Raw genomic sequence first — 126198 nt, 5'->3', positions numbered from 1 at the left:
GATCTCCATTCAGTGAGGCTCTTTACCATTACAGTATTACTTAGGATCATAATATTCACAAGATCTGTCCAAAATTTCTGAGGTTTTTCACTACACAATGTAAATGAAAAGAGAAAAATTGTCTTCTTTATACGGGTTTAAAATGTCCATCTAGGAATTCTTTAATATTGTTTATGCTGTAAATAATAAAGCAGAAAATGGAAAATACATTTCAATCAGATTAGTTAATATTTTGCTCTTTAAAAAATAACAATATATTTTTTTTCCCCAACTCTGTCTAAAGAACACAATTAGACTTCATATTTTCTTTGTGCGGTATGTTGTTTATTGGTGGTGTGAGTGGTCACATTTCTTACCAAGTCAAACTAACATAATGGAGTTAAAACTATTCCTTACCTCTTGTCTGCAATGGACATTATTTGGTCAACTGAAAGGTGTCTGATATGTGGAAAGGTGTTTAGGATTTGCATATAACCAAAGAACTGAAGCTAAACTTAAGTTATGAGCTATTCTTTATCTGCTGGATTTTTAAGATTAAAATATTTTAAGGAGAAACTATCCTTTGTATTGCTTTGCTTCAAATAATGATGCAGCACTTTAGGGAGTATCCAGTGTCAAACCCGAAACTGTTTGACTTTCAAGCTTTGTTATGTTCTTCATGTACTTGCCAACAGCGTTGAAACTATACTTGCCTATCTGTAGATAAAATGAATGTACAGATGATTTGACTATGAATTGGAACCTGTTGAAATACCTTCAGAATGAAGGGCTCTGATTTTACACCAGAAGACTTGATGTAAGTGAATTGTTTTTACACTTTTATAACGAGGTAAAATAAAGATGTCTGAACATTTGGAGCAATATGGTTTTTTAAAAAATACCATTTTTTCTTCTGATGCTTTTATAGGTCCCAGCTGCTTAGGTGTACAGATGATTAGGTTTTGTTTCCTAACAATCTATAAATTACTGTTTTGCTCATTTTGGTAACCAAGAAGTCTATCTTTCCAAAACTAAATAAAAATGATTGAGCTCAGTATCATAAAAAAAAAAAACTTTACTGCATTACTTTAAACACAATGCCACTACATATATATTTTAGGGCATGTACCAGCTCACAAGTCATACTACATGTAACAGCCCATGAGAGGCAGACCTACTTCAAAAAGAGGTCTCCAGGGGGAATACTGAAACAAGCAGTTATACCAGTTATACTTTAATATGCAGGTATAGCTAAAAATAGCATATTGTGTTAGCCACCTGTTCAATTATGTCTTGGATCCGGATCCTGGAGTTCGTATTTAGCTGAGAGAATGTAAATGAATCTGGTGGAACAATACCTGCTATAATAATAAATTCACCTCAAAACATATGTAAAGCACTAAACCATTCTATTATACAGACTTTTGTGTAAATGTTTTCTTTCCTGAACTGGGTATTTCTAGTCAGATGCCTCCCGCAAACCCTGCAAACCTTTCTGGGTCATTTCAAGCGAGGGCTCAGCACCTACAGCTGCCCCTTGAGACCACTCTTCCACTTGATCAGAGGAAATGTGTTCATAGTCAAACACAAACTACACCCTTAGCCCCACCATCCATTCAACACAGTTAGCGTGTGAAGATGAGCAGCTTAAAACAAGATGACACATGTTTGTCTTAAAGGTGCCAAGTTTTCAAAAAGGGCATTTGAATAAAAATACTCAAGGCAATAAGTATGATTACTACATATGCCTCCTTTGTACTTGCCTGTTGCAGAGCTTGGAGTGGAAGCTAGTATGGTTTAAACTACTTCATTATTTGTAAGTTAGTGCAGATGATTTCAGTTTCTCCATCAGGCATATTCTTAGGAGTGTTGTTCCTTCTCCTACTGACCAAATCTTGCTACCTCTAACATTGCTTATAAAACTCACACTAGTTTCAGTTAATCTAATAGAATTTGTTCCTTTTCACCTTCAAAAGGGGAGATTAGAGACCCCTGTAGATAATCATCTCTAGGGTAAAAATGGCTCCATTGAAAAACCATAAATGTGAGACATTGGACCTTTTTCCACTGAAGTCTCTGACAAAACTCCCATCGATTGCAATGGGAACAGGATTGTGTACCTTAATAGTACTCAAAGGGTGTGTCTACATGAGATGCTACTGCAAAGTGTGGTTACTGCATGTTTATTTAACACCTGATTATGTATAATCAAGTACTAAATAAATGTTCAGTAACTGGAGTTACTACGCAGTAGCGCTAGCAAACACCTTTTAAGTGACGCTACTGCACAGTAGCTGAATAATACTGTGCACTAGCATATTAATACCACTGGTGCTGTGATGCTGTACTGTGCAGTGATGTTTGGCTACTGCGCAGTCAGCATCTCATGTAGATGCACCCAAAGAGAGTTTCAATTATGATAAAATGAGCTTATTGTAAACTGTATTCTTTAGATTGCTAATCTCCTTGCCTTGCTATTCATTAACTGACTTATTTTTGAGCAACAGAAGAACCTCAGTGCATTATAAAATGTTGCAGTCTTTCAAATGGAAAGTTATATTGCAGAAGCCTAGAAAAGAAGGTTCTAAACAGTAGGAGTCTGTTCTGAGAATGCAGATGCCACCTACAGTATGTGAAATTGTCGACAAAACCAGCAACCAGAAACCTATATAGATCGGCTGCAGCCTGGAATTGTGGGTATGGATTGCTGACATCACTGAGATGACACCTCTGCAGGGACTGAGGTGGTACAGGCACGGAGGTTCATGGTTGGCAGCCCAGAGTTTGTAAGTCTAAGGCCATAGCAGAAGCACTTGTGGTATTTTCCAACAAATCTGCAAATTCTGCTAAAAACTTTGTCACAAAGGCACAGGAAAGAAAAGGTCAGCTCTCCAGGTGAACAGATCTGTCACTGACCACTGCTTAATTGAAGCCATGGCTGCTCACAGACACGAAAAAAACAGCACTTTAAGCTCAGTGCACCCCCACAACAAATGCCACGCATGCCCAGAAGAGGCATCACATTGGTTGGATCTGGCTCGCCCAACTTCTGTATAGATCAGGTGCTTCAATAGGGCTTTTTGGCACTTTTATCTAACAGCTTATTGAATCAGCTTTAGATAAAAGTGCCAAAAAGCCCCACTGAAGTGCCTGTTCTATACAGACGCTGTGGAGCCAGGCCAAGCTAGTACGTTGCCTCTTCTGATGAAGCACTTTTGCTTTTTTCCACGTCTGTCAGCGCCTCCTGTTGCTTTCATGCTGTGCTCCTAGCTTAGGGGTGGCACACCCACATTTCTCACTCCCTAGTGTGTGAAGCTGACTTAAGTACTGTCTGCTACAGCTCCCCTGTTGTTAGCTCTGTTAGTCTTGAATGAGAAGTATATGATATTAGAGAGAAAGCACCAGAGAAGTTTGACATTAGAGAGAAGACCAGCTACTGGAGTCTTCTTCAGGGCTTGTGTGGGATATTCATGGCCTTGGTCTCCCCTATTCTTCAGATAGGCATCTTCTGGGCTGCTTTTCACCTTTCTAAGTTTACATAGGGATCCTCTGAATTGAAATCTTGTGCATGGCAAATGCTTGATGTTGCAAAAGGAAAAATGGTTTGTGTTTTATTAGCGTTTCTTGTATGGAGTGTACATGTTGCAAATGGTCCGACAGGCTAAAAGCACTAGGAGCTGACCACAGCAGGTGCCAATCTCAATCCTCTCCAAGTCAGACAGATTCCCTTAGGTGATGCGGTCCTTGCTTCTGGTGTTCTGACCCTTTCCATAATAGACTTATTTAAAAATTCCACTCTCTATGTGGCAAACGTTGGTAATATGAGAGGTTATTTAAAAGCAATTAAAATGAAAATATCAAGCTGCTTTCATGTAGGAGCTTTATCAGAGTCAGAAGAGGATAATAATGTTCTATCAACTCAGCCATCTAGCTGCAACTTGAAATATTTTTGCATTTTGGGTACAGTAGGCTTGTTTATCAGGCACAAGCTAAGGCTTGCTAAATCTTGTTTTTCAAGTTCTCCGCTATTAAGGGTTCAGACTTATTCATCAAAAATGATACAGCCTTTTCTTTTAGTAGTTGCTTAAAGATTCTCAACCAATTTTAGAAACAGGTATCTGGCAGCTCTTCAGAACTACCACCACCCCTGGCCACAATTTGCTGCTGATTAGAGGGATGGTTGGTATTTAAATCTGTACCATCAGAACATGATTTTATTTTCTGTACCATATTTAATCACTAATATAAACTATATTCCATGTAATGTCTGATCCAGTATCCACTAAAGCCATCAGGAGTTTTGCCACTATCTTCAGTGTTAGCAGGAGTAGTTCCTAATTCATGTTCTTATCTTACAGATACTGAAATAATTTGACTTCTTCAACCTCAGGATCAGGCCCATAGATAGCTACCATCATAAACTGATGGCTACGTTGGTAGTTTTGCCATTGATTTAACCAGGGCCAGAATTTCATGCCATCTGTTAGACACCAAGAAGGGTTTTGGTCCCAATAAGCCTCTGTATTCTAGATTTTATCATGGGAATCTGATTTGCAATCTGTACTCTCTATGAAGGGATTAGAGCAGACCTTTACTTGCTTGATGTTTGGTTCTCAATTTGTATCTTGTAAAATGAGCTTCTTTTTCTAGGCTTATACTTCATCAACTCTATGTTCCTGTTCTGATAAAATTGATATTGCATATTAATAAACTGATAAACTACTATGTTGAATGTTTGAATTGATTAAGGAAGAATGATAGAATTTATTTTCAATCTTTTTGTCAAGGTTCAAATTTCATGTTTAGGCTCCAAACCCTGAGTTAGTAATCTCATTAGCTATCAGAAGAAAATTATTCATGTAGTTTCCTGCACTGGAGTGAACTGGATTCCTGCAGTAATGTATTTCAAAAACAGGTTTCCACTGCTCAATAAAGAGTAGCTGAAAGAGTCAACTATTAAATAGAGCTTTTAAAAAGTGGAATAACAAAATGATTGCTTCTGTAGATAGTAAAAATGTTAGTTTTCTCAACAATTGGCTATTTATAATAGCGTCTCTATACATGTGTTCCATATTTTAAAGAATATTATCATGTTACTGGCACCTGTAAAAGATGTTTACCTACCTTTCCTTTGGTAAACATTTTTACTGACATTTGTTTTGACAAAGTTCCCATGTTGGTAATGTAAAATCTACTAACAAGCTTTTGTATGCAGAGATTGTCCCATTGACTGTTATGGTTCAAGGCAACTTGGCTTTTCTTTTAACTCTTTTGTTTGAGAGCACAAGCATACAGAGCAGAACAGTGGTCCTTCTGGTACACTATCTGATGTGGCAGGTATTAGAAACCTAAGAGGAAAGAGCAAGGAAACTTGCAATAGGTAAGAATGAGGTAATTTTCCCCATTTTTCATAACCCCCACTGATAAAGAGTTTTCCTTCCCCTCTGAATGTTGATAATTTAGAACCCTACTAAAGATCATGTTTACTTTATAATATTACTGTTAGATAAATATTTGATTACTTTTGAAGCCCCCTTCAGAAATACCTTGGGGCAGAGTTCCACAAGCTATGCTAAAGTGTTCTATATGAAAAGACAAATTTCTTTTAATCAGTTCTGAAATTGCCCTGTCTCAGTTTAAATTGAACACCCCCTTGTCTCTTGCATAAAAAGACATGAAATACAATTTCCTTGTCTATATTGTTCCTAAGTTTTTTTTCTGTTTTATATCTAGTTTTGGAAGGATTAAACTTTGTATGATTCTTTAGCATGGATTTTGACAGAGAGTAAATATTTTAAGTTTTACATATGTGCCTATTTATGAATGTAGTTGGTCTACATTGCTGCTTGCACAAATTAGGTATGGTTTGTCATGATTCACTATTTCAGAAGGTTTTCCAGAGTCATTTTTCTTTAATTTTGAAATTACTAGAATGTCTTTAAAAAATTCAAATACTAACAGTTTTCTATTAAAAATGTATGACTGTACATTGACATTAATAAAGAATTAATGGAAAAAAACTGAAAATCATATTTCATGATCTTTTCATATTTCTTTACTTTGTCATCTCAGGCCTTGCTGAATGCCACATTCTTGCCTAGATTAATTTGGACATGTGGGCACAAACATATACAAATGGATTCTGTTTGTTTCTTAAGTAATATATTTTTTTAATGAAAAAAAGAGACTCATTCTACAAATATTGATTACTAAGGGTGGTCAGTTGCTTCAATTCATTTTTAGGGAGAAAGGGAAATTACCAATAGCAACATTTACCAATGCAAATCAAATCTTGCCAATATTAATTTTAACGTTTGCTTTTGATCATTTTCCCACAAACGTTTTGCTTTTCAGGTTTTCAGGAAAAAAGAGAGAGATAAGCTAGCATTCATTTGCAGTGGGTTTTGAACTTAATTATAGATGACCAATTCACTTTCTAAGAAGTCATTAAGGAGTGGTTTAACAGTCTAGGTATCTGAGAACTTCATTAGCAAACCAAATTCCAGTAACCACAAGTAAAACCCCTTTCTCAGATTCAGGTAGAGATTAAGTTTACTTAGAACTGGCAAATTAATCATATGGAGCAAAGCCAAGCCAGTGTAGGTTGAGTTTTGAAACAATTTAGATCTCAGTAATCCCAGTCTAGAAGATGTGTTACTGTGGAGGGCCAATAGGTTAGGTCAGGGAGGAGATGGAGATTCAAGGTACTGGAGAAGTCTGAAAACTTCTACAGCTGGTTTTGATTAGCATTTTTACCTTTTACTAGAGTTTACTTTTAATGCTAGAGTTAGTCATTTAAATAAACATTGACTATCTGTGGATGCAGTTCACTGGGGAAAATAATAAAATAAGACAGAAAAGAAATCTCTTTAGTTTTTGGTGTATATTATATAATTTGATAAATAATTTTGCTGTAAGCCATGGAAGTCACTTTAATGATCATACAAATGTTAGTCCATTTCCTGTCTCTTCTTTACATTGTCTGGTTTGGTGAACTAAACAAATGGCATTAGAAAAACAAGTCTGCTAGAGTGGACACAATGAAGTTACATCAGGGCTGCTGTCCATCCCCGCCCCCTCCCCGAGTCAGGAATAAAAATGACCCATCACATTTTTTTTTAAAAAGCTGCAAGAGAATTTGAAATAGCATATATAGTCCAAGAAAGTTACCAGCTGTGACTTGGGGTGGATTTTGTTGTCTCTAATAAGACAGCTTCCAAAGCTGGGAGTGGAGCTGAGATAGCTGGAAAGATGTCTTGAAACAAAGTCTATATACAGTCAATGTTGATTTAAAATGTTAGAGATAAATAACACAGAGCCAACTATTCTGATTATCTCCCCTTGATAAATGGATCAAAAACCCAGCCAAGTTTGAGGAAGATCAGATCACTGGCTCTTTCACTGTATTTACTCCTTTGTCTCCACTTCAGTTTCAGTTTCTGCATTGTGTGCCATGTGCTGCCATGAACCACTTGCAGTCCTTCTGGGAGTAGTTATTTTATGCAGTATGGAGAAGTAAGATCTGGGTATCCTTTTCCACAAGTATCTTCAGTACCTAGGCATCTGTCTAAAGTAAGGAGATTTGCAGTGGTGTAAGTACATTGATGGTGCCATATCTATCTCACATCAGCACAGTGTTTTCAGAAAGGAGTTTGCATCTCTATAACCACATTAAGAGGTTTCATCAATAAAAAATTCTCTAAAAAAATGTCAAGCTCCTGCTATCCTACATTTGAGTGACTGGTGCAGCTTGACCCATGCAGATCTCAAAGGTACCTTTTGTTTGGAGAGGTACTCTGATGTGAAATGTAGATAAGGTACATCTGGATACATCATATCTGCAATGGAACGTTGTCATTTTCATGATGGCAGCAAGAACCCAGTGGCATTAAGGATACAGACATATGAACAATTTACCGCAGAATAAAAAGCAGCAGAGCTCTACCATATGTCTGCTACTTCACAGGAACTGCCCATGTGCACACTCTTATAGTAAGTGAAAGCTAACCCATAGTAATTTCCCCCTCTTTCACTGAAGGCTATGGGATTGTACAGACATTCAGTTTCTCTAGGAAGAGTCCCTGCTCTCTCTGGAGAAATCACCTGTCTATAGAAGTTCATAATTTTTCTCCCAGAGTACGCGTGGTGACTTGGGAACAACCCAAGTGAAGTGGCTCCCCAGAGAATCTCTTTCAAAAGACAGAACTTCTGTACAGGCAGCAGACACAGAGCTGACCTCTGCAATGCCAGTGTCCTTTGCTGCTTCTCTCTCCCAGAGCAGGAGGGGAGAAAGCATATGCCAGTTTCAGCTAAGCAGGGAACATGTCTCCTGAGTGGTTTGAGCTGGAAAAGCTAATGTATGGCAAAGTCCCATCTGTTTTATCCTGTGGTAAGTTGTTCATATATCTATACCCCTTTCATAGATTTCATAGATTTCATAGACATTATGGGCTGGAAGAGACCTTGGAAGATCATCGAGTCCAACCCCCCGCCTGAAGGGCACTAGTCAGCTGGGGTCATAGGATCCCAGCAAGATAAGCATCCAATTTACTCTTGAAGGTGTTCAATGTAGGTGCTTGAATCACCTCTGATGGCAAGCTGTTCCAGACAATGGGGGCTTGGACGGTAAAGAAATTCTTCCTTATGTCCAGCCTGAAACAGTCTTGCAGTAGTTTATAACTGTTTGACATCATCGTCCCTTGGGGCATCCCTTGGCTGCATCCAGACAAGTAGGGGTGTACAGTTTGTGGTGCCACAGACTTATTTGTGGCACTACGAACGGCAGCATAATTTGCAACTGAGATTTCCTGGTAGCAAAAATCCTCCCAAAAAAAACGGTGGAAGAAAAAGTGGTTCAACGCATGCAAAAAAAGTGTGTGCTGGCACAAATGGAGGTCAGGCCATCCACAGCAATGCTCTGGCTGCCAGCCAGGCCTCCATGCTGCTGCTGCTGCTCCAACACACCCCTAAGATACCAGATAAGACTTCCAGCTCTCCCATGCTGAAGAGCCAAGAGAAGCTGGACAATGACTGTTTGCCCATCACAGGAAAATTTGTCTTGCAACAAAGGGCACGTGCAGGGCTGTGCAGTGAGGCAATTTATGATGCTGTGAGTGCATGCCCCTGCTTGTCTGGACACGGCCCTAGTGTTTCTCTTAAAATCCTCCATTCCTGGGGTCATCTGATGAGAATCTTAGCTTTCTTTTAATTAAGGACATTTCTAGCTCTCATGGGTAGGGCACAAAGCTTGTGAACATAGAGTGCAATGTAAAGTTCAGAAAATCAGATGGCAAATAAAAAGAATTTCTTTATCATTAACCTCATGATTCTCTCAGCCAGTCTTACAATTTTGAAGGAACAGCCACATGACTTCTTTGACCAGTGGGGTTGGCGTTCCTGCGCTACATCAATATCTAAAGTCCCAGCATAGAAAATGCTGTGCTGAGTTTCTGTGTTTTTCTAAAATGATGGATAGTGAGGATGCTGAAGAAAAGCCCAGGAAAATTTTTGTACTCCATTTAAATGTCTGGTTTCATTCGGTGTGTTTATTTACCTGCAGACATTTCTGTGGCACCCATCACAATAGCATCTGGGCAATTCTCCTTCTTATGGTGTCACTAAATCTATAAAAATGTTTATATTCAGAGCAGGAAAAAGTATTAAGCTTTCCTTTTGGAAGGGATTTATGGTCTGCAATTAACCATGCCTGTTGTCTCTCTCTAAATGCTAGACCAGGCCACTCTTAAAATTCTTAACATTTTTGTTTTGATGGCTTTTTCTCACACACACAGATGTATGTACACACACACACACACACACACACACACATGCACACACACACGCATAGTCTTGACTCATGGCCTGATTCTGTTGCTAATAACTTCAATGGAAGTTTTGCAATTGACTTCAAGGGTTGGAGGAGCTCACCCTATAGACTTGAAGAGTTCGGGTTTTTTTGTTGTCCCTAATTCTACTTCCTGTTACTGCCGCATGCTGAAAGGTTGGTAGCAAAGAGTAAAATAGAAAAGAGCAAGAATGCTAAGATAGATACAGGGCTATTTTAAAATAGGTAATTTTGTACCCTGGTGGATTGTGTGAAACCATGGGTGCAAACCACATACACTATAGCTATCTATGTCTGGGCAAAGCGCAATTCCACTTAGAAAGTGAAAGGGACTTGTACTTTTCAGTCACTTGGGAACAAATACTTGTCAGACATTAGACATTTCTCAGTGTCCTGTGAGAAAGTGCTCAGATATAGAGGTGATAAAGCATAGAGTAAGAATCAATGCAGATTAGAAGTTTGAAAATCTCACCTAGCTTCATTCATTCCACTGTGCTTGATGCTGCACACTGTAATGTGGTTAATACCAACTAAGGGGTAACTCTAGCACTAGGACGCAGTCAGAGTTGGGCTAGTGACCTAGAAGGACCTATAAATGGAGATTCCTAGATACACGTCTTTACAGAGACAAAACTGAAATAACTTGTACGAATGAGGAAGGCTAATTTTCAGACATCTCTTTTCTTCTCCATATGTGAAATTCATCCAGGTGCAGATGGCTTGTGAAGGATCTGTCCAAGGCTCTGGTAGGGATTTAATAGCAGTACTTTGCTGTGAGCATCTGTGCAAGATAAATTTCATCACGCATGAATGTATCCGATGTTCCAATATAGGGGGTGAATCAGACTCCTTTTTTTTGTTTTTTAGAGATGGCATGGCATTTGCACTGGAGGAAAATTAAATGATGCAATATCTAAATGCCTGACAATATCAAAGTTAAGTGGTAGTGCTAGCTTTAAACACATTGAAAGGCCTGAATTTTAGAAAATGATCTGGAAAAAAAATACATACTATCAGAAAAGCAGGCTCCATCTAAAGTGTCTTAAGTTGGGCACCCAAAAAGTCAAAAGCATTAGTCACATGTGAAAATTTTGACCCATGGTTCCATTCCATTTGTCCTGCATTTTGGCAAGCATCTGCCTGACTAGAAGGTCATTCTTGCAAATGTTTGACAACCCAAAGGGACGGCGCACATACTTCAGCACCTTGCTGAATCAGAGCCTCCAGGCACACAGCTCCCTGTGTTTCCCAAAGGCTACAAGAGTAGAATTTAGCCCAGCACAAGTTCCAACAACTAACCAAGCAAACAAAAAAATAACGGCTCCCCTGCTGGGTGTGAAAAGCAGCATGCTGATTTACAAGGGCTAGCAACCGTAACAGAAATTGAATGCTGGGACTGGACATGTGGGCCATATCCCCACACTCCTTTTTATACCAGTATGTGGTATTATTTCTTTATTATAAAAAGAAATAATACCACATACAGTTGGTTAAAGCTAAAAGAAGACATTATTATTAGGTACCATTTGTTGGTACAATTTAGTATACCTGGATCAAGTCTCTTTAATAAACATTAACATCTTAGCACGCCCTTTAGGTTCACATCTGCCTGTATTAAGAAGAAGTATGAATACTCCAGCAGTGTAAATGGGTTTTAAAGTGGGTGCAAACTACACATTAAGGTCACTTTATGCTGAGAGAGCAATGTAAAATAGCTGGAGTGTAAATGAGCCTCAGGTCTAGAGTGTTTAAACTAAATAGTTAAGTCATTATAGTTTAAAAGGAGTATATTTGCTTGTCAAGCTGATGATGAATTGTTCTCCAGTGCCCCCATGAGGCTAGAGGATAATTTACTCTCTGCACACACTCTGCCTCTCTCTCTGCACATGAAGGGCCAATAGTTTTTCTTTTTCAGAAACCCAAAATAACTAAACAGGGAGGAGCTTTAGCCAACAAGAGTCAAGCATGCAAAGGAACTTTCAGATAATATTCAACCAAAGGAGTGTTGATTAGATTTGTAGTTTCTGCTCTAAATACATGGTGGAGAACACAACAGTTGTGCAAAAGAGGAGAGGATTGGCCTCAGAGCCCTCTGTTTGCATAAGGTAAAGCAGCTGGGGATTTTGATATTCATTTGGCAAAGCACCATGTTTGATTCCAGGCATATGTGCTGTCCTGATTGGTTGATTAGGGGTCAGATTTTTCAAAAAGAGCTCAGTGCTGAGCAGTTCCCTTTTCAGATGACGAAGTATGTAGCCAGATTTTCATGACAGTTCAGCTTCCATTTAGATGCCTACAAGCAGCCCCCAGACTTTCAAATTAATTCAGCAGCCAACTGCTCTGATTGTGAAAATCCAGTTAAGAGTTCTGAGTGCTTTTACAAATCTAGCTATCACTCTTTATGTTTATATCACTGCCTAGGTAAGTCGCTCTTTGTTTTGTGCTGAGATGAGATGCCTCTGTAAGAGTGTGTCGAAAGTACCCAGAAACTGGGAGGGACCCTCTTTTATTCAGTATAGATTATATTACCAAATAAAAACAGAAGTCTGGGTTTGATGTAGGAAAGGGGCCTAGGGCCCGTGTTTTATAAGAGGTCAGACTGGATAGTCCTAATGGTTCCATTCTGCTTTTAAAACCTATGAAGAAGATCCTGGATCAGTAAAAGTTTATCTGAATATATGCATCAATAAAAATTGGGTTGTACATGAGAAAAAGAAAAGAAGAAATAAATGGGGCATAAGGAATAAAATTTGGAGTGCTTATATTGTTATATTTTATGTTGTGCTTGCTTAAACATATTCAAATGTTGCCTGGGAGTCTAACAGTGACATCTATGTTTTTATCTGACTTTCCAAAAACAACTGAAATAAATAACAGGCTCAGGATTATTAACATATTTTGGTTGTTTCTAAATACACAGAACACCCGGGGGGGGGGGCAACAGGCATCTGACCCAGGCGCTGATTTTAAGGGTTTGCAAGGATGGTGGCCCAGCCACCGCTGCCACCCAAGGCTCAGAAATTGTTTGTTATGCCTCTGCAAATACCATTTTGGAAGGAAAATCAAACCAGGGTAAGCACTGGATAGAGGCTTGGGAGAGCTTCTTTCAAATCCCAGCTCTGCCACACTCCCTTGCATCACTGAATCACTTAGGCCTCAAATCAACAAAGCCTTTAAGCACATAAATAGTCTCACTGGGTAAATCCTGGTGCACAGGAGTTTTGTCATTGACTACAGTGGAGCAATTAACCTGCCTAAAATTAATCATGTGTTTGAATGCTAAGCTCAAAAGAAGTCATAATTTCTCTGTGTCTCAATTCCCTACCTGTGAAAGGTGGAGTAGTTTGAACCCTTTGCCTGTCCTACCTGTTTTGATCATCAACTCCTTCTTGCAGGGATCAAGACAATACAATCTTTTCTCAGAGGTTATTTCCTAAAAAACCCTCTCATGTTTATAAACAGAGGTTCAAATTCTTAGAGATCTTGACTTAGTCACTCATGTGTACATTACACATTTGCACTTGCAGGGCATCTTATTCATCTCATGCACAAATGCTGTTTGTATCTAGGAAGTATGCATCTAATACTGCTGAGCAAATAGTAAATAACTTGCACCTGCCAGTTGTAGTAGTGCTAATTAGGGCTGTGCACAACAGCACCGTTTCGTTTCAATTTCCATATTGCCATTTTGAAGGGACAGTTTCATTTCACTGTTTTGAAGCACTGTTCAGTTTCGTTGTATCGAAACTGTTTCAATGCTGTTTCGATGCATTTCGATGTTTCACCCATAGGCTATAATGGGGAATCACAAAAATGCCTATAACTTTGTCATTGCTTGCCTGATTAGGATGAAAATTGCAGGGATGGTAGCCACTCCTGAGGCCATGAAGTTTGCCAAATTCAAAGGAGATAGATGCAGGGTTTTTTGTGAAACTGCACTCAAACTGTTCAAAGCAAAACTCATATCACTTGCCGGCAGTGGCAGCCTGCTGTCATCCTGCACACAGATCCAGGGGCCCGCTCCCCCCAGGAGGAATCTAGCACAGTCCCACAGCCTTCTTGGGGGTCACAGGCCTATGGATCCGTGTGCGAGATGACAGCAGGCTGCCACTGCCGGATGGGGCCATTGCCAGCACTGGGTTCGTCTTGGTGCTCGGTGTGGGCTGCACTGGACAGACTTGGGTGCTGGTGGTGGCCCCAGCCAGCAGCAGCAGCATGCTGTCATCTGCATGCTCCACAGCTGGTGAGTGTGGAGCTTTGAAAAAAAAAAAAAAAGCCCTGGGTCTGGTAGTAGTGATTGGGGCCTCTGGGCACTCATGGCAGAGCTCCCCCCAAGCAGCGCAGGGCAGTGGTGGGCACCGGGGATCGCCCACCCCACCTGGCACCCGCACAGCAGCTGCCCCATGGCTCAGGTGAACCATGGCTTGGCAGGGTGCCATGCGCTGTTCCCCAGCTCTCTGATCATTCCCCAAACTCTTCCTGGGAAGCACAGGACCCCGGATCTGCACGCCAGGTTTCAGCAGGCTGCCGCTGACCCCAGCCTGCAGCAGCAGCCTGCTGAAATCCTGCACACAGATTGGGGGCCCACACACCTGGGAAGAGCTGGGGAGATGATCAGAGAGCTGGGGGGAAGCAATCAGACAGCTGGGGAATCGAACTGTGAGCTAGATGTCAATATCAGAGCAGTCCTTCCCCCCTCTTCCCCCTCCCTCTCCTTTGTTTCTGTTTAGCTGCAAGCAAGCTCAGCTTTGAAACTCGAAACATTTTGAAACTTTTGAAACATTTCAAGTACCCTCGTTTCATTTTAAAGTTGTTTGAAAGCCTTTCGTTTTATTTCGATTTTGCTGTTTCAAGCTCAAAATGTGTAGAAACAGCTTCGAAATGAAACACCTGTCGAAATTTCGCACAGCCCTACTGCTAATATTAAAATTAGCAGCTGAACGTAGATGAAAAATCCTACCTTCCACCCCCTTAGTGTGTTTCAAAATAATAGTTTTAAAGTAATATATTGTTAGAAATATCTTTGGGTGAGCTGTAAAATATTCTGATATGGCAGCACACAAATGTGAACTTGGAGCTGGCACCTTGTAAAAGACAGTTCCTATAAACAGGATATTCCTGTTGGCAAAGGACATTGTATTTACCTAACACTGCAGTTGTAAACTTCAATAATCCTCGACAGGTACAAATAAGGAAACTTACTGATAACTGAAGGGGAAAACAAACCCTTTTATCTAATAGAAAATATATATAATTGTCATATACCTCTGCATTTACATATAATAAAACCTCTGTTTGAATATTTAAATGACTTGATCCTTCCCTTTATACTAATGGTTCTTGACACTATAATCAGTCTGTAAGTCTCAGTTTAATTTAGTAACATGATGAATTTCTTTCCATTTGCCTACCAGAGACATTTCTACTACCTGTTTTTTCTAGTATTTTTTTCTGTACATTGCCTTTCACATTCCCTGAGCATTGTTTGAAGTGAAAATATTGAATGAATCTCATTTACATGGAAAACCTGTTTACATTGTTCTGGCAATGCATGCTGGGCCTTGAAGTGGAAGTAAATAATACTTTAAGGCCCACATGGACTGAGATGACTGCAGAGAGATCATAAATGTAAATTAGAATGTGACTATTTAAGTATGAAGTATATATGGATCACTTTATCTTGACAGTTACAGTCAGCATTAAAACTATAGGCATTGCTCATCCTTTTCATGCTTCTCAACACTGAAAAAACCAGAGTCAGGTAATTCACCCTCTATAGTAGGTTTTCATATTTCACTATGTAATATCCTAATCAGTGTGTTAAGTTTCTCTGAGGAGGAAGTGAAAAGCCCATGGGGAAGTGGAAAGCAAATAGACAATTCAATTAAGCTGGCCTCTATGATGTGAGTGTTTACTAGAAAGGAAAGTGAGATGTCAGCAGCTCATAGATTTTGACTGTTGAGTGATTATTGTAGGTTTCTCAGTAATTAGAACAAATTGGTTCCAGTCATGTGACAATATCCAGCAAACTGAACTGTATACAGCGGCACATCCCCTATAACACCTGTGGTAAATAACTTTGCATCAAGGCAGAGCCAAGAGAATAATTTTAAATGAAAAATGTACTTAATAAATGTTTACCTCTTTTTCTGTGTTACATTCCAGGAAACTCGCTTCAAAATTCTCATATATATTGATTATTTAAAGATATGGTCTCAATTTCTTCGCTGAAAAATTCTGTGTGCAGATCACTTGTGATTTATGCAAAAGATGAAATATATGCCGTTGTGGTACCACTTACTAAATAAGCCACATGGTACCACTTCTGTTTCTTGATTGATGGCTTATATAACAGGCCTTGAAGGGTGCAAATTTTGATCTATATGTTTGCATGTAAAATCTGAAAACCACAAACTGATACTTGCAGTTTGTGGGGGGAGGGGAAGGATGAAATTTCACTGGCAAATTGTCAAGCGAATAAGCAATTTTTCCCCAAAAGTATTCATGCTAATGGAGCAAATTCATAGAGCATGAACACAAAAGGATCACAGATAACTTGTGAAAGGAAAACTGTTTTTCACATAACTTGTCTTAATATCCCAGTCTAGATGCAATAAACCTGTGGATATTGTGGGCAAGATTTATAGAAATGTTTAGGAAGAGGGAGAGCAACTTTGTGCTACTCTTCTAAGAGAGAGAATTGAGACTGTACAGCCTATGGGGAGAAAAGGAGAGGAGAGGAGAGGTTGGTGGCATAAATTAGCCTTATACTTTCAAACTCCTCAGCTATTCTGAATGCTGGAGATGCTCCAGAAACTTGTCTAAACTACAGCTGCTTCCTGAGGCTGTTGCATGACCTGTAATATTGCCAGAATGCTAGCAACACTGCACATCACAGTCCTACCCTGAGCATGACCCACTTGTGAAGGGACGGATTCATGGCAGGAGAGGAGCAGGGGGTATATATTGGGATATATTTATGGATGTCCTTCTGATATGCCCATTTCTGGACTACTATGCCCCTTGAGCTTTTGGGACCCTTTGTCAGCAGGGAAATATAAACAAAACAGAGAAGGAGGTTAGACTCTTACCCCTAATATCTGGTTAGCCATTGTTCACCACCTTAATTAATGGCCCAGCCTTTCAAAACTGATGAGCACCAACTACTAGCTCAGCACTTTGGAAAATTAGGTCACTTCCTACTGAGATTGCAAGCAGGGTGTATGGACAGTGCCTGCCACAATGATATCTTTCTTTGGACTGCTAGGTACTACTATAATCTACAATGTAAGTGAACACTCTGGAGCCCAAAATTCAGGGCATAGTGGTTTCACGTGTTTTTTAACCAGTCTATCCATCTTTTATTAAAGCTCTTGGAAGGTAGATCTCACTAGCAATACTTTAAATAGCTCTGACAATGATGTCCTTTCTGATCTCTTTACTTCCTGGATATGATTAGGTATAACCCTTGTCTCCATCTGAATCTGTTCCCTTGACAGACACTTACTGGCAAATTATCTCTATTTTTCTTTTGTTTGGATACTGAATCAAAGTAATAACTTGTGAACATCAAACTCATTATATCCAACATGTCTTCAAAGACTTTGCCTTAAAATTTATTTCCAGTCATCTAGTATTTTTTATTAATCTGAGAAATGGATATTATCATATCCCTCACTGGTGCATTTCTACTGTCAGACAAATAGTAATAAAATATTATGAACATTTTTGCTCTTTAGAAGCCAAATTGCATTGTGTGCCTCACCACTTCTTAGAAGTGACTTGTGATTTTGGATGATTCAGGTTTTGGTAGCCCAACTTGAAGCCACTTCAAGGGACCCACCACTTTCTTATAATGAGATCCCTTTCAGGTGTCTCAAGTCAGATACCAAATAATGGAGACAACCAAAGTAACTCCTCACTGTTGAAAATCTTGGCTTAACACTTGAGGGGAGGAGAGGCAGGGATGGTGACATCTGAGTGAGCAATGCTTTGTTCATACATTCGTAGAAAATAAATTTCAGTCCAGTTTCAGAAACTAAATAATCACAATTAAATGACAGTTGTTTGGGATGGGAGCAGAAATCGATTGCTACTTTTTCTGGTCAGTTTACCCCTAAAAAGATAGCCATTATTCTACAGCCAGTTGCCACCAGCAGCCATGCCAGGTTGGGTCAATAAAGGAGTGCTGGCAGTACCCATGTTTGACCAGCCCCTGGCACCTGCATTAGGCCTTATAGGCAAACAAACATAAGAACTATCATTTACTGGGTCAAACCATAGATGCATCGTGCCCAGTATCCTGTGTCACACAGTGACAGATAGTGGATACTGAAAGGAAGAGTGAACTGGGTACGACCAGAGTTTTTTCCACTTTAAAGTCTAGGAAGTTCTGATTCAAAGTATCCCTAAGTCCCAATGCTTCCCCTTTCAACAGCTACCCCTCTCCATCTTCTAGGACTTAGCAGCTGCAGAAGAAGAAAGAAGACACATGAGTGTAGCATTGCAAAATGTCTTGGTTTTTCCAGGCTAATTATAGGTTTATAGAGAAAAGCTAGAACTCATGTGGAGTGAATCATTCATTCCCATTACTTTAAAATCTGTACTGCAATGCCCTCTAGAGGAATAAAGGTGCCACTGGTAAAGCTGAGCTACCCTGTATTTTATTTGGGAATCACCATGAGTCAGTGGCTGACATAATACCGGGAATCATATTCAGGTAGATATTAACAGATTCAGTGTCTCTTTGTGACTGGATGGGGGGGCAGAGAGGGAGAGGGAGAGACAGAGATGTTTTGGGATTTTTTAAAAACATTAAAAGCAAAAAGGTGAAAGTGCATGTGAGAGAGACAGGCTGTGAAAATCAGAGACTGGTGAAACTGTAAATGTTTATTTTTACTTGTCGCTGTGTGAAAGAGAAAAGTTCTGTTTTGTGAAAGCTTTCGAGACATCAACGTTTTGCTCATAACAAGCAGACAAGTAAACTTTTGAAGTTCTCCGAGAAAAAGAATTAAGAAATCAAGAGAGGAAAATATGATCAATTAAAACATTTTGAATTCTATTCGACATTTTAAAATTGTACATCATAGTATGTTTGTATTATATTGTAAAATAAACATTTTAAAACTTCTAAAATGAAGAATCAAAGTATTTTGTTTTGAATATGTTGAACTAGGATATTTCAACATTTTTCTCCCTAAACAAAATTCCAAAGAAATTGACCCACTTTCACAAAGGTTTTAGTACTGACAGGCTGTGCCCAGCTGATGTAAGCAATTCTGCTCAGGATGCTTCTCAATAAATACTAGGACAGTTTAAAGTGAAATATAACACCATTTACTCAATAAATGTGTGGAAGAATTATATGAAATATAAAGTTCTTGTGTGCACAGAAATCACAGAAATTAGATCCAGAAATGTCTTCTCATTGTACGTTCCCATCCTGCTGCTGTGGGCAAATCCCTACAGAAGACAGTACTCACATTAGCTGGGCATTCACTTAGGCTATGAGCTGCAGTAGGTTGTAAGCACCAAAGTGCCACTTTACGCATCTAAATCCAGAACTGAGACACCTCAAACTCCTATTCCGCTGCTGCTTTACCAGGCAGATGTGTTACCAGGCAGGGACCAGATCTAGATTAACAACAGATGCCTCCATGTCAGTGTTGTGACACCTAAAAGATAGGTGCCTTGCCCCAGGAGGATGATCCAAATAGAGAGCTAGGCTCCCTACACAGTTTAGAGGGGGACTTTAGGCATCTATGCAGTTTTGCAGCCCCTGGAGCAGGGTCAACCACAGTCACTGTTTTTTAAATTGGAAAGCCTAAATTCAAGCCACTTCCCAGAGAGGCATCTAGCTGAACAATTCATATTTGGTCCCAGGTGCCTAAATTTCTCCCAGCAAACTTCCTTGAATGCCTACCATCAGACATACACAACCAGCTTTCAAGATACTTCAGCTGGGCATCCCCGTGTCTCCTCTGCAGGTCCCAGTCCTTGGAGCAGGAGTTTCCAGAGACTGCCTGTCATACTGAGCTTCTCACAAAACACAGTCAGTAGAAGGAGGCAGCCTCAGTAGGAGAAGGGGTCTCCATATCCATCTTGTCTCCAGGCTTCTGATTGTAAAAGTGCTAGAGCGTTCAGATGGCATATTGATTCAGGTTCTCATCCTGGTTTGGAGCAGGGACCTTAACTGAGACCATTTGCCCCACGCATCCAAAGTGAAATCCTAACTACTAAGTTACAGGATATTACATTGTGGGTTTCTCAGGCTAAAACTGTTCTATCTTTAATTATGGGAATGAAATCCAGTCTTCCTGAGTGAATGCAACAGCCACTAGGCTGATCAAACTCTTTCTTTTTCTGACTCAATGATTACCTAAATCTGTGGAGTTGCTTCAGCAGGAGAGAGAGACTTGTTACTGAGCATCCCATGGCCCGGTAATTAGTGCTATATCCAAAAGCACCCTAAACATTGGGTATTAACGGAGCAGTGTCACCATCCATTTGTGGTGAGAAAGGACTAAACTGCTTCAAGAACCTAAATCCAAAATTATGGGAAAAATTATGGTTTTGCATCCTAAACTGAAGGAGGCAATTGCCCCTAGCTGAGTGTCAGGCACTTACCTGTCTTTCAGGGGCAGGGTTCATGCCCTGCCTTTTTCCACAGCCTAAGCAGTACCCATTTCAGCATGTGGGCACCATTTTACTTAGCAAGACCCCATTTAAACATTGGAAATTTTTTGCAACCCCAAAATGCTGCAGGCAAGATCAATAAGTCATAAATATGGCATTTTACCATGTTTATGGTGTTTATATTTTTCATTTAATTTTTTAAAATCATTTCAACTTATATTTATAAACAGGAAGTATATTCATCATAATTGGTCAACACTGTCAAGCATCTTTGTGACCCCATTTTTTATCACTGCTACGCCAAATAGGGTCACAACCCCAAGGTTGGGAATCATGTCCTAGACATTCCCTATACCTTGGATGGGAAGCCCAAGATTTGACCTCAGAGATAAGGGCTCCACAAGGCATCAGGGCACCTCAAGGCAAGGAACTCTAATGTTAAGTCTAAGACCTGCTTGTGAATTTAACCCTTGAAGTTTTTGAAGATAATCCCCAAATCTATTCTTCCTTGGTAGCTCCAAGAACACTTTCCAAGTTTTTATGCTACACCCATTGACAGTGTTGTGCAGGAAGTCAGCAGCTCAGAATGATTTATGATGAAATATGTATGGAAATCTATTAAAAAAACCTGCGCCTCTTCTGTGAAAATGACCAAGGAAAGGTGAGGAGCAACTTTCAAGGTATCAAATAAAAGTTGCAACACTCTTTAACAGATTATCCCTGAGCTAAGTAATATGTCTGCCCCCAAGGTAACCTTATGAGTCATCATGTGCTGCTTGGGTGATGATTCCCAAAGAAGAAGTTTGTTGTGTCCCAGGAACAAGCAGTTCAGATGGAACAGGTCCGTGCACCCAGGATTATCCAAATCACATATTGAGAGGATGAGTTGCAATATCTTTAGCAAGACTGAAACCTAAGTACTCTGCCATACACAGGTCACTGTGAAGGATGACCAGGACTTTTTTTAGGTGGGGAGAGAATATAAGTGATAAAACCTCCCAAATAACACCCTCCCGTGGTACCAAATGAGACATCACTCACAGTGACCTGTGACCTTCCATCTCTGATTTGCTTTCCCAAGGTAATTACACTCTATACTTTATCTATGTACATGCTGCATAGACTGTGCAGAATGTTTGAGCTTGTGATGGTCAGAACTGGTTTACAAACCTTGCAGAATAAATAAAAGGCTTCAGTTCCATGAGGATGTTTGTCCCCATGATCAAGGTCCCTGGTAAACACCTAGGTAAGCAAGAATTGCACTGAATGAGTCCGAGTCTTCATGACAGGCTTTCACGGGTCTGCAGTCTCACAAGAACAAGTGGGGCTAAATTTAATCTAGGATGTACAAACACAATTCTGACCTCAGCTAAATAGATTCCTGGAAATGTATTATTGTTACTGTTAATACTGCAGGTCTGTCCCTATTCATGGGGAAGAAGTGATCAGAAAATAATAATACAGGTTTCCCTCGCCAACCACAGTTTTGAGCACCCATGCTTCAGAGAAGGGGGGGTACAGTTGGAAAATACCATGGCCCCCCCATGACCCTCCTGGCCCTGCTCGTGCCTTTCATTCCCCCACCAGCTCCACAGCCTTGCTAGTGCCCCTCACCCCCTACCCACAGCCCCTGCTCCCCCAGTCCTGACAGTTTTTGCTAACCACGGGAACTTTCAGGAACCTAACCCCCATGGTTGGCAAGGAAAACCTGCCATGGATTCCCCGAGTTCATGGCAAGGCAGGTGTCAAAGAAGGATAATGTAAAGTACTAGTACACCTGCCTATCAAAATTAAGCAGAGACATTAGCAAGGACTAAACTGATTTTTTTTTCCCCAACTGAATCACCTGAAATCCACCCTGGGTCTCTGAGGAAATGAGTGACGCTAGCACTGCTGAGCTAATCTGTCTGATTACATGGGAAGGACTCAATCAATCAGCAATGCTGGAGGGAGAGAGGAGAGACCTTGTGACTTCGTCTTGTCGTGTGTTTTAGCACAACCCAGCTTGAACTCCAAACGCAACCCAGAGCAGTCTCAAAACTTTCCTGAACTTCTCAAAGGAGTAGACACTTTTGTAGGCCAAAAAGTTCTAAGGAAGCTACAACACGCTGATAAATACAAGCCATGCTAAGACCAAGGTGGATTCAAAGCAGAGCTGTCATTCCTGTGTCAGATCAAAGGCTATCATTCTTTAGCTTGTGATGTTCTTTGGGATTCTGTCAATCAAGTGGCATTTCTAGGAATCATCATTTTAAGCCAACTTGGAATTCCTCCAAGGGGAGGACCTGTGCCAATCAATCTGCTGCATACTGCAGGAACTTTTCATGTAAAGGCCTAATGCTTGTGGGCTAAATCCTCAGCTGGTATAAACCAGGATGGGCCCATTGGCATGACTGGAGAGAGGTCCATATCTAGCTGAATTTTGGTCCTGTGATGCAATTCTGTCTGCTAATGCTGGATGTCGCTTCTAATTCTGGTTTTGTAAACACCATGCAACTTGCCCAATATGTCAGATTTGCAAGAGCACAGTACACTGAGTACACACTGAACTGTGAGATCTTTTGGAAAGCTGGAAGGGGGGAGGGCAAGAAAAGCTGGTGAATGTTGAGTGCTTTGGAAAATCTGATCCTTATTTAGGTGTTTAATGGGAGCTGAAGTTCCTTGAAAATCTAACAGTAAGATATTTTGAAATCCTGGCTTGTGCCTACTACTCCAGGGCCATTGGGAGATGTGGTTGCCAAAGGCCCCTGAACATCACACCCCTATAGATGCCTCAAATTGAACATCCAAAACATGAAGTGCCCAAATCTGGGAACACTGCTGAAATCTTGGAGTCTGTCCCTTGACATCTTATGTAAGCCTCCACTAGCCTAGACTGGCACAGTTGTGAACAGTTGTCCTGCCTTGGGCTCAAGACACCTTCCCTGAGACAAAAGTTGCCTCTTGCTTTTCCCTTGGTTGCATGAGTTGTCATTTGCTATTGACCGTTCCTATATGGATCAGCAGGTTGGGGAGGTGGAAACTAAGACCTGGCCTACAGTATTTTTCTCAGAAGAACTCTGGTTGTGCCAGCACAGGTCTGAATGGGTTCACACCCATCTCTCCTCAGCAGCAGCACAATCACCAAAAGAGTTATTCCACCTCTGCTGAGCTTCGGCCTCCATTCAGTTGCTGGCAGAATGTGCACGGAGATACTCCCAGGCCTTCTGCTGGTTGCCACAGTCCCTTCAGCAGCTGATGTCTTCCCTGGGTGCACTTCAAACCCTGGCAGCATAAGTGCCATGTAGAGTTTTCAGAAGTGCGATGGCAGATGCTTGGTGGTGGCTGCTGCTTAGACAAGGACAAGATTTGTTCATTCCCTCCATTCCCTACCTGTATTGTCAGGGGAGGTGGGAAGCCTGCATGCAGCACCTCCTTCTGCATGCACACTTGATACTAACACGCAGCTAAGGGGAACCCATGCAGGGAACTCATACTCCCTTGCACTGAAATATAAGCCTGAAGTTAGGGTTGGGTATTTGACTGGTCAAATAAAGTTTGGTCAGTTGACCAGTCAAATATTGGTCAAAAATTGCCAATAGGTCCAAATAACACGCAGAAAAAGCATATTTTTTTCATGAATACATGTGTCAAGAAAACTATATAAAAATGTAGCTTTTGTAAAATTGCTGTAATCTTTGATCTGTCAGTTGACTGGCTTGCCAACCCTACCTGAAGTGCTCACCCACTCACTCTCTTCACTGCAAACCTTTGCAGCAAACTTCTCCTGCAGAGTTACACAGTTCCCACCCCTCTCTTTCTATCTCACCACTGAGTAGCCTCTGTCTATAAGGTCTGCCTATCTCCCACTCGCACACAAAAAGCCTTCTTGGAAATGTGCAGAACACACTATGGGAAGTTGAAAGAGAATTCAGTCTCTCTAGACTGCAGCCAAACTGAGAACAAAGAGCTGCGTTACTGCCCTGACTAAAGGTATCATTAGCTTTGATTTCCCCACAGATTTACGACAATGTTGCTGTCTCACACTGTATGTATCATATTTTAACGTATATTGTAAACCTTTGTTCATGGATCAAGCCCGACATTAAACGAATACTGAAGCTGTGACACAGGCTGATGAAAGCAATGAAGTGTACGTTTAATGGGGCTTCACTGGTGCCATATGTCCTCTGTGTCTGGGACAAATGCAGCCGATTAAAAACCAGTTAAGGCCAGGGGATGCCGAGGGCTGGATGGGCCACAGCTGTGCTTTGTGTCAGGAGCAGAGAGAAGATGCGGATGTGTGAAATGAGTAGCTCTGAGATGGGCACTGCCCTTCAGGTGACCCCTGTGCACTGAGTCACATTTAGAAAGAGGTCATTCATTTGGAGATATAAAGATGAATCTCTTAAGGGATTCTTATTCTTCAATGGCTTTTAGATGTCACTCCTTCCAGGTCTTTGTCATGCAATGGACATGTCTGCACTGCAAACTTACTGTACCAGGCAATGCTATGCCCAAACATGCCATGCTGCTTCGTGTGTGTTATGTCCTTACCCAGAAGTAGCTTGCAATGATGTGGGCGAGCTGCTGGGGGCCAGAGCTAACTGGCCAACCTGCATACAACTACCGCACTTCCAGTTGGCCACAAAGCATACACCAAGCAGGATGGCCTATTTTAATGCACCTACTGCCTTCCATGGTACATTCAATGCATACCCAGGCAAGATTAGACCCGTGCTTCAGGTTATTTTCTACTGTGCCACCAGAAAAACCTTTCAGATCCAAAGTGGACCAATCCCTTTCACTTCTCCCAACACCTCAGCTGTTGTAAGGTACAGGATCAGAAGGGAAAGTCCAGTGCTCAAGGGATTCTGCTGTTTGTATTGTAAGAAGACGCTTCCATGCGAATAAATACAAGCCACGTTAATCTGTGTTAATGTACATGTGCGCCAATTGGTACACATATGGTTTAACATTACCAGTGGGCAACTGGGCTGTCCTGGACTCTGTACTGACATTAAACATCACTTGCTACCCTGGGACCTGATAACCAGGCAATAATGTCTGCTTGGATGTGGCATAAGTGTTATTATAGTAGCACTTACAGGCCTCAGTTTAGACTGAGATCCCACTAAGTTAGGCACTGGCCAGACACAGAGTTCCTGCCCCAAACAGCCTACAGTTGAAATGAGTAAGACAAAGAGGAGGAACAACTCGCCCTATGTCAACCAGTAGGCTGGTTAAAAGCTGGGACTAGAAACCAGGTTGCTTGGCGTCCCCTCTCTCTAGATCACGCTGACTCCCTTTGAGCCAGGCAACCACTGAAAAACATGTCTGAGGAATGCATTTTAAATGAATTTGCTCCAGCCCTTTGTGTTTCCTTCCCATGTACTTTGCAAAGCTTTGATTTAACCTCAGCATCTAAATTTGATCCAAATTGACCTCATGGTTTGCATAAAATACCAGAAGGGTGGATTTAAGCTCAGACAGTATGTATACTTGGATGTGAACCCAAATATCTCCAGATGGCCCATTTCTAGTGGGCATATGAGGTGTAATAGGTCCCAATATGGTATTTCCTGTACGGAAAATGACAGATCAGGTGTTTTATCACACTTAGCTGAATTAGCACGTACAAAATGTGAAAAACTGCTGTGATCCCCAATGAAATCCAGCATACATTCATAAGAGCTTGGTCTGCTCTTGTTACAACATAAGAGCTGACAGATTGTTGTTTAACCAGCATGAAGCAGAGGCTAATACATAGGCAGATACAAATGCGTGCATGCAAGCTTGTGTCTTTGTATATGTGTGCACATGGTTATAAATAAACACAGGCAGATTAATATCAGGGGGTAAACAGTGAGCACTGCAAAAGTGCTGTCCTGTCCTTGTCTCAATGACATTGTAATTCATGCCCTGAGTAATTACTAGAGCATATAATTCATTTCAAACATATGTAACATGTTATATTCATTTCAAACATATGTAAACAAACTAGATTGACATGATAATAATTGCTTTAATCTTTTAGGAGTGCCAGAACCCACCTTGCTTGTGATCCATATTGAAAGAAGGTGGCATGAAATAGGGAATCATTCTTTAATCCTTTTTTCTTTTATTATTAATTCTATCACATTCAATCCTGAGGTGCTCAGGCTGAGAGCATCTATCTACCCTCTTCAAATCCATGCATGGAGGGAACATGTTTTGTATAGAATAGGAAATAAACGACTGTGCAGCTCCACCCTTAGTTCCACTAAAGCTCCATGGATTGCTTTGCAGGTCCAGTGACCACATGGGTGATGAAAACTTGAAATGGCACTGAGAAGCAGGAGGATGCTTATTGATGAATCTATTGCCCCAAAAGACATTAGACCTGAGGCTAATCTTTTACCCAAAAATCACCTTTCCTAGAGGATCCTAGAAGTCCCAGGTGATTCTGGGAGTGGTTGCCGGAGCCCAAGTAGAGATATGCTTCCAAGGGCTGTGGGATTCCCAGGAATCTCAGACGATATGTGAGGCTGAGGGGCAGGTCTCCAAATAGGCAAAAAGGTCAAGGGAACAGCCCAAACCTCCCAAATAAACCAATCAGGCAGGAACTCTGCAAGTGAGTCCTCAAGGATTGTTCCTTCTCCAGCTCACAGTTTTTTGTGTGGAGTGTCAGCTCAGCCTAGGTTTCCTTTCAGGCTTCCCATTAACAGCACAGAGGAGCTGCCTGGAAAGTGGGACCAAGAGAGTCAGAGAGAATCAGTGACCTCTTTTTGACCAAAGACTTTTAATTTAATAGAATAGCTCCTAGCTATAATGGACACTAGATAATTTAATGATCTTTCATTTATCTTTCAGTGCAGCTCCTCCTCTTTGGTGACCTCACCACGCCTTAAAAATTTAAAGCACTTAAATATCAGAATTCAGGCTACAACTAGATCAGGACAGGTTACAGGGGTGGGCGAATGAGAATAGGATGGGATTCAATACGGACAAGTGCAAGGTACTGCACCTAGGGAGGAAGAACCAGCAGCAGACCTACAGGCTGGGGAACTCCCTTCTCATCAGCACAGAGGGAGAAAAGGATCTTGGAGTCATCATTGTTTCCAAGATGAACACAAGCCGCTAATGCAAGAACGTGGTCATGCATCCACAGATGCACCACGAGCAGGTCCAAGGAGGTGATCCTCCAACATCCTTTTCTGCCCATGGCAGGGGGTCAGACTTGATGATCTGCTCAGGTCCCTTCTGACCCTACCCACTATGAAACAATGAAACTATTATATTAAAGTATTATATAATTCCATGGTACTCAATCTTCCAGTTCTGCAGGCCAGATGACTGGTGTGGGCCCTGTCTGCAGGGTGAATCCAGCATGGGGTCAGCACACAGGGTTGGTCCACAGATGCCATCCAGTGTGCTGGCCTGGCTTCCTGAGCCAGATCCAGCTGAGGAACAAGCCCAAACACCAGCCTGATCACATGGACTGGATCCAGCCACAGAGCAGCCCCATGTGCCTATGCCTTCCAGTGCACAGGGTCACATCATCTGGCCCACAGAGCTCCGCATGGATATGGACATTTGGTAGTAAGAAATCACTGGCAACATTAATTGCTGCAACTTCCAAAGCCATGGCAATGAACACTGGCAGAGCTGGCATTAGGGGTGGGCAATGTGGGTGACCACCCAGGATGCCATGGCGGGGTACCACACATACAAACATGCACAGCAGTGCTCTTCCCTCACCCTGCCCCACGCCTGCCCCCACCCTGCCCTGACTGATCCATGTTGGCAAAAACCTAGACAATGGCATCTGGGGCGCATAGACACATGCACACAAGCCAGGCAGCCCCAGGTGCCGGGGCACAGCATGGTACCTAGATGGGCAGGCAGAGTGCAGTATCCTGACCCAACCGAGTATGGTAAGGGGCAGAGCAAGGGAGGGCAGGGCTCCTGGGGGCAAACTACAGCTTCCACCCCCACCTGGGGTTTCTGGGAGGGGGTCAGGCTCAATGCTGTGGCAGTACCTGCAGGTCCTTCATCTGCAGGCAGCTGTACCGGGGGGAGCCTGGCTTCAGCTCCAGCTCTGACTCCCTCTGACCTGGGTGCTGGAGCCAGGCAGAGACACCCATCCCTAGGGGGGAGGCAGTGCAGACTGGAGGTGACCCTCCAGACTCAGCTTGGTCCCTGCCCTGCTTCCTTCCCCCCACCCCCTATGGTGCCCGTCCTGCTACAGAGCCCAAGCCAGGGCCAGAATCCAGCCCTGGATATGGAGCCAGGTCTGGGGTTGCTGGAGTCCTGGGACCCCCTCCCCTGGGCCTGGAGCTGCCCCCTCCTCTGAGGCTTAAGGGGTAAATGGTCACCCCAAATCTACCCCAGTGGAGTGAATCCCAGAGACCTGGAGCCAGCCTTGGCATGGGAGTGGGGATCTTCCTTCTTCCACCTGCTGCCCCGGCCTCAGTTTCCCCACCAAGGGGTCTCATTGCTTATTTGATGGAGTCCAGACTGGCCAACCACAGGACCACAGAGGGTGCAGGAGGCAAACAGAGAGGATCATAGGGGTCTTGGCCCAGCTTAGCCCCCCCCCACCTCTCTGGTGACCCCCATGTGGCACCTATGCCCCTCCCCAGAGGCAGCTGCATTCCCTGGCTCCCCACATCCTGCTGCCATGCCCAAGCACCCACAGGACTGGCCCATGACCAGGCAGCTCATGAGTGTGAATTGGGCACTCCCCAACACAAACCCACTGCATTACACAGACCCCATGCTGCAGGCATCGTGTACAAAGTCCCCTGTGGCCCTGGGATTAGAGGCTGGGCTTCTCTCTCCCCAGGGCATCTGGCTGACTCGGCCAGTTTGGGGAGAGGGGGTGGCACCATGTCCACACAGCAGGGTGGCTTTGGAGACCCATTTACCCCCCTGATCCCTCTGCCTCCATGGCATCCAGGCCTGGGGAGGGCCCCTCGGCCAGGGGGGTCCAACTCTGCCACTGCTTGCTGAGGGGCCCTGAACACCTTGAATCCATGCCTGGCTTGGCTCTTTCCCCTCTCTTTCTTCCCATGCCCCTGCCTACCTGATTGTGCCTGCAGCAGCACCTCTGATTTTCAGGGGGGAGTTAAGGGGTGCTGGGGAGGGTGCTGGGGAGCCAGGGCACCAAAATACAAGTTTGCCCCAGACTCCATTTTCCCTAAGGCTGGCTCTGAACACTGGTACTGGTCCCCTGCTGCAAAATTTCTGGACCCATGGGGACAAGCTGGATTTCGCTCATGGGTTAGAGGCTGAGCACCACTGATATAGTTCATATGTGACGGCAGTTGATGGTAGTTTTACAAAGAGTTTGGATTATGGATTGTGTAGGATGGTTTGGATAGGGATGATCCTGCCTCAGGCAGGGAGTTAAACTAGATGACCTCTGAAGGCCTTCCACCCCTACTTCTCTATGATTCTATGATCTCAAAAAAAAAACCCCCAAAAAAACCACCCTAGGTGGGCTGATTATTAATTATTTTTTAATGCCATGTATTGTAGCTGTACATTCTAGAAAGAAAAAACGTTCTTTTTAAACAAAACCTTACAGAAAGGATTAATTTTCTTGAAAAGATTTCTCCCCACATGTGGCTGAGCTTATAAACAGTAAAGAACCCCTAGCATATATTTAGCATTAGCACTCCCTTCTAGTGTAATTATAATATTTACATTAATCTCCAGGGAACACCATACACTTGCCTTTTACTTGCCAAGAAACCTCAGCCATGAGAAATGACCGATTGTGCTAAGGATGGTACATACACATGGCAAGAGAGAGCCCCTAAAAGTCCTCCATTCCAAAAGCACCTCACCATATTTTTAGGCTTAGAGTCATAGAGAAGTAGCACTGGAAAGGACCTCCAGAGGTCATTTAGTCCACCCCTCTGCCTGAGGCAGGATCAGCCCTATCCAAACCATCCTGTACAACCATCATTTAAACTCTACATAAGACTACTCTCAACCCTGACACAACATGAACCTAAAACCCTAACCTGCCACAGGGAACAATGGCAGTTAATGTCCTGCTTCTATAAAATGTTGCCGATATACACTCAAGAGGTCCTGCTACAGAAGAAGGCGAAGATCTCCACAGTCTGTACCTTTCTAACCATGGATTGAAATTCCTTCCTGACCCCAGATACAATGATCAGTCTGACCCTGAGTGGAGGGGCAAGACCCTTTAGCCAGGAACCTGTGGCTTTGTTCCCAGCAGGAGCACTGGCACATCCCAGGTCTACAGCCTTGGTTGTAGCCAACACTCAATGCTTCTTCCAATGCTTAAAAACTCCCTGATACATATAGCAGAAAAGGGGGAAGGGAGGGGTCAGGGGCAACTAGCAAAGCCCAGAAGTATGGGAAATACCCATGGTAGAACATAGGCATAGCTACACCTAGATCTTCCCCAACCAGTGCTGTCCAACCTCTTCTTGAACACCTCCAGTAATGGAGAGTCCACAACTTCCCTAGGCAGTTTGTTCACTGCCTCCCTGTTCTAACAGTGAAAAAGTTTTTCCAGATATCCAATCTAAACTTACTTTGCTGCAACTTCCAGGCATTGGTGCTTTCCCTTTTCTTTATGGAAGCCCTTCAAGTATTTCAAGACTGCTATGATGGCCCCTCTTAAGCACCTTTTGCAAGCTGAACTTCAGCCTCTCCTCATATGACTTGCTTTCCAAACCCTTTATCATCTGTGTTGCCTGCTTCTGGACCCTCACTAACTTCCCACAGCCTTTTTAAAATGTGGAGCCCGGACCTGCATACAGTACTCCATATGAAACCTAAGCAGTGCTGAGTAGAGAGACACTATCACCTCCCATGTCTTGTACCTAATGCTTCTATTGATGCAGCCCAAAAACGCACTCACCTTTTGTGAGGCTGCATCACACTGCAGACTCATATTGAGCCTGTGGTCTACCAAGACTCCCAAGTTCTTTTCCATAGAGCTGCCATCCAGCCAGGTGTCACCATTTTGTATTTATGCTTTTGATCATGGGTGACTGGTGCCCCTCCAGTGACTGTGGGGTGGTCTCCCCGGGGACGCTCTTGCTGACCGTGGGGGGGGGGGGAGGTCCTCCCACGGCTGATTGTTAAACGGCTGATCACCGCAACTGATCTTGCTGCAGCTGCTTCCAGAATCCTCTGTAAGCTTCCTACAAGTGCAATAGGTGAGCACTTCACTGTCAGCTTTGACTTCCATAATGCAAAAGGGATGGAAATCCTCAAGAAAAAACATAACCCCCAAGTGCTAGGCATGGAGCTAGGACCAACATGCCTTTATATAGGGTGCACAGTAGTAGAAGTCACCTCAGTTAGGGAAGCTTCACCTGCCCTTCGATATACAAAACAAGGCTAGAGGGACATGTTAACAGCCCAAAGACTTCCCCCCACCTCCTCACCTGCTCATTGGTGAGGCCAGAGGTAAAGGACCTGGTTCTCCAATCACATAAAATATTACAAGCTCTGCTGAAATCAGCAACGTTGTTCTTGTGTAAAAGTGGTTTGAGGAAGAGGAAAATAAGGCCAATGGTGTCTGAATGAAACTAGGAGACATGATCTCAAGTCCACATTGGTGGATTAGAGGGAAAAATACAAAGGCAACAAACAACTTCGTTTTAATTTTTTTTTAATGCCATGCTCTGTTTTATAGCACGCCTTTCAGAATCAGATATCATAGCATGTGATAAAAATTGCCACAATGCTCCGGTGATATAATTAAATTTTCCTGGACCCACTTCTATAGATGGGAATATTACAGCACAAAAGAGCAGTTGGTGGTCACATATATTATATGATATATATAGCTAGTTTACAACCGCACCTGAGAAAGAAGCCAGATCAGACTGATGGCCCATGTCATCCTGTCCCTTTCCCCCCACACTGTGACCAGTACCATCTTCTTCAAGTAGGAGATTATGGAATAATATTTTCATAGAATAAATTTTTCCCTAACCCCCACCCATTAGGGGCTGGCTACTCCTGTGGAACATGGAAACATCAGTGGCTTTGGTTTGAAATCACAACTAATGTAACCAAGGGTTTTCTGATTGTCCATAGGAATGTCCAACCCTTTTCTGCATCCACCTATATTCTTAGCTTCAGTGATCTCTTGTGGTAATGAAATGAGGAGGTAGGGGGAAGTAGAAATAGAGATACCAAATAAGCAGAGTAAATCAGCTGTGTACACTGTTACCACAGCTGGACAGCACACATTTTCAGAAGTGCGGATGGTTGACTAATGAAATAAAGCACCACTGGAAGCGGTGAATTCTCCATCACTCAGTGTCTTTAAAACAAAACTGGGCCAAAGGGAGTGCAGTGGTACAGTCATATGCCCCATTCAGACCATTCCACAGAAGCAGCAATTGGGGACATTTTTTTAAGGTAAGATAAGAAGCCCCTCTTTCTTTCTTTCTGCACTCAGCAACCTATCCTCACCCCTTCCCTCCTCACCCCTTCCCTGCCCACTGCTTCTGCTGTCCTTACTGTCTCAGGCTGCCTCAGTGGTGAGGAGCTCCAGAGATACTCCTACTCCTCTTCAGCTGGGGTCAGGCTCAGCCCTGGACAGAGAGTGGCAGCAGAAGACATCAGATTCCCTCTTCCTGCTCCTGCTCCTGCTCCCAGCCACAGGGATTGAGGGGCCCAGTCCCACTGCAACTGTCTCCAACCCAGCCCAGCACCCTGAATAGCTTCTCCCTACAGCTGGAACCCCTGGGCTGACTGGGGACATAAGGGGGCCAGGCAAGGACCAGGTGCCAGAAGGAGGAACCTGCCCACCTCTGTACTCAGGTGACCCAGGTGCAGAGGAGCCCCAGAGCTACTCCTGTCCCACTTCAGCTGTGAGCTGCAGGGAACATCTATACAGGTTCTGGACTCAAACAGGAACAGCAGCAGTGGTGGGCATATCCATGTCTCCTGCCCCTGCTTGCTACTCCCTGCCTGCCACCTCCCCTCCACATCCTTAACTAGCTCAGGGGCTCCAGCTGCACCTCATCCCAAATACCCATGAAAATGGAAGATGTCTGAGGGGCAACATTAGTAGCATTTACTACAGCCCCCTTTTCTAAAACCTGGGTCCATGCATAACACTGGGTGTTTTTCTGGAAGAAATGCTCTAATAAGACTCAAATTATCAGGCTCGATTCAGGGGTGGCTGACTGAAATTCTAGGGTACACAGGAAGTGAGATAATCTAATGATGCCTTCTGGCCTTAAACTCTATGGATCCAAGAATATCTGTATTCAGTACTCACAATTTCTTTTTCCCCCACTGAATATAAACCCATGAGCCATCTGCAGGTGACATCCCTTTGCTCCTCTAACAATTTAATCAGCACCTTGAAGTTGGTGAGTAAGCTCTCAAACAGCAGTTAATGAAGCAATGGTTGTCATGTGGGACAAACTTCCAACTGGTTTAAGCATGCACAGCTCCATGAACTTCAATGGAGTTTTTTTTTTATTTGCTCCATCAAGTAGTTTGACCCTTTTTGGCTCCATTTTTGCTCTTCAAACTCTTTCTTGCAATAGCACTTATCATCTGCTTGCAATCCCCAAGTCATGGAAAAAAAAAAATCCTTTCCCTCTGTAAGTTCCTCACTGCAGTCCCTAGGTGATCTTAACTTAAAACTGGCCACAAAACACTGATAGCCAGCACTTCACACAGCAAGCCAACTTACAAAGCATGTGCAGACCAGCAGATGGCTGCAGCCAAAGACTGCTTTTGTGCTACTGAAGAATGAAGATATTTTGGCTGGCTTAGAAATTTCTTTGCCAGCAATTTTCCCTCTGAGACTGGATATGTCCAGTCCATGGAGAAAGGGGTGGAAGAGAACACAAAGACCATATAACAGCAAAATGACATGAATGCAACATATGTCTTATTCTGTAGTGTCTGGCAGAGAGGCATGAAGCATTCACTTCTTTCATGACTATATGCTGGATAATGCGTTGGTGTGGTTGAGTGCTACAAGAACAGCAAAGCCAGAGGTCAAGCAAATTGGCTGATTTTTTTTGAAGAGCTGGGGATTAAGGGATTTTGATCAGCTGTGAGATGTGAAAGCTGTAAGAGAGACAGTGTAGACCAGTGAACAGGACAACGGCCTAAGATTCACATCAAGATTCAAATCTGTACTCAGTTCTGCAAGTCATGTCACCTCTGCTTCCTTGCCTATCCTATGTCTTGCTTGTCTGTTTAGCTCAAAAGTGCTTTGAAGCAGGGGCTCTTACTAGGTATATGCATAGTCCCTAGCACATGTGGTTCCTAGGAGCTAGTGTAATAGGATACAGGAAGTGACTGTTCACTATCTTCTGTTTGCTGATGACTGTTCCCTGAATGCCAGACCTGAGTCTGATATGCAATGGAGTATGGACCATTTCTGTTCAGCTTGTGACAACTTTGGTCTCACAATCAACACTTAGGAGACAGAAGTGATGCACCAGCCTGTGCCAGGAAAGCCTTACACAGAGCCTACAATCACAGTGAATAGCCAAACCTTCCGGGCACTGGACAAATTCACTTATCATGACAGAACAATATTTAAGCAAGCTTTCAGGTTCAAAAACCCTTCATCAGGCTAAGGAAGTTTCTGCAGTTGGTGTGTGCTCTTCCTGAATGGAATGAAAAGTAAAGAAGCCAGCGGCTGGGCTGGTATGCAAACAAGACAGGCAGTCAGTGAAAATATAGATTGAGGAGTCAATGAGGGAGAGAGAGGCTGGGGGGGGGAGAGAGAAGGGGGATGAAAGTGGAGAGATACCTGGGGAGTCAAATGTCAGGCAGGTTATAATGTGTCATAAATCCAATGTCTATATTTAGTCCATGATCTCTAGTATCCAGGAGGTTGATGAAATGGAGTTCATAGGCTTGTCTCTGGAAAGTGTGTTGTAAGTTTCCTTTGAGGATCAGGACTGAGAGATTGGAGGGAAAGTGGTTTTCTTGTGAGAAATGTGCCCCCACAGGTAATTGGGTATTTCTGTGTTTGATAGATTTCGGGTGTGCGTTCATTCTGGTGCACAGTTGTTGTTTGGTCTCTCCTACACATTTTCCATCAGGGCAAATTTGTTGCATTGGATGAGATATATTACATTTCTGGAGGTGGAGCTGTAAGATCTGGGAATGCTGATGGCTCTGTTGTGGGGTGTAGTAATAGTGGAGGTGGTGGAGATGTGTTGGCAGGTTTTGCATTTCTTGTCATGGCACGGTCTGGATCCTTTTGGTGTGTTCTGGGCTTGAGGAAGTTTGCTTCTGGTGATGAGGTTGGCAAGGTTCGGTGCTTGTTTGAAAGCTAGGATGGGTGGCTCTGGGAAGATCTCTTTAAGAATAGGGTCTCTTTCTAGTACGGGTTGCAATTGTTTGAGGATTTTCCGTACGGGTTCGAGAGAGGGGTGATATGTCATAACCAGTGGTCTACGATTAGTGGGGGGTTTTCTTCTGTACTGCAGCAGTTCTTCACGTGGTATCCAGGTGGCTCTTTCAAACATGCAATCTATCTCTCTGGAGGAGTGTCCTTGTTGGGTGAAAGCCTTTTTAAGATTGGTGAAGTGGCAATCTCGGGTGTTCTCTTCAGTGCAAAGTCGGTGGTATCTGAGGGCTTGGCTGTTTTTTGGTGTGTTTAGGGTGATTGCTGGTTCTGTGCAGATATGTATGTTGGTCTGTGGGTTTCTTGTATAATGTGGTCTGTAATTTATCATTCTGGATACTGATCATCATGTCTAAAAAGGAGATGTTGGTGCTGGAGTATTCAAGAGATAGTTGGATGGAGGGATGGTGATTTTGAATTTCTGATGGAACTCAGTCAGAGATTGTAGGTTTTCAGTCCAAATGATGAAGATGTCATCGATATATCTTAAGTACAGCAAGGGTTTGATGGTGCAGTTCTTGAGGAAGTCTTCTTCCAGGTGGCTCATAAAAAGGTTGGCATACTGTGGGGCCATTTTGGTGCCCATAGCTATTCCCATTGTCTGGAGGAAGTGTTGGTTATTAAAAGTGAAATTGTTGTGTGAGGATGAAGTGTATAAGCTCAGTAATGTCTTTGGGTCTGTATTCTGAGTTGTAATCTTGTTCCTGTAGATATGTAAGGCAGGCTTGGATGCCATCCTGGTATGGGATGTTGGTATATAGGCTGGTAACGTCCATGGTGGCTAGGAGGGTGTTCCTGGGAACGTGGACTATGTTTTTAAGTTTCCGTAGAAAGTTTGTAGTGTCTTGGACAAAACTTGCTCTGTGGGTGACGAGCAGTTTTAGGATTGATTCAACAAAACCTGCTATTTCTTCAGTTAGGGTCCCAGGGTTGGATATGATAGGTCTGCCAGGATTCCCTTGTTTGTGGATTTTAGGGAGCATGTAAAAAGTCCCTGGGTTAGGTAGTGGGTGGATCAAGGTCTGTAGTTTTTCTTGTAGTCCTGTTGGAAATAATTTGATGGTATTGTTAAGTTTCTTGGTGAAAGGGGGAGTAGGATCTTCTTGTAGTTATTTGTAGTAGGTGGTGTCAGAGAGCTGTCTGTTGACTTCCTTTATATAGTCTTCACGGTTTAGAATGACTATGGCTCCTCCTTTATCTGCTGGTTTTATTACTATTTGGTGGTTGGATCTTAGAGTCTTTTAAGTTCCCTTAAAAGATATCAGATTCACCCAAAGAACCTTGTCTGCCTATGTCCTTAGACCAACACGGCTACAACCTACACCCTTATCTTGACAGTACACTGTCACGTGCAGTTCACATCAATGATGAAACTAATGCCAGAATTGCTAAAGCAACCATGACCTTCAACAAACTACCTGCAAATGTGTGGGAGTGCAGTGGCATCAATCAAGAAACAAAAGTGAAAGTCTACAAAACCATCGTGTTGCCAATCCTGATGTATGCATGAGAAACCTGGATGGTGTATCAAGCTGAACCACTTTTTCATGGACTGTCTGAAGAAACAGATGAGGATAAAATGGCAGGACAAGGTACCAGACACTGAGGTTCTTACTCAGACAGGCAGACCAAGCATCCACACTCTGTTGATGAAATCACAATTGAGATGAGCAGGCCAAGTCACCAGGATTTCAGATGAGCAACTGCCAAAGAACTTTTATTGTGTAGCTAAAGGAGGGAAAGCACTCTCAGGGAAGTCAGAAGAAATGCCATAAGGACTCCCTCAAGTCATCCCTGAAACATTTCAACATTGACCCAAAGTCCTGGGAAGATCTTGCTTATAATCGTTCCATCTGGTGAAATCTCATCCAGACTGAAGCTACCATTTATGAGCAGAGAACTGCTGAGGCAGAGCAGAAGTGAAAACAGCACAAATATCACAACAGCAGCATGTTCACTGTTGATTAAGCAACCCAAAGTGGCAGCTCTTGCTCAGTGTACCATAGACCAGTGCTTCCCAAACTGTGGTAGGCGTACTACCAGTGGTACGCAGATGACCTGTGAGTGGTATGTGGAAGGCTATGAGGAGGGGCCACACACACACAGAGCCCAGACGCAGCCTGCTGCACATGGCCAGGAATGCAGCATGATGTATGGAGCAGCACCCAGCATGTAAGTGTGTTGGAGGGAAGGGGGAGGACTTATCAATGTCCCCACCGTGAGGGAGGGAGGGAGTGAGGCAGATGCTGGGGTGAATGGAGCCCCATGGATGGTCAGAGCCCAGGCAGCTTGGCCAAGCATGTGGGGCAGGCGGGGCTCCCTGCCATTGCACGCACCCCAGGGGAAGCATGGGAGGCATGTGCCCCCCTGGACCTGTGCTCAGGGCAGAGGCAAACTGTGCACTGGGCTTCACGCCCTGATGCTTTGGGAGCCTCACACAGCACCATGTACCTTACATGTGCTGTGGCTGCACTGCATCCCCTGCCCGCCCACCAGCAGAAGGTACATGGTGTCCCATGTGACTCCATAGGCAGTGGCAGTGGGATGCAGAGCCCAGCATATAGTAGACAGCCCACCTCCACCCCACACAAATCTGGAGGGGTACATGGCCCTCATGCCTGCAGTGGGGGTGCATGCAATAGTGGAAGCACCCCCACTGCTGCTGCCTCCAGAGCCACCCAGGACACCATGTGCCTTCCACAGCTAGGCAGGCAGGGGATGCAGTGAAGCCAACACATGGAAGGCACGTGGTATCCTGTGTGACTCGAGAGGCAATGGCAGTGGGGCACAGAGCCCAGCACGCAACCCGCTGCTCCCTGGGCGTTTTCTCCTCGTGGGCTGGCCTGCCCCATCCCCTCCTGGGGCAGCCTGGGCCTTTCCAGGGGAGCAGGGGGCTCCTGCCACTGTGCACACTCCAGGGCAGGCATGGGGGGCAAATGCCCCCCCCATTTGTGCTCAGGGCAAGAGGCAGGCTCCCGCTGCACATTGGGCTCTGCATCCCACAACCACTGCCTCCAGAGCAGCATGGGACGCCATGTGCCTTCCACCGCTGGGCAGGCAGGGGATGCAATGCAACCAGTGTTGAAAGCTCATGGCATACTGCATGATTGGATGTAGTGGGGCACAGAGCCCAGGTATATGGGGCAGCCTGCCTCCACCCCATGCACAAATCCAGGGGGCATGTCTCCCATGACTCCCTCAGGGGGGGTGCAATAGCAGGAAGCCATGCCCCCTCCTCCCCACTGTGCCCCTGCTTGAGCCTTCTATGGTTCTGTCCCATGACCCACCCTGGCCCTGGGGCCTCATTCACCCCAGCCCTGACCCTGTCCCACTCCCTCTTCACCATGGGAACCTCAATCTTCCCCTCTCCCTCACCCCTTCCCCTCCACAGACTTACCTGCTGTGCATGTGTCTGTGTCTACGTTAGCATGCACCTGTGTGTCTGAATGTGTGTGTACGTGTGTGTCTGTCTGCCACTCCCAAGCCACAGCCCCCCCAGGCCTGCTGCTGCCCCTCCCTGCTGCCCCACAGTACCCTGCCAGGGCATGCAGGGAGCCCCCCTCTCTGGGCTCCAAACCCCCCCCACACACCCACAGCCCCCCACACCTTCACAAATTCCCACCCACACAGAAACCCCACCCCCATCTCCAGCCATACAAAGTTCCTGCATAATTTTGAGTTTTTCTGTGCATAATTTTGAGTTTTTAGCTGTGCGATTAAAATCGCAATTGCAACTAATTGTTTTAATTGTGCAACTAATCATGAACATTTTTTTAAATTTTAACTGTTTTATACGGCTACAGTAACTGATAAAACAATGTTTTATGATTACTAAAGGTTTTGATGTTGTTTTAATGCATAGCTTGTTAACTATGGGTATGAAAAAATTTGCTGGTGCTGCTTAAGGCTGTATTATTTTAAATTGGTGGTACACAGTCTGTCAGAGTTTGGGAACCACTGCCACAGACCATTCAAAGCACAAATTGGCCTGATCAGCCATTCATGTAATTCACAGAGACCAAACCAAAAAGTAACATCACAATCATCTTCATGATCAGCAACATAAAGAAGAGTAAAAACATTTAGCTCAATGTGGCACTGTGTTCCTCCATCTTCATTCATTTTGCTTCCACAGATCAAGAAAAGAGAAGCAAATCTCAAGCTAGTATAACAGGAAGCATTACCTAAGACATAATGGGACCCTTATCTATTGTGCATTGGGTTAAAGGCTTAAAAACATAAAACATTTATAAACATGACTTATGAGAACATCCTACATTGAACTAGCAAGGATTAATGGTATTGTGGGTAAACACCCATCCATTTTGCGCACTGGAGGATCTAGGATTTTGAAAAGAGGGAGTGCAGGTGGTGTGGCATATCAGCACATATAACAACACATTTTTCTCTAGTCAAACAAAGTAGAAGTTTACTAATATGCTAGGGGGTCCAGCACTATATTATTCAGACTAGGATCAAAGCAAAAACAAAACAAAAAATTATTGAAATGTCCACTGATTTGCTAGATTATATATTAAGTTTAAGAAACACAACAAACCAAGCAAAAATAGTCATAAGATAGTGTTTCATTAGTCTTTTAGTCATTATAGTTAAATGTACATCTCTTATTCACATTTGTAAAACAAAATGCAGCCTTCTTGAGCATCTTAACAGTGTCTCAGTGCCTCCAATACTTCACTATCAGTAACACATCAGTACACCTGAGTTAATATTACCACACCTCAGTTAATGTTTTTAGCTAGGCTGCAGGGCTGTGAAATAGAAGAGATACATTCCTGGAACATCATGACCATTAAAGGGGAGAGAGAATTGTTAACACCTGTGGTGTGGTGACAGATTAGGAGTCAGGGAGGTAATAAAGAGCCATGAAGTCAATTGACTTCACTGCTGCCTATTTAGAAAAGCTCTGGCCACTGCCAGGCAGTTAGTTTTAAAGTTTGGGTGTGGCAAAATTAAAAGGGGTGGGGGGGAACTGCACCACTCCATCCCTTCCTTTCCCACTTTCCCTCATGCCCTGATCCATCCCTGAGTGATCAACGATCATAAATCCATCATCCCACTCATCCATTGGATGGGGAATACCATCCCAATTATAATTCTGGGCATCTAGAAAAACATTGCCCTTATAGGCAAGTGATCCTGCATCTTGCATCTTGAATAGTTTCCAGTAATGCTAACTATCACAAAACCATCACAAGACTCAGGATTTCAAAGTCAAAATAATTCTGACTCCCCAACCCTCAGATCTCCAGATTTTCCCAGCTGGTAAGTGGAGAGAAAGGGGTCCATCCATTTGTTTTTCATATTTTTATAAAAATCAATGCAATATTATTTTATTTAATCTGAACACCTATCAAGAACCTTGTTCTTAGCTCTGAAATAACTCCAATGCTGAGGCCACCTCATGAACAAAAGTCTGCGGTGTTGCACTGGATAAGTAACTTTCAAGATGATATATTCAAGTTGTGCTGAACTGATGACCTTCTGATGAAGAATCTCTCTGATTTCCAAGCTTGCCTTACTCCATCCCAATCATACAATTGGCCCAATAAGAGAGGTCACCATAAGGAATCCTTGCCTCTCACATAATTTCTGGACCATAATAGTTACGACATCACTCTTACACTACTTAAACTATAGGCAAGATCTTAGGTTTTGGAGACACTATATAGGATGGAGCATTCCTACCTGTACTTTGTCACTGTAATCATGGTCTCTCTATTGATGTATGTTGGAGATGAGAGAGACATGGTGGGGATTGGGTCTTATTTACCATAGCATAGTTGTCACTTAATGGGACACTGACTAATACACAAGTTAGTAGCAAATGTACATCAGTGTAACTGAATCAGGTCCTTTGTCTTAGGATTTCTGTACCTGCGTCTGACCTTAATTATGTGAATTACATAGGAATGTGACTCTCCTTCTTAATAGATCCTTGACTGGCATGCCTATTAGTGGTAAAGTGCCCAGGTCGTAGTCATATTGGTCTAGAGGCAAAAGCAATCAGGGCTGATGGTAGAGGTGATATCTTTTATTTGACCAACAAGATTTTTGCAAAAAAAAATAAAATCTTTAATTGCAAGCTTTCAGGCACAAACATCCTTCATCAAGCATCAGAGAAGAGATTGTAAAAGTTCTCCTGGGTAGAAATGAAAGTTCATATTTTTTTGAAAAAATCTTGTTGGTCTAATAAAAGATATCACCTCTACCATCAGCCCTGATTGCTTATTAGTGGTAAGGAATTTTATAGACAGCATTAAATTATATTACATGGAACCCTCCCTCTGGCATGTGTCTCAATGAATGTATCTTGTATTTATAATTCTTCTACAAAATTTTAATATATATTTTGCTAACAATAGGGGATGAGCAACATTGCCATTCTTTTTCTTCCATGCTAAAAGCAAATACTTGCTTCTGAGAAGAAACAGACAATAACTCTCCAAGAGTCATTTGTGTTTATACCATATGCATGCCAAGTCTGTGTTTCCCCTGTAGGGTTTAAACATGGAAGCATCTGCAGTGTTTAGCACCTTTCTAACGATCTTGCTTATGGGTAGCACAGACAGTGACACAACTGTGAGAACCCCTAGACTGCAATTCTCTGTAAGTATGTGCTGTCATTCCAACCGCAAGCTAAAATTACACAAACGATGCCTTCCAGACATTCCTGGGATATACACAGCAGAGTGCTTTAGAGCTGGGGAATGTTTGAATGACAATCGCTAAAAAGAAAATGAGAGTCCTTTTCACTGAAACAACAACAAAGGGATAAAAGCCCTCGAAACAGCTGATGTTGTAGCTGAATGCATCCCTCTCTGAGTCACCTGCTGTGCTCCTGGATTAAGAGGGACTTGCTTTCCCCCTAGCCCTGCACTCCACTCACTGTAACTGGCTTGAGGAGGCTCACAAGAGAAGGGATCTCCTGGAATTAGTGTTTGGGCTTCCAAGGCATTTGGCAAATAACTTTGATCATGAAAGACTTTTCAAATAGCCAGCAGATCAAGTGTTGCATCAATCTGTGTACATTTATGCATCAGACTCCTTTACCAATCCTGGGTAAAATAATAGACTGGTTAATTTAAGTCTGTATTAAAAAAGGATTAGAGGCTAAAAATATAATTAATGCCAGGAAGCATGGTTTTGGAGAAAGTCAGTTTTCTCAGCCTCATGGTGTTATTTTGACTCAACTGACAGTCTGAGTGATAAAGACAACTGTGCTGATGCATTAAACTTGAATTTGACTTAGTAGCACATGATATTTGGGTTTCAAACCTTGTATTATATGGAATTAAGTGGATGCAAATTGGTTGGGTTGAAAATGTGATCACTAGCAGGCAATTTTAATGAAGAGGCTCCAATGACTGGTGACATTCCTTACAGAACCCAAGGGATCCCCCCAAGGTCAACATGAATTGACATCTTTATCACTGACTAGACCAGAGGTTGGCAAACCTTTAACAAAGGTGGGTCACTGCTTGTGATCTGGCTACCACCGCAGGCCACTGAAGCTTACCTTGCTGGGCAATGCCCCCGGACCCTGATTCTACCGAGTATACTGTCAACAAAAGTATAGCGCCAGTCCTCTCATCAGCCTCACCAGCCCTCCTTTACGGCTGGAAATAGGTATTGCCTTTGTTCTGCTATTAAAATATTGATGGCAGCACAAAGGCCAAACAAACAGACTTCTGTTCCCCTTGCCATGCCACAAATGCCCCAATTTTTTACTGCAACATAGGTGTTATAAATATGTGCTGTTTTTTGTGGTGAATATTTGCTTGCTTTGTGGCAGGAGAGCCTGGCAGCCTGGAGCAGTCCACACTCTCCACCCACCACAGGCAGGCAGTCCCAGGATTTCAGGGGCCCACCATTCCCAGGACTCTCAGGATCAGGCACCTAAGCCCTAAAAGTGCCTTGCCTGGGCTCCACCACTTGCAGAGGCTCACTCCAGGAATCCCCAGCCTCCATGGATCCAGAAATATGGCAGCAGGAGAGAAATGGCAGTATTAATTGTTGCTCCCCTGCTGCCAAATTTGGAGCTTGACAGGCCAGATAGTGTGGACCTGTCACTAGGATGGGAAGGCGCAGGACTGAACCCTGGTGTATGGGGCTGGGCACGGGGCCCAATCCAGGCATTCAGGGCAGGGCTGAGGCTCTGTGGGGCCCAATCTGGACTCACACAGCCCAACTCAGGCATGCAGAGCCCAATCCAGGTATGCAGGATCCATCACTTATTAATTTAATCAGTCCCTTTTTGAACCTGGCTATGCTATCTGTTTCCACCACTTCCTGTGGCAATGAATTTCATTGTAGGTAGCCACCTCACCAGGAGCTCTAAGTTGCAGTGCTGGGGTAAAAATGGCCAAGGCAACACTTTTAACTATAAAAAGTATCAAGTAGAAGCAGGGAAGCGATCTTGCTTTTGTACACAGCACTGGGAAGAGCAATACTGCAACAGGTCTGGCATCCACATTTTAGGAGGGATATGGAAATAATAGAGGGAGTCTGAAGGAAAGTCACAAATTAATCCAGAGCCTAGAAAACAAGACTTATGAGATGATGCTGAAGGTTTGTATGTATTCATTTGATGGGTGACCTGAAAAGTGTATGTAGCAACTTGCACACACAAAAGATGTCTGAAAGTTGATGGCTTTCAGTCCTTCTGTCATCCTTACAAAGGCATAACAAGACTCAGTGGCAGGAAGCTGAAGTTAGATAAGTACAATTGGTCCACTCACCTGTAGGATCACCTGTTCAAACCTGCTTTCTCCAGTTGTTCCAGTCAGTGGTGTCTTCTTTTCTTACCTCCCGTTCATTCAGGTTTTTCCTAACTCTATCCTTTCACCTCAGATTTGCCTTTTCCTTTTCTTTCAGTTTGTATCTCCATCACTCTTTCCACTATATCCCCTTCTTTATTATAAAAAAATCTGCCTAAGCCATAACAGTCTGGCCTTCCCGGCTTTCTCAAGAACATTCCTTACACACAATTATTTCCTAATGTCCTTTGTCAGTGAAACACCTAATATCCACCTTAGCATCCTCACTTCAGGTCACTCAAGTGCCCTTTCATCCTTCCTTCTGATTTCTCCATATAATGGCACTTCTCTTACCACTGTCAGCTAGATCCTCATCTTCAGCTTCCTTTGCATCTTTTTATACAATTCCCAAAACTTCCTTGCATTCCAATTTAAACCTCTTTCTGAGTCATTTGCTCCTAGTCCTGTCCCCTGCAGTCACAGAGAAAAGCCCATCTCCAACCAATCTGTACTCACCCTTCAGGTATTTGAAGACTGTTATCAAATCCCTATCCCCGCCCCGAGTCTTCTCTTCTCCAGACTAAATAATCCTAGTTCTTCAGCCTTTTTTCATAAGTCATGCTTCCCAGGCCTCTAATCATTTTGTTGCTTTTCACTCAACTCTTTCCAATTTGTCCATATCCTTCTGGAAGTGTGAGGCCCAAAACTGGACACGCTGCTCTAGGAGGGGCCTCAGCAATGCTGAATAAAGTAGAAGGATCACTTCCTTTGATTTGCGAGTGACACTCTTGTTATACTACCCAGTGGACACTTCTATATGTGACACTAACTGTACAGTAGCCTAATAACAGTGCTCAGTAGCATGCCTGGCAAAAACCATGCTAATACACTACTGTGCAGTAGTATTAGGCTACTGCGCATAAGCCTCATTAAAAACCCATGCACTGGTGCTACTGGGCAGTAGTGTGAAGTTACCGTGCATTGATTTAGTACATGGTTAATCAAGTACTAAACATAATGCAAAGTAACTCCAGCAAATTAATGAACAGGTAGATGTGCCCAGTATACTGTTGGCCTTTTCTGCCACAAGAGCACACTGTTGGCTCATATTCAATTTATGGTCTACTACATGCCCCCCCCCCCCACAATTCCTTCTCTGCAGTACTGTTGCCTAGCCAGTCATTACTCAGTCTGTATGTGTGCATGCAATTATTCCCAAGTGCAGAACATTGCACCTGCCCTTGTTGAATTTCATCTGGTTGATTGTATACCATTTTTTCAGTCTATTCAGGTCATTCTGGATCCAAACCCTACACTCCAGAGTGTAACTCCACCCAACTTGGTGTTGACTACAACTTTTCTCAGTGTGCACTTGATCCAATCATACAACTCACTGATGAAAACAATAAACAGTACCAGACCCAGGACAGACTTCTGGGGAAACCCACTTGATACCACCTCCCTGCTAGACACTGAGACATTGATGGCTACTCACTGAGCAAGATAATCCAACCAGTTATGTATCCACTCTACAGTACTCTCATCTAGTCTGTATTTCCTTAGCTTAATGAGAAAGTTGTGGGATATGGTATCAAAAGCATTGCTAAAGTCAAACAAGGTTCCTTGGGTGAATTTGATATCTTTTATTAGACCAAAAGCTATCAAATTCACCCAAGGAACCTTGTCTGCCTATGTCCTTAGACCAACACGGCTACAACCTACACCCTTGCTAAAGTCAAGGTGCATCACATCCACTGCTCTTTTTCCATCCACAGAGCCTGTCACTTTATCATAAAGGGAAATCAAGTTGGTCAGGCATGACTTGCTCCTGGTGAATCCATGCTAGCTGTTTCTGATCACCTTGTTCTCCTCTAGGTGCTTCACAATAGATTCCTTGAGGACCTGTTCCATAATCTAGTGTTTCTCAAACTTTTGCTAACTGAGGCACATTTTTTTTTCTGGATTAAAATTGGCAGCATGCTTTCTTCTTACATCTGAAAAGAAATATGTGTATATATGTAAGAATTACACAATTGTGCCCAACCTTTTGGTCCTACAGGTTGGATGAGCAATGCTGGGTTGGTCCAGCATGGATCCAGTCTATGGGTCTGCTCCCACCATGCAGGGCCAGTGCAGCTAGGGCCCAATCCCACCGTGCCAGGCTTAGAAATTTGGCAGCAGAGGAGCAGTGGCAGTTTTAATTGCCACCACTCCCACTGCTAAATTTCCAGACCCATGGGGAACCCCATAGGCCAAAGGTCATGACCCAGATCTGATAGTGATAAAGTATCATTTTTCTCGACACACTTCCACCACTCACAGGACACACTAATGTGCTAAGGCACATTCTTTGGGAACCACTGTCATAATTTTTCTAGGTATCTAACTCAGATTGACCAATCTGTAATTCCACAGATCCTCTTTCTTCCCTTTTTTTTAAGGAAGGGCACTATGCTTGTCCTTTTCCAATTGTTCAGAACCTCATTCAACCCCACAAGTTCTCAAAGATAATAGCCAGTGGCTCTGAAAATACTCCAGCCAAATCCTTCAGTGCCCTAAAGTGCATTCCATCTGGACCTGTTGACTTGAGAGCATCTGACTTCTCTAAGTAATCCCTAACTTGTTCTGCCCTTACTCTAGGCTGTTTGACTCCTTCCCTATCTTTAACGGCAACTGCACTTGTCATTTGATAGCTGCTCTATTTGTGAGGACTTAAGTAAAAAAAAAAAAAAGCATTAAATACTTCAAACATCTCTGCATCATTTGTAAATAGATTGCCGTACGCATTCCATAACGGACCTATGGTTTCTCTGGTCTTCCTCTTCCTCTTGACATTTGTGTAGAATCCCATTTTTCTGACTTCTTATGACCCTTGCCAGTTGCATCTCAGATCATGCCTTGGCCTTTCTAATGTTCTCCCTGGACACCCATGCAATACTCTTATACCCTTCTCTAGTAATCTGACAAAGTTTTCTCTTTGTGTAGGCTTCATTTTTAAGTTTCAGCTCACTGAAGAGATTGCTGTCTAGCCAGGCTGGTCTTCTGTTGCACTTCCCACTGTTCTGTTGCATTGGGATAGCTTGATCCCAAGCTTAAAAGAGCCGCTTTAAAATACAGTCAGCTCTCCTGGACTCCCTTTCCCCTCAGACTTGCCTCCCAGGGGATCCTGCCTACCACTTTCCTGTAAGAGCTTAAATTCTTATAATTTCATGGTCATTGTCACTCTACGTACTTTCCACCTTCACATTCTTAACCAATCCCCCCCCCGTTTCTGAGCCAGTTGAGGAGAGCTTTCCTTGGTTGGCCTCTCTACCATGTGTATCAAAGTTATTCCCAACACACTCAGTGAGTTTGTTGGATTGCTTGTGTACTGCTGAGTTTCTCTCCAAGCAGATGTCCTGGTAGTTGAAGTTCCTCATAAGAACCAGGCCCTGCAATCTGGAAGCAGAGGTTGCGAGGGAGGGGGAATGAGAGGAGGGGAGGGGAGGGGAGGGAAGGGAAGGGGGCCAGGGCTGCAGGGAGTGCAGAAGCTAGAAGGGCAGGCAGCAGAGTGGGCAAGCAGGGGGAGGGGACAGAAGGCAAACTGCTTGACTCCCCTCACTGCCCAACTACCACCTGCCCTCCACTGTTCCCCCTGCACCTGCTCCCTTGCCACTTTTCCCTGTTGCAACTGAAGTCCAAAGCACAACTCACAGGTGCAAGTTAAGCACATGTGCAAGTGTTTGCAGGATCAGGGCTCTGTTAACACATAGTTACCACAATTTTGTATCCAAATCCCATAATTACAGACCCAAATGGAAGCTTACTGGCCCATTAGTACAATTACCCAATTTGTTTGAACAATTCCTATAATTCCATGTGCAAATTAACTACATAATGCTTAATTCTTAAAATCTGGCCTGTGATGCCCTGTTCTGATCTAAGGAAGCTTTTAACATTCTCATGTTTCCCAGTGCTGGTGCAAGGCTATTACATTCAGGTTACTATTTCAGAGCTTGCAGGTCAATGGAACCTCAGAAATGGGATCTTACAACTCATTTTGTGTTCCAGTATGTACTCCCCCCCCACCATGTTCTGGGGAAAGTCGGGAACTTCTTTCAGTGTGAACCTCTTTCCGCATCCAGCAAACTACTGTGAAGACTACTGAAACATCTGTAACACACAGGTATTATATGTTGAAAAAAGCTGCAGAATGGTTAACATGGTGAGCTAGAAAACGTGCCTGACTGAAATTTAATTATACCACATATGTCATTCTCTGTTTTGTCTCAGAGGGCACTCGAACACTGCATGGAACACTTTTATAAAGGTTTTTTTGTTGTTGTTACAGACATCTCAAAATAGGCTTGTGAAAGAGTGCTGCCATATTGAATCAGGTTGAAGACAGTGACCAGCACCAGCTGTGTCAAAGGTATAAGAACCCAGACATATGCAGACATAGAATAATCTGCCCTAGCATTTGATCTCTTCCTGAGCAATAATAGTTAGAGATTGTCTGGATGCTGGGTTCCTATTATATCCAAGACTGCTCTTGTCATTCAGCATAACTCTGGATCTTCATGATGACCATATAACAATATGCAACGAGGGTACCCCCAGCCACATAGACAGGGTAATGAAAGCACAGTGGGAATTTTCAACAGCCCAAATGATAGATTTCGCAAAAGTTGGCCAATGTGAAGGGCGTCGAGTGCTTTAACAGTCAGTAGTGCCTTTTAACATCTCACTTATTGCTTTAGAGCTATAGTGAAATGGTGCATCACTCAGCTGCCCCAGGAGAAGCCCAGAAAGGAATCATATTAATCTAATCATTATGGATTAATTGAAACTCTATCAAGTATTCCTATAGGAGGGCTACAGCCTTAAAAAAATCCCATAGTACCCTAAATTGTTCATCTGGAAGACTGCAGTAGTTACAGTAAGTTGTAATATGTAGAGTATTTTTTAAATAAACTAATAAGAGTTAGGTTCAAATCAGCCAACTGATTTTTTTGGGTTGTTTTGTTTTTTGTTTTTTAATGTGGAAGATCTCAGACACTTTCACAGGGTAAAACCATGGCTGAACAAACAGATTACCCTCATGGGTATCTCCTGCCTATGCACAGTCACTTCACATCCACATAGCAATGACAGCAATTGCTTATACAGAAGCAATACTCCAGCCTAGTTTCCCCAGCCCTAAAATGGGGATAGCTGTAAAACACTGAGACCAAGATGATAATTATATAAGAGCTGAGCACTGTACTGTGTAAGACAGTAGCTCATATATTTTAGCTCTTTGTTAAAAGGTATTAACAAAAAGGGAAAGCAAAACTTCTTTCAACCACAAGCAGTCTACAAAGCAGTTTTAGAACTAGTTTAATGAACAGCTTTATTGCCTTCCCACCTGCATGTAACTTGGAGTCCTGCACAACACAAAACACATTGTAAGTGCATAGGAAACCTCAGCAATTTCATTAGTGTTTGGTTTACTATCAGAAACTCCTGTATAATATGGCATTTGATGTTTACCCAGTTGTCGGGTATGTGAATGGTCTCTGTGTCACTACTAACCTCTCAATGTGAAATGTGGGATTCAAGGTGTGGCAAAAACCAAAATAAAGAATATACAATATGGTTATTCAGTTTATAACGCTGTGAAATCCATCCATTTAAATTATGTTTCTGTAACTCCAGCATCATCATTATTTCTGACGTAAAGGAATTCCAGCAGTGGGTGTGAGCACCAACTGAACGCACGGACGTGGTGAAGGAGCTATTGTGCTGTTATTTTGAACACTGCAGTAAATGATGCTAACAGTGCCTTCTGCCCTTCAAATCTAGGAGGTGATGCTAAATCAGTGTGGAGTGTTGGTAACTTTTGGACTAGGTCCGTGAGGAACTATAAAATCAAACACATTGAACAGAAATCTTTCCCTGCTAAGCTCTGTTTTTAGCTCCTTTCATCTTTGTCTTCAGTTCCAGGGTGCAAAATTTTTCCAGTCTGCTCTTATTAATAGGAGATGGCCAGTTAATGGCTTGTTTCTTTAATACCCTCATAGAAGATTCCAAATAAAAATTCCTTTCCATGCTGTCATTTTCCATTTAACAAAGATTAATTGTCCAGTGTTTTAATGATGTTGAAAAGAATACAATTCAGTATAACCTTAAAGTGACAGGGCACACTTTAGTAAAAAGCACATCCAAAGAACAATCACACTTCTCTTGCTGTTGAAAGATGGCATTTGGCCTCCTGCCTGCTAATCTCCCCAAGAGATCCCGGGTGACTGGCCTGATTCTCAAAGGTACAGAGCTCTCACATTTCCACTGAAGGCAGTAAAAAAAAACAAAAAACGTGGAGGCTCTGGCTCTCAAGTTGGGCCATTAGAAGCTAGCAGAAGGAATTGAGGAGGGGAGAGACAATGGAAGGAAGCAGGACTTGTTTTGAGTTATATGTGTTCATGAGGAATGGGCATAGTAAATCTTGCTTTATTTTCTAGACACTCACTTCAAATGAGGTTGCTGTTATCAGAGTTGGTCAGGCTTAGATCTCTGCCCCATCCTTCCCCTGCCCTGAAAACTGTTTCTATTTACATTATTTTGTCTAAAAGCCATTTCCATTCTAAAATAGGGTAGCAGTGCTTCATGGGAAATGTTTTTCAGGAATCTCATGTCCCTTTTCCCTTTTGCAGACCATGCTTCCTGATGGATTTCATCTCTTATGAGACACAATGGCTTCTTGGTAAGAAGAGCTGGTGCACCACTGAGCCCCTGGGAGACAAATAGCCACAGTACATTATGGGAACCCAATCCCCAAGGAAGAATGGGAGCACAGGGCATTGGCAGTACATTTGAATGTTTTTTGCAAATAATGTTGTTTGGAGGCATTTCATCAAGAAATAAACTGCTCAGGTGTATCAGAACTTTATCTTTAAAATGTATTAACATTTTCTGAGGTACGTACTATTATTTCATGTGCATCTTTCTTCTCTAATTCCCTTTTCCTTTCTTCCCCTGTCTCTGCCTCTTCCTCCCTTTGCTACTGATAAATGGAAGAGGGAAATAGTAAAGAAACCAAAACTCTGGAAACAATTATTTTTGTTTGATCAAGTAAACATAGATTTTCCATACCAAAAATCATTGCAGGAAAAAAAGATGCTTTTCAACCAAAACCTTTCTCCAAGAAAAAAGCAGTCAGTGATCTACATTCAATGGTGTGCTGATAGAAGAGAGAAAAGGAACAGTGAAAGACTGTGGAAATAAGGCTGCTGAAAATGCATGTATGGAGTAGGGAATTTGTTTAGGGCCTGGTTTAGGAAGGACACAAATAATTTTAGTTGACAGTCCTTGACATTCCAGTTCCATAAGAGCACCCTGTCGCATTTTAGCATAGATTATTCCAGTTATTCCATATCATTACTAGAGAGAAGAGTTTGCTGATTTCAGTATACTATGCTGTAGAACAGTGACACTTCATCCTAAGCGGCTTGGGAGCCATGTGAATGGGTCAGCATAAAAAAGTCACACCACCATACACAACCCAAGGTGATCATGGCAAAGATGCCAATTCAGAAAAGCCTATACACTACATTAGTGTAGTGATTTTCAACCTGGGAGCTTGCAGTACCTCAGGGTGCCTTGAGATCCTTTCAAAAGGTGCCCCTGGGCTACCACGTAAGGTAAGCATTCTTGTGTGCACAAACATGAATCGCAAGATAAACCCAATAGAAATATAAAAATCTAGAACTCTTGGTTCCCAAATGATACCTTTTATTAAACCAACTGAGAAATTGCAAAAATATCCTTTTCCGCAAGATAAACCTAGAGATTTCAAATAGGTATCCACAGCATTAAATATGGTCTGACTTGCTGTGGTTTTTCCGAGTTCTTTGCAACAGAAAAACTGCTGTATTAGTTTCCTGTAGTCGCATATAAGCATTTTTCCAAGGGGTACCTCAAGTCTAAAAAGGTTAAGAAACACCAAATTAGTGTTAGTACATCATGTCTTACATGCGTTGTATTATTCATAGGCTTGGCAGGATTCAATTTTTAATCAATAAATGTAATCTCACCTCATGCTCGTAGACCTACAGAAAAGTATTTCCATTGGTAATAATCAAAATGTGTAGAAAGGGGACTGTAACAGGGAATCCTTACCCTTACTGGACAGTGGAGAAAGAGACAGAGGGAAGAGATGTTAAAGAGGAAAACAATGGGCAGCCCAATGACTCATTAAGCAAGCAATTAATTAGCTGCTCCTGAAGCCAGTTGGAGGGAGGTAGCAGGCTACTTAAACAAACCCCTACCCAAAGCCCGAAGGGGAAGGATATTCCCGTCTCTCCCAATGGCAGCAGGGCTCTGCCTAGGCTGGGCCAGCTAAGCCCAAGGAGGCCAAGGATGGCCACTGCCTGTTCCTGTGTTCCCACAGCTCTGGGAGTGCCACTTCTCTCCTCTTCTGGTTCCTGCCCAACCAGCTCTTTCCTAATGAACGAACAGAATGATTTAAAGCTGGCATGATTGCTCAATGTATGGATATTTACATGTAATTTTATAAAACTTTTAACACTATACAAAATTAAGTTTATTTCCTACCTATGTTTTACCATCTTGTACCATCTACACTTTTCCCAGAGCCTGACGAACGGACTTTGATCCCAAAAGCTTGCAGAAAAGGACAATTTTCTTGCCATTTTCCAGTTGGTCTAATAAAAGGTATCATTTTGGAACCAAGAGTTCTAGTTTTTTTATGTCTTTGACACTATACTGTCATTTCTAAATTGTCTGCCCCCCACACCACTAACTTTGTGTAATCCTGAAAATTTGAATCAATAAAAAGCAAAACAAATGCTTAAAAATAAATATTGATTTTAGCCATTGAAATTAATTATTTTTAAAATTGAATTCTGCCAAGTCTAATTATGCATGACTACGGGAAAAACAGATCATATGCACATATTTTTTTTTAAAAGTACACTACCTGGAGAGCAGCTGGTAAGTTGTGGAGAGACTCATGCTGTTTGTAAGCTGTGATCGGAGCATCACTTCAAGAATTGCTAAATCATGTTGTGCCTGATTCTGCTACATTTCCTCACAGTGGTAATTTTCTCTACAATTAAGGCTGAACGCAACCGGTACTGATATCATGTGAGGGGATCTTCACATCATCTTAAGGGGCAACTGACTGAGGCCTTTAGGTTTCATTAATTTCTACAGGATTCCTAAGGTGGCACAGTGTTACTGCACATAAAGGCAGCAGAATCAGACCCATACCTAACACTGGACAGTCTCTTTCAATTAAAAAAAATAAGAAGCGTGGAAATTTAGTTCGAGTCTGCTCCAAAATGTCACATATGCAAACACTTAGAAAGTGACAGAACAAAGGTTGCCCCATACATGTTTGGTCGCATTCTGTATATATGTTATGAAAAATCTTAAGTTATACAATTCCATGGTGCATTTCTCCAATAGCAAACTGAAAAGCAGAAACTACATGACACAGATTCATACTTCCCCTACATGGTCTACCAATGGGGTTGGAACCATTAGATCAACCATAGGTTTCTCCTACTTGCACTAAGTTGAGAGAGAGCAGTAGTAGCATGTGCTGCTGTATGACCAGCCACTAGAGAGGAATGAAACACTCCCTCTCTAGTGGAAGAAGGGAGAGTGTGTGTGTGGGGGGGGGGACGGGACTCTCAGATATTTGCTGAGAGTAGAGGGATGGTAACACACCAAAGCTTTGGGCTCCATTTCTGGAACAGAAAGTGCAAGGTGACAGAACCTTCTGTTTCTGCCCAAATGCTACTTCTGTCCCTCTTCACTAATCCAACTTCCCATCCCTGCATCAGTGTCCATGAATAAATCCCCATCCCGTCTGTTTTCATCCTCAAGTTCTTTTCCAAGCTGTATCTTCAGTCTACCTCCCAAACCAAATCAACTTCCAGCACCCCTCCTGCCTTGTCCCAGTCCTTACCAATATCCACTAGTCTTGTCTCCTTGTCTCTAGCTAGTGCCAACTTCTTCTCTTTCCTCTTCCCTTCCCTGTAGCACAGCTGGAGGCTGCTCACCAGGCAAGCTGCACATGACAGGGCTTCCCTACCCTTAAAACAATGCTGGTAGTACAGGCCCCCTACCTCCAGGCATGAACACTTCATCAATCACTACTTCCTGCAGAAGAATCAATTCATTAGAAGAGGACTACTAGCCTCTAGGAATATTTAACTTGCTCAGATCTGTTCAATCACGTTCATATTTCCTTTGCTTAAAGCTGAGAAAACAATAATGTTTCACTTTCATCCAGATGTGCAATATTGTGTTCCCATTTCCATGGAAAATAGGAATGCAGGTCCAATTTTGATGTTTTCAAATGTTTATATACCCAAACCCATAGTTGAGGTCATTTCCATGTGATAAATTGATAATGTATCAGATAGTAACTAAATATAAGTTATTATCCATCACTAACCACCTCACCTGTACACTGGTTTAGCTCTTCTGGGACTTAATTTAACATTCCAATCTCTGCAGCAGATTCAGAGAGCAGGTTTTTCAAAACAGATTAGTAATCACACAGGAATGTCTTTCCCCAAACGTGGAATTGTCTTCCATTGCCCAAACTACCCTGGCCTATGGCCCAAAACCAGCAAGACAGCCTTGGGACTTTTCCATAGAGACACTGGTTTTTAGAGCCTCATTTCTCAGGACTCTGCAGGGCTAGAAAATATGCTTTGTACCACTAGATGATTCTCAGATCCTCAATCTGACACACAGCACCTGAAAACATCAAACCTTAAAGCCATACTATTAATGCAAAGAAACACTATTTTTGGTAATGGGCAATATTTCCCCCTCTCAGTGAGCCCTTTGCATTTATATCAGTAACTAAAGGCAGCTAGGCTAACAGGACAAACTATATAAAAACAGGCTCACTAAAAAGCTCTTTGAATATTCCCCTAAAGCCCTTTTTTCTGTAATACATAAACATAAGAGGCATAGGCATACAATACAAAGGTTTTTCCTATATTTAATTTGGAAGGAGCTGCATAATGAACTTGCAGCTTCTCTGCTTATGGGCAATACTCTAATGAGCAGAGGTCATTAGCTGCATTAGCTTCAAATCAGGCAGAAGGCAACGGCTAAGTGATCTAGCGGTTGTATTGCCATACCATCACCTACCCTTATATTTATGTTCATACAAACACTCCTCTCTTCCTCCACACTTGCATTCAATAAGTGATTTTAAATACCCGGTGGACTTCCAGAAAACAAGCAGGAGCTAATTAACACTTGAAATGAGGTATTTCCTTCACTAAGTGCTCTAAGACAGTGCAAGAGCATTGAAATGCTGAAAACGGCACTAAGCCTTCCTATGCCCTGGAAGATGCTGCAACCAATCCCATTTTTCTTATCCTATTTTATTCTAACCCCCAAGATACTGCTTATTTCACACCCTTTCTTAGTGAGGAGCATGATGTGCTGTTCTCCCCTAGACAGCATCAAACAGCTCACCCTCTACTCAGTGAGGTAGGGCAAGAAGCCTCCCATGAGGATGGAGCTGTGGCAAATGCTGGTGTACTCAGCATTGTCTTGTGCATTCTTCCATCCCTGTCCTGTTTGCAAAAACTGTCCTTCCACACTGATGGGTAAGGGTTTTCACTAAATCAGGAGTCAATGAAGCTCCTATTCCTTCCTCTTCCATATGGATCTCCCTTCCAACTACCCCTCCTCTTTCCATGTTGATCTTTTTGATGGAAAGAAAGATATGACCTTTTTGGTTTTGAATGCATCTCTAGCACTTGAACTGCTGAGCTTGCAAGCACTGCCCCCCTTCCAACCACCAGTGTCTCATGGGCCAAAGTAGGATATGTCTGCACCATCCTACTAGATGACAGTCAGTATGACAGACTATGAGTTGCTCTCAGGTACCTGAGATCCCTTTCCTTTCACACAGAAGGCACTTGGAAGAGCAAGTTAGTGGAACTTTGCACTTCATAAAGCAGCAACTAAGTTACTGTACTGCCCTTTTGGGAATGCCAATTAGCTGCTAATTTCTAACACCAATCTGGTTATGGATGAAATAGGTCTATAAATGAACTAAGTTAGGAGCATGGTCAGGGGATGGAGTCTTGTCTTTACTTGCTTCTTGGAGACAGTTTCTATTTTGAGGGACATTACCTCTGATACAACAGAACTCTTCTGACACTTGGGTGCATCAACAATTCCACACCCACATTTAGTAATGAGTCATTCGTTACCTGATGGGCATTGCAAAAACCAGTTTCCAATTTAGGGCTCCATTTCCTACATTTTGAGCAGTTCTTATCCAAACCCTGCAGCTCTTCTGCCACTAAGTGTTCCTCACCATTGTTACAACATCTTAGAAAGCACAATTTGGACTTTAAGGAAAGCGCCAGCAGGTCATGCGTTACAGCCATTAGATATATTGCATCCTCCCATCAGAATTCTCCAATTGAACTGCACTTTACGGGTCCCTCTGTGGTCTGCATGACCCTTTGAACTGCCAAGGGTGAATACAATATGTTGTGCATAATGAGCAGGGAGCACCATAAAACAAGCAATAAGCATTACTCATGAAATGTAGCATCTTACCCAGGTTTTCTATCCCCACTCAGTGCAAACAGCAAAGGTGGTGGAAGAATTGAAGATACCAGACCAGTGTGGGGTGAGGTTCAGTGAGGATTAAAACTATTTCTGATTACTACCACTGCACAATTATGGCAAAATACTGTCTTACCTGTTTTCATCCTCAAAGCAGAGCCAAGCAGGCAGACAAATACAGCTTAGGCAATGAATAGACATTGAAAATAGAATGCTTGTATACAGTGACAGACGTCTACCTCTCTGAGGGTCTTTTACTGCTCTCTCCTACCCACAACACCCTTCAGTACGACTTCACTCTTAAAATTTTCTTCACTAGAAAATTACAGATTTGAAATAACCCTACAAAAGCTTGTAGCCCATGTCAGTGCCTCTCCCCTCCCCCCCCCCACCCCCCCCCACTGCTCACTCTTTTACACAAACCAAGACCAGATACCCCCTAATGTTAACTCAGGATACTGCAGTCACCAGGGGCTCCCAACCATGGGTAGTGATACTACATTCCTATAATACACAGACATTTTACACAGTTGGAAAAAGCAAAGAGTTGAGGGAGAGAAAGACGGAAGTCATTAATTTTGTTTTCATATAAATCAAAATGATAACTTGGAAAATATTGGCCAGTTCTAAAAATAAGCCCATGTATGAACTAGTCATTTCACCTGTCCTACCTACCCCTGCTTTGGCTGCTGTAGTATTTAGGATTCACATACTTCAAATTACACAAACAGCAGTGAAACTATCCCCTACGTTGTCAAAATAAATCTGCTTGGTAGCTGGCATAAAACCTATTTGGTGTGTGATTATTCCTAGCCTATCTCCTCTGAAATCCTTGTTATCTCAGTCAACAGAAATCCCAAGGACGCCCCTCTGCTACGGCATTCAGTATTTACACTAACACTATTACGCACATCTTAGCACAACTGCCAGCAAGAAGCCTACAGAGGATTAAGTCATCTAACAATCTGCTTCTTCTGAGTGCTGCTGGGTGCTGAGGTGGTTTAGGAAACGACGCCTTCAAATATTTATCGTCATTTGGGTGCTGTATGTCCAGGCATCAACAACATATAAGATGCGTTCTGAATCGCAAGGGGGCCTCAGAAACAAAACTGAGAAGCAAGGGTGACGAGCAATAATGTATTTAGATTGTGCTGCTAATTAAGCAGGGCGTTAGATCCATTGTTCTAAAGTGGCATTAAGCCGAGGTTGTTAGTCTTAAAGCACTTTGCCCTAAAATGAGAAACTACTGTTTGTTGCACAGCGAGAAGCTATCTAAATAAAACCACAGGTTTATGTTGCATTAAAAGTCCACTTGTCAGAATAAATACACCCATCCACTGTTTCTCACTGAGCTAGTACCCACCCATGTTTCACAATCAGAAACTAGTTATATCAGCACCAACCTACAACACTAACCTAGAGCACACAGCATCCAACAAAGTAGGCTTTCGGCTAATTTATGCTTTACCTCTCTCAACCTCCCTTAGCAAGTAGAGTCAATACGTGTAGCAGCAGCATGTTGGTACCGTATTCTTAAGTAACTGCTGCTATTACAGCATCTCATCTGAATAGTCAGGAAAGTGTGCAGAAATGTTACTGGAAAGCTGTTGCTCTTCCCAGGTATTGTTCCAAGTGAGTAGACTCCCCTTAGACCTTCTGTCTCACTTCTCTGATTCTCTTTCTCCGTGCATCTTGTCAATCCAGTATAATCACAGGACTCAAATGGGAAAGGGGTCTCAATTTCCACTCCCTCTCCTCCACTACCTTTCTTCAGCCAGTTGTTATTTGTTTTACAGCTCTCCTATTTGCAGCATAAGCATGAACAATGGAGTCCTAGCAGCTAGGCTGCAGCAGCCAAGTCAGTAACCTTTCTTGTAGGTGTCCTCTCAACCTGGGACTGAAAGCTAGTGAAAAACCACACACAATTTTTCACTTTGCTACTCCATAACTGAAAAATAGTGTGTGTACACAATTTTTCACTCTACTGCTCCATAACTGTACATTTGCTTCAAGATAAGTCTCTAAAAATGCAATTCAATTTTAGAAGCAACATGGCTAGCACCCTCCAAAGAGGGGGGAGAATGTTTCCTGGAACAAAGGGGTTTTATTTCTCCTCCTTCACTCTCAGGTTAGTTTCTACTGAGTTTAAAGGAGTCTGTAAGCACAAGTTTTGAGTCACCTGAAGAGTAAAAATCTCTTCCTACAGAGGCAGGAAGGGCAGAATGAAATACTCATAATACTATTTCTCACTAAATTCACTATGGGTCAGAGCCTTAACCAGAGTAAAATCAGTCATCCAGTGAAGCCAACAGAAGTACTATATGAGCTAAGGATGTAGTTGTATGGCCCTAATCTTATTCAAACTTGCATACCAAATACTGATGTTTAAAACTTGCCCAAAATCACAGTGAATATATTCTGAACTGGTATGCCTTTATCTTTCTTTTCTAAGCAATAATCTCTTCCCACGAGTGGAAAGAGAAACATGCATCTAAACTTCTGGGCTGCTATTGCGGTCAGAGAGAATTTTGAATTAAAACAAGAATTACAATCCACGGTATTTAAAAGATGACAGCACAGAGGACATGAGGATAAGTTTAAACCACGAACAGGAAAGCTGCTAAGCCTTTAACACATAGTTTTTCCTTTGAAAATTCCAGCATAAATCATGAGTAATAAAGACCTTGAGGACAGACAACCACAGTGCTCAGGGCCTTGACTGTCATAAAAATGGGTGCTTTGCGTTTGAAGACAAGTTTTTGGGGTCAGCAAGCAGCACCCACCACCTCCCATCCATGGAGCTTTGCACAACTCCACTGAGCATGACAAAGTTGACCAAGCATAAAATGTACCCCAGGAGGACACCCGCTGCTGAAGGGACCTTAGTAACTTGTAGAGCATCTCTACAAGCCTTAGGCCAGCATAAGCTGAATGTCATTCAGTAGGTGTAGTTTAACACAACTGGCAGAAAGGGAGGGGGAGCGACCTGCCAAAGAGAAGCTGCAAGCATAAAGCAACAGTTCTGCTGGTCAAACTTTGTAGCCAAGAATAGCCTCATATAAGTTATTTCAGCTGTGGCTATGAAGATATTAGCATTTTGCAGTGTATACCTCTGACAAATGCATCACACATTCCCTCACACCCTGCCAAGCATACAATGCACATACAGAGTGTGACTAGTAAAAGTTGTGCTGCAGTTCTTTGGTGTGGTATCAGTGCTTATAGCTGACCGTCACCAAAAACTACACCAATGGCAGCATCAAAACAGCTGTATTAATGAGGGGGAAAACAAGGCATTTTATTTTCTGAGCTGCTGGCAAGGCTTGAGACTACAACTACAAAATCTTCCTGCCTGATGCACAAGCCTGCAAGTGGCTACAGCTATTTATGTGCAGAAAAGCCTGGATATAGTGGCACTGTGAGTATTTTACCTCAGTTCAACATAGGATTTCAAAAACACCAAGAACAGAAAATGCTTCAAAATCAAACTGGAATTGACTAATACGTGAATACTTATGACCAATGTTATTTTATTTCCCTTTCCTTTTAATTGATCTTATCGATGACAGAAGACTACTATTTTCACAATGTGGTGATGTTTCGTTTCTGGGAGTCTTCTACAGAGCTTGATTTGTGTTGGTTTGTTATAAGTAGTGTAGCAGAGGGCACCTGCACAATTTTGTATCACAGAGCTAGTATTTTTTCACGTATTTATCAAACTGTTTACTGTTTATATACTTTAACTTAATTTTATAAAAGCAAAGAAGTGGCTGTTAAGCTATACTAGTCAGTCATCAAGAAACAAATATTGAGGCTCCTGTTTAAGTCTTTGCAACACACTTCATACAAATATGGGTTAAGTATTTGTGTTAAATTTTGGGAAATTTTAAAAAGTTACAGAAGTTCAGAGATGTTTCCTGGCCCATACTGGAAGCTACAACACTGTTGCAACAGTTAAAATACTTAGCATTCGGGCATTATATAGTCATGCAACAGGTCTAAGAGTGAAGAGTGATATCTGCCCAAATAACACACACAAAACAAAAAGCCAGCAACAACTTGTATGGCTAGAGGCATGCAAACAGCTGTCTCTTTCCTTTGTCTTGCTGGAATCCATTATTTTCAGCACTGAAAGTTGCTGCTCTGCACTAAGGGCCTGTAATAGATAGTCCTGGTATCAAAAAATGTAAGTTGCCCTATTTTTTCCCCCCAAAGTATACAAATTAGGTTGATGGTGACCCACAGTAAGATCCATCACCACGCTAAATATTCCATACAAAAGAAATCCCTGCTCTATTCAGGACCGTGTCCCCAAGGATGTGAACAATTAAGTTTAAACAGGCTTTTTAGAAAGATGAATTACAACTACTTTATGGCCAAAAAAAGAAAATGTTTTCATTCTATTTCAATTAGGAGACACGGGTTGCTGGAGCATGGTGATACGTGCCCAAGACCATATCTTCTTGCCACGCTGAGAATGTGTCGCACAAGAGGCTTCAGGAGAAACCAAGTCATTTTAGTCTTCAGCACTAGAGAGTTAACAAATCTGTGGCAACCAACCCAAACATGCTTACATAGAAACTTGTTGACTTAGCTATATAGCATATAAAAGAAATAAGACTCTGAATTCTACAATTAGAGCTTACTTTTAGCAGAAGGAAAAGTAGGTGTGCATAATCTTTTGGGAAGCAGTAACTTGACTGTTCATTTATTTCTCAAGGTCTAAATCCTCCCCTCCCTGCAATAGAGCAATAAAAACACACACACCCTCACTGAAAAGGAAGCTCTTGGAACATTACAGTCTATTTGAAAGCAATATAATGCCAGTAGCCTCACAGTGGTTCAATGCTCCCAAAGACGATGGAAGCAAAAATTAAGTGAAGGTATTACAAACATTAGACACCTGGTTTTGAGATATATTTCCAGCTGTATTTGTTGGATCAAATTTGAACAAAAAAAGGCAGAAGGGTGGAATCTGGCTTAATAAATAAAGTTTCACTGGGATGGAGAGAAGTCAAGTTTACATATTCTTCGCTGGCAAAAAGAGTGCTCAGTTCACAAAGAGGGATACATCAAAACCAAACATGCAATGATTGTTTTTAAAACCTTTACTGCAACATAACATTGAAGTAAACAGTAATTAGATAGCTATCATTTTTCCCCAAATGAAAAGATGTAAACAGGAAAATAAGTCTGCCTGTATGTATACAGTTTCTTAAATCATGTTAGAAGGGGTCTTCTCATTCAATGATCAAGAAATTTCAACAGAATAATAATGGGTTCTCATTTGAAGAAACTGATATTTTCTTAAAATCCAGCATTAAACATGAAATAATGGGCTTCTTGCACTAATTTAATACATCTGAAGCAGCAAAATAACCATCTATATTTTGGCATTTATGTTTACAGGTGCTCAAATCTTTTAGATTTCACAAAGCCATTATCCAGTGTTGCCATGAAATACAGATTGTAGATTCTAGGTAGCAAAGGCTATTTCCAATACCAATGTTAAGTAAAAAGAAACATGAAGCAGGGCATTACACTAAATTTCTGGAACTAGTACAGTAAGAGTGAAAACCTAGAAAAAAGTTAACCTACAGTTTATAGAAGGAACTAAATACCTGCAGAAGCTGATTTTTGGTTGTATAATATTTTACACTGTGTGATTTGCTGCATCTGCTATGTTAAAGCAGACATGCTTTTATTTATCCTTGCTTTGTTTCCTATATTTTCTTCTCCCTCCCCCCATACCATACACCTAGTACTGTGGATATGAGCCCAAGTATCCCAGACAATCCAGTGAACAAAGTTAGTGTAATGCACTGGTGTGAAGTGTGAGATAAAAAAGTCTCTCCCTTTCAATCTTCATCAAAGTTCTGTTGTAGAAGGAAGTTGGCAGCCAAGTTTTCGTTCTTCTCACAAGCAAAATACGCCTGTATCACAAGTCCTTCAGGGAATCCTAATGCCTTTAACTAAAAAAAAGAAATGAATTTAGAACCACCAAGTTTGTATCTTAATACTTTGTGTTTAATATGCTAAGATATTACCACTTCAGCAACCTGCTTGCTGAAACAGAATTGCAGTTAAGTTTCCCTTTTTTTGATTCTTCACTTATTAGAGATTTTGAATTGTTTTCCTCAGGCAATTGGAAATTCAATTATTTAATAAATCATTCTCTGCATGTTTAACTTTAATCAAAGCCATACTGCACTTTCTTGTATGCCACATGCACCTTTTTCTGAAAATCAGCTGCTAGAAGTTGGGGTGTCTTTAGTGATAAAACACAGCCAACATCTAGGGAGCCCCACAACCTCAATGCACTGCTGTATCCAGCATACACAAATTTACCTTCCCTTTCTCCCGTTTCACTTAGAGACACCCTCAAGCTGTTGCTGGAGCAGATGCTGCAGCGAGGGAATTAGTGGCACTACTACAGGAGATTGCTCCCCTGCAAATGCGGCTGCCAATGTTTTCGCTTGCTACTGGCAATTAAACTTGGTGGTGGCTGCAGTAGGGGCATACAAGAGGGTGACTGCTCTGTTAGCCTTGTGAGTACCTGCTACCATTAGCAGGACAAGGTGGTTACATTCATTTAGTCCATGTTTCCCTTCATTCCACTCTTCCTGAAAACCAGGTGCATTGGGGAGGGGGGAAGGGGGGGGGGGGTAAAAGGGTTGTATGCCAGAAAATACAGCACTAAGGCTGGTGTTGACAGCATTAGAATTTATCAGCAATACATGCACTGCTGTGGAAGAAATTCATTTGACATTAGGCACATTTTAAATATGAAAGTTTGATAAAGGTACCAGACTGTTGTACAAGTACAGTCAGATTCCAGAGCTAGTCTGCCTGAAAGGGGCATTTCATTTTAACTGGCAAGCTGGCAAGAACAGTTAATGCTGTAAAAGCTGGTAACTTCTGGACCATTTGATTTGTTTGAATGATAAAGCTCAGTTCTAGATTTAGCCTACACTTTATGAAGAAGTCTTCATTTCAGTTTAAATCGATCAGGTTAACACACCTATATGCTTTCTAACCTGTGATTTTCTTAAAAGCCCCAGAAAAAAACAGCCTGCAGCTATTTGACACACATAAGTGGGGCCCGCTCAGCCTATGCAACTGGATCTTGCTGCTGCCTGGCTCACAACCATTACATTTGTTAACAGATTATTGTGCATGTACCAGTGGCAGCACAATATTTAGGCCCCACTAGAACTGGGGTGTGCCAAGCAGTCCTAAAGGGAGAAAGGCGCACTAACACCAATTTCTTTACTAGCCAAGTCTAACCAATCTCCCAGCTTTTCTAGAGGGTTAATATGAAAGTTTTGACAAAGTTTTATTGGTTGAGAAAGTTCAGTTATTTCATGAAAGGGAACAAAACATTTCCACAGTTATTGTGGAAATGTTATTTGACAGCCAGATCTAGGAAACAATCTAAGAACAGCACTGAAGCAGCTCCTGCTGAACAAAACCAAAAATCAGATGTTTACAAAAGGAGAATTGCTATAATTTCCTTAGGGCTAGTTACCGAAAGAGATGTAAAAACAGATGGATACTTTACACCTTAAGGCTCCCACCTACAACTACTGCAAAGCCATATTTCCATTTGGCAAGCACAGTTAATATGTCAGTGTTGCCAGGCAGTGGCAATTACTGCATATTACAAAGTTATTTAACCGAAGTGGTGCCAACTTTGCTAATGCAGCTTCATTCTATTCATGAAGTTTGATAACTCCTGTATTTATTGAAATCCATAATAAGATTCACCTCTCCCCTCCCTTCCCCCCACACCCCCAGTTAACATGTGGCTGGGGGAAAGAGGGGAAACAACTTATCTTGGATTTATGTATGGCTTGGTGCAGGCAGTAGCTGTGTTTCTGGGGCTGAAACCATAGCTGCTGGTTGTCCTTGGCTGGGACGGCTCATATAGCAGGGTGGGGGCACACAGCAGGGGGCGAGATTGCACAGTGGGAGGGATTGTGTAGCATCAGAGGAGCTGTAGCTGTTACTACTGCCTGACCAGGGCCACTGTGTTCTTTGTACTCCAAGCCAAAGTCAGAGGCAGAGCTGGAACCAAAGTCACTGCATAGGGTAAGCAGTGGTGGGAGTTCCAGGGGTAAGAGGCCAGGGGGCAGGCACTAGTGGAGACAAGTGATGGGGGTATAAGCATGGGGTAGGTGGGGGTGGTGGCAGGTGAAGGGAATGACACAGCATGGGTCAGGCTTCCTACTCCCCCCGCCCTTCCCGCGTGCAGCAGCAGGATGGGAGGGGCAAACACAAATTTAAGATAAACTCCCAATAACTAGATTAAAATACAGGGAGAATAACAACAAAAATTATAATTGTCATGGTATTGTTTATAATTATTGGGAGGTTGTCTTAAATTCAAAGTCAAGTTGGATTTGGGTAAATACAGTACTGAAATGTTTCTTCCAAAGCTTTAATTACTGCACGTGTAAATAAGTTACTGTATACCACCACAAAAAGGAATATAATACTTACTGCTTTAGGTCTGCATAGCTGCAACAGTTTATAGGCATGTTTACTTGCATTTTAGTGACCTACAACTGAATGAATAAACTTCAAACTGGGTTAAGCAGCGACTTCAAATAATCTGCTTAACTACGAAAGCTCAGAGCTAGTCTAATGGCTCTGGGTATCAGTTTTAAGGAACAAACCGGTTCACTCGCTATGAATTACAGCAGCCATTACTGCACTTAACAGTGGGATTCAAGGCACTGGTCTATTTTGACTTTCCCTCCATTTTATTTAGTGGGCGCCTGGACATCACATTCAATTATAAGTATTTACAGTGGATTTTGACTACTTGAAAAGCCTTTTCTAAAATGGCAGATTTCAGAAGAGGCAGAAAACAAGTTCCTTAAAGGAAGGGCACAGAGGGCATTTGCTTAAGATGCAAGCTGACTACATCAGCTTTCAGATGTCACACTGCAAATTTACCTGTTAGCAGTAGTAACATCAGCTTCACATACCACTTCAAAGGTGGCACCAACTTAAACTAGCACTGACCTTGAAGTCAACACAACACAGGCAACTGCCAAGTAGTATTAGCATTTCAAAATGGAAACTGCTTACCCGCTCTATAGCTTCTTTTTCCTGAGGTGTTACTTGAATGTAGTTCATATGACCACTTCCAGCTTCTGCTACTCCTCCAGTGCCCCCACCGCCACCACCTCCTCCTTGACCAGACTCTTGGACTGGCTCATTTAACATCTGAATAAAATGCTCCTGATGTTGACTGATTTGCTGTAGTGCATGGGGAAACAAAAAGGAAAAACAAACACTGAAATAAAACAGGTTTAGTTTTGCCAATATGCAACCCTAACCAGTTCTATTTGCAGTGAGAACATCTAAAGAAACCTGCTTAGTTTTGAGAACAATCCTTGGCAGGTTCTAACAGGAAAATAAGCAATTTCAAAGTTAAGTTGCACCAACTTCCCCTATTACTTCTACATAAAGGAACAAATTGAACACACAGCAATTAGGACTGTTGAAAATACAACAGCAGTTGCAATACGCTATTAAAGAATCTTTGTTTGTGGCATGTCTCATCTAAGAAGCACTAAGTCTGTACTGCTGACATTTTAACTTACGGGGTGGTAACTCTTTCCCTCGTTTGAAAATGATGCAGTACTAACAACCTTAACCCATGTTCCTTTAAAAGTCACCTGTAGTAGCTGAGGGTTTTCCCGTCCTATCTGTTGTAGCAATGCTGGCAGCAGAGAAGGATTCTGCTGAATAATTTGTCTCATTTGCTGGAATTGAGGCTGATTTCGTAAAAATTCAAGTGGATGTCCTGAAATGCAGAAAGTTATTCTTTAAAAAAAAGCAAACAAGTCACCCAGACTTAAGTAAACAGGAGAACTAGCAAACCACTGAAAGAACTAGAAGGCACTCTCCCGTTGCAAAACACTTACCCAATTTGCCTCACTGAAAAGATCCTTCCAGTGTGAACCAAGTCTTTAAGGTACACAATATTCATTATTTCCTCCTTAGTAGTAGGCCAGGGAAGGAGTGGACTTAGTGCCTGAACTGATCCCACCTACAGAAGTGGCCCCTCTCTCTCTGTGAAAAGCATCTTGGCGAAAGAGAGCTGCATCATCAACAATCATGCTAAATCCAGTTCTGTGCCTTTAAATTAATAGCCTCAGTCTACCATTGCACATTGTGTGTGTCTAATGACCTTTTATGCAAATTTCAGAACAGGTAATGCATCCTCAGCCTCCCTGGTCTGTCAGCTGCTCTCAGAACAATTGATCCTGCTCTTCTTGAAGTCTTGGCTGCCAGTCTTCTTTAACTGCTCATTTATCAGATCCCCTACCTCCTTCACTCCAGCTTTCTGTCAGGATCTCAGGATCTGTCTTTGGTCCCCTTCTCTCCTTCCCCTCCAAGTAATATCATCCAGAGATGGCCACCACCTCTCTATGCCAAGGATTGTTTTACTCTCAACTGTAGGCCCATTTTTTCTAGTTGCATGAAAATCTTTGCTGATCTGACATCTCCATGTGATTGTTTAGCCAAAGTTCAATATACCTAGGAGGTGCAAGTTCTAAGTTCTTGAAAGAGGAGATTTCTTATTTGCTGTGGATATCATCATCATCTTGGCTTTCACACAGGCCTGTAACTGCAGCATTATTTTCTACTCTGACTAGGTTTAGGTTATGTCAAAGTCCTGAAGATTCTCTCTGCATAACTTGTATCCATCCATAACTAAAAAACAGTAACTAAGAATCATCTGATATCTTTATCTCTGGCCTATCAAGATAAAAGCAGCTCTGCCTTGTAAACAGCCATCCAGGCAGTCCCTGAAAAGATCTTCAGAGCAACAAGCCAAGAGAACTATGCCTCTGAAAACTTTCTCCATCTACTAGCTCATTCTTCTCTATGCAAACTGGTTGTTTGTCTTAACTTGGGCAGACCAGAACCAGATGAAGTTCAATGTTGAGAAATGTAAAGTGCTCCACCTGGGGACAAACAATCCCCTGCACACCTACAGACTTATCAGTGCCAACCTGAGAGTAATAATAGATCAGTGTGAACATAAGCCAGCAGTGCGACGTTGTAGCCAGCAGGGATAACAATACCCTGGCATGCATCTATTGATGCATCTCCAGCAAAACCAAAGAAGTGATTCTCCCACTCTACTTGGCACTGGTGAGACCACAGCTGGAGTACTGCCATCCAGTTCTGTGCACCACACTTTAACAAGGACGTGGCAAATCTTGAGAGTCTAGAGAAGGGGTACCCATATGATCAGAGACTTGAATGGCAAGCCATACAAGGAAAAGCTGAGGGACCTGGGAATCTTCAGCCTGAAAAAGAGAAGGCTGAGAGGGGACTTGGTAACAGCTTACTGCTGCATCAGAGGCATATATCAGGGGCTCAGTAAACAATTGTTCACTGGGACAACCTTGGCGAAAACAAGGAACAAACTGCTGGAAGACCGTTTCAGGCTCAAAATTAGGAAAAACTACTTCACAACTAGAGTGTCCAGACTGTGGAATAAGCTCCCTCCAGAGGTGGTGCAATCACCTACCCTGAAAATCTTCAACAGGAGACCGGACAGTCACCTTGCTGGGGTCACTTGACCCCAGTCGTCTTTCCTGCTTGGTGCAGGGGGCTGGACCCGAGGTCTATTCCGGCCTTACAATCTATGAATCTATGAACTTTCAAAGCCCTTCACAACCTATCAATTTTCCATATCATTTCACTCGGGGCCCATCTCTGTTCTACCCATGATGTCATCTGCTTGATTGAAAAAGCAAAATATATTTGTGTTTCCAACCATGCTACTCCTCATGTTTGGGAAAGGTTCCTACAAACTTTTATGAAGCTACCTCATTATCCTCCTCTTTTGAACTCTGCTCTACTGGGTTTCTATCAAGAGCCCAGAAAGAGCGTCAAGACCACTTCTAGAAGACTGCCTTTTCCTCTCTTGTCAATCCCATACCTGCATCAGAGTGGGGTCTCAACTTAGCCTGGGGCAGGAATTCTGTTCTGCACTCATGCAGCACGCTGATTCTGTAGCAATGCAACTTTCCTCTCCCCATGCACAACGAGTAAAATGATTTAAAAAAAAATACATCCAACTTTGGTCAGGCCTCATACAGGCCAATCTGAGGACTAACTTTTCACTGTGTTGCACTTTATCTCTTCATATATACTTTATCTCTTCATATATACACTAAAGAAAAGGAAGCAAATCTTTAGCAACTTTTAACAACTTAGAACTAATATTTAACAGGTCCAGTCAGAGCTGGGAAATAATCCGAGCCCACTTCACTGCACCAATTCCTAGACAATACTGCCTCAAAAAAACAATCGTGTTCACATCAATGATCTTATGATTTTTCAACCAACTGAATTGTGAGGTCTAAGCGACAGCAAGCATTTAATGCAGGGGTCGGCAACGTTTTTGGAACGAGTGCCAAAAACACCTGCAAGCTCAGCTTGTAAGATGTTGGTGTGTCAGGAGCAGATGGCAGGGGAGCTGCAAGGGGCCCAATCCTTGTTGTGGCAGTGCAGCCCTGGCTTCTTCCCTGCTGTCCGCCCCAAGGTGCACATACCAAGCAAAATGCCTTTGAATGCCACACTATGGCACCCATACCAGGGGTTGCCTACCCCCGATTTAATGCTTTCTAATAGTAAATGCTGGTCCAAAAGTCAGCTTCGAAGAAGTCCTTTTCTCCAGTTGAGAGACTGAACTGTTTCTGCAAATTATTTTCCAACTAATTGTGAACTACAAGAACATCATTAATGGAATCATCAGCTTTTAAGGTCTAAATTTGTAAAATATTAGCCTCCTATGGTTTCATTCTAGTGTTAGTTTTAACAAACATACAGTGTTTTATTTAGCATCTACATTTTAAAGAAACATGTTTGCCAAGCTGAGGCAAGTAAAAAATATCCGCTATCTGTTATCCACTATCTGTAGTTGTACCTTACATGGGTATTTGTAACATGCAGAAGTTATTTTAAGAGAATACATGGCTGGCCAAAGGATTCCAAACTGACTTGGACAAAATACACTACAATGCCTTACCCCAATGGCCACCCTAGAAATATAAAAGGGCAGAGTAACAGCTACGACCTTTATAACGGGTAGTTACACTCTGGTAAACCAAAGAGGCACAACCTAAAGGAAGCTTTTAAATGCATTAACAAAAATACAGCAGACAAGTTATTAATAGTATATACTGGAGTATGAAGAACTAGCAAGAGCTGCCATGCTTATTGATACTTTCCATTTTCCTCATACTAGGCTCTCCAAAATTAATTCAACTGCCAATATATAAATAGAGTTGGCTTCTTCTGCCATCTTGCATGATTTACACACTACCCCTCCGCCAAGATGCTGCTTTTGGAAAGTTATGCAGAAGAAAATACAGGAACTCCTGAAAAGCATCTGCAGCTTCTGTGCTCTGTAGTGTAGTTTTGAGACTGTACTGCATCTGAAGAAAAGTGATCATTTTTATTAAGCTTTCAAGTTAAGTCTGTAACTTGATAGCTAAAGAAGTGCACAAAGCTGCCTCCTGTCGTGTTGTGGCATATTTGAGATGTGATACTCATAACAGGTTCTTTTCCCACATGTCCTCTAGAGCAATGGGAGCCAACCTTTTTGTCACACATGCCATGAAGTAGCCCTGCACCCTTCCCCGCATGCCACTCCAATCCCTTTCCTGATCTGCTCCTCAGCTTTCTACCCATTTCCCTGTGCTTCCTCCTTGCCTGATTTGATGCTCTCCTTTCTGCACCATTGTGCTGCCTACCCTCCTGCTGCCTCCCAATCTGCCACAAGCCACAAAGAGGCTGCCCATGCCACTTGCAGCTGCAGGCTGGCCACCCTTGCTCAGTTGGTACACAGACCAAGCTGCACTACACCAGAGGGCACTTGATGCCACCCAGTGATGTGGATACATGGTGCGGACTTTCTCCTTTCTCATTTCCAACTGCTGTAACAGAGAGCTTGGAAGCCTAAAGAAACTGGGAGAAAGAAGTCAATCTCAATTAGGGCCTAAAATTACACAGGACAAGAAACTGGACTCAGGAGCTAGAAAGATATCAGTGAAAGCAAGCACAAGGCTCAACAGATGTATAAGCAAGGGGGGGGGGGAAGAGAGAGAGAGAGAGAGAGAAAAAGTGAGGAAAAAAATAAGCTGCACTTACAGCATCAGACAGTATTTAATGTTTTGTGTTTGCTCAACATTCCTTCTCCCAACGCACCAATTGACTTTGGTGCAAACTTAGCCTCGCACAAATCATTTCTTCAGTAGAATGGTCTACGTTCTGCTAGTCTAGACCCTAGGCTTTCCTCATACACTGTATCTTTGGTGCCAGCAAACCAAGCAAAACAAAACTGAATATCATAACTACAAGAGTGGTTCTGCACTGGAACAGATTATCTACGGAAGTTGTGGAAACTCCATCGTTGATTAAAGTGCACGTTTGACAAATGCATATCTGCAATAGTTCAGTCTTGGATGATCCTGCCTTGAGCAGGGAGACTAGACTAAACAGCCTCCTAGGCTATTTTCCCCTATTTTTCTATGATTCTATTATTACTTTTTAAAACAGGAGTGGGAAAAATATGAACTGTGGGCCAAGTACAGCTTGCCAACTGATTGGATCTGGCCCGCAGGTGGGCACCCACCAATCGATTATATCCAGCCCATGGCTGCCCCTTGTGGTGTTCTGCATGGGGGTAAGCTCCACCCACTCCTGCCAGGGGCAGCCTGGCCACACTCCCGACCCCACCCACCAAGGGCACTGGCTCCAGCCAATGACCACAGTTTCCTAGCAAGGCTGCTCCTGTGTACTGCTCAGCTCCCCCTGCCTCCAGTGGCAGTTCCTCCTTCTGCTGTGCTGCTCCAGGCAGCAAGTAGTGCAAGGAAGCAATGGCAGCCACAGGGACATGTGCCAGGTACTTCACGCCCAGCCAGATGGGAGAAAGCTGCAGCCAGCGGCTCCTGCCCCAGCGTGCAGGGCTCCAGCTCCCAGATGCCTTCCACCCACTCAGCTGCCTGTAGGTGGGCAGAATGGGTGGAAGGCAGCTGGGAGCTTGAGCCCCGTGTGCTGGGGCAAAAGCCACCGGGCTGCAGCTTCCCTCTCGCCTGGCTGGGCATCTGCTGCCTGGAGTAGTACAGCAGGGGCGGGAGGAGAAGGAGAAGCCCCTGGAGGAAGAGGGCAGTGAGCAGTACCCATGCGGTTGTGGCAGCAGCCCCACCGGGAAGCTGGGCACACTGGTCAGGGCCTAAGCCATGCTGTCTGGCAGGTGCACGGGGCTTGGCCCCATCTGGAGTGTCACGGGCAGCTGCAAACCACACCAGCACCACACGGGTAAGCTCTCCTCCAGGCACCCCCGGCCCCCTTCACCTCTGGCTGGCTCCTGTCTGGCCAGCTCGTGGCAGGCAGTCCCCTGCCCCTCCACCTACTCCCCCACAACATATGAGTAAGACTTTATTTTGAGCTATTATGCAAATTGCATCTATATTCGTTACTCAAAAAACCCCCACAAATCAGGACAAAAATAATTTTTGAAATAAAATGAAAATATGTTATAGTGGATGTTTGATTTTTAGTATACAATTTGGTTTTTTTATCTATAATTTGTTAAAATGATATCTTCCGAAAGATTGTGTGTGGCCCCTCAACAGCTTGCCAAAATTAACTAAGTGGCCTTTCAGTCAAAATAATTGCCCACCCATGTTTTAAAACCTAGCACTATCTTACTATAGACTTTTTGAAGTTATTTAGCCTACAGCAAACTTTTCTACCAAGAAACTAGGGCTGAGGAAATATGAAAAACTGTCTATAGTTATAATGGCAAAAAGTTAATCAGATCATATCGGATCAGAGTTGCCATAAGATCCATGGTGGTATTTAGGATTTGACACACTGTGACTCCAACATTGCAGATCCATCTGTGGACAACTAGATTTTTCTTTCTGCTGAAATGTCAGTTTCCCTAATGTCTCTCTCACTTTGATTAGTTAAACTTAAAATCTAATGCATAGGCAGTCTGCTCTATAGCTATAAACTAGGCCATCTTACCTCCTGAAGAGCTAGTAGTCGTAGTTGTTGCTGCTGCTGCCACTGCCGAAGACTGAGAAGCACCAGTGCCTGCTGCTTGAGGGGGATCAGCCACAGCTTGATTATCTCCAGGGATACCCTAAATCCAGAGATCATGTTACCACTGACAGCAGAGACTGCACTCAAAGATGTGTGTTTCAGTGCATAAAATGCTCAGGCCTAAGAAAGAAACTTAATGCTTTCACTGCAAACAAACAAGCAGGGCTACAAATTACCACATTTTATTGATAAGCCTGCAAATGCTTCATTCACTCTGTATAGTACTGGATTTTCTGAAAAGAGAGCAGGGGAACTCACATAACTGTGGTAAAACACTCTAGGGCTTTGATAAACCTAGAACCTTGACCTCCAGGAGAAAGTTATCAGCAGTTACTGTAGATTAGAGCATTGGTATATGCTCTTCTCATCAAGAGTGCACTAGTATAGTCTAACACAGGAGGCAAGTACTGTACATAATTGTTACAAGGGTCCTGTCTTGACATTCTTGCTAAGTACCAAAGGATATGTGCATCCTTGTCCACAGCACCAAGAGTACAGAAAAAGAAACCTAAAAGGACTCTAGTACAAATGAAAACTTCTGCTGATTCTCCAGTTTCTCCACTCTGCAGTACCGACATCTGAATTAGGTTTAAAGAGGTAAGTAGCTGATTCATCTCTGACACCGACCCACATGGAAGTTAAAAGGACTTTTAAGGGCACAGACAGCCCTCACAACAGTATCACTTTCTAATGATACCAATGTAATAAATAACCTGCTATGATGCAACTGTCACATCAGCCTGCTCCTGTTATCAGTAAAAGTGAAAACCCGATTCATTCACAGTTAAAATTCCAGTGATTTAACTTGTATACAGATGTAACAGTTGTATCATAACAGCCAATGCATGTTCCAATTCCTCTTTCCCTTTAAAGGGAGTTAAATTGTCCATTCCTTCAGCGACAAGTTTATCATAGCTTAGACTTGCTGCCAACCTACTTAAGAGCTCTGTAAACTTATTTAATCAGCTTGCACTAATCAGAATTTAAGAATTCTGGCTAGTCTTACACTGAGGCATTCAGCAATGTAGCAGTTTATGTGGAACTGACCACCTTATGGGAGACCAGGGACAATGGAGATTGGTTAAACCTTGACCACTTCCACTTGAATCAGAGCACATTAGAACAACAGGTTGCCTGAAAGGTACAGAAACTTGTCCAGCCAAGTTTATCTGTAGATAACCACAATATTTTCCCAGAAGAAAAACAAAAAACCCCCAAGAGGTTAATTCTTAGTTTCAGAAGAGAACTAGGGAGAGGGGGGAAAACTCAGTCACCATAAACTTAAGAAAGAGGAAGAGAGGCAACACCTTCTTAGTAGCAGGAATCAGTTTAGCACAGGACCAGCGAGAGAAGGAAGAAGAAGAAAACAGCTGCTCAGAGAAGATGCTCTCCAAGATTTCAAGAAGCTTTGCGCAAGATTCCTAAGAACAGGATTCTTTGGGCTGGGGTCTGAGTAAGGAGGAAACTGAGGCAGTGGAATGCCATTTTTGCCAAAACAGAAATCAGTTGGCTTTTGCAACCGACATACATGCTACTTGGATTAGGTACTATGTTTCCCAGAAGAGGAAAATAGAAAATCCAGAATGCCAACACTGGAGGTCTGGGAAATGTTCTGCTTATGCAACCAGGGAGTCAGTCAGCATTGAGGACCTTCAATGGGATGGCAAGGCCCTGTTTCCATAAAAGGGCAAACAAAGCTTAAGTCAAGAAGGCAAGTTACAGTACTCTAAGAGAAATGTTGTAGCCATGATGGTCCAGAAATTATGAGACGCCTAATAAACAATATCTTGCATTTGAAAGCTTGCCTAACTTTATGCCAAAAAACATTGGTCCAATAAAAGATATTGCCCACAAAAATCCTTAACTCTTGTATAATTCCTGGACTATCACAGCTATAACTGCACTCCAACACTATGAAAATATGGCTATTTCCACGTGGATTTTCACTCATCTTAGAGGTTTTGTCACTTTTAAAGTATGAATTTTTTCAAAGATTAAGTCCTTTTGTTAAGAGAGGGAAGAAAGATGAAAATGTAGATAAGAGAAGATACTCACCATTAAAAGGTACTCCACTGCTCTGTCAGGATTGTTGAAGCTGGCTCTCAGTGCAGCAATTACTTGCTCTCGTTCGTAGCCCATTGACATGATCTCAGTCACCATATTCTCATAGGACTGACCTGTCACTAGAGGCAAAAAACACCAGTGTAAAGTTTAAAAAAAAAAAAAAAAAAAAAAAAAGGGATGCATCCAGACTATAGTTTAGAAACGTATTATGTTAAACCAATTTTCATTCATTCACATGGAGGGTAACTTGCACTAAAGTTATCCAAGTTTTGGTTGATTTAGTTTCAGGTGTGTTCAGTTTTTGTATTAAGTACTCATTAGAATGGTAAGAGTTCCTGGGGACAGAGCACAATGCAGGCTTCTATCAAAGCAGAAGTGTGTTTGTAACACTCCACATTAATAATTAAAATAATTCTCCCTCCTTACTCTTTTCACAAAGGTCAAGGGCATCTTCACAGCTAACAGTCAATTTCTGCCTTAATTAAAAAAAGGCCCCTGCAGCGCAAGGTGGGAAATTAGTCCGTCTAAGGCAAAAATCTGTTTTTAAACCATCTAAAAGCAATCTAGCAAAGCCAAGTAACTTAACACAATTCTTAGGGTGATGACCAGAGGTAAATGAGGACCAAATGACCATTTGGTGCTGCTCTATCACAATGATGAGAGAGAGTCAAGGACCCCTAGACCACACCAATAACTTAGAACAGGGGTTCTCAAACAGTGGGTTGTGGCCCCCCTGGGGGTCAACAGCACCTTAAAAAGAGGGTCACAAACCCGCGCACCACCAATGCTTTCTCTGGTGCACAGGCACACAGGGAAACCCCTCACCCCCTATTAATCGGCTGCCAGGGGGTCATGGTATTGCAGTTTGAGAACCTCTGACTTAGAATGATCAGTCCAAAGTTAGAGAAGTCCTAAAAAGAAGCAGAATTTTTGAAGTGTTGCTTAGCAACATCACTCCAGTCATTATCAAGAGTAAAGGACAGAGAGCAATCTAAGTAGCTCAGATGTGATCTTAATACTATATAGCCAAGGCCGGATCTGCTGATTTCCTCCTTTTTAGGATACAGAAGGCCCTGCTCAGACAAGCTAGTTAATACATTATGTCAATGCCTCAAAACTCAGGCAAAGGGAAAAATGATGCCTATGAGGATGTAAGGATGACTCAGGATGGTTTCCTCTAGGAATGCAAATTCAAAACTGATTTGGCTTCCTTTCTAAGGAAGAAAGCGCGCTGAGGAAGACAGAGGAAGAGAGTGATCTAGCTTGAAATATGAACTAGTGCCATCTCTTATTATATTAGTTCTGTAAACCTGTATTCTAAACAAAGATTTTTTCTCTGAAAGTCAGCAACAGCAAAGCCCAGCACAGCAATCATTTTGAATGAGGTGATTCTAGGCCCCTGCCAGATATTGTATTTTAATGTGCCAAACATTCAATTAACATTTAATAAATTAAAATAAAATAAATAAATACAAAATTTAACGTACCAAACATTAAAACAATTTACTCCTTGATAAAATGGTGAACTGGACTCAAAAAATTTACTTGCTGAAAATGGAACTTTTTCATGGAAGGTAAGTATCCCATCTTAATTTTTAAGTCTAGCCTTACTTGGATCCTCCACTATCCCATAGTGCTCTGCTCTCCCTACCCGAACCCTTAAGGGAAAGGGAAGAGAGGGAGGGAGAGAGAGCAGCTGGCTGAGTGTCAGCTCAGCAGCGAGCTGTCAGGAAGTACAGCACACATGCTAGGCAATGACAGGGAGGGATAGTATCACTTCCAGTCACCAAATGTATTAGATGTCATTTCTGAGGTGCTCTTCAGTACCACACCATTGTAACCCAGATGTAACTTGGCATGTTAGATAAGATTGGGAAGAGGGGTGGGGGGGTGTGGAAAGAGTCCAATAAAATCTAGAAGTCTGCTTCACCTTAGTCTCCTTGCTGTAGTCAGTACAGGCAAAGATTCAGTGGCAAGCTTAAGTACTGGTAGTTTATGCCTCTGCAGCCCACAAGCAATCCAAGTACTCAAATTTGATTCCCCAGTCTCCCATTTAAGCAGTGATGAAGGAGGCTTGTTGTTAGTACTTTAAGATCTACTTCCCTGTTTCACAAAACAATCACTCCCCAATTCCTATTTGGCTGCAAGTGCTTTAACCTGCAGTGAAGCTTGGACTGCTCCAATAAAGGAGCAACTAGTCTGCTATACAGTGAACACACACTATGATGTGCTCCCTTCATGACAAAGTGGGGCAAGAAGTTTATTCAGCTGGACAGAACACCTCTTCTTAAAAGTAATCACTGTACTGGACAGACTTATGGTGAAAGGAATGTGTCCATCTTCAAAACCCTCTCAAACTACATAGCCCAGAAGACAAGGTAAGATGGAACAGAGTCAAGATGCTTGGAATGCTAATCTATTTGCAAGACAACTTAAGATGACCCCTCCAATAATTAGATTCTATATCATTTTCAATGTATAAAATCCAATTAGTGGAAAGTCGTCTTAAATGTGTCTACCCCTCCCCCCACCATCTGTACCCTGCACTGCTGAAGTGAAGAAAGCTGCAAGGTTGAATGGTCAAATCCCTGGCACTTGTCCCCCGCCATGCATCCCTCTATTGCCTGCAGCTCTGTGCCTGTGCCAAAGCCAGCAGCCAAAGCCAGGAGCTAAGCCAATGCCAACCCCAGGCAGGTATTCGAATACAAGATGAGGCTCCCCTCCTTCCCCATGCTGATTAGGAAAAATCTTGTCTTGGATTCAAGTACATACAGTAGTTCTCGATTTGCTACCCTGAGACATCTAGGGCAAGTCACCTCTTTTGTTAGCAAGTTTCCATATATAAGAATTTCCATGTATCCCGATTTGTTTACTTCACCTCAGCTGGCCAAGAGCATCGGACAAATTCACTGTTGCTTACGTGCACCAAACAAAGTGTATATATATACAAAATCTTAGTGATTTCTTCTCTATGAATATTTTTGTAGGAAATATTTGCTTTTTTATGTATCAATGGCTAAAATACTGAACCAAACCAGCTATTCATTTCAGCTCACTCTACTGTACAGGGAGAAGTAGTTAGCTGTACTGGTCTGAAAGAAGAAGGCAGGGTAGAGGTGCACCTTATTGCTGCATTCAGGCTTGACTAAATTCACTTGGTTGACTGTCCTGTACAGTCTGCACAACCTAGAACCTCCAATTGTCTCAGGAGTGTAAATATATTTAAAAGAAAGCTGAGCTGTGTTCTTCATGTAAGGTTATAAGCTATCAACTGCAAACACTACAAGTCAACCATTCTATATAGATTGCAGGGCTGGAAGGTACTGGTGAGAGGAAAATTATACATACACAATTTGTGCATCGGCCACAATGTTCAATGTTCTTCCCAAACCACAATGAAATGATCCATTAGAAAAGGTAGGACTAAGAAATTCGGACAAATCTCCAAGTGCTGCTAATCAGTGCCAATCTTTGTGTTCTTGGGGAACAGTACTTCGATTAAAATCTTAGGAATGACTGGATAGAGAAAAGAATACAAACAACTGTGGTGTCTACTAATCCCTTGTTTGTTTCAGCTATGCTGAAACAATGTCTAAGTGCCAACTACTTAAACTGAAACACTTACCAAGTGCACTTGTAGCATCCTCAAAAAGATTTGATCGAGAAGTATCACCTGTTATACTGTAAGACAGAACAAGTAAAATCTCAAATATATAACTTTAGAATGGGTGATTCTTAAGCTGAAGAAGCAGCTGCACTTTGATACCTGGGCCCCTTTGTTTCTGATGAACAAGCAAAATTTTCTACTGAAGTGAAGAGCTTTTAAGACCCAGTAGTGTGAATCCAGAATTTACCTATGTATATGCTCCAGCCAAAATTTTATCATTTCTTACCTTTGCACTGGGCAAAACCATCAATACTGGCATTGGGACTATTGACCATCATTGCACAGTTGGCCACCTACTTGCCTTCAATAACGAAATGGCCTAAACTTTGTCCTTAAGGCTCAGATAAGAGTATGTGATTTGCTAAAACACCCAGTACTCTCATAATTGCTCACATTTAAGTCAATGGTAGAGAAATGCTGCTGATTTTGGTAAGAGTCAATTAGGCTAAAGTAGGGTTTTTGAAGGAAGGGCAACTGATAAAGAGTTTATATTCATTCCCTTTCAGCTTACTCTGACTGCTGAAGGAGACCCCTCATTGCCAGGACCTGCCAGGATCAGTTTTCAGAAGGTAATGCGTGCGTACATGCAAATACTTCCTACAAGTGTTCTGGCAAGAGCACTAAATGGCCATTTGACACTAAAATTTACAAAGCCAAAAAATCAAACGAGTATAAAGAGAGAGACAGAGAGAGAGAGAAAGCTGCTTTTCCTAGCCCATGACAAGGAAATACACTGCATCCAGCAGAGGGCTGTTATATCACAATGAACAAATGGGTTTGTGGAGAGCAGTATTGAAAGGTTATTCCATTCGTTGCTAAATTTCTCTGGTTTTCCATGCACAGTTGGGCATTTATAACAAGACTAATATTTAATCCACTCTTTTTCCAGTCTAGTCCAATATGGGTGAAAAGAAAGGGCAAGACATCACTATTCCACTCATAACAAACTGAGTGAACAGTGCAATGGCAGCAAATGTCATGTTAGTGCTTTAATTTCTTTAGGTGCATGCATTTTGGGGGGGAAAAGTAGGATGTAGTAAGATGAGCACAGCAGGATAGGTGAAAGAGGCAGGTTTTCAATGAAGAGAGGAGGAAGGTTGGGAGTAAACAGGTGAACAAGGCAAAGAATTAGATTCAGCAGTCCCTGCTTTGGCTACTTCGGTTCTTACTGGCTAGAGCTTCTGGTTGGCTCCTTTCTGTAGTATCCCCACAACCACACCAAGGAGAGAGAAACAGGACCTGTACCCTACTATGACCTAGGGCATGTCAACACTTAAAAGTTTACCTCTCCCTTCCTCTCTTTCCCCTTATGGTGTTGAGACTCTTACTCCTCCCAGAGTAGAAGGGTATCATTAATCTCCCTGGGGTGACAGTCTCTTTCGACTACAGTGAAAGGAAGGAAGAGCTAAAACATGGGCATAAAGGAGATGTAATTTTATCAAAAGGCTTGCATTCTGTTGTAAGAGGGTTCAAACCAGGTTTTTTTGGAGATGACCACTGACATAATTAAGTTACTCTTTAGACTTCCTTTCTCTCTCTTTTTTAATATGAAGCCTATGTGGGGCATTCCTCCCTCACTCATCCAATTCCTCACTCATCTTAGTCTTGTAAGCTTTCATCACTGCAAGTCACCCCTTGATGGGGTTTTATATTGCACTAAATGCTTGCCTAAGTAAATGAAATGTAAATACGTGTGTATAAGCCTGTTCATGTCCAGTATGAAGCACTGCCAGGGATGTGAAATTACAGTTGACTGCATCACAAGCTCTATCTTTTGTTTGTTTGCATATTCCTGAATATGTTAAAGACCTTAAAAGTGAACAGACTAAAGATTCAGCCTCAGTTCCCACTACTGAAAAGCCAAATGCAGCTTGTTTGGCTTGAAAAAGCCACACCCACTCATATTCCCACAGTTCTCTACAAAATGAAAAGAAGTTGTAGTAGTAGTAGTAGTAGGGCTGCTTAGTAGTTTTGGAATACTTTAGAATAAGATGCAGCCTTGTTTTTATTCTCCCTTCCTTCCTTTTTGTGTCTTTGTGACAAGGTCTTTAGCAGAATTTGCAGATTCACTGGAATCTCACAGAGCTGTGTCTTAGAGCTTCTGCTATGGCTTCAAACTTACAACCTCTGGGCTGTTAACCATTCACCTTGGGCACCCATGCCACCCTAGCCCCCTTTATTCTCCCCAAAACAAGTTAAAGTCTTTCACAGCCTCTCCAGCAAAGGTAAGAAGAAATTATTCTTAACAGACTAATTTATTTCCAGAAATTAACCAAGATGATGACTGGAGCAAAAGTGTTATCAAATATAGCGTTAACAAATATAAGAAAGAGGATTAAAAATGCTTCAGTCCTGAGTTTGTTTTTTCACTTCAGGAAGGTAACCTCCAAATCTAATGGCTTTACAAACATTGATTCAGTAAAGATAACAATACCTTGAGAGGTAGGAAAGTTCGCTCAGCTCAGAGGTAAAAAGTAACTCACAGCAATTCTGTGACATGCTCTAGGTCACAGAAGATGACAGAAACAGATCAAGCATTGCTTGGATTTCCAGCCCTGGAGGCTTAGTTACAAGACTATGGGGGAGGGGAGAGGAAAAACTTGTGTATTGAACCCTCGCACAAGCCAGATGCCCATACATAATGAAGTGCAACAAGAGGAAAAACAAACATGAGGTTAACTATCTTTTCCTTCTACATCCCACTCTAGTGACAAAGGGTAATATACAAGTAAAGCTAGAGAAAAGGTAATGGTCAACTTGACATGGAATTTTTCAACAAGCCATTTCCAGGTGGCCGTTCTTACCTGTCAGTTGATGTAGGGCTGATAGCAGCTGGTGCCTCAGGTGGTTTCTCTGCTGGTTTCTCTTCTTTTGGGGCACTTACAGGTACAGATTCACATGCAACTGCAGTTGGTGCTGGAGTGGCAGGGGTGGGAGCAGGGTCAGAAGCCAAGGTGGGAGCAGGGGTGGGGGCAGGAGCAGGAGCAGGAGCCGGGGCAGGAGCTGGAGCTGGTGTGGGAGCTGCAGTAGCTGTTGTAGTAGAACTAACTGTAGTGGTGGTGGCATTTGATTGCTGAGTTATAGCTGGCGATTGTGCTGGAGCAGCTGCTGCTTTGGGCTACAAAGAGAACAGTGGAACACAGGTGTATAAACCAAACATTTTAATACAACTGTTCAGTGTATGTCCAGCAAAGGACTTGCTACATTTCAACAGTAATTTGCAAACTCAACACTTAAATCTACTCAATGTTGTTTAGAATGAAAGTATAGATTTAAGATTTATATAAACATGTAAAAAGGGCATTTTATAATTTGCGCTGAGGTACTTAAGCAAAACATCTCAAACTGTAAGTCTTTACATTTGGCTTTCTATTCAAGATAAGCTCATTTAGACAATGACTACTCATGTTTCTTAGGCATACTCTTCATTAACGTTCTAAAAAGCAGACAGTATTTGCTGTGGACGTTCTTTGAGACAGTTAAAGAGATTTCACAAATTTACTGACTGCAAAGGGCACTGACCACACACATTTGAAAAACCAACAGAAGGGAAAATTGACATTTAATTGTGAACACTATCTGTCAAGACAAGATCCCCAGAGTGACTACTAAAGTAAGCCTTTAAACCACAACCCACTCCAACTGTGCCAAAGTACTCTTAAGCACTATTTGCTAAATACAAGTAAAAACAATTGAGCTGTGCAACTATCACTGAAGCTCACAGTCATGGAATACACATAAAGCTGACAGTGAGATGTCACAGGTTTAGCAGGACAAGCATAATAATTTCTTTGATTTTTCATTTTCTACTGGCAAGCAGTGAAGAGGAAGCCTGTTTACATTCAAGATTAAACGTACCCATCTGTAAGTGACAATTGTAAGAATATGTAGACCTCAAGGTTTCTGGTTGAAATTGTCAGTTGAGATGGTTAGCTGTGTTAGTCTGAAATCAGGCAGAAGGTAAGGCAAGGTGGCAGCCTAGATACCAAATGATTCAGAGAGGCACAAGCTTTCGCAGGTGGGTTAAAGCCTACTTTATCAGATGTTAAGGACAAGCTTGCAGAGAGAGCAATAAAATAATTTAATAATTTCCATCCCTCCAAACTGATTCCTGAACAGTCCACTTGACAAATTCATTTCTTGGACACCACTGTGAAACTCTGAAAAGGGCACATTACCATCGCATTGTATCCAAAAGCCAACCAACTGCTACCACTACAACTGCTACCTCCACATCACCAATTTTCATCCCAAGGACACCACCAGACCCATCAGCAAACTTACGTTACAAAAGTATTTGCTCTGATCCCACCAACCAGGATTCACATCATCAGAATCTGGAGCAAGGCTTCCTACATTTACAATACAATCCCAAAACCACAGCAACTCAAATCAGTACAGCCAGGCTCAGACCATGCTGCAACCTGTTACAACAAAAACCTTATGAAAAGAGCAACAGATTCCCTCTGGTCACCGTCACTAGAGTACCCAGCATGAAGTGGGCACGTCATTAATGACTCCAGCTCCTCCTGGAAAATGAAGACCATCTCAAGGCAATCGGGGGGAGGGGGGGGAAGCAAATCCAGGCTTACAGATAGCCCCCCAACCTCAAACAATCTCTCTCCAGCAGACTACCTAAATCCTATTCTTGCCAAGCTCCAGCTCTTGCTACAGATGCAGATGCCAGCTGTGACCCTTCGTCAACACAGATCACCAAGCTACTCATAATATAACATTTGGAGTTAATTCACTTATTTCTTTACCAATGTCTTATAGACAATCCACAGCTTACAATGCCTTTCTGCTGCATGCATTGGCCAGACAGGAAAATCCTTGCATAAAGTCAACAGCTCCTGACACTGGAATAAGAAATCATACAGACACTGGATTGCGTTAAACATTACCTGGACTAGCTTTTAAACTCCAGCTACTTATTCCCATGCCCCTCAGTGTGTCAGCTGCCTTGTTTATTTCTAATGACCTTGTCAACCTACCTTCTGCCTCTCTGCCATGCCCCTCCCCTACCTTTTTCCATCGTATTTATATTCATATTTCCTATTTTATACCCTTTCTTTCTGCAAGTCCACTCATAGAATCTGACAAAGCAGGCAAAAGCTCATGCCTCTCTGAACCAGTTAGTTTTTAAGGTGCTACCTTGCCCTGCCTTTGGCCTGGTTGATAATATGGGATCTACACTGTGCAAGTTACATTGCTGAATGCCTGTGTCCACATCTACTTGTCACAGGCTAGCAGGGTTGAGTCATATTCCTGGCTGAGCAGGGACAATACCAGGTCATCAGAACTCAACAACTGCTTATTCAAGATGAATCACTGCAAGAAAACTGATTTACTCAAATACAAGAAAGTACTGCCCCTAAGACTATGGGGGGATTTAATAGCAGCCTTCAGCTACCTGAAGGGCAGTTACAAATAGGATTGGAGCTAGATTGTTCTCAGTAATGGCAGATGACAGAACAAGGAGCAATGGTTTCAGGTTCCAGCAAGGGAAGTTTAGGTTAGATATTAGGAAAAACTCTCTCACTAGGAGGGTAGTAAAGCATTGGAAAAGGTTACCTAGAGAGGTTGTGAAATCTCCATCCTTGGAGATCTTTAAGACCTGACTAGACAAAGCCTTGGCTGCGTTGATATAGTTTGGGACAGTCCTGTTTTGTTTGAGCAGGGGATGGACTAGATGACCTCCTGATGTCCCTTCCAACCCTAATTTTCCATAATTCTATTTCATCAGAAGGGAAAGTGGAGACAATGAAAAATTTCTTGTTGCTGGAAAACAGATGACAAAAGGAGCTTTTGAAAAGGACTTACATAGAAGCCTTCAGAGGCACAGGAGCTATTGTCAATAAGGGAGATGTTTGGATATGCTCTTTTGTAGCAGTGCGACAGCATGTTTTAAGCAAGAAGACAGAAGTTGGGGAAGGGCAAATTAAGCTGAAAGACTCTATGATGAAGCAGGCAAACCATTAAGCAAGAAGACAGAAGTTGGGGAAGGGCAAATTAAGCTGAAAGACTATGATGAAGCAGGCAAACCACTAACTGTAACAGCGTAAGTCTGGATCACCACGAAGGACAGAACTCATCCTAAAAAAAGATCTAAGCTTCTTTACCGCATAGGACCCTTATGGATACAGGAAGAATCAAGTCTTCCTAAACAGAGATGGACAACCGTACCACATCATCCCTAACTCGTGCAATTTTGTTCTTAATATTCATGTCTAGTTCATGTCTTTATGTAACAGATAAAATGCGTCTTGCATAAAGGTATTTGTGGCCGTTTCTTTAAATTCATGTCCCCGGAAGAGTTAAACTGTAAACCAGAATGCTCCGTGCTCCCAGCATGACTCTGGGAAAGGAGGGCCTCAAAATATGTAGGAAGCATAAGGAGTTGGTGCAGGTCTCTGGGACCAGACAGCTGGACCACATGCTCCAGCTCCCAGGAGGCTCTAAACAGAGGGCTCACACCACAGATGAGAAGCCTAAATATGAGTTCAGCCACTGTTTCTATTCAAATTCCAAAGGTTAAGTACACTTGGGTGGCAAACTGGTGAGTAGCCAGGATCTGTCACAAGAACACCCTCTAAATGACAGCTGTGGCAAATTAAAAGCTTGCAGGTCTGCTGCTCTGCACATTTTTTTCCTTTCCCAGCCTAAACCGTTGAAACTGGCACTACAGAGACATGAGCTCTGAAAGGCAGTAGTCGCTCTGGGAAATCCTATGCCAGACAAATCATTATGGAACCACTGAGATTCCAATTTCTTCCTTCTTTACTGAATAAAATCATAAAGGAAGAGAGTTGCAGGCAGAATGGAACATGAGAAGGTCATAAGAAAGAGTAGACAGCAAAACAGATTCCGCTTATCACCCGTAAGTTCAAATGTAGCTGGGTTTTTTTGTACTCTTGCACAAATGTTCACCATCTCAGCTATGTGCTGCATAGCACAAGCACAGGTGGTAGCTAAATACAAGACTTCAAGTGAATGCTTTTCATGGCTAGCCACAACCTTCAGGTAATAAATTTTTAGTGATTCAGGGTCTGCTTACACATACAATTCTGAAAAACATGATAAAGATTTGACACAAGTATATAGCTTTGAGACAGACAAGCACATCTTACCTTTGTCACCATAACCACTACAAAGTTCTTCTCATCAATTTTGTATTCTTTAAGAGCAGTATCATCATTAAGGATTTTTCCTAGCAAATTAAAGATAGAAGTCAATGACAAATCATTTAACGTGCTACTTGATCTCAGATTTCCAAATGCCTCAAGTCTAGCTTCATACAGACAAAATTCACAAGTTAAAAAACGTTTTCACATTAAACTTGGGGGCAGAGTTCTCAAATAACTTGCCTACTGTAACTTCCATGGCACAAGTTTTCTGAAGCTCATTCCATCAATTGCAATGGTGCTCAACCTTTTTCCCAGCATTGCCTGGTTCCTCTGTGGGTCAGATCTGGCCAGTGGCCCAAATCTGGCACCCAGATTGAGTGCAGTGAGGTTTCACGCAGTCACACAAATGAGGGTGGGGCCCCACAGTTTGGCCCCAATTCAGCCATGTGGGGAGAGTGTGGTCCTGCCCCAACCCTGACACACAGGGAGTGGGAAGGGCATACGACTCCAGCCTCATTCAGCTACGTGGGAAAAAGGGGCCCTGGTCCAGCCCCAATCTTTCTGTGTAGAAATAAAAGAGACAAGGGGTGTGGGAATTTGAAGCGGGGGGTGGGGGTGGTATTAATCAGGGTTGGGCAAATTCTGGCCCATGGGCTAGATTAACCCCGCAGCAGACTCCATTTCCTAGCAGCCCCTGCCTGTGTTGCTGCAGACAGTTTCCATGGAGACCCCAGGAACAGTGGGGCCATGACAGCATGTGGCCCAGGGTTTCCATGGAAAGCAGTCCCAGCCATGCTGGCAGAACATGCAGTTGGATGGGGAGCTGCTCCGGGCCCAGGATCCTGTTAAGTTTTCATAAGCTGATGCTCACTTCATCATACCAATGCCAAACACTCTCCAGAATTGTCATGTCTAATAATAAAAATCTTACTGTAGATTAATTCTGGAATGCTAAAAAGTTTGCCTAAAGTGCCCGAGGTACCAAAAAAAATTCAGTACCATCCATGTTTCATATCCCTCTTGCCCTCCTGCTCGCCCTTCAGACTTAGGAACCCATCTGGAATTCTGCCGTCAGCATAATTGCCCCTCTGTCAGGGCAAGTTTGCAACTCTGCAATATTACCAATTTACATGTAGAAGCCCAAAAAGGTTAGCCTTGCACGGAACTCAGGCTTCAATTCTTCAATCTGATCTTCACAGAAGCACTAAGAGCACACCACAAAAAAGATGCCTCCCTCCCCTTCCCCCAAAAACGGGGCTGCCTTTCTAGTCTGCATTGCAAATTTAAACATCCATTGTTGGGCAGTGTGTTGGCATGAAGCAAGAGATAGTGTTAAGTCAAAAATGTACTTGGCTCATTTATACAACAGTTTTAGAACTTGTGTAACTTACAAAATATTTATGTAACCTAACAATCTGTTTTTACAGCAACACTAAAGGTCTTCAAGAAGCAAATGAGACCAGGATAGAGGCAAGTAGGTTTCCAGATAGGTAGTGTGACACTGAGCTTATCTACTACAGAATATTATACACAGATTGCCTGTACTCCTCTTATTCAATGATAAACATTGTGCGTGTATGTCCATACGCATGCAAGAGAGGCAGACTTTTAAAACTGACTCCCTTCATGAATGGGATTCAAAATAATGTACCACTAAACTACAGCTAACAGGTGCAGGTAAACACGAATGAAACAGAACAGTCTATCTTTTCATCATGGCCTTGCTAAGAGACTTAGACTAGGTACAGACGTACCTATCACTCTTTAAACAGGCAGAAAGAGCTCTAAAGCCTTAACTGAACAGACATTTATGGCTCTTAGAACACCTTAAAAATAGCAGATCATGCTCTAAGTTAACCCTTGATGGATAAGGCATCAGATTAAAGCACTTTCTGTTACAGCATTTTATTGAATGTCTGTGCCAGATCCCATTGAGGATTAACTTAAAGTGCAATCACTGACATCCCGTATGGTTCTGCGCAAGGCTGAGCTCTAATCTCCAGCAGCGTTCCTGACAACTGATCCCAGCCCTGCATGCTACCTGGCAGGGGCTGGGAGGGCTCCTGTCCCTGCAGCTGCCTCATCCCAAAGAAGCACCACTTCCCAGCCAGGGGGGCTGTAGGGGAAAGAGTCCAGGGTCTCTCTTCCAGCAGCCACACAGGCTAGGTCCCATATGGCAGAGAGGCTCCATTTCCCCAGGCTCCTTGCTGCAGCTGGGGAAATGGAGCCGCTCTACCATGCAGATTTCCCCCAAGCTTGCAGGCATGGGTCTTGGTTGGGGGCTGGGCTGTGTCCACAGGGCAGAGATGCTCCAGGGGGACAGGGTTGGGGAGATGGTCCTGCTGGCCACTCCCAAGAGGCGTGCAGGAGTGCCCCCAGGCTGCTGGCCACAGCCTGTGCAGGCAGGCTCCAAGCCCCCTTTCCCCCCTACATTGAACAGCATGTGCGTTTGGTTTTGAACCGACTAACGTGCTACACTCAAAGCGCTTCTGATTCAGGCTTCTTGAATGTCTGTACCTAGCCTTAAACCTTAAATGGTTTGTTCAAAAATGAACAAACACAGATAGAGCCAAGAAATAACACCCAACTCCTCAGAGTTGCACTAGTCTATTTAACCACAGAGGATCCACAATTTGTAAACTAACCAAGGAAATGACTCCTACCATGCATATGAACAAGACCCGCCCTCCACCACATACAATGTTGCAGTCTAGGTACTACCTCATGTCATATTGAATGAAATAGTTTGAATGTTTGTAAAGGTTGCCCATTAGCCAGTTTCAGGAAGAAGATAAGATTTATCTCCTTATATAGTTCATTGTTTTGGGGACTACGTGCAAAAGGTCCTGACTTTGCTTAAAGTCTTAATTTAAATTTCATCTTTAGAAACCTTTTACAAAGAGAGCAAATATCCTGAATTCCAAGAGATCAAACCCTGAGGCCTTTTGACCAGATTAGTAAGAAAAGGGCATTTGCAGTGATATGGAAGTTTCCCAAAGATAATTTAAAATGCTCAACAAAGGCAAAAGAATCTGTTAAGATCCAAGCCCAAATTTGGGGGTAATGACAGATTGAGTAGGAGGAGCCGACTGACGGCAGCTCACTCAATAAAAACTGTAACTTACTGTCCCAATTTGGAGGTGACTATACTTGCAGAACAATGAAGGAAAAATCGCAAGTATAGCCCGGGTCAGACTGATCACCTGAAACACCCTCTCCGTGAACACGAATCTCTTAGTTCACACTGAAGCTGCAGAGCGCCCGAAAGCGACTGAAGGAAGGGGACTTAGTCCTATCACTGCTGAGGCCAGCCTATTGAATTGTATTACTGAGGCCATTCCATTGAACCGTACTACTGAGGCCAACCCATTAAATCGTACTACTGAGGAATGAAACCATATTTTGGTATTTGGCTTCTCGGAATTCTAGGATTGTAAGTATAATATGAAAAATAATAGTATTGATTCAAATTTAACTTTTAGTTGTAATTGTAGTTGTTTTTGTAACACTAATTCTTATAGTATTGTTTGGGAAGGAAGTGCATTCGGAGCATTGTTTCTGATATATGTAATTATTGTGTTCTTAATGTTTGTGGCGTTTCTTAAAGCTAAGCAGTGTTATATACGTAGCAAAGAGTTTTAAAATAAAATTGTGTTGTATGAATTAAGTGTGTAATCATTGTGAAATCGTGCAATCAGCTAACTACTCCCCCAGCCAGTGCATCAAAACGAATCAGTAAATTGTGTGGGATTTTCTCTATTCCATAACCCACTAGAGACACCTCATACAAATATGTGTCTACAGATAATCCTCACTGCCTCAATTAATCCTCAATTTAAAACAGTGATATTCAACCAAGTTGAAGCATCTGCATTTGATTCACAAGATAAATGCAGAAATTTCAAATCAGAATCCACAGCACCAAAATTGTTCTGACCTGCTATGGTCTTTCTAAATTCTTTGTAACAGAAGAACTGCTCTATTATTTTTCTGTAGTGGAAAAAAAACAAACAAGAGTGTAAAAACTAAGAACTGGCATTTTCCAAGGAATGTCTCAAGCCTAGAAAGACTGAAAAGGCTCGTCGGGGGGAGGGGAGTACGAGGGCAGGGGAAGCTGTGGACCACCAAACCATGTGGCACCCACAAGGACAGCCCAGCCTGAAGAAGGAGAACATTGGGAAACTGAAAGCCATGGGGAGGCCAGCACAACAGAACAGGTAAGGAACAAGAAGGTAAGAAACAATGGGCCCCATGGGACTGGGAGCGGGGGGGCAACAAAGGCACCAGTCGCAGGGCTCAAGTGCCTATATACTAATGCTAGGAGCATGGGGAACAAGCAGGATGAACTAGCGCTCCTGCTTGCACTAAACACCTATGACTTAGTGGGGCTAACAGAGACCTGGTGGGATTCATCCCATGACTGGGCGGTACATATTGAGGGCTATAGATTGTACAGAAAGGACAGGTCGGGGAAGAAAGGGGGGGGGGGGGGTTGCACTTTATGTCAGTGAGCAATATACATCAACCCTCATCAAGACAGAATCCGAGGCTGAGGAAGTAGAAGGATTGTGGGTTAGGCTACATGGGGGGCAAGGAGAAAGGGATTTGGTGGTAGGGGTCTGTTACAGACCCCCACACCAAGGGGAAGAAATAGATGCGGGGCTCCTGAGGCAACTCTCGGAGACCATAAAAGCTAAAGAGGCGGTAGTCATGGGGGACCTAAACTACCCGGACATCTGCTGGGAGACGCAGACAGCAAGGTCCCATCGCTCACGCAGGTTTCTAACTTGTGTACAGGACCTCCACCTGACACAGGAGGTGTATGGTCCCACTAGGGGGAATGCCATACTGGATCTGGTATTGGCAACGGGAGATGACATGATAGGGGACCTCCAAATCGGTAGCTACCTGGGAGACAGTGATCACCTTATGATAGAATTCAACATAAGACGGCGAGTGGGTAAGGTAACTAGTAGGGTGAAAGTGCTAGACTTTAGGAAAGCTGATCTCATTGCACTCAGGCGATTAGTCAAGGAAGCACTGCAGAGTAGGAGTTTTGATGGGATGGGTGCCCAAGAAGGGTGGCTGTGCCTAAAGGAAATGATCCTTTGGGCACAAAGCAAGACGATCCCCGAGCGAGGCAAAAGAGGGAAAGGGGCCAGGAGGCTTCCATGGCTGACCAGAGAAATCCAGGGTAGCCTAAGGGCCAAAAGGGGAGCACATAAAAAGTGGAAAAAGGGTGAGATCACTAAAGATGAATATACCTCCTCTGCTCGTGCTTGTAGGGAGGCAGTTAGGCGGGCCAAAGCTACCATGGAGCTGAGGATGGCAACCCAAGTAAAGGACAACAAGAAATTGTTTTTTAGATATATTGGGAGTAAAAAGAAGACCCAGGGAGGAATAGGACCCCTGCTAAATGGGCAGCAGCAATTGGTGACAGATAGAGGGGACAAGGCTGAACTCCTCAACGAGTTCTTTGCCTCAGTGTTCCTAAGCGAGGGGCGCGACAAGTCTCTCACTGGGGTTGTAGAGAGGCAGCAGCAAGGCGCCAGACTTCCATGCGTAGACCCTGAGGTGGTGCAGAGTCATTTGGAAGAACTGGATGCCTTTAAGTCGGCAGGCCCGGATGGGCTCCATCCGACGGTGCTGAAGGCACTGGCCGACGTCATTGCAGAGCCACTGGCGGGAATATTCGAATGCTCGTGGCGCACGGGCCAAGTCCCGGAGGACTGGAAAAGGGCTAACGTGGTCCCCATTTTCAAAAAGGGGAGGAAGGAGGACCCGGGCAACTATAGGCCAGTCAGTCTCACCTCCATCCTTGGTAAAGTATTTGAAAAAATTATCAAGGCTCACATTTGTGAGAGCCCGGCAGGGCAAATTATGCTGAGGGGAAACCAGCATGGGTTTGTGGCGGGCAGATCGTGCCTGACCAACCTAGTCTCTTTTTATGACCAGGTTACGAAACGCCTGGACACAGGAGGAGGGGTGGATGTCGTATACCTGGACTTCAGGAAGGCCTTCGATACGGTATCCCACCCCATACTGGTGAACAAATTAAGAGGCTGTGATGTGGATGACTGCACAGTTCGGTGGGTGGCGAATTGGCTAGAGGGTCGCACCCAAAGAGTCGTGGTAGATGGGTCGGTCTCGACCTGGAAGGGTGTGGGTAGTGGGGTCCCGCAGGGTTCGGTCCTTGGACTGATACTCTTTAATGTCTTCATCAGCGACTTGGACGTGGGAGTGAAATGTACTCTGTCCAAGTTTGCAGATGACACAAAGCTATGGGGAGAAGTGGACACGCCGGAGGGCAGGGAACAGCTGCAGGCAGACCTGGATAGGCTGGACAAGTGGGCAGAAAACAACAGGATGCAGTTCAACAAGGAGAAATGCAAAGTGCTGCACCTAGGGAGGAAAAATGTCCAGCACACCTACAGCCTAGGGAATGACCTGCTGGGTGGCACGGAGGTGGAAAGGGATCTTGGAGTCCTAGTGGACTCCAAGTTGAACATGAGCCGGCAGTGTGACGAAGCCATCAGAAAAGCCAATGGCACTTTATCGTGCATCAGCAGATGCATGACAAATAGGTCCAGGGAGGTGATACTTCCCCTCTATCGGGCGCTGGTCAGACCGCAGTTGGAGTACTGCGTGCAATTCTGGGCGCCGCACTTCAAGAAGGATGCGTATAACCTGGAGAGGGTACAGCGAAGGGCAACTCGTATGGTCAAGGGCCTGCAGACCAAGCCCTACGAGGAAAGACTAGTGAAACTGGACCTTTTCAGCCTCCGCAAGAGAAGGTTGAGAGGCGACCTAGTGGCTGCCTATAAGTTCATCACGGGGGCACAGAAGGGAATTGGTGAGTATTTATTCACCAAGGCGCCCCCGGGGGTTACAAGAAACAATGGCCACAAGCTAGCAGAGAGCAGATTTAGACTGGACATTAGGAAGAACTTCTTCACAGTTCGAGTGGCCAAGGTCTGGAACGGGCTCCCAAGGGAGGTGGTGCTCTCCCCTACCCTGGGGGTCTTCAAGAGGAGGTTAGACGAGTATCTAGCTGGGGTCATTTAGACCCAACACTCTTTCCTGCTTATGCAGGGGGTCGGACTTGATGATCTATTGAGGTCCCTTCCGACCCTAACATCTATGAATCTATGAATCTATGAAAACTACTGAATTAAAGCAGGGGTGTCAACTTAATCTAGTCCCACAGGCTACCTGAAAGGCATGCAGCCTATCTGTGGGAGGGCCAGATAGGGCCCAAAGACTTAGCCCATGTGCTAGATCCAGCCCACAGGCCTGGTCCAGTGCAGGAGTCCCAGGAAGCACAAGCCCTGGACCAGCTGTGTGTTGCCTGCAGAGTGCATGCCATCTCCTACTTTGTGAGCCAGATGCAGCACAGACTGGCCCCGGCCCTGCATGGCACATGGTACCCATGACAGTGTAGCTCTGCCCACTAGGTCTGGCACATAAGGCTCATCTATCAGCCCAGATCCAGAGCACCAAGCCAGTCTGGCACAGGCATCATATGCAATGCAGCCCCAGGCGGCCCCGCACCACGTGTAGCCTGCTCCAGACAGCCTCCATGTGCCACATGCAGCACACAGTTCTGGGGCTAGTGCATCCTACAGGTGGCATACCAGTCAAAGACCTACAAGCAGGACTGGGTCGGATGACAGGGATCCACAAATTGAATATCTGACACCTTCAGTTTAAAGCAAACAGCACATTTCACCAGAACATGGCTCTCTTAAAGGCAGAGAATCAGAAAGCCAAAGCCAGGACTCACTGCAAACAAAATATAAAATCTGCTTGAGAACAATTCCAACAGGTTCCTGCAATGCTTTCCTAAAATATTAGAAAAAGGATACATTATTTTTTTTAAACAGAAACAGTATACACTAAGACTATGGAAGTATGAGTCATGACTGCTTAGTCCAACTCTTGTTTCCTATTCCCCACCCCCGCCACTTCAAGTTAGACTGCGTACACACTAGTGCTTTAAGTAGAAGCAAGAAAGAAGATATGTAGAGTTGAGTTAAATTCTTCTTCCCATATGCCATAATTTTTATTTTAAACAGAGAGTCTGAGATTTCATACAATTTAAAAGTACATCCATGAAACACTTTAAAAACTGAATGCTGATTTCCAAGTTCAATCTGAGTTTTCTGTGGGGTTTTGAAATTAAGCGTGCTTGTTTTTTCGTCCTTGTCATATTGGCAGGCACTCAACCATAACCCCATTTTAAAGGGAGCTGTTTTGCAGGCCTTTGGTTAAAAATAAATGAACTGAGAGCTTTCCATGTGAAAAGGGAGACTCCAGACTTGAGAAGGTATCTTCAGTCTCTTAAAACTACAGGAAAGACGCAACTTAAGGAGTAGCAGAATTAAGGAATGGTAGGGAGAGATAAAACCAGCTGCTTCCAAAAGCCTGCCTGAAAAGCCTTTTACAGGGAAAAAAGAAACAACCTTGTAGGGCTAATTTTGGCTAAACTCAAACATGAAGCAGTGGATTCATGTATTAAGGTCAAAAGAGACCAATTAGGCAGGTGTTCAGATTGGATTGTCAAACCCCAAGAAATTCCTGTACCAAGAATATAATTAAAACCCCAATACCTAACTGCCACAGGCAGCTTTTCATTGATACATATTCTCTGTTTCTACCTGACTCTGAAATGTATCAGAGCTTAAAGGTGTTACAGGTCCTTTTGTTTAACAGGCTGTTTTGCCACTGACTGAAGACTAAATAATGTATTGGACTAGCTTAGTTTTAATTCTCTAGTAGAGTTAAAAGGAAAGAGACACTAGACGAATATAGGACAAATGGAATAAAGGACAAGAGTCAACAACCACTACAACAAAAGGCATGATTTGACCCGTCTAGTAAGGCACTATGACACCAAACAGAAGAACAAGTCCCACTTCAACCTGATATGTGCTAGCCAGGTATGGGTCTCATGGAAGATCAGTGGGCATAAAACAAAGCTAACTTTTTTCTTTTTTTTTTTTTTTTTTTTCTTTTTAAGATTGCAACTTGGAAAAATACTACTGAGAGCTGATCCTCTGCTGTTACAATAGCCTGTTTGGTTTTTTGCTCAACTCACAGAAATATCAAAAGCTTTAACACTCAGAGTAAAATAATACTGAAATTAAGAAATAATCGATAAAACAGTTATTTTCTGTTCTACATGCATTATCTATTTGAGATGCATTACCTGCATAAATTAGTTTTTGACCAGCCACTGGAAAAGCATCTTTCCCCTTCTCCAATTCAATTTTCTCTTTCAGTGCCTTCACCTAGAACATACAAATGGTCCTTGTTAAAGGAAAATAACTTCATACTCCAAGCAGCATGTTAACTATAGCAAATGGAAACTGAAAGAATTTCAATCACATTTTGAGCATGATGTCACACATGTCAGACTGCCAAAGAGCTTTCCTCCCAGCCTCCTCCTGAAGCAACAGTACAACAAACTTTTTCTGCTTAATCAAGTTATAATCCAATGTCACATTACATTTACTCCCCAAACCTGCATTAAATAGAGGAATCAGAATTAGGAAAAAGCAAAGGATACATTTTAAAGAAGAAAACAGACATTCTACTTAGGGACCTATTTGCCTAGATGAGTGGTGCCCAATCTTTTCACCCCACGGAATGGATGGGTGGTGCCAAGCCCATCCATGGGCTGGATTTTGCCAGTGGGCTGGATCTAGCATGCCAGATTCATAGATTCATAGATGTTAGGGTCGGAAGGGACCTCAGTAGATCATCGAGTCCGACCCCCTGCATAAGCAGGAAAGAGTGCTGGGTCTAGATGACCCCAGCTAGATACTCATCTAACCTCCTCTTGAAGACCCCCAGGGTAGGGGAGAGCACCACCTCCCTTGGGAGCCCGTTCCAGACCTTGGCCACTCGAACTGTGAAGAAGTTCTTCCTAATGTCCAAACTAAATCTGCTCTCTGCTAGCTTGTGGCCATTGTTTCTTGTAACCCCCAGGGGCGCCGTGGTGAATAAATACTCACCAATTCCCTTCTGTGCCCCCGTGATGAACTTAAAGGCAGCCACAAGGTCGCCTCTCAACCTTCTCTTGCACAGGCTGAAAAGGTCCAGTTTCTCTAGTCTCTCCTCGTAGGGCTTGGTCTGCAGGCCCTTGACCATACGAGTTGCCCTTCTCTGGACTCTCTCCAGATTATCTGCATCCTTCTTGAAGTGCGGCGCCCAGAATTGCACGCAGTACTCCAACTGCGGTCTGACCAGCGCCCGATAGAGGGGAAGTATCACCTCCCTGGACCTATTCGTCATGCATCTGCTGATGCACGATAAAGTGCCATTGGCTTTTCTGATGGCTTCGTCACACTGCCGGCTCATGTTCATCTTGGAGTCCACTAGGACTCCAAGATCCCTTTCCACCTCTGTGCCACCCAGCAGGTCATTCCCTAGGCTGTAGGTGTGCTGGACATTTTTCCTCCCTAGGTGCAGCACTTTGCATTTCTCCTTGTTGAACTGCATCCTGTTGTTTTCTGCCCACTTGTCCAACCTATCCAGGTCTGCCTGCAGCTGTTCCCTGCCCTCCGGCGTGTCCACTTCTCCCCATAGCTTTGTATCATCTGCAAACTTGGACAGAGTACATTTGACTCCCTCGTCCAAGTCGCTGATGAAGACATTAAAGAGTATCAGTCCAAGGACTGAGCCCTGCAGGACCCCACTACCCACACCCTTCCAGGTCGAGACCGACCCATCCACCACGACTCTTTGGGTGCGGCCCTCTAGCCAATTCACCACCCACCGGACTGTGCAGTCATCCACATCACAGCCTCTTAGCTTGTTCACCAGTATGGGGTGGGATACCGTATCGAAGGCCTTCCTGAAGTCTAAGTATACGACATCCACCCCTCCTCCTGTGTCCAGGCGTTTCGTAACCTGGTCATAGAAAGAGACTAGATTGGTCAGGCACGATCTGCCCGCCACAAACCCGTGCTGGTTTCCCCTCAGCATAATTTGCCCTGCCGGGCTCTCACAAATGTGAGCCTTGATAATTTTTTCAAAGACTTTACCAAGGATGGAGGTGAGACTGACTGGCCTATAGTTGCCCAGGTCCTCCTTCCTCCCCTTTTTGAAAATGGGGACCACATTAGCCCTTTTCCAGTCCTCTGGGACTTGGCCCATGCGCCACTAGCGTTCGAATATTCCTGCCAGTGGCTCTGCAATGACGTCGGCCAGTGCCTTCAGCACCCTCGGATGGAGCCCATCCGGGCCTGCCGATTTAAAGGCATCCAGTTCTTCCAAATGACTCTGCACCACCTCAGGATCTACGTATGGAAGTCTGGCGCCTTGCTGCTGCCTCTCTACAACCCCAGTGAGAGACTTGTCGTGCCCCTCGCTTAGGAACACTGAGGCAAAGAACTCGTTGAGTTCAGCCTTGTCCCCTCTATCTATCACCAATTGCTTCTGCCCATTTAGCAGGGGTCCTATTCCTCCCTGGGCCTTGCTTTTACTCCCTATGTATCTAAAAAACAATTTCTTGTTGTCCTTTACTTGGGTTGCCATCCTCAGCTCCATGGTAGCTTTGGCCCGCCTAACTGCCTCCCTACAAGCACGAGCAGAGGAGGTATATTCATCTTTAGTGATCTCACCCTGCTTCCACTTTTTATGTGCTCCCCTTTTGGCCCTTAGGCTGCCCTGGATTTCTCTGGTCAGCCATGGAAGCCTCCTGGCCCCTTTCCCTTTTCTGCCTCGCTCGGGGATCATCATGCTTTGTGCCCGAAGGATCGTTTCCTTTAGGCACAGCCACCCTTCTTGGGCTTCCATTTCTTCAAATCTCCTACTCTGCAGTGCGTCCTTGACCAATCGCCTGAGTTCATTGAAAGCAGCTTTCCTAAAGTCTAGCACTTTCACCCTACTAGTTACCTTACCCACTCGCCGTCTTATGTTGAATTCTATTATAAGGTGATCACTGTCTCCCAAATGGCTACCGATCTGGAGGTCCCCTATCATGTCATCTCCTGTTGCCAATACCAGATCCAGTATGGCATTCCCCCTAGTGGGACCATGCACCTCCTGTGTCAGGTGGAGGTCCTGTATACAGGTTAGAAACCTGCGTGAGCGATGGGACCTTGCTGTCTGCGTCTCCCAGCAGATGTCTGGGTAGTTTAGGTCCCCCATGACTACCGCCTCTTTAGCTTTTATGGTCTCCGAGAGTTGCCTCAGGAGCCCCGCATCTATTTCTTCCCCTTGGTGTGGGGGTCTGTAGCAGACCCCTACCACCAAATCCCTTTCTCCTTGCCCCCCATGTAGCCTAACCCACAATCCTTCCACTTCCTCAACCTCGGATTCTGTCTTGATGAGGGTTGATGTATATTGCTCACTGACATAAAGTGCAACCCCCCCCCCCCCCCTTTTTTCCCCGACCTGTCCTTTCTGTACAATCTATAGCCCTCAATATGTACCGCCCAGTCATGGGATGAATCCCACCAGGTCTCTGTTAGCCCCACTAAGTCATAGGTGTTTAGTGCAAGCAGGAGCGCTAATTCATCCTGCTTGTTCCCCATGCTCCTAGCATTAGTATATAGGCACTTGAGCCCTGAGACTGGTGCCTTTGCTGCCCCCCCGCTCCGAGTCCCAAGGGGCCCATTGTTTCTTACCTTCTTGTTTCTTACCTGTTCTGTAGATGGGTGCAGTGGGGGCCCAGCTAGGCCCAATCGAGCACCAGGGGGCGGCCCAGCAATTTAGCAATGTGGCAACAGGCCAGGCCAGGCCCGGCCCAGTTGGCCAGCATGGACTTGGCAATTTGGCAGTGGGGGAGCTGCCAAATTTTTCAACCCATGTGAAGCCCAGTGGGCCAGATGTCATGGCTCCGCAGGCCAGATTTGACCTATAAGCTGGGGGTTGAGCACCCCTGCCCTACAGCATTTGCCTTAAATACTAGGGAAAACAGGCAGTGAGTGAAAAAAGGTAGAAAAATCATAGAAAATTAGGGCTGAAAGAGACCTCAGGAAGTCATGTAGTCCAATCCCCTGCTCAAAGCAGGACCATCCCCAACTAGATCATTCCAGCCAGGGCTTCATCAAGCCAGGCCTTAAAAATCTCCAAGGATGGAGATTCCACAACCTCTCTGGGTAACCTGTTCCAGTGTTTCACCACCCTCCAATGCTTTTCAACAGAACAAATCTTATCGTCTACAAATCTGTGCGCCATCTTAAATGCACTCTAACTTAATCATTAAAGCCACTAGAATAGCATTTCTCAACCTGTGAGTCACAACCCAAAAGTGTCGCAAAAATATATGAAAGGGTTGTGAACAAACTAAAAAATGGATCAATAAACTTTAAAAATGGATTCACCTTTAAAGGAGAAAAACATGGGAAACTATGGCTTTTCCCTTGCAGGCTGGCAGCGTTCTAGCCTGCAAGAGGCTGTTTGGGCCCCCCAGTGCCCCACACAGATCCACCTGCTGCCCCACATACTGGGGGGCAGGGGTCAGCAGGTTGGAAGCAAGGGGCACAGGGTTGAGACTGGCCATCAATGTTTACAAATGGGTCCTGATACAAAAAAGGTTGAGAACCACTACACAGAAGACCTGCTAAACTATCATATAGTTGGAGATGGTCCTTGTTTGAGCAAGGGGCTGGATTAGACCACCAGTGGGCAAAATGCGGCCCAAGGGCTGGATGTGGACCGCCAGGCCATTCTATCCGGCCTGCGGGGCCCCTAAAAAATTTAGAAAATTAATATTAATCTGCCCTGGGCTGCCTGTCATGTGGCCCTCAATGGCTTGCCGAAACTCAGTAAGCAGCCCTCTGCCCAAAATAATTGCCCGCCGCTGGATTAGACGACCTTATGAGGTGCCTTCCAACCCTAATCTTCTATGATTCTATAATCATACCAGGCAATCATTCCTAGTTTTGTTGAAGTTTAGTAACAAATACCCATAGGGACTATATTCCACCAACACTCAAACAGGATTACTAAAGACTGTCCAGACTGTATCACTGAAGGAATGCTTTTACACTAAAGCACTTAAAATCTGTTATCCAGCATGAGTGGGGGGTGCAGGTTAACTAAATATTTCAGTTATCTGAGAGTTATGCTCAAAGAAGATGGTGCCATACTTGTGGTGCAAATTTTCAAAGAACTAATGTACAATACATTACAGCATAACATACTTTATAAAGAATAAAATAGTATACAGATAAAAATGCCATAATAGTATGCCACCCAAAACGCCAGGGCAGCCCAGCCGCAAGCTTGCTGCAGATACCCTGTGCAAGAGTGGTGCAGAAGGCAGCTAAGGGGCATGGTGCCATGTGTGTCCCATAGCTAAAATTCTGGTTAATTAAGTATTCTGGTTAGTTAAATGCCAAATAAGAGATTTTACTGTACTTATATCTAAACTGATTGAGTGTATGCAGAAACATTTCAGATTTGTTCTACTTTCTGTGAGTTGACAAGAACTGAGAATTCTTTCAAATAAATATAAGACAACTGAAAGTCATCCATCCATTCATCCAGAAACCAGCTCATCTTCTAAGGAAGGGGTGAAATTCAGCCTGCAGAATTATTCCTTCTACCCTGTTAGCAGTTCAGAAGTGGCCACTGACATGGCCAGGGACAGCTCAGTGCTGCTGCACATCCATGGACACAGCTGCTGCCCAGCCCTGTTCAGCGCTGCTGCACTCCCACAGACACAAACTGCTGCCCAGCCCTGGGCCTACTATAGTTGTTGCTGGCCCTGCAGATCTGGCCCCAAAGGAGTTCCTGCAGTCCACATCCTGCCCAGAGTTGAGTCCAACACCCCTACTATAGAAGATTTCCTTGCCTGTCTTTGGCACAGCCCAAACTTGTGCACATTCAGTTAGAGAGTACTCTTGTTCTACAGACCAAACCAAAAGACTAAGCCTACTAACCAGGGGAAACCACTTATAACTGGATAACCCTGGTAGAAGGACTACTGTGTGCTGTGTGTACTAGTATTTTTTAATGTTTAAAAGCAACTTGCTATTCGGGCTAGTTAAATGATGGTATTATGCTCCAACATTTACTAGTCTGACTAGTTATGTGTGTTGATTATTACAAAAAAAGACAAGTCATTTCAATTACCAGTTGTGAATCTGTCATTTATTGCCATGCAGTACTTTTTATCAGGTCTAACTTGTCTACTCAGGCAAAGTAGACAGTCTATCCCTCCTCCCCACCATGCACACAGCCCAGCTCCCCCTCCATTGCACACAATGCACAGGCAAAGTAAGCTGACTGCCCTGCAACTCTTCCCCCCCCCCCCAATGCCCACTGCCTGCATATGGTAGGGGGAGCTCAGCTGTCTGCCCCACCTTCCCACAAAGCCCAGTTCCCCACTCTTCCCTGCTGCACTCAGCAAACTTGCAGGCAGGGCACCATGGTCCCTCCCCACCAGCTACTATGCATAAAGCACAGCCCCAACCCTGGAGACATTTGGGTTCACCATGACATACTGCTCTGCCCTCAGGGGCAGGGAGCAAGGACTGGAGAGGGAAGGGGAGTCTGGAGACACTGGCTGCTGCCAGTGGTGGCTGCACGGGAACAGGTGGGCCACATGCAACCTAATCCAGCACGTCAGACAGTCCTCTTGGCTTCATTTCACTCTTCTGTCATCTTTTCTCTACTCTTCAATGTCCCTTTCCTCTTCTTCATCTCACTTTACACTTGGTACTTTTAAATTATGCTTCCTTTATTCACCTCTACATGGAGGCTGGAAATTTTACCAGGCACTCAAGTTTGGGCGTATGGTCTGTGGCATACCCAAGATGACAAGCCTTCCTTTTATTCTTGCAGCTGGCAAGGGGAGCTTTTGAGCATTCCCACAGGGCATGCTGCCCCGGGACCTGTCAGAAGCTTTCATAATCAGCCTAAGGGATGTAAAAACTTTTTTTTAAGTATCCATTTAACCTACTTTAATTACATTGGTTAAATAGTTAGTCAATAACACAGCAGCTCAGAAGTGGCTGCTGCTCAGAGCCACTCCCAAGACCCTTTGATGGGGAGGGAGGCGGGTAAGGAGGTGGTGGCAGCGGCAAGCCCAGCCAGACAATGCAGCTCACCAGAAGCCCAGGGAGGGAGCACCTGTGAACAAGCAGCTAACTGCTTAACTGACAAGTCATTAGGCTACCCACTGTTTTCTTCTTTAACCTCACAGGCAAGAGACATACTAGTCCTTCCCTTGTCCCTAGTCCCCCCTTCCTGCTCCCTGCCTATCCAGCAGCCTTCCAGCTTCTGCTGGGGCACCACCTAGCTTCCTTTCCCCCACTTCCCTGCCCAACTGTGCACTGCCCTGGGCAAAACAATAACTAGTAAACTAACCAGTTATCACTAGGGCTTGTCAGTTAATCGATTAATCCATTTACCCTTTCACATCCCTAAATCAACCTGAATACAGGATTGATTTTGGGATACAGATTTTGCAATACAGAGTTCCTTACTTGCTGTTAATTTTTTTCTGTGCTACAATTTGCTATCAAACTGTATCATCCGTATATGTTTAAAGACAATGGATAAGCGGATGCTGTTTATGTTTACATTGGGTCTTGTCATCTGAACAGCGATAACTGCTTAAATGAAAACCACCCAAGGGTTGAAGGTCATGCACCCTGCCCTTGAGAAGTGCACTTAGCCTACATACATTATAGGCATGTTAACAAACATTAAAAGAAGTTAAGAGTTTGGTCCACCATCACTACCACCACCACCCTCAACTCATACTGCTCTGAACGTGACCTTTGCCCTTTTACTCACATTTTATCATCCATTTTGGATCTTTGCTGTAGATCAGGGGCGCTCAATTCGCAGACCACAGGCCAAATCTGACCCATGCGGCCATGGCATCCAGGCCACAAGGCTCTCCATGGGTCAAGAAATTTGGTAGTGGGGGACCTGCAACTCCCCTCTCACTTCCAAATTCCCACGCCCCTTGTGCCCATGCCAAATCTGGTCCCACCATGCCTGCCCCACACATTGAATCCAGCTGACAGACAGACCAGACTTCTCCCATCCAGCTCACAGGGCAAAAAAGGCTGGGCATCACTGCTGTAGACCATTAGTTTTTAAACTGTGTGGGTTCCACAATGGGTCATCAGGGCTTCCACAAAAAGACTGGAGGGTAATGGCACAGCAGGCTGGGAGGCAGTGTGCCATCACCCTAGCTAGGTCAGGTGACCTGGTTCCACATCAGCTCACAGGATAGGGGTAGGGCTTTCATGACAGAAGAAGTGATACAAAAGGGCTGTATGACTTTAGGAAGTTTGAAAACCACTGCTGTAGACCATACTCTTCCTTTGCCAGACTAAACCTATACCCTAAGTATTCTCACTAACAGGAGACAGATGATGTTTTAGCTAAAAAATAGTCCCATGGACTGGGGTACTGGATTAGAGTTCAAGGATACTGGATTAAAAACAATTCCCTTAAATAAATATATACTCCCCCCTAGTTAAATGTATAATATAGAAATATATAACATACAGACAATGCTCAGTCTTCCATACCAGAGATGCAACACACTCATTAATCTGAAAAAGCCAAAAATGCCCAAATGAGAGGCACACATGGTTTGTACCAGGAAACTTGAAAATAATTGAAAAAGCTACTAGAAATAATAAATTACCATCTTCCAGGGTGTCATTATTGTCGCTTTCAGATGTATGAAACTTGTCCATATAACAGGGTGGATAAAAATTAATTATTTAATTTTTTTTAAATTTAGATCAGATATTTTTATTTAATCATATTTTTATTCTTTAAGAAGCTTTTATAAAAAAGTAAACCTATATAAAGCTAATTTCAGTTTAAGATCTGTTAAAGCTCAAAGATATCATTATGGAACAGGGAGTATAACTTCTAATTATATACTATTCAAGACAATATATTCATGTAACCTTTTTAGAAAAGTTTTATAAATAGGTTACAACAGGCCATGGACTATATTAGGGACCCAATCTGATGGGGTTCCCAGAGGCTCCTCTACAGATTAGTAAAGATTAAAGAAAACCACTCTACCCAGTGGGACTCAGTGCTCAGTCTAGATGATCCCATTAAGTATCTCTGTGATGCTAAATTTTAGTTCTCAAACTGTAGATTTGTGTCTTTAGAGATAACACCCTTGTTAACAGCAGTATATGGAAATGAGAGAGAACAGACCTGATTACCTACCCATCAGCCCTACTGTCCCTCCAAAAGTTTGTGTACAGATAAACCCTTACCATTTTCTAAAAGTCCATAGTTTCAAGAAGTCAAATGAATAATCAAACAACAAGAATGCACTTTGGGCGTATCTACACATGCTTTTAAGCACATCAAAATTTAACGCACATTTGCCTAATGCTCATTAAGGCAATTTAGGTGCATTAACACGGTGTTTATTTTAGTCCCAAGTCAGTCCCAAGACAGTCAATATAGACAGCATTAATGCAACTTAGCGCATCTACACATGCATTAAGGTACTTTAGCTATTTGTGCCTAAATTTGATACCTGCTTTAGTGGGGTATCAAATTTAAGCGCAAATAGCCTAAAATGGCCATTTTTAAGGCACATTAATGGCATGCACGTGTAGACCCATGCCTTAATGCACCTTAAAAAATGGCTAATGTGCCTTAAATTGACACATGTAGATGTGCCCCTTTTGTAAAAAACAATGAGTAAATTGAGGCTTCCTGACCAGTAATTTAAATTGATTTGATTTAAATAAAATCCACCCTGTCATAAACAGTTTAACACACAAAGTAAAATAAATAGTAAAATCTTGCAGACATTGTGAGCAAAGTCCTGCCTTTAATTTTGCATCTAACAGGGTGGTTGTCCACATCTACATCAAAGTCCAATTTCATTATAAATCCAGGGAAATTGTACAGACCAGCTGAGTTCGTTGCCATTTTCACAAGAAACTCAAAACAGCATTTTCTACATAAAACATGTGGCTATACTTGAATGAAAAAAAGCATCTGGATGATTGAGAGGATCCCAAACACACTCTGGAACACTAATTTAACCAGTCATTTCTAACCAGTGAAAATATAAAAGTTCAGCTATTGTCATGTCTTCTCTCTTAGAGACTGAATTTATCAAAGTGAATGCTACTACATGTCAGTATAGTTTCGCCACTAGAAATAGTGAACAAGGTTCAAGACGCATTACAGCTATTTCCCTCTTCTATAAACTCCTCTAGCCTGCTGGCCTATCTAGCCATGGAAACCAGACTATTTTCCCTTGCACAGAGAACTTTAATAAATGTAAACTTGTGTCACATTCTGTAAATGTGTTAAATTACTTAGGAACTGACTTCACAGCAAGCCCCTCGATAAACAAATTACTAATCGGCGTTTCACCAAGGCCTAAAGCATAAAACTTTGCATACATGAAGATAGACTACATTATGTTGACAAAGTTAAAATCTAGTTTTTCAGTTCACAAGGGTCCACTGTACCCAGAAGCTGACTGGTGATCTTGGAAAGTGGTGCAAGACAGGCAAAGGGAAACAAGAATACCCACATCAGGCCGTTTTACTCAAAACTGCACATTTAGGGCACCTATACACATGCATCAAGGCTGCGCCGACGTGCTGGAATTATAATGCGTCAGAGCAGACTACATTAATTGAGTCCACTGGAGCGTAGTAATTACTGTGCTCCAGCAGACTCCAGCAACACATCATGCATCATAGTTTCATAGTTATTAGGAGCTGGAAGAGACCTTACAGATTATCGGGTCCAGCCCCCCTGCATTGGGCAGCAAAGACTGCTGGGATTGGATGACCCCAGCAAGATGGGCATCAAGACATCAGTGTCCCTGGTGGGAAAAATGGTGGCAGGATCACTTTAAATAAACTTGTTTGAAGAGCTTTAATTAAAGTGCCCCTGCTGTCATTTTTCAGCGCAGGGATGCTGATACATGTGATGCTTTTGGCGTTTTAATTAGAGCAGCTCTCAGAGGATTAATGGTTGTTTGTGAGTGCAAGGGATTCAGTGGTACAAGAGGTACCCTTAAATCCTGTATGCTTAAACCAAACCTTCACCCAATGAGTAAGCATCCAGAATAACGTGCTTCCAGAAAGTAAAGCTTGATCTCACTCAACCTAGCAGCAGTATGTGGCCACCAAGCTCTTAAAAATAGAGAAAAGTTAAGACTCCTGCTTAAAAAATATCATTGATTTAATACTTAGTCAAGTTATCTTACGACTAATTTCTTGTCTTATAGAATGAAATTTAAAGGGGCTGTAGCAAGGTGTTATTGGCCTCTTCCACAGAGTAGTCAGAAAGCCCCTCATGTTACTGAAGAGAGGAAATATCTGTGGCACGTAAGCATCCTGGAAACCCTCAAACCCACAGTTAGGGTAAGAGATAAGGCCAAATGAAAGAATTTATGCGAGTCCCAAAATCTAGCTTCTCTGGTTTTGTAAGTCTTCTTATGAACTTCCCCCCTGCTCACCAACAGTTAACAGCTTGCAAACAGTTTAGTTCTTATACTGCTGTGCTTTTTTCTGTGCTTTATCGGGCCTACCAAAGAGTAAACCAGGGGTAGGCAACGTTTTTTGGCCCGAGTGCCAAAAAACACCACAATGCCTACCTTGGAAGGTACCAGAGAGCCAGCATACCAGAAAAACAAAATGAGGGCAAGGGGTACATGGCAGGATGCCCTGCTTGTGCCCCTTGCCCCCCTCCCAAAGCCCCTGCCGCCCAGCCCTGCTGCCCTTGCCCCCCACCCAAAGCCCCTGCCACCCAGCCCGGGCTCTGTGGCCATCAGCAGCTACCCCGGCTCTGGTTAGCTGCTGGAGCCCGGGCTGCTCCCAGCAGGGCTTGCAGCATCCCAGCTGCCTGCTGGAAGCAGTCCAGGCTCCCGGCTGGCAACAGCTACCCAGAGCCGGGGCAGACTGCAGCCGGGAGGCTCCAAACAGCTGCGCCGGGCTCCGACATCAGCTCCATACCAGCGCATGCACCTGCGTGTCAGAGCAGGTGGGGGGGGGGGGCAGCCTGAGGCAGCACAGCCCCAATCTCTCCCCTGCTCACGGCACAGAGGTGATGGCAGGGTTCTGGAGCCCAGCGCAGCTGTTTGTAGCCAGCAGCGGCAAGCAGCAGGCAGGCTGCAAACACCTGCGCTAGGCTCCACAACTGTTTGTGGCCAGCAGCAGCAAGCAGTGGGCAGGCTGCAAACAGCTACGCTGGGCTCCACAGCTCCAGCATCAGCTCCGTGCTGGTGATGACTGTGCGTGCACCTCGGAGCAGACTGTGGGGCAGCGCATCCCACCCTGAGATGTCTGTGCAGTTGCCGCCAGCACGGAGCTGATGCCGGAGCTGTGGAGCCTGCCGCAGCTGTTAGCAGCCTGCCCAGAGCCCAGGCTGGCTACAAACAGCTGCGCCGGACTCCAGAACCCTGCTATTACCTCTGTGCCAGGAGCAGGGGAGAGACCGGGGCTGCATTGCCTCGGACCCCTCCCACACCGCCCGCTCCAATAAACGAATGCACGCACCAGTGCGGAGCTGATGCCGGAGCCCTGAGCAGCTGTTTGGAGCCTCCCGGCTGCAGCCTGCCCTGGCTCTCGGTAGCTACTGCCAGCCACAGAGCCCGGGTTGCTGCCAGCAACCAACTGGGATGTTGCAAGCCCTGCTGGGAGCAGCCCAGGCTCCGTCGCTGGCAGCAGCTACCCAGAGCCGAGGCTGGCCCATGTTCAACACACAAGCCGGGGGTTGCCGGCCCCTGGAGTAAACCAAGGGTACTAATTTCATCCCTCAGCACCCTGCCCTACATCTCCCACACAGATGCTCATTTACTCATGTTACATTTATATAAAAAACCCCACTTTGATAAAACTGCTATTAATGCAAATCAACACTGTTCAAAATCAAGACATGCAAGATTTAAGGCTCCTAAACCAACACTATAGTAACTGCCATGTATGCAAAAATTTTTTTTTTAATTTAACACGAATATACAGGCAGTGCCACATGACCAAGATGGTAACAAACCTTGTCTCTAAATCCCTTAGTTTCCACAGAAACACAGGATATAAGATTAAAACAAACCTCCTGGATAAACTAACCCAATCCCTTGCTACAGAAGCAAACCACAGTTTACAATCCCTTTAAAAACTTAAACTCCACCTCAAAAATGAGTTAAATTCTTGCCCCCACCACTATTGCTTCTGATCATTAGAAGCTTGCTTCAGATTTCCTGTGTAAATTTATTCATGGTCAATTTATAGCCATTTGTTCTTGTGCTAACTTTGTCATCCAGTTTAAATAGCTCTTTCCCCTCCCTGATGTATTTATAGACAGCAATCATATACCCCTCTAAAGCTTCCTTTTGCTAGGTTAAACAAGCCAAGTTCCTTCAGCCTCCCCAAGCCCCTGATCAGAGTAGCCCTTCTTTGTACCTCTTCCAGTTAGCTCACACATGGGTAATTAGAACAGTATTCCAGATAAGATTTCACCAGTGTCTTGTACAACAGAATTAGTGATCCCTTGTTTCTACCAGGAATATCATATCATCCAGTGCATCCTTCAGTGGTATTGGACTTTTTCGCAGCTGCATTATTTTCATATAGCTCAGACATCTTGGCTGCTTGCAGATGTTCAAAAAAACAAAACAAAACAAAACATGCTTTACCAGAAGCAGCAGCATGTTACTTTTTGACCCAGCTCCACAACATCTGTATAGATCGGGCACTTCAGTTGGAATCTTTGACACTTTTGGCTAAAGCTGATTCAATCAGCTATTAGATAAAAGTGCCAAAAAAAAGCCCCAGTGAAGTGTCCAATCTATACAGACATCAGGCAAGCCAGGTCCAACTAACACACTGCCTCTTCTGGGCATGAGCTGGGCTTGGCATGGGAGCAGGCAGAATTTAAAGTTAAGAGCCAGTTTGTTTGTTTTTTCTAATGAGCCCTTGTGATCAACCAGTACCCCAAGTCAGCCTCTCCCTCCTGTGCTTTCTACTGATAAGCTTAGAGCAGGAATGTGTCTTATTAGTGCCCAAGTGCATGACTTCGCCTGCATTTTTGTAACATTTAATTCTACCTCTACCTGTCCACTCCTCAAGGTTATCTAGCTCTTCCTGTATAAAATTGTGGCTCTCCTCTGCATTGGCAATGCCTTCCAACTTTGGGTCATAGACCTTCTTAGCACAATACTACCTTTTGTGCCAAGGTCATTAATGAAAATATTGGTTAAGACATATCCCCAGAGCAATTCTTGAAGACCTCCACAAGCACTCTACATTAGAGGTGCATCGATATAATCAGTCACATACCGGATCAGCACTGATAAAAAGAAAATTAACATTATTGGCAACTGGCTATTTTTGGCCAGTGTAGCCGATAATGTCACCGATAAATGCCATGTGCCGCAGCATGCACGAGGCCAGGAATGCATCCCAGAAGCTTGAAGAGCAGCATTGGGCTGGTAGAGAGAAGGGGCATGGGGGAGGGGGCAGACTGACTCCCCCACAGTGACAGAGGGGATGGGGTTGCCCAGCTAGGGCGGTGAATACAGCACCAGGGAGGGGCACAGGGCAGAGCCACGGGAAGTCATCCAGGGGATGCAGAGGGCCAACTCCCCACTGCTGTATGCACCCCCCAGGGGAAGCATGGGGGCAGCGTTCCCTTTAAGTTGCCCGTGTGCGCAGCCACACACAATTAAAAATCTTGCCACACACAAACTTTTTAATGCCGCGCACCTGCCCAGAGAGGAGCTGGGCGCAGAGCACAGTGGAGGCACTGGGGCTGGCATGGGACACTTACTGAAGGTAAGCTCCTCACTCCTCATGCAGGGTAAGGCAGTGGCTCCTCCGTGAGGCAAGGCGGACACAGGGACAGGAGCTGACTCTGCCAGCTCCAGAGAACTGCTCTGCTGGCTCCGGAGAACTGCTCCGCACCTCTGCATTGCCTTAAGGAGTGAGGAGGCACATGGTGTCAGGGCTGGGGAGTGGAGCAGTTCCCCGGAGCTGGCAGAGCCTGTGCAGCAGTTCCCTGGAGCCAGCAGAGTCCGTGCCAGCCCCCAGCGCTGCCTTGCCTCACCTTGGGGAGAAGCCACCGCCTGCCCCACGTGAGGAGTGAGGAGCTTACCTGTTATCCGACTCACGGAATTTTCTGTTTGCTGTGTGCCAAGCAGCCAGAATTAGACATTTCAAACCCTGTGCTGATTGTCTGGTGATATAACATTATCTCCCAAGAACCAACCCATGCTTCAACATTTTCATTTGGGGGCATAGCTCAGTAAGGGGAAATGTAAAAATAAAAATAAAAACAGATCATTACTGATTCACAAGATAAAGAAAGTCTTGTTCTGCTCTGCTTCCAGCAGAGACAGTCTCTCTTGGCTCTGCAGCGGAAGGAATATCCTGGTTTGTTCTCTGTAGGTATGACTCTCACATGCAGTTTTTTAAACATTAAGGTAACTTTTCTTGAGAAAAGCCTTGGGGGTTGGGGGAGGAGAGGGAAGGAAGACAGTGCCGTAGCAAGGTGAGGGCGAGCAGGACAACTGCCCTGGGTACTGAAGCAAAGGGGAGCTAATAGGCACTGCCCAGCCAGTGCGGGGTGTGGGATGGAGCCATGAGCAGCTCATCTGGGGGCACAGAGATGGGGAGAGAGGTGTATGCATGGGCAAGCGTAGGGGAAGTGCTCCGCGGGCTCTGCCAGCTCTGGGGAACTGTGGGACCGAAGCGGCGTGCTCACAGACCAAAGCAGCGCGCTCATGGACCGCTACTCCTTAGAGGGAACATTGCATGGGGAGCATGTGCCCCCAGATCTGTGCATGAGGCAAGGGCGCACTGTGGGCTCAGGGCCAGGGGCTGCTCCATACTTTTTCCAGTGGAGGCTGGGCCAGGGCTTCGTTTGGGGCAGGTGGCAGCAGCATTAGGAATGGTGGCTACAGAGTGGGCTATGGTCACCCCAAAGTTCCCCGTAGCCACGCCCCTCCCAGCGCCACTGCCTCCTGTCTCGCCCCTGCCTGCTCTAAGCACAGCCCTGGCCGGGAAGAGGCTAGTGCAGCCCATGGCCCCAAGCCCACAGCAGGAAGCCCAGCCTTGCCCTGCACACAAATCCAGAGGGGGGGTGGGCACATGCCCCCCATGCCTTCCCTATGGATACACACAGTGGCAGGAAGCCCCCCCCCCAGTTATATTCACCACCCCAACTGGGGAGCCCCTGCCCCACTCTCTCCCTCACCATGGGGACCTCAATCTGCCTCCCAGACTTATCAGCTGGACACTGCTCTGCAAGCTGCCAAGCTGCACATCAGCTATCAGATCGGTGTCAACTGATGTGGCTGGTTAATAACCAGTATCGGCCAAGAAAATAAATCTTTATTGGAACACCGCTACTCTATACTGCCTACTCCAGTAGCTCCCCTTTCAGAAGTCATAATCATCTTGCCTTTAGATCGTGCCTTAACTTAGAATTTTTGGACTAAGCCCCAGTTTCAATAAAAAAAAAAACCTTTGCGCAACATGCTTTACTGAAGACCAAAAGGATTAAATGTACTGCATCTACATAAACACAGAAGTCTGGTGTAAGAAAAAGGCTGATTTAGCATGATCAACCTTTAGTGACTCATAAAATATTTTACCCTTTATCCCATTTACCTCCATGTCTTTTTTTTTATTTCAAAACATGTTGAAGTTCAATAAACTTCACATGTAAGAGACAATCATTATGCCATTCTCACTACATTAAGCCAAATGAAATGATGAGGCAAAATTCACCCCCATGTCTCTGAATATAGCAAGACATCTAGTATGGTGTCATGGCTTTTGACACTCACAGGCTATTTTCACCAATTGAAAACTTCTATTGTACAGACCATAGTTTCTCAACCCGTAATATGCATACCCCTGGGGGTACGCGAGAGCCGAAAACCCCGGTAGCAAGGGGGCACCACCGCTCCTCCGAGCGCTGCCGGGTTTGCATTCAGCCGTTGGCGCATCCCGTGTGCCCCCCCCCCCCCCCCAAGGCTGTTGCACAAGGGGGAGGGCGGGCACACAGATACCTGTGCACTCCCCTCCGACAGTCACAGGCACGTAAATTTCTTTCGTTATCCTGCCTGGGCTTCGGACCAAGACCCTCACGGTGCAGAAGGGAGTGCAGTAGGGGCAGGGTGCTGCCCCGCTCCCTCCTGCACTGTGGGGATTGCCCCACGACCCGGCCCCCCAGGGCCCCATTCACTGCGCATGGGAGGGAACGGGCTGTCACTCCAGGTTGGGGCTGGCGGTGGCACCGGGTTCTTCCTGCCACTCGGGGCAGGCTGCGGTGATGAGAGAGGAACTGCTGCCACACCAATATTCACCATAGCCCTTGCCAACCTGCCCCCCCAGCGCCGGAAAAAACCCGGTGTCACTGCCGGCCCCCGCCTGTAGCCAGCCTGGGCTCTGGGCAGGTGCAGTAGGCAGGCTACAAACAGTTCCAAGATGAACATGTGGACTCCAAGATGAACATGAGCCGGCAGTGTGACGAAGCCATCAGAAAAGCTAATGGCACTTTATCATGCATCAGCAGATGCATGACGAATAGATCCAAAGAGGCGATACTTCCCCTCTATCGGGCGCTGGTCAGACCGCAGTTGGAGTACTGCGTGCAATTCTGGGCACTGCACTTCAAGAGAGATGCGGATAACCTGGAGAGGGTCCAGAGAAGGGCCACTCGTATGGTTAAGAGCCTGCAGGCCAAGCCCTATGAGGAGAGACTAAAGAACCTGGACCTTTTCAGCCTCCGCAAGAGGAGGTTGAGAGGCGACCTTGTGGCTGCCTATAAGTTCATCACGGGGGCACAGAAGGGAATTGGTGAGGTTTTATTCACCAAGGCGCCCCCAGGAGTTACAAGAAATAATGGCCACAAACTAGCAGATTTAGATTGGACATTAGGAAGAACTTCTTCACAGTTCGAGTGGCCAAGGTCTGGAACGGGCTCCCAAGGGAGGTGGTGCTCTCCCCTACCCTGGGGGTCTTCAAGAGGAGGTTGGATATGCATCTAGCTGGGGTCATCTAGACCCAGCACTCTTTCCTGCCTATGCAGGGGGTCGGACTCGATGATCTATTGAGGTCCCTTCCGACCCTAACATCTATGAATCTATAAGCTGTACTGGGCTGCAAAGCCCCAGCATCAGCTCCATGCTGGCAGTGACTGCACGCGTGCCTCAGAGTGGACAGCAGAGATAAACCCGTTCTCTGCTCTGAGGCGCACATGCAGCTGCCGGTATGGAGCGGATGCTGGGGCTGAAGAGCCCAGTGCAGCTGTTTGCAGCCTGCCCACTGCCTCCTGCAGCTGCCCAGAGCCCAGGCTAGCTACAGGCAGGGGCCGGCAGCGGCACTGGGCTTTTCCAGGCTGCACTGCCTCAGGGCCCCCCACACCATCGGCTCTGAGGCAAGCGTGCACCCACCAGTACAGAAACAATGTCAGAGTCCAAAGCAGCTCTCTGCAGCCTCCTGGCTGGAGCCCAGGCTCTGGGTAGCTGCTGCCAACCACAGAGCGGGGGCTTGCAGTCTCAGGGCTTGCAGCCTCCCAGCCATCTGCTGGGAGCAGCCCGGGCTCCATGGCTAGCAGCAGCTGCCTCCTTGTCCGTCTCTCTCTCTCTCTCTCTCACCCTCTTTTCCTCTCAAAACTATGGCAAGAAATTTGGTAAGCTGCACATTGCGCAGCGCTTTAAATTCCCCAGTAATAATTTGGCATTCAGCCCTCCTAGCTTTGGCCAGCATCATTTCTAGCCCAGGTACATATTTGAGTTGTGTACCCCTGGTGTAAAAGGTGACAACCCTACCCACACCAGAGCGGACATCTATCACATCACGGCCTTATATACACAGCCCTTCTGACAACGTATGGCACACATTTGTCTGTCTGTAAATATAAAATCCCCCTGGAAAATTGAATGTTGGGGTACTTAACAATTTTTTCAAAAGTTAGGGGATACTTGTTACTTAAAAGGTTGAGAAACACTGGTATAGACTATTCCAGTAAGCAAAAGTTTAGTAAATTCTAAACCCCCAAATTCACAATGTTTATGGCCAAAAAAACCCATCCTGAACAAATGCTGCGTTTCAGCAAGACACATGAAGATGCAAAGTACAAACTGTCCCAGCAGGTACCTAAGTATAGCCATGGTTTGACTCTAAACCTGGGCAGCAAATGAAAGCATTACTTCACATGATGTCTGATAACGATGATAAGCATGGTTAGTACTGATTTTGAAATGAAAGACAGGATTTCTAAACTAGCCATGCATACCACTCCAAACCAGCACTATTCACCAGCTAGGTTTCAAAGTTCAGCTACTTATTCAAGTTGTGTGACAGCAGCACTAGAGCTGGGAAAGTTAAAAAGGGATGAGAACATTTTCCCGACCTTTGAAAAAAATAATATTTGGCTGAAGTGGAGCAAGCAGTCTTTAAATAAAAAGGGTTCCTAAGTTATGAGCAAGTCACAATGCCTAGTCACAAAGCTACTGTGTGTACTTTAGTTTGCAAGCTATACATAATATTTCATAGATTTCTGTACTCTACCCTCTCTGAAGTTCTGTTTTAGAAGTCTGAAATCAAGCTTCCTAACACACTTTTTCCTTTTTTTGTACTATTGGCAAAATGAATGGTCAACATTTCCAGACTTCTGTTGAAGTTTTACTGATACAACTTCAAATTATTCATAAATCCCATAATCAATTACGTTAATTGGCTTATGTAAATCTTAGTTGATTCTTTGTAAAAATAAAGTTATTTCTGGGCTGGTAGAGAATGTCATGTTCCAATTTAAAAACTAGTATATATTGAGGCAGTTAGCATGGTTCAGACTTGTGTGCATGCAACCTGCTTAAAATATTGTACAGACTAATCTTTGCTATTTATTTAACAGTTTAGTAAGTCAACTATTGATCAAACGTATATACATATTGTTACGTACAGCACGAGAACATGCATGAAAGTCTATGGAATCCTTACCGGTCAGGCTATGCATGTTGTTTTCAGAATTGAAGTACTTCGTATTATGCCATTTCTCTTTCCATATTTTACTGTGAGCGCAGGTAAGCATCTCATTCTTTGGATCCCAAGATTAGGAAACAATCTGGGTGATAAGTCTAAAAGGGCAAACTGACCAGCACAACAGGTTTTTTTACTCCACCCACCTACGTGAATACTCCTACACTAGGGACATATTATGCTCATTACTAAAATGGTGAGCACATCAGCATAAAACAGCTTCACTTCATCTAATTAAAGACTTTACAATAATCTCACCAAAAAAGGCATGCCTAGCTCTAGCTATTAACAAGCACTAGTAGTCTCAGTTGATCAGAGCCTGCTTTTACAGCAATGCTTTTTACTGACTTCTTACATAATGCAAAGTAGCCTTGAGTTTACATTATGCCTCTGAACCAGGAACAGAATAGCAACCTGCCCTGACAATTGCATTAGCAGACATGGCAGCGTAGCGGGACAGCAGAAAACAAGAATTGTTATGTCAACTTGGCCTATTAATTTACTTCAGCAGGTCCCAATCTGTGGTATGGGTACCACCAGTGATATGCAGACAACCTGTCAATGGTATGCATTAACAGATTTAGTATAATGACTTTATACAACAAAAATTTGCTGGTGGTACTCAAGGTTGAACTGAAATTTGCTGGTGATACTTAAGGTTGTATCATTCTAAATTGGTCGTGCATAAACTGTCAGAGTTTGGGAACCACTGGTTTAGTTAGTGACATAAACATCATAATGCACAGACTCATCTCACTGAAGAACTTAAATCCCAACTTAGCTTCCTTAAATGCATTTAGTGGTAGCAAACATCATACCATGCCTGATGTGTGCGACAGTGGGAGGTTGGCCAAGACATTCACCTCAGAATCAAAGCTATTTTTAAAAGCTTCAGACTGTAAAGATACACTTTTGCATGTTGTTAGTTTTTCCTAGGATTTTAAGACTTAGCAATTTTAGAGCTTAAGTTTATGTCTGTTACATTTATCTACAAGTATTTCATATATGTTTGCATTTCACATTATCTGGACTGCATTCTTCTTTATTTGCCTGCACTACTTCATTGTTAGCGACCTACCTAATTCACAGAGGCTGCCTCCAAACTTTGTGGCCCCAACACTTTGTGGCCCCAACACATTTTCACAGCAGAGCATAGTGGGCCCCCACCATGCTTCTGATTGGCCCAGAGGCCCCAGAAGTCCTGCCCCTCCCCAGAGACTGACAGATTGCTACCTATCAATCTCCAAGGAGGGGTGTGATTTCTGGGGCCCCTTGGCCAGTTACAGGCATGCCCCCCACCCCACTACAAAAATCTCCCCCCCCAACCCCCCACAGATGCTTCAGGATGCCAGGACTTCCCATCTCCGTTTGCAGCTGCCTTTCACCCCCCTCCCCACCACAGTTTTCCTGCTTTTTCCCTGTCCCTGCGCTTTTCTGTGGGAGACCTACCAAATTTGCAATGTTTATGTAAATCATAAAACTGTGTATTTGGTAGATCCCTATTCATTGTTAAGATCTCCATTAACATTTCACTAAACTCACTCCTTCAAAGCAGCAGTGCTTAACCTCAAATTTAGCATGGGAGACTCCTCACAGGTCTGGAAATCTGGCAGCAGGGAAGCAGGGGCTACACCCCCCTCAATTAATTTCCACAGCTCTACCACAGCGTACGCTGGGCCAGATCCAGCATGCTCAGGGTCACTCCACAGACTGGCCTATGGCACACATCAAGCCCACAGGGCTAGAAAGTTGAGCACCACTACTTTGAAGGATCTGGCTTCTTTGGGACAGGTGCCTCAAACTTCCCTTTGTCCTCAGATTATTTTTGGTGACCAACAATTACCACGCAAAAGCCAATGCAATCCTGACTTCAACCTGCAAATTTCCATAGCAGTAACAGGATGCGATTAGCCCTGATCAGATATATCCAGAATGAGCAGCGTGTCTATCTTGCAACAAAGCAAGCAATGCTTAGACGCATCACACTAGCTCCACCAAGGCCAGTTCCCAAGTTAGGGGTGGTACAGGTGCATTAGAGCTGCTCAAAAGCAGAATTTACTAGTCCATAAGCAAGAACATATTAATATGGCTATATTGCTTCTGGACACGAAGTGAACACATGGTCTCTTGGCACACTACTGCCTTGCACCACACAGATGCTCCCTTTCAGAACTGCCTTCTTTTCGGACAACTGGTACTCCCAATCAGAAGGGCCCACTGGTGGGATGGGCACCCAAGTTCCTGTTTATAGGGAAAATAACTGCACAGGCAATTGATAGAAGTGGGCAATCTGCCAGAGGAATGCCACATGTCCCAGAGACAGAAATTTCTGGAGAATTCTGAGACCCATAAAGAACTGGGACAAGGCTGATGGGGAGAAGGGGAAGTGGGGAAGGGATTATTGGATTTATTTAGGAGGCTTTCTCTGCAATATGTATGGTTTTTGTATCCCAGGCTTTGGGGAGTCCAAGTATCCAGGCCCCCAAATGCTGATAGAATCAGCAGGAAAGCTGATCTCTAAAAACAATGGCAGGAACAGCAAGTAGACAGGTGACAGGATAGCTTTTCTCCAACATAATAATTCCTTTTCTTGTTTGTCTCTACTGAATGTCTGTGGGACAGCGGGAAGAATCTTGAGGCTCTGGGTTGCCTGTGGATGGGTTTGTGACAGGAAGAAGTAGGGCTAGACTTGAGATTTTGGACATCTGCTCAGCAGAAGATGATAAAGGAGACTGTCAGTCAAGGTTTAGAGACAGAATTCTAGTTGGAATCTTTATTTAATTTTCCATCATGTGAAATATGTGGGGACATGTAAAGATATAGGAGGTAATTAGAAAAATGCAACTGGATTTCCTAATACCAAAACTTAAGATCACTGGATAATCAATTTAACCCCTGGGCAAGCAGACTTGCAAAATCTCCCTCAAGTACTAGTCTATAGAACCAGATGAGATATCTTAGAGGTATAACAAGTGATACAATTAATACAAAAGCAGTTACTAAATTAAGCAGTATCATTATTGGTGAGAGCTACTTGCTTACAGTTTACCAGTCTTGCTCTGATGGGTTTTTTGCTTGATTTTTTTTTTTTTTTATAAAGACTTAGACTGATATTCATTGCCTAGTCTCAAGAGGCATGGACCAGTACTCTGCCACTACTCATCCTTGGAGAATTCACTTTGCCTCTATTTTTTCTTTCCCTTTCCATCACTTGTCCTGCTGTTACTAAACATTTACATCACCTAAAGTAATGGATGATGTAAATGTTATTTGGATTACAGGAGTGCCCAGTGCCCTCAACACATATGAGACTAATGGAATCACAATGAATACAGTAGAGATTACCATCCTAACTCACACTTTACCTATCCCTGACTCTCCAAGTAGATATCTTGTAAATGTATACAAGGAATTATATAGCAGGGATAAAAGTATGAAATCAAACAACAGCAGAACATATTCTAAGAAGCCAGTCTGAAGTGTTTAATTAATTTGAAAATGGATAAATAAACTTGTTTTAGAAAAATAAGCGCTCTAAAGAGACACTGAATTCCTTGCACATTTCAGATGACAGCACAACATGAGTTTAGCTTTGGATGTTTTAAAGGTTCTCTTTGAAACCGTAAGGACCAGCCTCTCAAAAATGCAATTAAATTCAGAAGAAAGTGAGGACACTTGCTAGCCTCAGCTGAAATAGTATCTGATCCTGCAAAGCTTCCAATATCCTGCCTGGGACACCTCAGTCCCACAAGATAGTTTGGAAAACATGTTTTTTGTTTTTTTTTTAAAGAAGCAAAAGCAGTTTTAAGTATGAAAACAACAACATAACTTTGCCACTATAAAACAGTTTTGTTATTCGATTCAAACAGCTCTGACTGAATAAGACCCTCAGGATAGAAATCTGAGTATTCTGTATACCATTTGCAGCGCATCTTCTAAAGGTAAACATACTTAGAGGCATTTTCATATTGGATGAGATGAGTGATCCAAACATCCTGTCTTGGCTGTAAACACAACCACATGCCCTGAGACTGGCAGTGGGCATAGCCATACTGCTTCTTGGGAAGCACTTTTAATCTTCCTAAAGAACTCTGGAGAATCTCTTTAAAAATACTGAATGCAGAGTGCATAGAAAAGTATAGTTACCTCCAAGATCTCTTCACTTCCTCTGGTTGCAAGCATTATGCTACAGCTTTTAATTACATGGTTGTGTTATTCATAAATAATATGCATGTTTCCCCCTGCAAGTTACAAAGGTAGCATCTATTTGTTATACAGATAATATAGCTGAGCAATTACCAGCATGCAAAGTTGAAGAACCACACATTAGGCTTAAAATGAGCTAGAAGTAAAATATTGCAGCTGAAGGCAACCTACAGCCCCATATGGGCTGGATCCTGCCTGAGCCAAAGGAGTTCTGTGCCTTTCCTCATGTGGCAGGCAGAAGCAGTGGTGACAGAGCGCTGCAGGGTGGAGTGGCCATTGCAACTGCAATTGCTCAGGCTGAGCTGCAAGTAGTCTGTGCTTAGAACTAAGCTCCACTGAAGTGGCTCCCTGCTGCAAAACAGTGACTCCTGACCTACAGCACCACTTCTCAGCACACAAAACACACAAGTTTGTAGTTAACTTTGTAGCTTGCTGCCCTTTTTCTGAACTTAATCCAAGGAAACGAGCAATAGCTGAATGGAATGGTTCACAAAGCTGACAAATCACTAGAAGTGCACAGAGTTTAAGCTATGCACTGTAACAATTACCTTGAGTAAACAACAAAATAGAGAAACTCTAAACACTTACAATGGTAAAACATCTGATACTTCACTGTGTGCAAGAAATAACACATAAGACCACGCTACATTATGAACAAAACTTGAGTGCATATTCAGTTATTTCATGCAACGTTAACATTTCCTTAAAGAAATTGCATGGAATACAAAATAATGCTGGTACTGAAAAATGCCACAGGATCTTGGAGACAATGAGAACCAAAACCACCTCAGATTCACACATTCAATAGGATCTCTGAGATGAAAGCCTGAATTTTCAGCAGCCCAGAAGAAACTCACCTTTCCCTGGCATAAAAACTCAACCCTGGCTGCAACAGAGGTGAACAAACTAGTTTAAAAAGTAAAGCTGAATTTGGTGCTTTCCATAAGGAACATTTAACGTCTCAAAATAGCTACAAGCAAACATACATTTTCCCACAAAACATAAAAAGGCGTAACAAATTATGAAGAAAAAAAAAAGGTGTGTAAATGCTACATATTCTGAAAGTTTAGTCTTTTCTAAACTACCAGTGACTGTCACATATCAAGTCTCAAAAAGTTAAGCACAGGCCCTTTAAATTAACAGTTTCCCCAACTGTGCGTGCTTGGGAACTTTAAGGAACAATTCAGCTATCTTTCAGGTGGAAACTGAGATGTCTCATGGCAGTCAAAAAGGGTCTAGAACAGACAGGCCCAACTCAACTAACTCATAAGGCCAGATGAGTAGTGCCGGCACAATTCAGGTGCCAGATCAAGGATGCAGAACTGTGTCACCTATCCTGGGGGGCTGACATTTGGCAGCGGCAGTGTTAATTGCTGTGGCTCCCAGAGCCCCACCAGTCACTGCTCTCCTTGCACCAAATTTCTGGCCCCGTGGGTAGCCTCATGAGCCAGATGATGCAGCTCTACACTGTGATTCAGCCCATGGGGCCCCCAAGTCCAGAAATTTGGCAGCAGGACAAGCAGCAACAATAAACTGTCACTACTCACCACCCACCAAATTACTGGACGTATGGGGAGACCTACAAGCTGAATGCAAGGCTCCACAGTCCAGATCTGGACCATGAGTTTCATCTTGGTCACCCCTGTTCTAGGGGAACAAATTTTAAGGATGTGGGACGTGGCAGCACACCTCCTGCCTTGAAGTGGAAATATGAATTCTGTACAAGATCATGAGAATATTTAATCCTCCAACCCACTGTTCTTAATATTAGTTCTCCTATAAGCTAATCAGTCTTGTGTTTTTGCTAACACTGCCACAGAGTTGTATCTGAATGAGCTGCACAAGCACATTTGGGATGGAGACAGCCACAAAGGGACTTAGGGGAAAAAAAGGACAAAAATAAAGAAAATAAGCAGAAAATAGAAAAGATGTCTTTCAAGTGTACCTCATAGTAACGGAAGTTCCATTTTAGATCTGTCTGCTTGTGAACCAATTGATCTTTTGCTATTGTGTAAAGTTGTCTCACAAATTAAGCCTTCTGACACCACCTTCAAAATGTCTGTTCTAGCTTTTACAGTTTAAGAGATGTGAACTCCACCTTAGAGATCTTCCAGCATTATTGTTTTTGTGCCTTTTAAGGGACTGGTAGTTTGATACGTTTAAATCAGCGATTCTCTCTCTACCAGAGGGCTTTAGGTGCCTTGGAATCCTTTGAACGGTACTATACCTTTGAAGGGTACTATACAGTGTTACATAATTTTAGCACTGTTAGATGGGCAAACACAATTCACAAGATAAACCCAGAGATTTCCAAAAGGAATCCACAGGGTTAAAAACATTCTGCCCTGTTGGGGGCTTCCTAAGTTCTTTGCAATAGAAGAATCAATGTATTATTTTTTGTGAAAAAGAGTGAAAGCTAGGAGTTGGCATTTTCCACGGTGTGTCTTGATGCTAATAAGGTTAAGAACTACTAATTTAAAGGAAGATCTTCCACCTTCTTCCCATCTGTATACTATGGTATACACCAATCTCAGGCTTCACACAAATGCTACTAAAACTATAGCTGTATTCCCAACTCAACCCCAAAAGCTCACCTTGCAAGATTTGGTTCAGCCCTGAAAAATTCACATGATCACTAGTCAGATACTAACCCAACTCCATTTGTTTCTAAGCATCTTTTCCCAGCTAGCACAAAATCAACCCCGCAAGCATGGTTTGAAATTGTATAGCTGACTGCTCACTGACCACTGACTGCTCTTAATCAGATGGTCTATAACACAACTAAGCAGAATTGAGGAAGCCATGGTCTTCTGGAATCAAATTTGCATATGTAGCTACCATTTCAATCACCCAATGGATTACTTTAGTGCAGTGCATGATGTAATTCACAGATTTATCATTGTGACTAGAAAAAAACTCAAAACAGAACTAGAGCTACAAATTATTTTAAGATACTTTCCCTAAAGCTATTAGTGAGTACTTCACCAGAAGAGCCTTGATGGATTTTAACCATGTTCTGTGCCCCTGTAACTGACAATAGTTTTTTTACCCCTATGATTAATTGCTAGACAGACATTTTACCAATCCACCGAAATCCTTTGTATATTCCTATTTGAGTATCTTTTTCCCAGCATCCACCAACAACTCTTGATAATCTTTCCTGGATTACTACATAACTTTAGACCCAAAACTCTATTCTGTGCACCTTTCCCACTTTAATCTCAGATGACAGCTCTGCTGGATCTCCTCCATGCCCAAGGCTACTGCTTTGCTAGAACACACTCCAAGGTACATTCAGTAGGGTTGAAATTAGTACCTACCTTAAATTTCTCTAACATATATATTGCAGAATGACAAGGATGTTAGGAATGAAGCAAAATATCTATGCATGTTTAAGCAAGGCTGTCCCACAACAGGTTAATAAACAGACCTCAAGCTCCTACCTGGCTGCTGCTCCCCTTACTGCTCCAGCTGCTACTGCAGCTGAGGTCTCTAAGGTACCCCTCCTTCCCACAACTTTTCCTTTTTTGCTCCTGTCCCAAGGGACAAAATGCCACACTACATGGCGCACAGTGGTGTGGCAGTGTGTGTGTGGGGGGTTAATCGTTCATGCAGTACAGGAGCTGTGGCTTGTAGAAGTGTGGCCCCTGGAGAATGCAGCCCCATTGGTATGGTCTGTGAACCACAACCGCTTACAATCTGGACAGTCCTGTGTTAAACAGAATGCATTTAGTCATTGGCTTGAAAAATAAGCTACCCTAACTTCAAGAGTTTCCTGTTGACACTTTCTTGAAGCAAGCTTTCCATACAAATGTTCAAATACTGTGGCAGAATGCTAACACATGAAAATGCATGCTCTGTTAACGAAAAAGCTGTGTAAAGACAACTGCCACTCACTCTGCCATTCCTCTTGCTCCTGGCATTTTTTCCAGTTTGAACAAATACCAGCATAGCAAAATGTAATTAAAACATAAACATACTTTTGTCTAAGGTGATATTTAACACTGTATTGAAGCTGAAGAATTTTTTTACCCAACTATGCTACTTTTACCTAAAATGGTTTACACTCCCAGATCATGCTAAATACATTTGCATCTCTAAATCCTAAACAGCATTCATTTTACCAGTAGCTTTACAAGTCTATAACTCCAGACTGTCATAATTGCTTTTCACCTATCAGTCAAGAATGTGTCAGCTACATAGTACTGCATCCACTTCAAGTAGTGGGAATCATTTAATTTCAATTAAGGGATGTTAGTAAACAAAGAGTGCCCACACAGCAGTACAGGAACAAGTGATTTGGTCCATCATCATGACAAATGTTTAACTGACAATGGTCATAGAACTAAGCCTGCTCAACTGGCAACACAGTTTTCTGTATATGATATCAGGGGTGCACCTATGACCCCTGCATGCTTGCTCCAAAATTCATTCCACAGAAGTTGAACATATCTCCTGGACTTTGAGTAGTATTTTCCCTCATTTCATACATTACAGGACTTTTCAAACCATGAAGTCTTTAGCCAGCCACAACTTTCTTAAAAATGGTTTTATATCAGGCGGGACAATCTACCATCTCCACTCAGTTATTTCAAAAATAGTGCTTTGACAAATATAGAACAGCTCATGTTTTAGGTCCAGCATTCAGAAAATGCAAATTCTGGTCACATCTTTTAAAATCAATGTAGCACTAATATTTAAAACTAGCTCTGAGCTACAAAATATACTCATTGCACTGAGCTTTTTCCTTTGTCAAATAGGAAAAAAGTAGTGGTTCAATGCCAAGTGTTCAAGTCGTTACAATACAGCTTATGACAGGGATGTCAAAGTTGTTTGGCCTTGTGAGCCAAATCCAGACCACAAGGCTCCCCATGGGCCAGACGACCCAAGAACATCAGGGGCGGCCACCATTAATCTTGTGGCTGCCATAAGTCCTCTCTTCCGCTGTCACCAATTAACATTGCAGAGAGACCCATGGGTCAAATTTGGCCTACAGGCTGTATGTTCGACATGCCTGGTTTAATGACAAAAAGTAGTTAATGATATTTTCAGTGGTATGTATAAATACTAACATGATTTCTGATAACTGCATACTTCTAGTGCTGAACCTAGAGCTGCTGTTTCAGGATGGCCTCACATTGTTGCTCAACCTCAGGCTTGTTTTAAGTTTGATTTGTACAGGGAAAGTAAAAGACAGAAAATGCTAGAAACAGCAGCAGGTTTAAAAGCAACAAGTTTCCTGGGCCTATCATAACCAGACCGTTTTGGCCAGTCACAGCACAGGGCAGTGATCCAAGTAAATAAGCCTACCTCTAGCACGGAGGACATGAAAACAGCACACGAAGTGTAATGCTCCAGGGGCTCTCCGGAGCAAACACAACCTGACTCTGCGCAAGCCTCCAACTTAATCTGGGGCAGTGGCACACTTCAGTCTCAAGAAATATTTAAAAAAGGAGGCTGAGGGGACGCTCAACTAGCAAAAGTGTGACTAACCAGGTGCCTGAAAAGATTTGGCGGTTTAAACAGGCTCCGGTTTTTACCATGAGGCTCTGGAGCATGAGCTGGCAGTACAGCCCTACCACCAACCCCCCCTGCCTGGGCCCGCTTTTCCAGACAAGTTTCTCCTGAATTTTGACCAGCCCTCTGAGGGGATTTCACAGCACCCTGACGGCTGCTCTGGAGTTAAGGAGAGCAGGGAACCATCGCTGCCTGTTCCGCCTCTAAATCCAGCCCAGCTCATGGCTTGAGAGGAGCCACAGCAGCACCCCTGGGGCCAGGTCTTCGCTCACGTCCAGTCCCAGGATTCAATGGAGAGGCTGGAGGCAGGCCTCTGGGGCCCATCCCCCCGCCCCGCTGGCAGCCAGGCCGTTTTGCAGTCTCACATGCCCAGGAGCGCAGGCCGGGCCGCCTCAGCCCTCGGTGCGGGGGCCCGCACTAAGGAGCCATGGAGGCCTGCGGCCTGCCCGGAGCCGCGCCGCACCGCGCAGCCCGCTCCGCTCCTCCCCGGCCGCCAAGGCCCTTGCGACCCCCCGCCCGCCCGCCCGCCCAGGCAGGCCCCGGCCCCGGCCCCGGCCCGCACCGTCTCTTCGGGGTCGATATCGATCTTGAAGGTCTGCTGCTGCAGCGTCTTCAGCGTGATCTGCATGGCGGCGCCGCGGGCCCAGCGAGGCCGCCCCCGCCCACCCGCCGGCTGCTGGCGCGGGCTGTCCGCGCTGCGCTGCGCTGCGCTGCGCTGCGCCGGGAGGGGGGCAGGTGCGCAGGCGCGGAGGGCGGGGGGAGGCAGCGCGCGCGCGCGCGCGGGAGCCGGGGGTGGCGGGCCGCGTGGGGGAGGGGTGGGTGCCGCCGCCGCTCACGGCCTGGCCGCCGCCATCGTGACTCGCGTCCGCAGCCCCCCGCGCCAGCCAGGGCGGGGGAGGGGAAGCGCGCGGCGCATGCGCGGGGGGGGGGAAGTGGCTGGTGCGCAGGCGCGGAGCGGGGCCCGAGGGGCGGGGCCGCAGGATTCTCCCTCCTCCATCCCGTCAAGTTCCCCTTAAAAATAAATAAAAGCCTCAGCGCGGGGTGAACTTGAGACAAACGCACGGGCTAGGCCCAGCGTGAGTGGTTATGCTGGGATAAGGACATGTTCAGACCCGGTCTGGGCGGGCATGCCAGGCCCTGGACTGTTCTGCTCCGGGACAGGCTGCATCTCACGTCTGTTCCTGGCTTCAGACCAGCGGCTCTTGGTCTCATTTGGACTGCAGTGCAGGCGGCCTCGTGCCGCCTCTCGCTCTTCCTCAACTGCGGGGAAGCGAGAGATGTCGGGTATCCAGGTTGCAGCCGCATTGG

At 43.8% G+C, this 126198-nt stretch overlaps 1 protein-coding gene across 1 annotated transcript; it reads right to left on the bottom strand.

Annotated features, from left to right (window-relative positions):
* Positions 1-62280: 62280 nt before the first annotated feature.
* Positions 62281-125732, bottom strand: RAD23B (RAD23 homolog B, nucleotide excision repair protein). The gene is made up of 10 exons (XM_059724596.1): positions 125453-125732; positions 95403-95484; positions 86198-86277; positions 81872-82185; positions 79026-79081; positions 75392-75519; positions 73259-73376; positions 66877-67004; positions 66284-66454; positions 62281-63159 (listed from the first exon to the last, which is right to left on the bottom strand). Exons 1-10 carry the CDS (start codon positions 125516-125518, stop codon positions 63046-63048), a joined length of 1257 nt encoding a protein of 418 aa, XP_059580579.1. The 5' UTR covers positions 125519-125732; the 3' UTR covers positions 62281-63045.
* Positions 125733-126198: the final 466 nt, after the last annotated feature.

Source organism: Alligator mississippiensis, chromosome 3 (assembly GCF_030867095.1).
Source record: "Alligator mississippiensis isolate rAllMis1 chromosome 3, rAllMis1, whole genome shotgun sequence".
Lineage (NCBI taxonomy): Eukaryota > Metazoa > Chordata > Crocodylia > Alligatoridae > Alligator > Alligator mississippiensis.
Note: the sequence above shows the minus strand (reverse complement) of the source record. Positions and strands in the feature narration are given on the sequence as shown.

What these genes read in the sequence shown, in the direction of transcription:
- RAD23B (XM_059724596.1), bottom strand. Translation starts at nt 125,518, where the DNA reads ATGCAGATCACGCTGAAGACGCTGCAGCAGCAGACCTTCAAGATCGAT. An exon ending in TAGTGGTTATGGTGACAAAG is followed by an intron (nt 82,186 to 86,197) that starts GTAAGATGTGCT and finishes TTCTCTTTGTAG; the next exon opens with CCCAAAGCAGCAGCTGCTCC. An exon ending in GACTACTAGCTCTTCAGGAG is followed by an intron (nt 67,005 to 73,258) that starts GTAAGATGGCCT and finishes TCTGCATTTCAG; the next exon opens with GACATCCACTTGAATTTTTA.